The following is a 113,199-nucleotide window of genomic DNA, read 5'->3' as shown; positions in this document are numbered from 1 at the left end:
GTGTTCATGTTATCTCCCCACTATGCTCTGACCTCCTTATGATTGGCAGCTGTGTCCTGATCAAACTTGTGTCACCCAAGCTTCTTAGACCAGACCCTGTGGAGCAATAAGGAGAAAGATAATGATAAACAAATAGACCAGAAAAGAATTTTGTTTCTTCCAAAGCCACATGGGAGAAATGTTGGCTCCTGGCCCCAATCCCTGCCCATCCTCTCTCAGGTTCCTAAGCACTTCCTGAATTCTCCCCTCCTTCACTCAAGTTCTCTGAGGCCTGGGGCTCCCTGCCCTGGGGACACCCTGGGGCCACCTTGACCTGGCCTGGGACCCATCCCCACAGTGCTGCCATCACCGTCCTCCTCATCTCCTGGCATTGGCCCAGTCTCTCCTCCCCTGCCACTGTTCCTCTTGTCCTCATCTTATGACCTTTATATCAACGGGCCTTCTTCCTTACAATGTTACTGTTTGATTCTCAGGCTTCTGAAAGGATTCACAGGTAACTTAGTTTCTTAACTATATTAGCATTTGACGTCCTGCTCTGTCCCTTCATTCAGTTTCTACCACTCTCTCCTCAATACTATTTGGTTAAGTTCCCTTGAAAGCTGCGTCAGCAGACGGTTCAAGGGCCACCGCACAGTTTAGGAGTCACTTTGTCCATCCCTGACTAGTGCAAAGAGAGGCTGTGTCTCGGACAAGGAGAAAAGACCTGCGCTGAAGGACAGCTTCTGCCACTTCATCGCATTATGAGGCTGAGCAACCTCATGGGGCCTCAGCTTCCTCTCCTGCTAAATGGAAGTTATCATCCATCTCCTTGTGTCGGAGTTGCTCATTTCACACCATCAATGAAAACAATGTGAAAAATACAATGTACTTTACACATGAAAGGGATTAAAAGATAAGTGCGACTGTGAGCAGAATTCTTGGCTTCTACTGGATTCCTGGATCTGCCCTAAAACCAACTCAAACTGTATTTTGGTTAGTGGCTTGGGCTTCCTAATTGCCATTTAGATGGAGATAAAAGAGTGACTTCCGGACAAAACAATAGGAGATCTGGCTTTCCACTTCTGAAACCCCTCCCCCTGCTTCCTCCCCAACCCTCAGTAACCACCAAGAGATTTGCCTTTGGATCCCTGAGGTTGTGTCTGTGCTGGGATGGGTCCGGTCCTCAGGGTGGAGGTGGGGTAACTGGCTTCTTGCCTTTGAGTTCACTGGGCATGGTATGGGAATATTTATCATACTAATAGCTTTGGAAGGTGGGCTGAAAATTTTCAACCCACAAATTGTGTTGCAAAATAAAAATAGGTGAGAAAGCCCCAAGAGCTTAAAGCAAACACGATAAGCACCAGTGATGCATTTTGTCCCTGATTATCTAAGCCACGAGGCCAGAAAATGTATTAATAGGACAGCACCGCTCATAAATCTGTGACTACAGCAGGGTGGTGGGAGGCCCTGTAGAGATAAAAATAGATTCAATGGCATAATGGTCAGTGTTGGGTGAGATTAAAATACTGTCTGAGATAGTTGATAAGGGAGATGACACAAAGAATCCATTTTAGGGATTTTTAAGGAAAGAAATAGGTGAAAATAGTGAGCTTAATGGATTTGGTCATTTGCTCACCCAGAACTGGACTTTGTCTAATTTACTCGTAATCCTCAGTATGGGAACAATGTCTTGCAAATAGTAGATGCCTAATAAATAATTAGTTAATTAGTATTGAAGTACTGTGTTGATTTGATGACCAGTGAATGGGAACTCATCTGCCACTGGAATGCACAAGACCAACTCTCATTCTCCAGGGTCTCTCTCCAGGTGGCTTTTCATCATTCAATATCTTCTTGCCTGAGCTTCTTCACGCCATAGCCATCAGCTTTCAAGAGGAGAGCTTCTGGTGGGGAGGGTATAGCTTGGTGGTAGAGCACGTGCTTAGAATGCATGAGGTCCTGGGTTCAGTCCCCAGTACCTCCATTAAAAATAAATAAATAAATAACCTAATTACCCCCCCAAAAAAAGGATTGATTAAAAATGTATTTTAAAAAGAAAAAGAGAGAAGAAATCTTCCACTAGGACATGCCCCAGGGCATAAGCACTTACTGAGCTTCTGCTGTATTTCATTTACTGATGTCTCATTGGCCAAGCAAGTCCCATGAACAGGCCTAGAGTCGATGTGAGAGGGGCTTGGACAAGGGTGTGAATATAGGAAAAGCGGTTTATTGAAGGCCACCACATAATAGTCTCCCACAAGGTTGGTTCCTATCTCTAGCCACACGTGGAGAGCTGTTAGTCTCTACTGTTCTGTAAGAGCTAACTCCTGGTCAGTGTCCTCCTGCTTCCACATACAAAGTCCAGGACCCATGTAGCTTTGTTCTGATCACCATTTTGAATTTTGGTTCTGTTTCTGATACATGGAAATGTTTATGATCTTCTTTGTATCACAGCTGTAACATTTGAATTTTCTCATTTACATTATGTCTCTTATTTTTCTTTTTGAAGCAGAATGAGAAGAGAGGAGTATCAAAAGAGTCCCAATGAAAATGTCATCTTGGCTGGAAGTCTGACTCAACATCAAGTCCGTTTTCCTTAGTACGATCCTCTATTGGTTTGCTCCAACCTTCACTGGAAATGCCACCTTTCTCCTAACTGAACCTTCCCCTTCTCCGCCCCTCACCCCGTGTAATTGCACAGCAGTGTTCACTGGACAGTCAGCCTCATCTCTGTACCCTGGTCACGTTGTTCTTGGAATAATCTTACTCCCAGCAGTTGCACAGGAGCCCTTTACTTCCACTACCTAAATGTCAGCAGCCAGAAACACTCTGTCCCTCTGAACTGCCCATATTTTTCTTGTATTTCTTATGTGGCACTTATCACATCCTACCTTTTATCATAGATATTTACAGATGCCTTACCTCCGGCTTGGTTCCTTGGAGGTAAAGCTCATGCCAATTTTTCTCTGCTTTGTGCTTTGTACACAGATAGCAAGCTCTCAATACAAATGTGTTGCCTTCCCACCCCAAAATTATTCAAGAGCTAATTTACATACGAATTTGCAAAGAGCTGAAGTTCAAGGAAAAATGATATCTACTTTTATTTTATACCTTCTCCATTTATATGTCATTTTATACTACCACTGGTACTGACTGCCCTCATATTGTATTAAGTGCGATCAGAAGACACTGCATGTGAATGTTTTGATCTAATTTTAGTGTTTTATAAGAAAATTCTCTAAAGGCATACCTTGATGCCATACATTTAGGTAGAACACTATAATTAGAATTATCTCATGATTTATAGCTTAGTCCTGCTGCTACAACTCTCTTTTGACTTTTAGAAAATAGCCTTAAATGGAGACCTTTGCGTAAGGTGTAACTGACTAAAAATGGAGTCTCATACCCATGTGAGGATTGTGAACCGTACAGAATCATGATTTATTTGCCTTTTAATGTTCAGTCCCTAGATCAGAGATGAACATGATGAATGGGCAGCGTTTTCAGACGTTGTTGAAACCATTGACTTTGTTGGAGCAGCCTGAAGGCGTCTCAATCCCCTCCCCCACAGAGACTCAGCGACAGTGTGCCTGTATTACTATCTATTTATAAAGGTCAGCCTGCTCCACAGTATTTAAAATGCAAAGAATCTTTCAAGAAAAGTGGATTGCTTTTTACCATTGGTAAAAGGTATATAAAACCTAGGAAAGATGAAAAGCTTTAAAAACACACGATGTTTGATATTCCCTTTATTCCCCACAAAGACTTTTACAGAGTAGGCACTCAGTAAATGTTTGATGATAAAGATAGAAAATATTTATTCTCTTTTGAAAATAGCTCATAAAGTTTTTGAAACAGTATGGGCATCAGGATCTTAAAAGATTCACGGTAGAATTTCAAATACATATTGTGATCAGAACTAGGGCAGTGGCAAACCAGAAGCTCAATAAATGAGGCTTAACCTTCATTTATATCTTCCAGGATTTCTACCCACACTCTTTATCCTAATACCTATTGCAGAGATGAAAAGGAGACCCAAGGAATGCTGTACCATCTGGCAGTGTTGGTGTTATCTGTGAAACCAACTGCAAATTATTAAGCTTGAATAAGTGTTCTTGAATATTCATTAGCTTTATTCTCTGATGCTTCAATATTAACGCAGGGCACAGTATCTATTCCCGCTTGAGACATACTCACTAAAGGTGACTCATTAATACACTTCAAATCCTACAACCAAACACTCCTTGAATTATATCAGTGCACTGTAATTTTTATAAGGTACACCCCTTGAAATATTTTCAATACATTTAATTGGGTATATGTGCCAGGAATTGTGCAAGCATTGAATAAAGAAATTCATTAATACAACTAAAACTTATTCAATATCTATTACCAGAAACAGACCCGGCGTCAGCTTACTATCTGGCTCAGAAGGCAGACATTTAACAAGCAAATGCAATTGCTAATTTTCAGAAAGAAGTCCATGTGAGATCCCAAGAAGACACAACTCTCTAAAGATCAGACCGAGGAAGAAGGGGGACGGCGGCCAGGCAAACAACTTGACTATCACCTCATAAATGGTATACCGGCATATGGCCAAAATACTATTAAAATACAGAAGAGCAAGGATTTAATTCTCTCTGGAGGTTTGGGAGGGTATGAGAAAGGAGCTGAAATCTTCAGGGATGAATAGGCTTTCTACAGGCTTAAAATGGGTGCTGGTGATGATGGAAGTGACAGTGTTCGGGAAGGCATTTGCTCAGCTGGGGAAATGCATGTACCAATTGTGAGAGGTGGGTGACCATCAGAACACTCCCACTGATTCATTAGCTTCTTGCCCAAGCACCAGGATAGCCAGTTAAACCAGTTTGAGTGGGAGTTGTTATTTCACGTCAGACCTCAGATTTTTTTTCTCCAGAATGGAGTGTTGCCAGATAAAATATAAGATGCCTAGTTAAATTTATATTTCAGATAAACGACGAATAATTTTTTAGTAAAGTCGCCAATATTTGGGGACATACAGAAAAAGTTATTTGTTTATCTGAAATTCAAATTATTAAAAAATTCGATTTGACTTTTTATTTGTGTATTTTATTTACTACATCAGGCAATCCTACCAGACTGGTAAGAACCAGGCAGGTCTGCTGTGGCACATATAATAACATATATGACCCCCGTTTTCTGTAGCCTTCCCACCCCAAAGTCTCTCCAGTTGGAAGTCAGACAGAACTGGCTTCCAGAAAAGAGACGCTGTTACTAGGCAACCAAGGCGCAAACCCACCCGGCAGTCCGCAGGATCCGCGTTTAGAAGCGCGGTGCATCCTGGGAGTGAGTTTTCTAAGTTCGGATTCGCCTCCAACGGCCAAGGGACTACAACTCCCAGGAGCGCCAAAGGGTCGCCTAGAGGCACTCTGGGAGTGCTGGTTCTACAGTGTCAAAGGGTCCTGGTAGGCTGGTTGTGTAGAAAAGAGCAAGACCGATTTTTCGAGACTCTCAACATTAAGAATTCATATAAAGGGTTAAACCGAGAGTTGCTGTTTTCAACACGGAGAAAACAAGTCTTCCGGAACATCGTGGCGACACGTGCACGCGCGCGCTGACGTTACATCCCGTGCTGAGAGATACGGACTGAGCGTCGATCCTGCACGTGACCCCAGCGCTTCTTAGTGATTGGCTGTTTCGGGGACGCGGCGCTCGGGCGCGGACCCTCCGGATTGGTGCTTCGACACAGCGGGGTGGGACTCCGGCTGCAGCCGCGGGAGGTCCGGACACTGGCGGCCATGGGACTCGCCGGTAAGTGCGCGTCTGACCTCCCCTCGCCGGCACTCTCTGCCGCTTCCAGATGGGACTGGGCTGCCCGCAGGGGGCCGTGGCCGGCAGTGGAGGGGGCGAAGCCCACCCGGCTTGAGGCTCGGAAGTCGGGGTCGAGGGTCTCCGGAGTCGAGTGGGGCTGAGGGTGCGCTGAGGCGGCTGCGCTGTAGCGGGTTCCGCGTCGGCTGAGGCGAGCGGGGCCAACGGCTCCGGGGTCCCCGGTCTCCGCCCCCTGCCCACTCCCTGACCGTTTCCCTCCCTTTGGTCCTGGCGAGACCCCGTCTGACTCCGGCGGGGTCGCTGACTGAGCGGGGGTCATTCCTTCCTTGGCCCGGGTGCTCCCCAGCGACCTCTCGGTGAGTGAAGCCGGGACGGCGCCCAGGGGGTGGGTGGAAGCACCATCCTTTTGACCCCGAGCCCCCGCGACGTCTTCCTAAGGCTCTTCAGGAGTCCCTGTCGCTAATGACTCCCCAGGGACTCGTTGGCCATGGATTTTACGGCCATCTCGCTTTTGCTACTTAAGTGGCTGGGTAGGGACCTAGGACAGATCGCTCAACTTGTTTGGCTTCTCATTTGTAAAATAAGAGGGATATTCACTAGACCTCCAAGCCTCTCTTCAGCTTTAAAATCTTAAGATTCTGTGGTTGTGCCGTTGAGCTTTTACGCCACGAAGATGTTAAGGCGTGATAACCAGGTAGAGAGATTCCTCACAGAATATTGCGGGTTAATGACAGAACTTTAAATGATTTCATTGGGTTTTATACTCACTGTTTTCGTTATTATTCATCTTTTAAAATTGAATAGAATTGGAAATTCGGGTTTAGGTGACAAACCATAGTAAGAAAATGTTAGTGAAGCCACTTAAAAGTACAGACTTGAATGATCTCACGATTTGGTAATACTGAATCTTAATTAGTAAATTCAGGTCAACAAGCACCTATTGAGTATTTCTGAGAATATTTAAAATAAAGATGATTTTATTGGAGAGAATGATTAGACTTTGCACAAGCTGTTATCTGTTAATTTGCATTTTCTGAGTTTGTGGTGAAATCAGAAACTCAGACCTTTAGGGTGGCTTCCCGTTGTATAGTTTGAGTTTCTGGAGGCGTGGAAATCTCATTGTAAAACTGAGGCAGAGTTTCACTAACTTTCCAAGAACCCCTTTAGTTTTTTAAACGTCTGAAAATCTGTAATTGTGCTGAATATTGAGTGAGGATTTTGCACTGATGGGTAGATCTAGGGAACCCCTGAGCTAAGCATTTCCTACTTTAAGATGTAGAAAACGGCCCCAGATCCAGTCTTTATCTTCTGATTCCAAACTGAAGGGAGGGACACTCATGGAGCAAAGACTTACATAAGTGAAAGTTTAAGAATATGAAGGGAGCATTTGGATGATCACCATTCTTGAATAAAGGAGGATAAGATGTGGAGCTCTGCGACATGTGCTACAGGTGACACTTAAAAAAAGCTCTGAGAAGATAGTTCTAACCCCAGGTGTGTTTTAGTGGGAAGCACAAAGTTAATACTAGCACAAGTGGGGTTAACTTTTTCTGTAAAGAGTCATATATTTAATGATTTGAAGGAACTTGTTTGTTAGCATGGCAGATTACTAGCTCCTGTGGTGTAACACATTATTTGAAATTATATGTAGCAGTATTTTTAGAGCCAAGATTAAGATATGAGGGCTTTGCAGAATCTAGCTCTGTTGTATGGCACATAGTAAATGCTAAGCAAGTAAATGTTGTCAAATGCATAAATTCATTATATGCTTTCTTTTATCCCTAGGAGAAAAGCTAACAGATTCACATTAACAATCAAACAATATTTGTATCTGGATTTGGAGTATGGAATGTATTGTGTTTCTGAGCTGAGATCCTGTTTACTCTCTCTTTCAGGCACTAAAGGACGCATATCTTAAACGAGTTGCTCTCAGGACTAATGCCTAAACCATCTCAGCATGGCCTGTAGTGGAGGAGGTGGACCTGACCAGCCTCCCTCAGCTACACTCTCCCATGTCAGCCCTGGAAGTCTTTCCACAAGTATAACTCATACCCATAATATATGCATGGTGTCGGACTTTTTCTACCCGAATATGGGAGGCGTGGAAAGCCACATTTATCAGCTCTCTCAGTGCCTGATTGAAAGAGGGCACAAGGTCATAATTGTCACCCATGCTTATGGAAATCGAAAAGGCATCCGTTACCTCACTAATGGCCTCAAAGTCTATTACTTGCCTCTGAAAGTCATGTATAACCAATCTACAGCCACGACCCTCTTTCACAGTCTGCCACTGCTCAGGTACATATTTGTTCGGGAGAGAGTCACGATAATCCATTCACATAGTTCCTTTTCTGCCATGGCCCATGATGCCCTCTTCCACGCCAAGACAATGGGCCTCCAGACAGTCTTCACGGACCATTCCCTTTTTGGATTTGCTGATGTCAGCTCGGTGCTTACAAACAAGCTTCTAACGGTGTCTCTCTGTGACACAAACCACATAATTTGTGTCTCTTATACTAGTAAGGAAAACACTGTGCTAAGAGCAGCACTGAATCCTGAAATAGTGTCCGTCATTCCTAATGCTGTAGATCCTACTGACTTCACTCCAGACCCATTTAGAAGGGATGATAGTGTAATAACTGTTGTTGTTGTCAGCAGACTTGTTTACAGAAAAGGTAATGAAATGATAGCTACAATTGCACTGCACAGCCTTTTATTTTCCTTGTAGAAAGCTGTTGAATATTTGTGTATATACTGATTGTTTGGCTTTTCCTTTTGTTTTATGTTTTTATAACTACTTCTACATTAAATATAGCAAAGAAGGGTCTAATACTGTTTTATACATACAAACGGAGAAATTTCTGGAACAGTGGTAAATATTACCTTCCCCCTTCCCCCAACCTTTGATATTTTGATTGTTACTTAAAAGTAAAAACAACCTGATGCTGTTTAATAGATAAGATCTTTTGAAAATTTCCCTACATGTGCAGTAAGAAGCACAGGGCCCAGCCCACCACATAACCCTTTCTTTTCATTGCAGATATTTGGAAAACTCAGAAAAGCACAAGGGTGAAAACTAAAATCAGCTGTAACTACCATTTAGGGATGACCCTAATGAATGTTTTGATTTCTAGCTTTCCTGTCTTTTTATGCATATGCTCAGAATCAGTGAGCTTGTTCTGCACATTGCTTGTTTTGTAGCTTGCTTATTTTATTTAATCATAGATAAGACATTCATAATGTACTGGCAGGTGAGTGATGAAGGCAGGAGGTTTAGATGGCCCAGAGTCCGATCCTGGCTCCATCCCTTGGTACGATCGAAGATAAGCTACTTAACACATCCGAGTCTCAATTGTTTTGTGTAATTTAGGCAACCATGGTGATCTTGTGAGGGTTCAGTGATGGTTCCTATGAAGTCCTCAGCCCAGTTTGTCCTCGAGAAGCGTCTGCTGTTATCAAGGGGGGTTATGTTAGCGCCCCTGTAACACTTCATGGGTACGGCGGTTGAATTTGTCGATCCTCGCTGACTTAAGAGTCTGAAATGGTCTGGTTATTCAAAACATAAATGGTCTTCTGGATGGCATTTGAAAACCTGTCCAGCAGTCAAAATTGTCACTGAAAGTAGGGAATTGTTAAAAAGATGATATGTACACTTAACCCCTTTAAAATACTTGAAGTTAACTCAAAATATTAACATGCAGTGAATTGCCGACAGTTTGATGTAGGCCTGCAGGATTAAGAGTACTGGTCTACTGATTGGAGCCACATCATCTTTCTTGTGTAGTCACATTCAAAAAGCATAAGTTACAATTGCCAATTTGGGTTTCTTTTAAGTGCAGTGAGAACCTAAAGGCATATGGAGTAATGTGCTTCTGGATTTTTAATTTGTTTTTGATTTTATACAGTGGTTCAGGATACCCTCTGACAAGCACTCTTTTCTATGTCTTTATTGGATTTTTCAAACCTTTTAGCGTAGTTTCACAGAAACTCATTTCATCAATTTATGTGCTATTTAATTGAATAACCGAGTATAGTAACAAGTGAAATTGGCATCAGAAAGATTGTGGACAAACGCAGCTGACTCTAGGTAAGCATGAAGCTCAGTGGTGGGATCAAAAATGTCCCAGTGTATTAGGGAGTGGCCTAAAATCCAGATGCGGGCCTTGGTCAGGATGGTTTACCTTTGGAGTGGAGAACCTTGGTCCATGCGGTGATCCCTAAGTGGAGGCTAGTGAGAAAACTACAGCTAAACAATTTCCGGGGTGAAGGCAGTGACGTGCTTTCATTCTTTACTGGAAGAAGATGTGAATGGATCAACATTTGGTGTTCTGGATCTCTTTGGGGATATTGGTGGTGTGTTTGTTGCAACTTAAACGTGTCGAATTTGTTTTTTCACCAAATAATATACCTTTGTGAGATAGCTAGCTAAGATAGCATGCATGGTCAAGGATCAGAGCAAAATTAACTTACCTGTTCAAAGACTGAACCCGTTACCTTTACTGATTATGGTATTTCAACCAGCTGATCTAATCACTAGCTATGACGGTACAGCCTTTCCTGTTCGCAATCCATTAGTATAACTAATATTTATCAGACCCTCTCTGTATGCCAGGCACTGTGCAAAAAGTAACATTCTGAGAAGGAACGGCCACCTCAGTAGCCCAAAAGTGAGTAGTTGTGTTAATGGTCCATTAATTATTAATAAGTTGATTTCTTTAGGAGGTGTTCATTTGGACCAGATATCAAAGGCCACTGGAATGTCCTCAGAGAGGATAAATCAAAAGTCGTATCGCCCAGGTTCCCTGACCGGCCGCCTCCCTCTCCTGCTGAGCCTGTTTTGCTCACGGTCAGGGTTTCGCAGTGCTCCTGTGCGTGTGCAGGCATGCCCCACTTCTTGCTCAATGACAACTTACATTTATATTCTGCAGTTGATAAAGCCTGTGCATGATACAGTGCCTCACTTGACCCTCCCAACAACTGTAGGGTAGATGTTATCTGCATGTAACAGAAACTGAGTCTCAGAGAGGGTAAGTAACTCACCCAGGTTACACAGTAAGTAAGAGGTGACAAACCTGAGTTGAGCTCTTCTTGAGTTAAGGTCTCCTGTTCCCTCCACCCTCGGCCCAGCCACCATTATCCTAGGTATAGATTCAAAAGATTCCTCAAAATATTGTTAAGACTGTACTTTAAAAGCAGCTCGAATCAGAACTTGCCTTGTCCCATTTTGTGTGAATATGGTGATTGAAAGTCCTTTTGTATGTTCTTTTGTGTTAGACTCTTGTTAGAGGCACCAGAACATTTTTTGTTTGGGGGGGGGACCTTTAGTCTTAGAATAACGTTATAGATCATTGGTAATATCCATCAGTTCCATTTCTTTTAAGGTAGTTGTCAGGATTAAATGACAGTGTGTTTAAAGTATGTTGCCTGACATAGTAAGCACTCAGTAAATGTTAGCTATTACCAGCAATTAGGATTTTTACTGTATATGTGGGTTTTTATTTTTCATTTAAAGAATGGATTCTTAACTTTTGTATTAGAAGGGACAGAGGGGAAGGAAAGGAAAGAATTATGGGAGGTTAAATGTTAAAAGTCATTAAGACACCTGGGTTATCTAGAAATCCAGTTGATGGACTTGGTAATAGACTTAAAAGAAAGATAGCTAAGATTTTAATGAGAAGCCTTCGTAATTCAGAAAAGCCACATGTGAATTTATGTTTGCTAATGCAATCATATTTTTAAAATATTAAGTTTATTTAATAACTCTTACTTTGCATTACTTAATAAAAATGACCCTATATATATTATTTCTTCTACCATGTTTTTAATAATTGACCTCCCTATATTTAGGAAGATTGATAGAAGTGCAGTTCTTTTGTGTGTGTGTGTGCGCGCATTTCTTAAATTAAGAAACTTTAACTGGGTTATTTTACATTTACTTTCACTTCTGAAAGTGTATGATTTGTAACCGTTAATGAACTAAATTCCTAAATATCAACGTGGCTGTCACCTGGGATAGCCACTTGCAGACTAGTCGGGCATGATTTATTTTACTGCTTTGTGTTACCTGAGATTGTATGTACATATTATAAGAAACATGTTTTCTTTAAAAAAGGGTGGGGGTAACCAAGATGTATCCTTTTGTTCTATGGACTGTAATGATGCGGCCCTTGAGGTCTTGGCTTCATTTTCTGTCATTCAGGGAGAGTGGGCTCTGGCACGTTTGGATGGACTATTCTTTAAATTTTGCTAGTAGCATAGTGTTTGCTGCAAAATCCTCTGTCCAGACCACATTTTCAACGAAATGGAGTAAGTGGTTATACTTTGCTGCTGAGCCCCTTCCTGTGGCAGAAGGTAGAATCATAGACAGATGGAACTTTGTAGCTGAAAGAGACCTTGGACTTCAGGTACACAGGTCTCTTCATTTTCTGTATTAGGAAACTTTCCCATCACGGAAGAGCTTGCTTATAAAGAGGGTGGGACAAGACCCAGATCTCCAGTCAGCTGTCCTGCTCTGTAGGAAATTTTAACTGAAATGTTAGCTACCTCAAATGCATTTTTTGGCAGTAGGCGATGCATAAGCACAGCTGAGTAACTTAAAGAACATTGTGTTGAAATGAAACAGAATCAGGCACACGTTGGGCGTGTGGAAGGGAGCAATGGATGTCAGTGTATATGTCTTCAATTGCAACTCTTGGGGAACTCCTGGCAGTTCATGAAAGATTTCACCCTTCCAGGAAAGGTTTAAGAGAATCAGTTTCTCTATTTAGGGAAGGCATAGCTAATATTTTTCAAAGTGAGCAGATTCTTGGTAGTTCTGATGATTTTTTTTTAAGTTTAATTATTAATATCTCCAACATTCAACTTTTTGTTTTCAGGGACCGATTTGCTTAGTGGTATAATACCTGAACTCTGTCAGAAATACCCTGATTTAAATTTCGTAATTGGTGGAGAGGGACCAAAGAGAATCATTTTGGAAGAAGTACGAGAAAGATACCAGCTACATGACAGGTATTGATGGATTCCATACTGTCTTGGGTGAGAAAATAGCAGTTACCTAAGTTTAGTTTTGGCTACGTACCTGCATTAAGTGGGCTGTATCTCCTGTATGTACTTGATGAAAAATGTAGTGCAAGGCCTATTTTAAAATATATATATATATAAAATGGGAAATCCTAGTTAAAGCATTCGTAATTTCATTTTTTTCTGTTAGCCCAAAATTATTTGGGGGCAGTGGTTGGGGCACCCTAGAATGCACCAAAAGAAACCCCCACTTTAATTGGAAATATTTGCAGATTCTCCAGCCATCGTAAATTGTGATTTAAGTAGTGTGGCCCAAATCATTATAAATTGCTCTGCATGTACAGATTCGAACATTTCTCTTCCTCGGTAACTTAGATGACATGAGCTGTGGGCACGTGAAGCAGCAATTTAAAAGGGACATTTTCCTTCTTAGAAATCTTAACATTTACTCATCCAGGTGTGTTAATAGTTTCATTGAATGCAGACTGATTTTGGAGAAGATGCAATTTGATACATGTGGCAAAAGTTAGAAATCTGTTAGCTGTACAAGTTTTAACCAAACAACTTTATATGACCTTTTCTTTTAGATCAGAGTTGGGTATATTAATCTTTTAAGGTGGAAAACATTAGAACCAATAAGAATCCAAATATAACCTGAGTAGCACACTTGGCTAGTAAATGATGTTTCTGTTGTCGCATGATTTTCACTCCCCTCTTTTTTCTCTTATTTCAAAAATCAGAGTGCATCTCTTGGGAGCCTTAGAACACAAGGATGTTAGAAATGTCTTAGTTCAAGGACATATTTTTCTTAATACTTCCCTTACTGAAGCATTCTGCATGGCCATTGTGGAAGCAGCCAGTTGTGGTTTACAGGTAAAAAGCTTTGAGGGCTTACGTTATTGGGGTCTCTTGTATTTTGAAAAATAATCAGACAGATACTGTAATACTTTTCAAAGTGGGTTTTGCTGCTTTTCCCAAGATACGAACTGTGGTGGATCATAGGTTCTTGTTTTCCTTTTAAGGTTGTGAGTACCAGGGTTGGCGGAATTCCTGAAGTACTTCCAGAAAGTCTTATCATTTTATGTGAGCCTTCTGTGAAATCTTTGTGTGAGGGGTTGGAAAAAGCTATTTCCCAACTGAAGTCGGGAGCATTGCTGCCTCCAGAAAAGATCCATAACATAGTAAAGACTTTCTACACTTGGAGGAACGTTGCGGAGAGAACCGAAAAAGTATGTCACCTGCTAAGAAAAGGGTATTTGAAGATTGTGTCTGAATCTTACTTGATGTTTCATGTACATGTTTGCTGCTGCTTACATACGTTTACCATTTCTGCTCTGTTGCTTAAGTTTATGACATCTCTTCCAAATGAAAAGAGATGAACTATGTATTACTTTTGGCATATGCTAGGCTAAGTTTCTAGTCATATCGTTGCATTTGACATCTGAAAATAGCAGTGATGCAGCATCTAGACCTTTCATTAAACTGGGCATAAAGAAGTTACAAAATTTTCTAGAAGTCACAACGATTGGAGGCAAAACTAATACTAAAATCTGCTCTTAGATGTTTTTTTGAGGCCGTTGATAATTCTAAAGCACGTAGGTCCATTAGAAAATAAGTGGCTTTGTTTAGCCATTGCGGCAGCTTTATAACGTGCAAATACTTAATTCAGGCTGCTTCCTAAAACTCTTGTGTCACTTTTGCTAGCTGCTGTGATTTTTCCACAGGAAAGGGACTTTTTTGCATCTTTGGCCTGACGGAGAATGTAGTAAGTTAGAATTCAGACTGCACATGACACATGTTGAAAGTAGGATCACCAATAAAAGGCAGCAGTGGAGAATGTCCAAAAGACAGGTGCACAAGACAGGGTGATGCCCTTAAGTGGGGGAGTACAGTTGTGGGAAATGCGTCTTTATTTCGAGGTCAGGACTTCATTTATTCTCCTCGGTTTTGTCCTGTATTTAAGTACCTCTCGTCACTTCGTCTGCCTCCTGTCTCTGATTACCACGTAACAAGCTGGGTGGGAAGACTCTGCTTCTTAGTGTATAGAAGCTGCGAACCAGAAAGACAGTCAGTCGGGAGTGTGGAGAAGAGAGTGCTTTATTTCTACTCTAATTGTGTTCAGCAGCTCATTTCTGGCCCAAAGTAGAGAGCAAGATGGAGCTGAGGAAGCAGAAAGGCTTTCTTATTTGCTTTAAATTGTAAATTCCCGTACATGAGGTGAGCCCATATTTGAATCTAAGTCCAATAAAACTCTTTTTAATCTCTAAAAATTGACACATACAATACATTTTCCACTGAAATAATGAGATGTTTGTGTCAACAAACAGTTTTGACTGAAATATCTCTGAGATACTCAACTTTGGAGAAGTTTTGCGGTATCTCCACCCATATGAGAGAACTACATGTCCTGGCTTTCCTTTGGAAGTTGGGGTGCAGCACTGATGACCTGCTGTGAGCACATGTCACAGTCGCCTAGGGAGACTTGGCAGGCTCTGGGCCTTTTCTGCTCCGGCCCGCCTGCCTCCCCAGACACTGCTCGGTTCTAACATGACCCTTGAAGAGCAGAGGTGGAATTTGGGAATGATTGGCAGGGATATTTGGTTAGACAGGTTTTTTTCCCATGAAACCCATCCTGATTGAGAACCATGGCTCTGTAAGTTGTGACTTCATCTTCTTGATCGACATCATGTAAACCTCAGAAGTCTGAGCTATGTCGATAGTCAATTCAGCGCCAGAGAGATACAGTGACAATTTATCAGCATATGTTAAAGGAGTGAATTAGGGTTTTTTGAAACCACAAATGTGCTTTTAGTTATTCTTAAAATAATATTAAGACATCTGTATCGTTTTCGGTTTTACACTCTGTGGCGATTCGTAGTATATATTCAGAAAAAAGCTAGTCCTTGCCTATAATGGACTGTCATCCCTGTCATTCTCTTCATAGTGGTAAATTATTATTTTGTCACTTGAGATCATAAATTACTTCGCTTAATTGGCCTAGAAATAAAGGTGGACACACAGGTGAGTTTGTAGTTGCTCTTTTAATTCTACCTGTTCCACGTAGGACATTCCATCCCTTTCAACTCTTCCTTCTTAGTTTAATTGTGCTAGTTAGGAAATTGATCAAGAAATTAAATCAGTGTTCATGCTGAAACATTCTTTTTAAGTTTTAATTCGCCAGACTCAGCATAATGCTTGACATAATTCTGCTTAAAATGTATTCCAAATGTCCTCAGGGTAGAGGAGCTAGATGAAAACAACCTGTATCTTTCAGAGGCCACTGACGTGTAGAATTTGCACCGCACGTCATAACTTTCTTGAGTTCAAAAGGGGATGCTTTACAGGTCTGATACGTGAGAATGAGTACAAGTAATGCTCAAATGCAATTTAAAACACTCATGCTGGCCCATTTTGTGTATCTGAGATAAGAATTTTCAAAGATCTTTTTTTTTTTTTTTAATATTTCTGAGTTTAGTGCTTAGCAGTACTTAAAATAAAAAGCAAGCCATCTACTACCAGTTCTCAGCAATAAGCTTTGTTTGCCAGTGTTTGACCTATACCATCTACCCAAATATCCCCCCCTCTCTTCCCTCTCCTTTTGTTTGGAATCCATGAAACATTTCTTATATCCTCCCCATCTGTGCTCAGCAATGCAGCCGCCGATGGCTGTGGAAAGAGGAGCCTCTGTGTACCCAGAAGCACACTAGATTGTAACCCTGATTGCAGCTGATGTCTGCCAGAGAGCCTCTCAGCCGAGCCAAAGAAGTTTAAAGGGCGAGTCCTGCTTCAGGGAGTCCCTGCTAAATTAAATATGGCCTCGACAGAGGTGTCCCGAAAAGCTGTTCCAACTTCTCAGACTTTGGAATTCTCGTAGTTGATTAAATGTTGATGGTGGTCTCCCGGGGGACAAGAGCCATGGTATGTTCATCTTGGTATCACTCACCATCTACCCCAGTATTTTGTCCAGAATAGGCACTCCCTAAGCGTTGAATTGAGTGGCACAGATGAGTGGCATTTCTTTCACTAATCACATCGTTACTGTAACAACAACAATGAAATGTAAGCAGCTTCTGTTGACACCTCTAAAGCATTCCTGGCCTGTGCAGGTCGCTGCTGCTGGTGGGTCAGCGTGCTCATTCTTGGCCTCTCTCCCACCAGGTATACGACCGCGTGGCAGGGGAAGCTGTGTTATCGATGGACAAACGACTGGACAGACTCATCTCTCACTGTGGCCCAGTGACAGGCTGCATTTTTGCTTTGTTGGCTGTATTGAACTTTCTCTTCCTTGTTTTCCTGAGATGGGTGACTCCAGATTCTATCATCGATGTTGCAGTAGATGCCACAGGGCCCAGGGCTGCCTGGGCTCGTCAGCATCCTTGCAGTAAAAAAGGGGGTGAGAATAATGAGATGTCTAAAACCAGGTAGAAGAAAGCCTGGATTGCGAGAATTAAACATGATAGTTCTAATAAGACTATTGAAAATAACCTTGCTTTTTTTTCTTTATTTTAAAAGTTAATTTAGTAAGTTATGCTACCTCTGTATCATTCAATGTTTTATTTTGTGGAAAGATGAAAACTTATGCAATTCCTGAGTGTTAGAAACTCCTTGCACTTATTTAAAATTTGGGAGAGAACATTTAAGCCACTCAGGTATGCAATTTTTCAGACTACTGAAATCCCTCTAGCCGAGATGTTTTAACGTTCTATTTTGGGAGCTTTGGGTGCTGAAGGGCCAAACGTTTTCTGGGCATTTTTTGGCCAATTTTAAATGTTCTACCATTAATTTGACATTCACCAGATGTTTACAGATTTTCTTTAGGGAAGTACAACAATAATATAAACTGTTTTAAGTCGTGTTCATACTACATTTATTAGACATTAAAGTCATGTTCTTAAACATTTATTGGGTACACTCAGTAAGTGTTCCATATATCAGCAGGTTTCTTGAGTCAAATGGTCCATCCGTTACCAGCATGTTTTAAGCACCTACTATGTGCAGAATGCTGAACTAGGTACTTCCTGCGTTGGTTAAGGACCCGGGGTGCATTCACTCTTTGTTTGTCACTCAAATGGCTCACTTTGTCATAGTCACAGTTGACATGAAATGGAAGATATCCACCATGCCAAAAATGCTCATGCTTTTAATGCCAGGAAAAATTTGCTGGCATACCCCGTGTTCTTTGATCCTGTTGTATGCATTCTCCTAGGTAGAGCTTTTGTCTTCAGTTGTGTGTGTGAAAATCTTTTGCTTTTTCAATACTAGGGACCGATATCACTGTTGATGCTAGTGCAGAGAAACCCTTCCCATCTTGAAGTGCATAATTCAGTCCTCTGTCAATGCCTTGATGTTTTCCGAGCAGAATGTACGAGGTGTGCCATCTCAAATCTGCTGCTACCCTGTACCTTTGATAGAAGTCATTTCCCTTCACTTGTGGCCTAGCTGACATCTGATGAGTATTGTCAGTGTGCGAAAGTCTTTACCCCAGAATGTTTTACTTAGAGCACATTGAGTTGGAAAATGTTAGGAACACAGTCTCTTTGTGGATGGATGTTGTTAACAGTGATTGTTGTTGCCCAGAGCCATGGGTTTTTAAACCCCAAATTATCCACATGGTGTGTCTTATTAATTCTTGGAACTCCTTAGAGTAAGTTTTTGTGATAAAGGACTGTGAGATCACAAGAATGAGGCACTGTGGGTGCGTGAGTTAGATTCTGTCAGTATTAAGATTCTGTACAGGATTTTTTTTTTCTTTTTAAAAAGTATCTTAACATGCCTGTTAATCAGTTGCCACTGATACATAAGAAATATATTTGTGTTTTGTACTAAAACACAAATGCAAGAGTGCAATTTTTGAAATTTAGATGTTAGGGGTTCTTTTGTTAAAGAAAAACAAACTGACCCAAACCATTAAATCTTACTGGGATTCTTATGCATAGAAACTGATGTATAAATATGAAATAAACAGTGCCAATATTCATGATAAAGCAGGAAACTATAACGTTTGGTTTTATTTATTCTTATTCTGTTCAGCAATTTTTAAAGGCATACTACTGTTTTTTCTTAGGTTTTTGTTTCCTAGCAGTTTTTCAAAGTTGCCATTTAATTATTAAGTTGCCATTTATTTCAGATGGAAATAGGATTTAAAATTCTTGCATGAAAAATACGTAATTTGAATATTTTCCTTTTTTTATTTTTAAACAAATGGAAGTAAATTTTGCTTGTTCTGGTAAATCTTAATTTTTCAGGCTTCCTGAATACCTTAATTGTAACTGTCAGTGTTGCACTGGTCAATATGTGGAAACATACAGTTCTACCCTGCTACTTACATTTATTTGAAAGTGAACTCGCAGTGATGAGGAATTTATGAAAAATATAGTATTTCTTTTGATGTTATAAAAAGTAGCACATGTACAACTGATTTATGAAAACATGCTACATGTCCAGAAATAAAGACCAAAATGACGTTTTGAGAATTTTCTGAGTTTGTCTTGTTTGATGAAAAGAATATTATTTACTAGTTGAGCATACTTCTCCTACCTCGCCAGCTTTTTTTTTTTTTTTCGGTGCAATTTGATGTTTTGCTTGGTCTGTTAGTAAAACAGGAAATATCCTTCAGTTGATGAATTACTCTGCCATCTTTTCTTTCTAGAATATTCTTTTACTCATGGAATAACAAGTTCAATTGTGCCTTTGTTTCCTGATCCAAACAAGCCCTCATTTTTCATTACACTAGAGTTACCACGTGAGACAAATGAATACGTCTGTAAACTATCGTGTATGTGAGCTGTGTAATTATACGTTATATCTTGTGAGCTATTTTAAGAGAAATTTGAGTTTTGACTTCATTTACAGAAGCCCAGTATATGATCGGGCCATTCAGGATGGCTGTTCTCTTGCTCTCTGTACATCCCCTGCCTGACCAGTCCCCTGCTTCACCTACACCCTACTCACAAGACTGACCTTCCTACATACTTGCCCCAGGCCCCAGCTAGTGATCTTTCTAATCTTTAGATCAGAACATCTCTACCATGATAGCTTTTCAAAGGGGCTCCACCATGATAGCTTATCAAAGGTGCGGTGAGGGGCATGCCCCTCTGCTGGTTTCCTTGGTAACTGATGAGCCAACCTGACGTCAATTGCCCCTATAACTAGTCATCTCCCCCTCTCCCTAGTAGCAGAGTCGGCTGCTATGTCCTGCCATCCTGCTACCTGCTGTCTGCCACACGCAGTGGGCTGTCGCTCCAGGACCTTGCTTCAGATGTGTAAGATCCCCCATCCATGAAACTTGACGTTTCTTTTGCTGATTCTGGGCTCTTTCTTCAGGCTTGAGGCCGGGCAAGTACAGGGCTTGCAGACCTGCAGGGTGCCGCCCAGCACCTGGCTTCTCCCACCCGCTTTGTTGGAAGCAGTGGAGAGCGGTCACCTACATTGATAGGTTCTGATTTATCTTAGACCGAAACTGATTTCTGGCTAAGTCAGGGTATCTAGTGTTTACTTCTGTGAAGTATTCTTAAAGACCTCTTTATCCTCTGTGTTCCCCAAAGAATCTGACTAGATGTTAAACTGATCATCCTGTGGCTGTATTTTTTTTAATACGGAATTCTGAAAATTAAAGTCCTGTACAGATTTTGATTTGTATTCAGCAGTACTTTGGGGAGTTGATTTTCCTTTATCCTTTGTATTTGGCTGGCTTAGTAATTCTCAGCTGGGTGTGGCAGTGGTGATTTTTGCCCCCAAGGGGACGCCTGGTATCTCCTGGAGACATTTCTGGTTGTTACAACTGGATGTGAGTCGGGCATTGGCATCGAGTGGGTAGAGGTCAGGGATGCTGCTAACCATCCGACAATGCTTTTGGACAGCACCTCCCAACCCCGCTACAACAAAGAATTATCTGGCCCCAAATTTTAATAGTGCGAAGGCTGAGAAACCTTGGTGCTTCATATCCGTAAAAGATCCCATGAATTAACTCATTTCAGTAGCCTGTTAGGCTCATCTCGAATGTAATGCTCAAATACAGTAAAGATGATGTCTCAGAAAGAGTAGACATCCATTGGAACCTTAAAAAACTTGAACTTCTCATGGCCGACTTTTCTGGCACGTAAAACAAAAAGTATAGCCATATTTTAAATGAAGATGAAGGCCAACATAAGACTGAATAATCCTATATACATTACTGTGCTGATATGAATAAATGGTCACCTTCTTAGAGAACAGTTGGAGAAAGAGACATGAAACGAATTAAATACTTGTGTTCATCCACGTATTTTCATACACTGGCAGCCTACCAGGTAATCTAAGCTTGGTAAAGTTAACCTTATATGTGAATATCTGTTCTTGACAATGGAAACAGCACAAGACAGTGATATACTGAAATGGATATGTTGTATATTATGACTCAAGGCTGTGTTCTCATGCCTTACCCTTTTAACAGTATAAGACAGTTCTTACATAGATAGTAATTCTGATTTGCCTGAGTGCTAGGAGAAACTCATTTTTGCATTAAGCGTTTATTAAGTAAGATTTATTTAGTCATCTATAATTTTATTCTGGCTTGTCTTTCCCTATCAGTTGTAGAAATTTAGAAAATCTAATCTAGCTAAGCATGAAAGAGGAGACCTAGATTTCTCCTTCTCTGTTTTTCCCAGGTGAGGAAAATTCAAAATAAATCAACTTGTACTGGCCAGCAAATGCATGTTGAAAAGTTAGGGTTACAAGAGAATATTGTTCAGCGAGGGAAGGTATTGATCCATAGAATTTTGGGTACTTCATCCAGAACCTAGGGCATCTTCATCCATTCCATTATTAAGTCCTCCATGATCAAGTATAGCCCACATTTTCCAGAAGGAGGCACCACCTTTACTGGCACGATGGGAAGTGAAAGATCAGGAGTGTTGCTGGGGGACTTTGTCATAGATGAAACTATTACAGCAAGTGGTCTAGTGCTTCCAAGATGGGCCTTTTATTAAATACTGCCTTAGAGTAAATAGTCTTTCTTAACTGGCCATATTTTAAGATTTGGGCTTTATCTCCCACAAACCTCAGAATGAAGAGAAAATGAAATGTTCCAGCGGCTCTTTCCACCAAGAGCATAGGATGTCTTGGCACTTCTTTGTATGACCTTTAAGTAACTTGCTTGGTCCCCATGAGACGTTTGTTTTATCTTTCCAGTCCTGCCTTCCAACATAACGTAGCAAAAACTCAGATTTAGGAATAAAAAAGTTTTGGACACGAGTCCTGTTTGTTAAACTGAGGAATGTACGTTTAGAACTCTTGGGTGGTTCTGGTTAGAAGGAAGTTTCTTTAGTTCATTTAACACTGCCATGAATGTCAGCACACACAGTCACCAAATCACAGTTAGCTCAGAATCTACAAGCTGAGTTCTCCGTAACAGGAGCACTGAGAGCTAGAAGGTTTAAAATAGATGTCATATGATACCAATTATAACTCAGTGAAATTTTGCAGTCCCAAGAACCTATACAGAGTATAAGCCAAAATGGAAGACGGTCCTGTTTCCTATGGCTTTAAAAACATTTTTATTACAATGTTTGCTACTTTTTTTTTCTTCAAGCTTTTAATTAAAGTTTTCTTGGCGCTCCTAACCCATTTCTATATCGTCAAAGGAAATAGAAAAGAAGCGGCTAGGATAGCAGAAGAGATCTATGGTGAAATTTCAGGTAAAAATATGAATTTTTCCCCAATACTTTAAAGGAAACCTCCTAGATAATTCATGTGAGTAGTATTTCTAGAAGGCAGATTTTATTTATACTTTGGCTTTGAGTGGGTAGTTTTAAAAAATTATTATTTAAAGTAGCAAATGGTGTTGACTGCACCAATTTGTGAAGCCTTTTTAGCTTTTTTTCCTGCAAGTTAGGAGTTCCATTAGTTTTTTTTAAAGAAGTTAATAGGGTGGTGGCTTCCTTGATTTTGAGAAACCTCATTTCTACTAACAAAAGAAAGACTTTATAGGATTATCTTCTTTAATATTTTTAATGAAATGTTAACAATGCATTCTAACAAAACTGCTTCCCCAGGAAATGGAATGACCAATACATTTGACTTAAAGCAGCAATATATATGCTCTATATGTATTTCTGTGCTGTCATTTGCAATTCAAATTGCTTAGCCACTTGTCACTGTCAGGAAAAAAACCCTCCACTGAATCCATTTATATGCAGCATTAGGTAAAGCACTGCAAACGAAGGTTATTATAATATGAAATGCCAACCTTTGGGTAAAACATTTTAAAGTCTCTGCTTTGTAGAATTTAGTCTCCATTTCTTTCCAAAAATGATTCACCTTAATTGTAGGGAGATGATACAAAAATAAATGAATCCAATATCGTCATTATTGGGGACTGCCACTTGAGAGAGGAGTATTTGTTCGTAAATAGAGTTCCGAATTTCCCTATGTATTTTTAGTGTTCGTAGAGGTTCCAGGATTACCTCATTCTTTATCTAGTATCCATTTCGCCTTGCATCCCGGATTCTCTTTCAAAATAGACATATGTTGTGTGATTCCAATACACTAGACAACTTTAAAGACACTAGACAACAGCAGTCTTATCCCAAGAACTAAGCCCTCCAAAGACAAAACAGCAGAATGCTTCAATTAACGGGGGAAAATGAGAAGAATCTCCAAGTTTCAGGAAGTGGCAGAAGGCCCGGAGTGTGGAAAGAGATTTCTTTTGGGGATTATATTTGTCACACATTTCAGGGAGGTATGTTGCTTAGACTTGGTTTTACAAAAGTAAAAGTAACTTTCATTTCAAGTTAAGCATAATCTGAAAAGCTATTTTCTAATTTAATCTGTAAATCTGGGCGAGGGCTTTCTCAAAGTTTCAGTAACAGTTTTGATGGTCTCATAGCTACCTCTTCATGGTTTAAATTAGGTAAAGGCCGATAAAGTCAGTATCAGCAAGAAGATGTTAAAAATGTTTTCACCTAGGGTTCGTGGGCATTATTTCTGCCTTTGTGGTCCTTAATGGAGCAAGTATTCTCTGAAGGAAGTTTTATAGTAGTCAAAACCTGGAGCCATAATACAAATCTCTTAAATAGGGCTCACTCATTCTTTAGCTCAAATATCTTTACTTGTTCAAGCGCCTAGGATAATAGTCATTTAATTTGCAAGTGGCATGGTGTTAGAAAGTCAAAAACGTATTTTTTGATGATCACTAGCAAGAGGCAGTGGGGAGAATAGTGCCTGTTAATTTCTCAGTTTAATTTCCTTCCTATATACATGTATATGTGTGTGTGGATGGGTGGGTGCGTATACATATACACACCACTCACTCTCACGTGCACACACATAGGTAATAGTATATCCAGAGGTGGTAAATAAGGCTTTCTATAGTAATGTTGGCAGTAACACGCCAGAAACAGTGATTTTTACATGATTTTAACAGCTTTTTTCTCTTTTGATGCTGTTTACAGTCAGGTACTCTATATATTTAAAGCTACATGTATTAAAGACCAAAATTTACAGATGGTAACTACTATATACAAAATAAATAAGTTTCTTTTGTATAGTACAGGGAACTATATTCAATATCTTGCAGTAACCTATAATGAAAAAGAATATGAAAATGAGTATATGTATGACTGAAGCATTATGCTATACACCAGAAATTGACATTGTAAACTGACTATACTTCAATTAAAATTAATTTTTTTAAATAAAATTAAAAACATCAACAAAATTTTGTGCAAGTGTTCAACTCAAACCAGGAATCACCTTTGCTGCTCGCTGGTCAGACAAATACTTGTTGGAAAAGTATGTGACATTTAATCAGTAAGTCAGCTAACTGAGTTACAGAAGTCTCAGCCCAAGGTTACCTTTCTTGATTCCAGTAGCATATTATGTCCCTGTAAACTGTCGTCAGCGCTGTCAAAAACAAGGAGAGGCAGTAAAAAGCTCAGCCAGGGCTGAGTTTAGTCTGTCCTAGGTCCTGGCACTTTTCTTTTGGAAGCTGTACTTAATATCACGTCCTTCATTAAATATCATTTTTCTGGCTGGAAAGTTTTTTTCATATTCTGGAGTGCATCATTCAATATTTTCTTTGTGGTTTAAACTATTACATTTGTAAATAACTCACAGAATTGAGTTAAGCTATGGTTGGTGGGCTGTTACTGGTTTTTTTCAGGCTGCTTGTGTAATTTGTCAATTATATATATTTATGGTTTTATTTTATTTTTTAAATTGACATATAGTCGATTTACAATGTTATCACTTATATGTGGAATCTAAAAAAATGACATAAATGAACTTATTTGCAAAACAGAAACAGACTCACAGACATAGAAACTAAACTTATGGTTCCTGGCAGGGAAAGGCAGGGAAATAAATTGGGAGTTTGGGATTTGCAGATACTAACTACTATATATAAAACAGATAAACAACAAGGTCCTACTGTATAACACAGAGAACTATGTTCAATAGCTTGTAATAACCTACAATGAAAAAATATGAAAAGGAATGTGTGTGTATGTGTATATATATATATATATATATATATCTGAACCACTATGCTGTATATATATATATTTTCAGTTTGAAATGTTGTCTTGGCCCTTGGTATTTTTATATCCACGTGGGTAACCGGCTCCCACCTTCAGCCCGTAGATATTTCTGCAGGCACGATCTCCCTCCTGAGAGATGGTGTATGACTTTTCAACCTTTGCTAATTTGGCCAGAATTGAAGCTATATTTAGTACAGTGACTTGTTCATCAAACTCGGTAAAAATAAAGTGTAGCTACAGGTTGGTAATCTGTTATTCCCAACCCTTGGGCCAGACATGTTTCAGGATTCAGGAGTTTGGGGGATACTCGGAAGATTACACAGTGTGTACACTGTATATCACACAACACTCCCAGGAGGGCCTGGCGCTGTCTCCCATAATAAAAAGTTTTGATAGTTCTCGAGTGAAAATACAAATATTCACACTAAGTGAAAATTCAAATTAAAAATAATAAATTGCTTCACCTGAGTTCTGACCATGTTTTGCTGCCGAAGGAGCTTGGCATCAAACTTGGGGAAAAACTTGGTTTTTGGAATTTGGAGGGATTTTACAAGTGCAGATAAGAGATTGTGGAACTTCTGTGCCCTTTAAAAGAATTAGTTCTAAGTGTTATGCCTAAAATCCGTTGTCCTTGTTTTTTTGAATTCAAAGGACTACCCTTGATTTTTTAAAAAATATATATTTTAATGGAGGTACTAGCAATTGAACCCAGGACCTCATGCATGCCAAGCATGTGCTCTACCACTGAGTTAGACCCTCCCCCCTAGACTGCCCTTGATTTGTGTGTGTGTATGTATATATATACACATATATATATTTTATTGACATATAGGCAGTTTACAATGTTGTGTCAATTTCTGGTATACAGCATAATGCTTCAAGTCATACATGAAGATACATATATCCATTTTCATGTTCTTTTTCACTATACTTACTACTGGATATTGAATATAGTTCCCTGTGCTATACAGTATAAACTTGTTGTTTATCTATTTTATATATATTAGCTGGTACCTGCAAATCTCAAACTCCTAATTTATCCCTTCTTACCCCCTTCCCCCACTGGTAACCATAAGTTTGCTTTCTGTGTCTGTGAGTCTCTTTTTGTTTTGTAAATAAGTTCATTCGGTATTTTTCTTTCTCTTTCTGGCTTACTTCACTTAAAATGACAATCTCCAGGTCTATCCATGTTGCTGCAAATGGCATTATTTTATTCTTTTTTATGGATGAGTAGTATTCCATTGTATAAATATACCACAGCTTCTTTGTCCAGTCATCTGTTTATGGACATTTAGGTTGTTTCCATATCTTGGCTATTGTAAATAGTGCTGCTATGAACATTGGGGTGCATGTATCTTTTGAATTAAGGTTCCCTCTGGATATATGCCCAGGAGTGGAATTGCTGGATCATATGGTAAGTCTATTTTTAGTTTTTTGAGGAATCTCCATACTGTTTTCTATAATGGCTATATCAAACTACTTTCCCACCAGCTGTATTGGAGGGTTCCCTTTTCTCCACACCCTCCCCAGCATTTATCATTCATGAACTTTTGAATGATGGCCATTCTGACTGGTATGAGGTGATACCTCATAGTAGTTTTAATTTGCATTTCTCTGATAATTAGTGATACTGAGCATCTTTTGATGTGCCTATTAGCCATTTGTATGTCTTCATTGGAGAATTGGTTGTTTAGGTCTTCTGCCCATTTTTGGATTGGGTTGTTTGTTTTTTTCTTACTAAGCTGTATGCACTGTTTATATATTCTGGAAATTAAGCCCTTGTCAGTCTCATCTTTTGCAAATATTTTCTCCCATTCTGTAGGTTGTTTTTTGTTTTGCTTATGGCTTCCTTTGCTATGCAAAAGCTCATAAGCTTAAGTAGGTCCCATTTGTTTATTTTTGCTTTTATTTCTATTGCCTGGGTAGACTGCCTTAGGAGAACGTTGCTGAGATTTATGTCCAATAATGTTTTCCCTATGTTTTCTTCTAAGAGGTTTATAGTGTCTTATGTTTAAGTCTTTAAGCCATTTTGAGTTTATTTTTGTGTATAGTGTGAGGGAGTGTTCTAACTTCATTGATTTACATGCAGCTGTCCACTTTTCCCAACACCATTTGCTGAAGAGACTGTCTTTACTCCGTTGTATGTTCTTGCTCCTTTGTCAAAGATTAATTGACCAAAAGTTTGTGGGTTTATTTCTGGACTCTGTATTCTGTTCCATTGATCCATATATCTGTTTTTGTACCAATACTGTGCTGTTTTGTTGACTGTAGCTCTGCAGTATTGTCTGAAGTCTGGGAGGATTATTTCTACAGCTTCATTCTTTTTCTTTAGTGTTGCTTTGGCAATTCTGGGTCTTTTGTGATTTCATATAAATTTCAGGATTATTTGTTCTAGTTCTGTGAAAAATGTTCTGGGTAATTTGATAAGGATCGCATTAAATCTGTAGATTGTTTTGGGTAGTATGGCCATTTTAGCAATATTAATTCTTCCAATCCAAGAACATGAGATATCTTTCCATTTCTTTAAGTGCTCTTTAATTTCCTTAGTCAGTGTTTTGTATAAGTCTCACTTCCTGGTCAGATTTATTCCTAAGTAAAAAATATGGAATGCTTCATGAATTTGCTTGTCATCCGTGCACAGGGGCCATGCTAATCTTCTCTGTATCGTTCCAATTTTAGTATATGTGCTGCTGAAGTGAGCACTAGACTGCCCTTGCTTTGATGGCTGCACCTCTGCCTGACTCATCATCCTGACTCCATTTTTCTATCCTTCCCACGTCAACAGTTTTCTCCTGCCTTCAGTCCATTCTTGCCCAGTCCTCTCCCTTGCCTTGTTCAGTTTTGCTGGTTGTCTCCTCAAGCCTTGGCCCAGCCATCCTCTGAGTGGTTCTCTACAGGTGCCTGCTGGCTTTCCCAAGTTGGGACAAATAGTCCTCAGCAGGGCTCTGCCACCCCACCTGTCATCTTAGCTCAGGTCTCCTGCTCCCAGTGGGTTCAAAGGAGCCTTCTTTCTAACATGCTGCAGAAAGATGTCGGAGGTATTTAGAGAGTATGCATTTTTTAACTCAATTTTATTATAATATTTTAGATATCTCAGGAAATTTATTGTCATTTTTTCCAATTACCTTTGTTTTACTTAAAATATTGTTCATTCGGCTAGGACCCATATTTGGGGTCAAAATCAAAACTCCTTTTGAACTGTCTTTTCTTTGTTAAATGCTGCAGGAGGAGATACTACTTCAGATGATTTTGGAACTTGAATAAAAAGAATAAAGACTGTTCCATGGGCCCTGGAGATTATAACCAGTGGGGCAGTTCGGTTTTGTTTGTTTTTTTTTTTAATAACAAACCACTCATCTCAAATACTTGTTAGTCAATTTGGAAGGGTAAAAATTACAAAGAAACCCAAAAATAATAATTGATTTTTATCTTGACTCCTTGGAAGTCAGACAATTGTATTCCATCTGAACCAACTTTGTTATTGAAATCTATGGTTTTAGAAGTTGTCATGAAATTGTAATTCAGAGGGCCTGAGAACTAGAGATATAAATCACATTCTGAGAAAAAGTCAAAGGGGGGAATGAAAAAGGACTTGAACATTTTCCATACACCTCATCAGGAACAAGTAAACATATTTGTAGAGTAAACTATCTTCAAAATGTACTTGCAGCCCTGTGACACAGGCAGTCTGCCAAATAACTAAAAATAGACTGCCTTAGAAGCCAATGATTGATTCCTACTTCAGCATTCATTTATTTGGAGAGCTTAGATGCATATTTCCTGAAAGGAATGGAAAAACTCCCTAACTGCCAAATAACTTTTATCCTCAATTTCTCACAATTAGCTCCAATTTGCAAAACAGGGATGATAAGAGCGAGAGACTGCCTGTTGGGAATAAAAGTACAAAAACAAAAGAGCCCACCGTGGCAGAGTTTCTGGAAAAGGGGTTTGGGTGAAAACTCAAGGTCCTTTGAAGCAAGTGCTGGAAAACAAAGTGACTGAAAGGTGACTTCCTTGAGAGTGGCTTTGTTTCCAGTTGGGAAACCAAAATGATTTCCACATTTAAGGCAATCCAATTGATTTATTTCACGTTATTTATAGAGATGGAGGTGGGTGGAGCAAAGCATCCCTTACCAGTAAATCTCCCATGAAGATAAGCAGAATGGACAACCCAGAAGTTCTTAAAACCCAAACAGGGTGCGTTCTCAAGTCTCAAAACCTTGGATTTCAGTCCTCTTTCTGCCGCTTACCGGAAGTGAGATCTGATTCGGGGCAAAGGGTTGTTTGGAATGTTCGGGTTCAGGGAGCAAGACTCTTCCCTCCTCTCTTGAAAGCCAAGGGATGGAGGGTCCAGGAGGACCGCAAGTTGAGACAAGTAGCCCCTGAAAGGAGGGGAGCCTGGCGTTTCACCCTCACAAGTCAGGAGTCTACTTCAGCAGCCGACTCCCTGAACTGACCTCTCTGCTCCTCAAACAGGGCGAAAGAGAATTGGAAAGCAGTGGCCTGGAGGGAGACACCCTGGACCACCCGCCGTTCTCTCTTCCTCCGTGGATCGCAAGATGGCCCCACCCCACAGGCTTGCCGCAGCCTCCGGGGATGGGAGTTGCGGGGCATCAGAGGATGCTGCATTGATGGGGGACACTAGGGGAGGTGGCCAAGTACCAGTGCATAGGAAAGGGACCTGGGATTGACCCCCGGTGAGAAGGGTGGACCAGGAGGGAGACCTGCAGTTAAGGTAGGACTGGATTCCTCTTCCAATTAGCCGGGGCGCCACCCCCACCCCCACCCCACCCCCATCCCCGTCCCTCTCGCTTCTCCCCACCCCTAAGGCACCAGGGGAGCTGGCACCTCCAGAAGGAAGTGGGGAGCTGTGTGAGAACACGCTGCCGTTCCTCCTGCAGCCGCTCGGGCGGGAGAGAGGGCCCTGCCCTGCCCCAGGAGTGGGCAGAGGAGCGGAGATGAGGGTTTTTAAAGCGGACTGTCCAGTGGACTGGTCGTTTTGAAATCTCTTTACTGAAGTAGGATATAAATACAGATAAGTGCCCACACCCCAAGCAAGCAGCTGGCTGGATTTTCATGAAACGAACACAGTCAGGTACCAGCTCCCAGGAGCAAGACACTGCTTATGACCAGCATGGCCCCCACCATGCCCACCTCCAGTCAGCCCCTGCCCCAACTCGTGGTACTGTTGACTCCTAACGCCCAAGGTGAGTTTGGCCCCTCCTGTACTTTACGTAGACGGAATCCCACCGCACATCCTCTTTTGCGTCCAGCTTCCTGCGCTCAGCGTTAGGGTTGTGAGATCTATCCAGGCTGGGTGGACGGAGTGGGTCTTAGGGGGCTGATGAGTAACAGAAAGTTACTATTAGGAGGAAATTGTGGTTAAGGTTCCTGCCTCCCAGCAGGAGAGGGGACACCGCAGCCCCCGAGGAGGAAAGTTTTAAAAATAATAAAGCCATTTCGTGTTGATATTCTAAGTGAATTGGAGCAAGTTGCCACTTAAATCCAGGTTTTATTTTGGAAGCAAGTACTTAGAGTACCTTCTGGTGACTTGGTTTGACAGGCTATTGTTAGAACAGAGGAATAACAAAGCCACAGCTGTGGGTTCGTTTCTTGCATTGGTCTGGGTGCTGAGTTGCCATCCGCGGCTAGAGACCATCCTTGCAACCCCGCTGCTTGTGTCCATTCCCGGGAGCCATGAGGCAAGAGGACAACGTCTGATGCACACTTAGTATTGAATGAGATGGAAATGTAGTCAAAGAAAGCCCAGGCTGACTAATGAGGATTATATGCATACATTATCTCATTATTCCTAGCTTATGCAAATGCTAAGTGTCCAAAGAGATTAAAAATACTCCACTCATCAACTTTTAACCGACTCACGGACAACTGGACATACAATACACAATATCTTTTCGTGTTAAAAGTTTTGTCTGTTCTTATTATAAAAAACATTCTACATGTGAGGAGTATGGATGCATCAGTGATTTGATTAATATAGATACTTTTAATTTGGAACTAATTTCAAAATGACAGGAAGTAAAAAGAGTGGTAAAAAGAATTCCCACTTCTCTTCGCCCAGAGACTCCATTCATGGTTACCCAACTGGCCAGTGAATATCCTTGATAACAAAAAGGTTCATTCCAGGTGCACACGCTGCCTTCTGACTTTGTGCCTCATCAGACTCCTTCAATCTGTTCCTCAGTCCTTCCTGGAATTGGTTACGGGACAATTGTTTTTGAGAATGTCCCTCAGTCTGAGTTGGTTTTCAGTGTCCTCATGATTAGTTTCAGGCTATGCATTTTGAGCAGGAAGCTTGCAAGCGATGCTCTGTTCTTTCCACTGTGCGCCCTCCAATAGTACCTGATATTGCTTGTCGCGCGTTCCATCAGATGGCACTCTGTGCCCATCTGCTCCAGTGACTTCTGATGTTCACTTTGATCCCCTGGGTAAGGTGGTGCCTACAATTTTGCTCCTCTGTTAAATGACCCTTGTTCCCTTTATAATGGTGTAATTATCTTGTGGGGAGATCATTTGGGGCAGATTCTGTGATTTCTCCTACGTCTAAGTTGGTGTTCTACTATGAGGAATCCCTTTCTTTTCTCCCTATTTATTTATTCATTTCAGTGAGGCCTTACAGATTCCTATTTTATTTGCTAGGGTATAATCATTATTTATTTTGATGCTCAAATCGTCCCATATTTGGATAGTGGAAGCCCCTTCCAGCCAGGTTCTGTACTTTTTGACATTTCCCATCATTCATTGAGCACTGCGTTACTCTCTGGCAAGATGTTTGACGCCCATCCTATATTTTTCCCAGCCTAGACTTGGAATCAGCCATTTCTCCAAGGAGTCCTGGCTTAGGTTTTCTCAGTGCATAGTGCTATTCTATCTCTCTGTCTAGATATATCAATATATCTATAGATATAAACATATATATATATATATATATATAGAGAGAGAGAGAGAGAGAGAGAGAGAGAACCAGATGAGTCATCAGATTCCACCTTCAGCCCATAGATATTTATATAGGCACTATATCTCCTTATCCACACATATATTGAAAATCACATTTTCATACCCATTGCTCCAATTTCAATCCAACCCTGTAGAGCTCATTCTAGCTCTCTCCCTTTTCATAACCCAAAGGGCTAGAGAAGATAAAAATTGAGTTTCAGTGTAAGAAGAGGGCTTATGGAAATAAGCCTGTTGATAACCCTGATTCTCATCCATTGGAAAAGTTCACTCTCTCCTTGAGGACGAGCTATTTCAAGTTCACATGATTTCCTCTTTGATGGGATTGCTTTTGCCAAGGTCGCAGGTATGGGAAAGCCTGAATTCTTAGCACGATCAGGATCACCTAGAAAAGGGTGATAATACGGGCCCTTTGTGTGGAATCCAAACTGTATTCCATGCTAGTCAATGTATGAAGAGCACAGTTATAATTTGAAAAATGCCCACATTCTACAAGCCAGTGTAGATTGTTTTCCAAAATGAATGATCGCCCTTTGGCAAGTTTAATAGAAGGTTACTTCTCCAATGCACCTTTAAGCTAGCTGGTTAGTCTTGTTTACTGACAAGCAGTTACAAGAAAAATACATTTGAGAGGCAGTTCTGAGGCTGTTCCCTTAGAGCGCTACTCCCCCACGTGTACTTATCAATCATACATTTTCTTGAGCAACTAACATCATGGATGGACTTTATTGGCCTCATTAGAGACCAAAGAAGCTGCTAAATACTAGATTGCTATACCCCCACTTTACAGATCAGAAAGGTGAGGTTTGAATAATTTTAGTAACTTGCCCATTTTGACAGAGTAACTGGTGGAGGCAGGACTTGAACCCAGGCAGTGTGGCTCCACTGGCCCCGTGCTTAGCTGTCACTCAACTTAGATGTCATTCAACTGCCATCACAAAAACTGTTAGGCAGATCATGTCATCTGGGAAACAATATTCTGCATCATGAAACATAGTCTTCCTTACCCAAATGAAACAGAGACAATTACCTAGGGAATTTCGAACCAAACCATTCCCCCTGGTCCCTTGGGGTCTCCTTCCTGGTGTATAGGATGTTGAGTTTTAGGGTGGGGGGAGGGGGAGAGGCAAGGGAAAGAAGAAAGTGGGGGAGTTCATTGACCAGCTTTTCCCTTTATTTTGCTTCCTCGAAGGTATTGGATGCCATCACTGGGCACTATTTATTTGCATGAAATATATTGCTTATTAAAACTGTCCCCCCCCCCCCCCCCCGCCCAGAGAGATTGTCTGTGCTCCCTGTGCACACACACCACCAAACCCGCGGACTGTACCCTCAGAGGCTTGTCACCCTGCGAAGTGGCCGACCAGAGAACCTCATGAGTGACGCAAGCCTCCCTCCTCTTCCCCCACACCTCCTGTTACCGTGCGTGGGCACATGACCAAGCTGGAATAAGAAGACTCCAGACCTTGACTGTGTGTTTGATTTGTGTTTCAGATTGCTGGGCTGATCGGTCCCCACTCCATGAAGCTGCGGCTCAGGGGCGCCTGCTGGCCCTTAAAACTCTAATTGCACAGGTAAGTAAACTAAAGATGTGATCCTTTGGGCTTATGCTGTAACCAAGCATCATTCTTTCTTAGCTGTAACTGGAGCAGAAGTCTTCCTGGCCCCATCTGGGCCCCAGCACTGCTGTTCCAGGTGTACGTGTCCTCTTACAACTCACCATTTGCTCCTCCTGCCCTGCCTTTCTTAGGGAGCTGGCTGGTTTTCTGCCCAGTTCCATCCTTCCCCTTCTGAGTCTTCCTTTGCTTCATAAAAAACTTCCCTGAGAGGCTGATGGGGGATGCCCTCAAACTTCTGTTGTACTAACTCGCCTTATACTCTCCCAGTGTTCCTTCAGCAGCCCTAAAGTTGCATTAGTCAGCTATCGCTCTGTAACAATTTACCTTGAAACACAGTGGCTGAAAACAGTAAACACGTAGGTTCTCACAGTGTCTGTGAGTCAAGGAGCAGCTCAGCTGGGGGGTTCTGGCTCCACTGGCTCCACTCTGGCTCCTGTACTCTTGCAGGTACAGGCTACAAAGGATCAGTGGGGGCTATAGGCATCTCACAGCTTGATGGGGGAATGATCTGCTTCCAACCTCACTCATGAGATTGTTGGCCAGCTTCAATGCCTTGATGCATGGGCCTCTCCATAGGGTTGTGTAGCTGGCTTCCTCCATGGAGGGCATGACAGAGTGCCTAAGAAGGAAGTCTCAGTATATAACCTACTCTCCAAAGAGATATCCCGTCACTTCTGCCATGTTCTACTCATTAGATGCCAGTCAATAAATCTAGCCCCCACCCAAGGGGAGGGGATTACACAAGTGAGCCAATACCAAGAATCAGGAGCCACCTTGATCGCTGGGAGCCATCTACTCTGATGATACAGTATTTCAAGAGCAAACATTAAACTAGGTTGAGAAATGGGTACATCTTACTCCTTTGGAAAGATTTGTTAAAATCTTCGTTCTTAAGACTAATTTATTTTTACTTATGACTGTATCCCTAGTATCTTGAATAATGAATAGAGGCCTAGTAAATATTTGTGGAATGAGTGAAAGTGTACACAGTCCGTTTACTTTATTTTAGAGTCTACGTGTGTACAGAGAAGGGAAGTCATTAGATCTCTTTTCCACATCCTAGCTGCCACCAAACCTGGCTTCCTCATTTTGAATTTAAACAGCTGGGTACACTGCTCCTTTTCTCTGGGTGTGTGTGCCTTTTTTTCTTCTTTCTCCTTTATAAGTTGTGTTACTTCTTTTTTTTAAATTTTTTAAAATTAAGGTATAGTCAGTTTACAATGTTGTGTCAATTTCTGGTGTCCAGCACAATGCTTCAGTCACACATGAACATACATATATTCATTTTCATATTCTTTTTCACCATAAGCTACTACAAGGTATCAAATACAGTTCCCTGTGCTACACAGTCTAAACTTGTTTATCTATTTTATACATGTGAGTCAGTATCTGCAAATCTCGAACTCCTAGGAGTTGTGTCACTTCTTAAGAAAGTAGAGGCAAAAGGAAAACAGTACTGCTATTAGTAATCAGGTGGACTTTGCACTTGATTTTACCACTTGCTCATTTATTTTTAAGCGCTTAAAATTTTATTTGGTTTGATTTTTTTCCTTCTAGTTTTCTTGAGATATAGTTGACACAGAGCACTGTATAAGTTTAGGGTGGGTGTACAGCATAATGATTTGACTTACATACATCATGAGTGATTATCACAGTAAGTGAACATCCGTCATCTCTTATAGGTATAACATTAAAGAAATCGAAAAAATGTTTTTCCTTGTGATGAGAACTCTTAGGATTTACTCTCTTAACAACTTTCATGTACAACATAGAGCAGTGTTAATTACCTTTAACATGCTTTAAATTACATCTCTAGTGCTTATTTATCTTAGAACTGGAAGGTGGTACCTTTTGACTGCCTTCATCCATTCCTTGTCCTCCCACCCCTTACCTCTGCTAATCACAAATCAGATCTCTTTTTCTATGAGATTGTTTGTTTTTGAAGTATAAGACCCACAACACCTGTTAGTTCTTGTTATATAACACACTGATTCAATATTTCTATACATTTCAAAATAATCACCATGATAAGTGTAGTTTCAATCTGTCGCCATACAAAGATATGACATAATTACTGACTATATTCCCCACACTATACATTTCATACCTGTGACTCACATATTTTGTAACCAAAAATTTGTATCTCTTTATCTCCTTCACCCATTTCTCTCCTCCCCTGACCTCCTCTGCTCTGGCAGCTACCTGTTTGTTCATTGTATCGATGACTCTGTTTCTGTCTTTGAGCACTTAATATGTTATTTGTTTTATTTTTAATAGGTGACATAGTCACATAGTTTAAAAGTTAAAATGAAATAAAAAGGTACACAGTGAAAAGTCTTGCGTTCACCTCCTCTGTCTTGGCTCCCCTCAGCTCAATACTTTTATTAGTATTTTTAATAAGCTTAATTTTAGAACCATTTTAAAGGAGAGTTACAAAGACAGTACAGTGAGTTCCAGTATACCCTTCACCCAACTTCCCCGAGTGTTTATATCTTACATATCCGTGGTACTTTAGTCAAAAATAGGAAATTAACATCAGTACAATCATATTAAGGAAACCCCGGACTTTTGGGTTGACATCAGTCTTCTCACTGGAGTCCTTTTTCTCTTCCAGAATCCAGTCCAGGATATCGTATTGCTTTTGGCACTTTTTTTTTCTTAATGGAGATACAGGGGATTGAACCCAGGACCTCACACATGCTAAGCATACGCTCCACCACTGAGCTATACCCGCCCCCAGCATCTCTTTTTAACTGTACTTCATAAGCATGTTGGTTTCTATACTGTGCTTCACTAAGTAAAGCTCATTCTTCATGGAGAATTCTTCAACCTTTTAGTACATCCCCACTTCTTTACCCTTACACACTAGTAAAAAATGGATTATTCTACTTTGTGTTCTCCTCTCTTACATGGAGATAGTGTGGTGTGCTGTGAGCAGAACATTAAACCGAGGATCCGGAGCTCCTGCTGATCACACTGGCTGTCACTGACAGCTGGGGAACCTCAAATCTTATTAATAGTTTGAACTTTCTGCTCCTCCATTTTCTCACGCGCAATGAAGGTGATTCACTCTAGATGATCCTTCAGGTCTGTCCAGCATTGCATTTGTACAATTCCAGGGATTCTGTGAGTTTGCGCCAGTTTCTCCTTAGTGCACTGCTGCCATCTTGTGGACTATTTTAAATTTTTTCTTATTTTTTTCTTGAAATTATACATGGGAAAAAGGAAAGAAACCTTATATTAGATATCCAGTTGTAAATATATAGCACAGCTCTGGAGTAATGATGTCACATTCAGGACATAAAAATGGACAGGACCAAGGAGGCATAGCCAGGCCCTAAGATGACGGGGCTGACAGCAGGGAAAGAGCCAGTACCACGGAGGTCTGGTAGGGGATCACAGGGACCTAGGTTGGGGTTTGGGGTTCAGGGTCATGCACTAGATTTTGGAAGGTTTTAGCAGATCACTTGCGAGGCAGGGAATCAAAAGCAGAATTCAGCTGGGGACTGGCAGAAACCTAAACCCTTTCACAGATAGAAAGTCATCATGGTGGGAGATGGTAAAGGCCAAGTTGTTCGAATCAGAGCAGGAAGTCAGAGCTGGCCGGCAGCTAGGCTGAGTCTGTCATCTAGCACGGGGACTCCCAAGTGGAGCATGACAGTGTGGAGAGGGCAAGTGTGTAGGACCGGGCGGAGATCTGGGTACGGAGATGAGTGTTAGGAGAAGCCCCTGGCTCCAGACCCTGGTACTGCCAAGACCTCGCCACGCAGTGGAGGCGTGGCGGTCAGCATCACTGCTCCTACAGCACGGAAATCCTGGGAGCACCATCTACTTCACTTTCTAGTCTTGAGCCTGGAAGTCACCTGTGCCAATTCCAATTCTACCTCCTGAACCCTGGACTCTGTCACCTGCTCCTCACACCCATCTCGGGTCCGTATCAGCTTGTGCCTGAACTCACCACCACGTCTTCATGGCTCTCCTTTCTTCAATGTCACCAAGCAACCCTCTGTGGCGCTACCAGTGTGCTTTCCCTAAAACGTCTCACGTATTAGCTCCAGACCTTCTATAGCCTAACAGACATGAAAGGCGCCTCATTCCCTGCAAGACCTGCACCCCCTGTTTGGAATTCAAGGTGTTTCACAGTCTGGCTCAAGCTGTCCCCTGCATCACCCCCCATCTCCTAGTTCCTCCTTTGTCTTCCCCTGTCTCCCACTTCCCCTTTCTTCTTCCGCCTCTATCACATGTGGGCTCTTTCTGATCCACAAACTATCCAACTGTGGCCCTGCTGTTACCGAGTCCAAACTTGTTCTGCTCGCTGCACAACAGGCCAGTAAATCGGGAGATGAGGTGTTGGGGTGAGAAACAATGACTTTATTCAGAAAGCCAGCAGACAGAGAAGATGGAGGACTAACATTCTGGAAAACCATCTTCCCCAAGTCAGAATTAAGGCTCCTTTTATACTAAAAAGGCGAGGGGGTTGTGGTTGGTTGTTGCAAACTTCTTGGTGTCGGAATCCTTTGTTCTTGCAGCTGTCCACATAGGTCAGGTCACAAGGTCCTGCAAACCTCCCACAAGACACATTCTCTGTTGTATAACGTTTTATCTCTCTATGAATGGAAAAGTGTTGCACCTTAAAAGCTCAGAGCCTTGAGAATGGGCTCTCCTGTAGATTTCAGGCTCCAGGCAACATTCTTTTACAAAAGGTGCAGAACCAGCGTGACTCAGCACCGGAAACAGAGCACAGGGTGAGCGCTAAAGGAACAGATCCAATGTGGAGTCAGATTTGTCCTTCCCTGTTACACTGCCACGGTCTCCTTTGTGTCCTGTATTTGCATATCCTGTTCCCGGCTAATGGATGCTCTTTTTCTTTTTTTCTTTTTGCCTTCCTAGCTTGAAATTTTTTATGCTTCAAGCCTGAGCTGAATACTACCTTATTTGCTCTGTTTTTTCTTACCCCCGAGCCAGACGTAAGGAGCCCCCATGCTCCCAATTAAAATATGAATATGCTTCCAGTGTAGCAATATTCTTGCTGGGTCCCCACCCCTGCAAACTCCCGCAGCCATGTCTGTCTCCCCACTAGGCAGTTAGAGGAGAGAGACCCGTCATAAGCTTTGAAGACCCAGGTGCTAGCAGATTGCCTGGCCCAGAAGGCTGAGCAAGCTTTTGTTGAATAAATAAATTAATCCAAGGCTCCCAGCCATGTTTGGACTCCCCTGGTCATGGCCTCTGCTCCTCTCTGGACGGTACCTGCAGGCCCTGAACACTCAGAAACATGTCCCACGATCCTGCTTCCTTTCTATCGCTAATGCAACCTTTAATCCATTTCTCTCCAAATTGTAGGGCGTCAATGTGAACCTGGTAACAATTAACCGCGTCTCTTCTCTCCACGAGGCGTGCCTTGGAGGTCACGTCGCCTGCGCTAAAGCCTTATTGGAGAACGGAGCACACGTGAGTACCCTCCCCGCTCTCGGGCCTGGCTGCCCAGGTGCAACCGCTAACATCTAAAGACGCATCACCTTCCGGACGCTTACCCGCGGTGGGGTGCGCAGGCCTGGCCCCATCCGTGTCCATATTCCTGTATGGCTGGGAAGCCCTGCTGGTTACACCTCCCTGCAGCCTCTGTGCCCGTGTGCGAACGTTCAGACAAGGTAATTCATAGAACTCGTGCAAAATTGTGATGCGGACTTGAGAAAAACCAACTTGGGCTAACGTAATTTGAAAACTGGTCTTGGAAAATTCATGGTAAAACATTAAAAAGCTCACATTTTAACAGCAATCAAAAACCATTCTTAATTCAACACCCTACACCCATAACGATTTTTATCGAACAAACTTATCAAACAAAACGAACTTTTAATAAATAATACATGGGAAAAACACTACAAAATTAACTTTATCTTATTTTTAAATTCTCTCCTTGTTTTCAAGGAGTGACCCAGGAGCTGTATGTAATACAGATAGCAGACTAGAATTCTGAAATTAGTACTTTTGAAAATCTCAATGACCTTTATTTAGTTGCCAAATATTGTTTTGTTCATTTCATTTTTTTAAACTCAGTCCTTGCATTCTTTGTCTTGTAAGCTGTAATGCTTTTAAGTGCTTAACGAAGATTTTCTTTGCATTTTATGTGGAGTTGGGTTTCTATGTGTAGAACTGAATATAAAAGTCTTCCGTGGGCAAAGCGATTTTCTCTGGTGCCTTGCGGTCATGTGTCTTCATTAGGTTGTGTTTCTTTAAATTACCACTTAATCAACTCTCATGTAATGAGGGCAAGGCTGGGTGGGGACCATTTCCCTTCAAGTTGTTGGGAAATAGCGAACAACATTGAGTCGTAGAGGAACCTCTGGGAGGTGCTGTGGGGGACAAAAAAGAGAGTAAGACATAGTCCCTTGTCTCTGGCAATCTTATGAGGGAACAGTCAATAAATATTATGTTACTTAACATTCAAATCAGAATGAGAAGAGGAGTAGGAGAAAGGTGATCAATCAGTAGTCAATTCCTCAAGACTGGCCGTCCCATGGGTACCTTGAGCTCAGTGCATCTGAAACTGCTTATCGTGTTCTTCCCTCTGGGACCGGCTCCTCCTCTTGGATGGCCAGCTTCGGAGACCCGGTGAAACATATTACTGGTTTCCCCAGCCCCAAACCTCGAATCATCCTTTTTCTTCCATCTCCCCATCTAATTAATTACAATATCCCCTGATTTTACTTCCTAAATACTTTTCAAGTCTGTGCTCTCTCTTTTTGTATTTGTCTTCCCTAAAAGAATTCAGTGTATTCAAGGAGAGGTCATGGTCTTACTCACCTTTGTTTCCAAAACACTGGCGACTAATAGGTGCTCAATAAATGTTGGTTGACCTGAGCCGAGAGAGAAACTTACAGGAAATTAAATTAGAAGATGTCCAGGACTGAGGATGAGAATGATACTTAGTTAAAGCAAACCAGACCAGTTCTGCCAAATATTTTTCAGTAAAAATGTAAATAGGTTAGAAATCCCTAGAGTGTATGAATTTACACACATTTGTCCCGTCCTTGTCTGTCTCTGCATCTTAGCATCTCAGCTTTAACTTTCCAATTGAATGGGGACCCTCCTGGCACTGCAGAGAAAGGTCTTTTGGGTTTAGGATCCTGATTATCACAAGCAGGTGTCCTTAGTTGTTGAGGCAAAAATGGTTCGACATCAGACTCTCCTTGTCCCACTTTTCAGTCCTACCAGCGCCTCCCCACTGTGCCTTGGTTCCCTGATGGTCTTCCCAGTCTATTGCTAATACTCAAAGATGCCTCCCAGCTGTGCTGGTTCTCACATGCCTCCCGCATCCCTGGAAGGCACTGAGGTTGGTTGGAGACACCAGGTTGATGGCTATTTTCTTTGTGCGTTTTGCTTGGTCATGATCTCTCTAGGAGTCCCTGCAGGCATATGCAACTTGTGTGGATTATAGTAGACCAGAAAGGACATTTGTGGCAAGAAAGAACTATGGGGAATTGCTGAGGAGATTTTTTAACAAGTGGAGAGTTTGGGACATTAAGCTAGATGGTTTCTCCAGTTTTGGTTCCTGCCATGTTTGATCATGATTGGGAGAGGGAGTCGGCTCCGTATTAATTGAAAATGGAGAGAATTTTTTGACTACTTACTGGGCACCAGGCAATGTTCTAGGCGTCTAGCATGTAGTAACTCACCTGATCCACCCGGTAACCACATGAGGGAGATTATTTATGATCCTCATTTTACAGATCAGGAAACCCAGGCACAGAAAGTTAGTATCCCAACCAAGCTTTCTGAGTACATCAGGGAGAGAGCGGAGATTTGAACCTAAGCTAATTGTTCCAGAGGCCGTGTTCTAAACCACAATATAGGACTACTCCTCAACAGTCAGGAGGCTCTTAAGAAGCTCTAGTATACCCATGAATACATTTTAAAAACTGCCCCATTTTGGCCCACTTGTGATATTATTTATAGGTGAGAGTTGAGAGGCTACCGGTACCTAAAAACATCCGAGTGTCATGATGTTAGAGTTGCCTCACTCATTTACCTGCACGGGAGGTTTCTCCAGGCTGATATATAGGAATACACACCTGGAGATGGTGATAAAGAAACAGCAGATCCTCTGGTTCTCTCTTTGCCCATCATTAGGTCAATGGAGTGACCGTTCACGGAGCCACACCCCTCTTCAACGCTTGCTGCAGTGGCAGTGCGGCGTGCGTCAGCGTGCTGCTGGAGTTTGGAGCCAAGGCCCAGCTCGAGGTGCACCTGGCGTCCCCCATCCACGAGGCAGTGAAGAGAGGTAAATGAGCCACCACAGGGCACACAAAACACTGGTGGGCTCACTCCAGTGTGCACGAAGCAATGATCCAGTTTTTACCATGCAAGGGTCTCCCAGATCTTCCTCACCAGTAAACTGTGTGTGGCTTAGCCGTCCCACAGCGGGAGCTTCCATATGCCTAAGTCTTCAGGAAATACCACTGGGGCATGAAACAGCTCTTCTTATAACCTGGGGTTGGCTCTCTGTCTCCAACGACCCGTTTCCTGGGGTCAGTCTCTCAGCAGGTCTTGCTTGCAATTCTTTGCTGGTGTTTTGGAGGCAGCTGGTGGAGTCAAGGCTGCAGGGGTAATGTGCACAAGCTGCAGTGTGTTTATGTCTCTGTCCTTCCTAGAAAAGAATGGCTCCTGCCCCAAAGCCCATAAAATATCAACCATTAATATAAAATAAACTATGAAAGTTTCTGAAAGCCAAGGCTGATAGTATCTCTAATGGAAGATTAAACGTAACTGCAATATACTCTAGATGAGCTGATTGCCATCAAGGTCATTAGTTATTGAAAAAAAAGTTGCAACTTTAAAAAGCGGGGCATTGGAAATCTTGAAGTTGACTCCAGACTTCTGTGTTGTCGGTTCCTTTTAAAATGACGGGAAAGAAAAAAAAGAATTAAAAAAAAATAAATTAAATGACGGGAAAGAGTAAAACTAATGACTTTTAAAACTATATGCACAGGCATGAACAAGAAGAGCCATTGAAAGGCCAATGGAATGCGTCATAGGTCACACCTAAAATGTTACATTTCTGTGCTACCCACGGGTAGACTAATTCTCTTATACTGAGATCAGAAATACAATGGAGACGTTAGAACTCTGTGGAACAGTGATCTCTGCTGGTTTGATGGGGATTAAAGTCTTTATTTCAAAAGGCAGTAGTGAAAAATTTGCCCCAGGTTATGAAACGTGTCACTTGGTAATTTTGTTTTTTTGCAGTGGATTACTTTAAATGATACAAAAGACCCAAATCTCAACATATATATGGTTTTGATGTCCTGTACATATTTAATAAACATTTGTTGGGTGGGGAGGGTATACCTCAGTGGTAGAGTGTGTGCCTAGCACGCACAAGGTCCCTGGTTTAATCCTCAGTACCTCCACTAAAAACAAATAAAAACCTAATTACCTCCCCCCCCAAATTTTTTTTAAAAAACAAATAATTTGTTGATTTTAATAATTGATGTTGGTCATTTCCCAAACTTCAAGTAAGTCCTTTAAGTTGTAGGAAAATAGTCTACTTTGGAAATGATGTAAGTGTTTAAAATTTTTAAATAAATACTGATTTGAAGCAAAAATGAATCTTTTATTTGTCTTTCCATCCAAATGTTTAAAAATGGATAAATACTGGGAATAATTTGAATTACTTAAGTAATTCTGCAGTGCATGGATGGTTATATATGGAGTATTTGGTATCTATGTACCTATTATATATATATATAATATATACTTATCATAAACATGTGAATTCATGCATTTCTACAAATTTTTTTCTGTATTAAAAACATGTTAAGGAGCAACGTCCACAGAGTGGAAAGATGAATAGTAAATTCATTATTTTAGATACTATTATACTAGTGCCAATCATTAAACTTTCATATATTTATTTTTTAAAACTTCCAGAGAATACTTAAATTTAACTCAAGCTAGGCTCAGTTTCACTGGCAAAAAAAGGGACAAGGATGACTTCAAAATGTTTTTTTAGATACACTATATTTACCAGGCAGATTTTAGGTACCGATTAGATGTTACTTCTGGGTTCTTATAGCTTTAAACCTCTAGGAACAAGCTAGGTTAGTCTGAGTCAATACTGTGACAGATTGATGCTATAATCCAGGTATAATATTTACTTATGTGGACAAACAGATTGAATTCACAAAATCCTTAGTTGTACATTTTCATGCATAATTATATGTGTAATTCGGAATTTGTGATAAATCAAGCAGGCTTGAAACGAAACTTACTTTTATGTTATCTATAAAGAAAAGGTTGGTTAAGTTAATCACCAATGGTGAGATTTTTTTTTTTAAGGAAATATTTAAATCTTCAAAAAGAACAAACTCTTTATAAAACTCCCATCAATACCTCAGAAGCATTTGCTCCCAAACAAATCATTCATATGCTACAAATTAATCATGTGTATCTATTCACTGGGCAAACTCTCCAAGGAGAATGCTTCCTCAAAGAGTTCTTATGGTAGGTGGGCGTATAGCTCAGTGATACAGTGTATGTTTAGCATGCATGAAGTCCTGGGTTCAATCCCCAGTACCTCCTTAAAAAAAAAAAAGAGTTCTTGTTAGCCACAAAACTTGCGAGTGCATTTCAATATATTCTGTACTTGAGGCTTTTTATTAATTCTCATAGGTGTCTACCAGGTTAACCAAAATACAGAGGTTTTACTGCGTGGTGTGGCCATCCACCCAGTCTTACATGCATGGGTGAAGGAGAGAGGGAGAGATTTGTAATGGAGAGAGAGGAGGGCTGGGCCTTGGATTTGAGCACTGCCTTTTCAGGGTAGCAATTGGATGAGTCATTTATCCCCTGGGTGTTGGCAGCCTCTGTCTGTAGACTAATGACTTATTATAGAGAGTGATTTCAGTTGTGCCACTTGGAGCCCATTGTTTGGCGGGAGGTACTGCAAGGGTGGCAGGGAAGAACTTCAGTGGGGGACCCATGGGCATGATCTTCCTTTTAATGGTTTCATTTGGGAGACTTCTAAGATTTCCTCCTCCTGCCCCACATTTTTTTCTGCTTAAAAAAAAATCTGGGTTATTTCCAAAGCCCATTCCAGGGAAGCAATCCTATCATTCTGGGAGTAGTTAATATTTCCCTTACTTGAGTGAGGTCATCTTGTGTTCCACCAGGTAATAGAGAGTGCATGGAGATTCTGCTGGCAAATAACGTCAACATTGACCAAGAAGTGCCTCACCTCGGAACTCCTCTGTATGTGGCTTGCACCTACCAGAGGCTAGACTGTGTGAAGAAACTTCTAGAATTAGGTAACTTCCAGAAATCTTTTCATGAGAAGGATTTATTAACCCTGTAGGTTTTCCATGGCTTCAAAGACAAAGTTCTTGTCAGGCTGGACAAAATTCTGACAGCATTTGATGTTTAAATGCTTAAAATGGAACTGAGAGAAATGAGTGTCTCTGGTTCTTAGTTTGTCTTCCTTTGATACTGGCTCCATTTACCTGGTGTGGTTCTCCTTGGTGGTCTCAAGAGACAGCAAGAGTCGCTTTCCTATAAATCCCAGGGGAAAAAAACCAATTGTGTTTCATTGGCTCTTTTCGAGTCACATGTTCATCTCTGAACCAATCATGGTGGCTGAGGGAATGCAACACACGGATTGGCTTAGGACTAGATTTCAGTCCATAATGCAGTTGTTGGGCTTCACTGGAAACACATGAACTGAGAATCACAGGAGATGATTCTCCAGAGGGAAATCTGGGTGTGGTCACCAGGAAGACGCTGGATAGTAAAAATAACAGATATTTTGCCACAGACTACTTTGGATCAGTCCTGCTAAATTATTTAGTAACTTTTTAAATTATAAAAGGCATATACAAAAACTGAATCCAGGGTAAGATAAAAGGCCTTGGAACTATTATTTGGTTAGAGAGTCCCCCCAAACTTAGCCGCTGACATAAAGGTAGAGATTGTAGTAAGAACCTTTAAATAAGAATTTTTATCTCCAAGATTTTTTTTTTGTCTTTTTTATCTGTTATCATTTAATGCTCCCTACAGTAATTCAGAAAACTTTTTTTTGAGCCCAGAATAATATAAACACTTAAGTAAACTTAGCTTTGTCCTTTGCCAAAAAACAGAACAAACAGAATGTAAAAGAAGCTTCAACTATTTAATTTTGTATGTCACACAGGTCATTATGGGAAAGCAAGTAAAGCATTTAAAATGACTAAAAATATTTTTATTCACTTTTCTCATCAAAATATTTCTAAACAGCCTTAATAGGTATTGTTGAGGTTCTAGGCTTCAGCAGTACATTTCCACAGATTTGTCAGATATATCATGGTGTTTAAGCTGTCTTCATCGACAGCTACTCCATTTTAGGCTCGTTGTGTCTCTTCATTGACGTGTGGTGTTGAATTGTGGTCATGTGCTTTGTTAAGGAGCCAACATTGACCATGGCCAATGGCTGGACACCCCCCTCCACGCGGCCGCCCGGCAGAACAGTGTGGAAATCATCCACCTGCTGATTGACTATGGGGCTAACCTGAAGTGCAGAAACGCTCAGGGCAAAAGTGCCCTTGACCTGGCCGCTCCAAAAAGCGGGGTGGAGCAGGCGCTCCTGCTCCGAGAAGGTAAGAAAACCTGGGGCATCTGTTTCTCTTCCAGAAGTGCATTTGCTCTCTCTCCTTCCTGTCTCATCTCTAGACTTTCTTAGCTTTTTCTTTTTCTCTTTTTAATTGGGAGTGGCACGTGGGAGGGGGCAAGTCCTCGCATCACTGAGATGGGATTTTGTACGCTGTATATATCTTCACTCACAACAAAGGGGCATTTACATGCAGCTGGTATGTTGTTCTGTATTGACATTGATAAGGAGATAATCAAAGAACTTTGTTTTCACCATGAAAAGGTTGAATTGCCGTGTCTATCCTGGTATAAACACATGATTGAGCAGACCAAAACTCTGCTTTGTAATATTTGGGGGCAATTCAGGGGAAATGAGAAATACTTGAGTTCGAGACACAGAGTGTGGATTTCAGAAACTGGATGAAGTGCTGAAGTTGTTTGCCTGCTCTCCCTGATCTGGAGAGCTCCGCATCGCCTCGCTCTCACGCCCACCATGGGCTGATACCTCCCCAGATGCCAGAGGAGGGAAGGCGGGCCTTTACCAGGCTTCATATCCCAAATTCTAAAGAGAACCATGCTGTGTCCACACTGAAAGAGAACACGTATCTGAGCCTACACTGTGCATGTGTATGCTTGAGAGACTGTTAAAGCAATAGTAATTATTCAGCTCTCTGTGTGTCAGACATTAGCTACATTTGAAACACAGATTAATCTCACTGAATTCTCAAAACTTTAAAGCCACGAGGACAATCTAATGTAACTCTCCCAGCTGCAAATGGGAAAAGAGAAGCCTGAAGAGATTGGCTTTCAAAAGGTCACACAGCTACTAAGAAGTAGAAGTAGGATTCTAAGCAAGAACTAGGGTTCCACTGTGCCTTCTTAATGTTATCATGCCCCGATCCTGAATCTTCTGAAACAGTTTCTGGTGGGGAAGAGTTTAGTTTCAGTCCCCAGTTCCATTTAGTGAAACCACCCCCATGTCTTATATCCTTTCTAAGTGGAACGCTTTGTTCAAGAATTTTAGGAATACTCTGTAAGTCAGCGCTTCTTGAGCTTTAATGGGCATGCGAATCCCCTAGAGGTCTCATTAAAGTGCAGATTGCAGTTCAGGAGCTCTGGGGTGGGGCCTCCTGCACGGCCCCCTGGCTCCCAGATGGTGCCATTGCTGCTGGTCTGAGCCCCACACTTTGCTCTAGATTATTTCCAATAGCCTGTGTCATGAATGATTGTTCTTTCATTTGAATCTCTACTAGAAGAATTATGATCTTCCTTACCAGCTCTGAGTTGGGATATACCAGGTACTTAACAGCTATTAGCTGAGAATGTGGTTTATAGCAATTGTCACATTTCTTCTTTTCTTCCACCAAAAATGTTTCCGGGTCCAGGATTGATATTTCTTATAAGCAAGTTCCTCTATCCTCTATCTTCATGAGTACAGCTGCTTTTTTTAGAATGATGAGCATCAGCTAGGTCAGAGTTCACTCTGCAGGGCTTGAGTCGTGTGACATGAGGGACACTTCCCACTCTTGCTTCCCAAGATTTTAACTAAGGGTGATGGCTTGCTCCTCCAGGTAGCTTTCTGTCACGTGGACCCTCCTTGGCAGTACCAATCCAAGTGATACCCGCCTCTTTGCATATACAGTCACCATTTCTCATGAGGGGCAAGATGCTGTTACAGTAGGATCTTCTGGAAAAGGAGAACTTTGTATAGTCCATTAATGACATATATCTACTTGAAGCGATCTTTATTGATACAGTCAAGTTAGGAAATAATGGGGCATTACTAATGCCCCTGTGTAATGTGTATTCTAACCAAATGCTCATTCATCCTATTCCACTGTATTTTGGACTCTTATTAGTTTGCTTTCCTTTGGGACTGAAAGCCACGGGCATGATGACTCCATAAGACTCCATGAGACTGAGGTTCAGGGTATAGTGGAGTCTAAGTGATTTGTATTCTTTCTCCCAACTTTCTCTGGTTAGCCTCGTTTTTTCATGATTGGTCATACAACTACCATTGGAGGGTCCACGTAAACATGGCCCTGTCCAGAGGGGCGAACCAGGATCCTTTGCGTGTATTTGGCATCTGCTACTGCACTCTAATTCCTGTACAGACCCAGCTTCTCTTAAGCTTTTAGAAAGTTTCAGCCTCTTCCAGTTCTCTTGTCTCCCCTTCACCCCCAACCCCTGCCCCACTGTCAGGAGGTTCACACCATGTTAATTCCTTCCTCAGGCCCACCTACTCTTTCCCAGCTCTGCCGCCTGTGTGTCCGGAAGTGCTTGGGTAGAGCATGTCATCAGACCATCCACAAGCTATATCTGCCGGAGCCACTGGAAAGATTCCTCCTATACCAGTAGTCCCAACTGTCCATGGGAAGATACTCGGAAAGAAACAGGTTGCTGCCTTCTGTACCCAGGGCACCTAGTGTAGACACCCAACAGCTAGACTCTTCACTAGAGCTAAGCCAGTTAGAGCAAATCCCTGACGAATCGGAGCACTTGGGGCATAGAAACCCCTGGTTAGTTTAATGTTTTCTTTAACCAAGGGGCAACCAGAAACCTTTTGGTTTTTAGCTCTTGTTATTAAGAAACTTAAAAAAATTGTGAAGTAGAATGCAAATAATAGGCTGTTTTCCAAGATTCATGATCTTTGATTATCTAAGGGTCGTCATTCTGAATAGTGTGCAGACATGTCAATCTGGGTGGATAAGATTAGGATGATTGTAAGTAAGATGTGTTCCTGATTTAGCTCCTCCCCCCTTTCCCCTTTCTTTCTTTCCTTCCATGAATAAACCTCTGCTAAAATTTGATTTTCTTGCCTTTTTTATATATAAGAAAGCTAAATACATGAAAACATCATAGTTCATTGAGACTTCCAGTTACTGAGGTCCTGGTAGATGTTGATTACACATTGAAATGATAATATTTTGAATGTATTAGGTTAATTAAAATTCATTATTAAAATTAATTTCATTTCTTTATACTTTTTAAATGTGACTACAATACAGTTTAAAATTCCACATGTGGCTTTAAAATTCCACATTATATTTCTGTGAGTACTGTTCTCAAGCTTTTCTGATTTTCACAACTGTGGAATATCAAATAAGTTAATCAGATAGTTAACTATTTGGGGAAAAAAGATTAAATTCTTATTTCACATCAGAGTCTAAAAGCAAATCTCGGTTTTTTTGAAAATGTGAAAAATTTTTACACCATGGTATAAAATACTGGAATAAAATGTTCATGAATATACATGAATGGGAAGATCTTTTCTAAGCATAATATCAAAGGCAGAAACTTTAACAGAAAATATTGAGAAATGAAAATACATACCAGAGAATATTCAGGAATCAGAGGCTTTCTATCTTCAAAGTGTTCTCCTGAGTGCCAGGAAGTCCTAGGATGTTCAGTCTGTCTGTGGCCACAAGGAACTTGAAAATCGTGCTGTTCAATCCACTTTCTGGAATTTCAGACCATGGACTTCATGAATTGTTTGTATGGACCTCCCATCTCTGGTAGGGGTGTGTGTGTGTGTGTGTGTGTATGTGTGTGTGTGTGTGTGTGTGTGTGTATATATGTGTGTGTAGGGGGACAGTCTGGAACTAAATCCCAAGAGACTACCCACCAGACCTATCCTGGGTTGTTGGTTGTCATGTTTTATGATTTGTGATCGGACACGAGATAGTCTTTCATTTCCCTTTGAGCCCTCTATCCCATCAAGCTAGAATGAGACCATCAGATGAGTCATCTAGTTTATATGAGATTACATTGCTTGCTTTGGGGGAGTTCTTTACACTAATACAGATTATTTAACTTTTTCACAGGATGTGGGATGTTTTATTCCCAAAGTGGTGTGATTTCTTACAATTTCAGTCATACTTGAAGTGCTCTAGGGTAATGTCAATTCATTCATTCAACACATTTTTACTCAGCGTTTATTATGTGCCAGACGCTGTTTGACACTGTGAAAAATAGATGAGGTCCTTGCCCTCGAAAATCTTATGTGTCAGTGGAGGTAACAGAGAATAAGCAACACATACATGTCATCATCCCAGGAAGTGATAAGAAGAAAAATAAAGCAGATTGGGGTAAAGAGTGATGGTCAGAGCCACTGTTTTGGATGAGGTGATTAGACAAGGTCCCTGGCGGAGTGACTGAATTTTAAAAGAACTATCCATGTATGTATCTAATATGTATTAGTTCATTTTCACTCTTAAGGTTTTAGTGACTTTTTTTCAGTGTGTTTTCAGTACATCATGGTGGATTTTTGTTGTTGTTTCTTTTCCTGATTTAATGTAGCAATCTTATTACAAAAGTATTTTTTGATTCTGCTTTTCCCACAAATTATGTTGTAATGATTCTCTAAGTTTCAACCCCTTTGAAACTATCCTTTAAAATGGTTATGTTGCCAGCGAATGTACCCAGTGTTCCAGGTTCCCGTCCTGTCCCAGAAAGAATTCAGAGACAAGACGTAGTAGTTTAAAAAAGTAAAGTGAGGATTTATAAAGGATGGATAGTACACTGTCAGGGGGAGAGCGGGCAGACTCAGGTGAGTGGCTGCCCTGAGTTTCTTTGGCAAGTTAGTTACATAGGGTGTAAAAATGAATGGGCGGAATATTCATTGGGGAGGGAAGGGTTTGGGGTTGTATTCCCTGATTATCATCCCAACTCCACCTTCCCAAAGGGAGGAGGGAATTGTGTCCTTATTTAGTCTGGATCAGAAGTGTCATGGTGTCGGTCTATGATGGGTACTTCTGATCTGCAAGGCTAATTTTATTGAAATGAGGGCATAATGAGCAAAAGGTTACATTCGGACACTGGAAATTCCTGTTTTTTCTCACCTTTCTTTGTCAGTCTCCAGGCCACTCATCGCCCCAAAAGGTGTGACCACTTATCAGCCCAAAGGTTCCCGCTTTTCTTTCTCTGCCCAGGGACCCCTGGTGCTCACATGATGTGTGGTTTCCTGCATTTGGCCTGTGCCCCTCTTTTCTGCCCAATTCCTGCCATTTGGTCTGTGTCCCCCTTTCTCTGCTCATATCCAGCTATCTGTCTGCTCTAACAGTTGTACCGTATTTCTTAGCTATTTCCATATTGTTGATACATAGATGATTTCTAATTTCCTGCTGTTATAAATAACAATAGCGTGAACTTCATTTTTTATAAATCTTTTTAAATGTTTTAAGTATTTCTTAGAAGATGTTGAGAAGTGGTATTTACTGATTCAGAAAGCCATTTAATGTAGTTTAAAATAATTAAAAATATATACATAATGAATCATTTTAAAGAAAAATATTTTCATAACCAAATACCATATATTATTTATATACCATCTGTCTATATATCGAGATAGCTAATATATTTATCTATATATCATATGTCTATCATCTTTCTATCCATCCATCATTTATCTGACTGTATCTATCATCTGCCTTGACCTATTGTTTAAAAAAAAAAGTAAGCTCACCTGTGTCGCTTGAAGGTGGTGTAAACCTCAACTCTTTGAAAATTCCATAAAATATTTTAAAAGTTGGGTACGGCATTCAATGTCTCTAAGTTCTTATTCATATTTTATTAAGGAACTGTTTCTCCCAGAGTAATTCTCCCTGATATTTCTAATATTGCCATGTCAAATAAACCCGAGGTTTACAGATAATTATTTTTTCAATGCTCATTGCTGAGATGATTGTATGCACTTAACACAAAGAGAACAGTTGACGCTTCATAGACTTTGCCTGAAGCTGTCTTGATGAGGGAGGAATCGTTGAATAATCACAGCTTGTCAGGGAGGGGCGCTCTCTGCACTGGAGGACCTCACATTTTCTCCCATCACAAATCATCGCTGGAGGCTGCTCTGCATGGATATTTGCATGTGAAATACCTCATCGCGTTCCTTTGGCAGAGTCTACCAGGACAAATACACGAGTCACACCCAGGATAGCAGCTTTGTATTTTAACATGAGTTTAACGTGTACAAAATGTATACCAGGTTTTAATTTTCACTTATTAATTCATTCCTCTGCCATCATTATATCTTGAAAAGTTTTCAGCTTACAGAAAAATTGCAAGAATGATACAATGAATATTTGTACATCTATCACCCCGGTTCATCAATTGATAGGATTTTGCCATATTTGCTTATATCTTTTCATATGTGTGTGTAAGTATGTGTACACATACATGTGTGTATGCATGTGTGTATACACAGCTGTATAATATATGCATATGTGTAAGCCCATGTATAATTACTACCTATACCCATATTTTTTAAATGAACCATTTGTGAGTGAACTGGGGACATCATGACTCTTCTCCAGGACGAGGATTCAGAGGCTAGCAAGGCAAAAAATTTACGGGAGCACCGAAAAACTCTGTCATCAAGACAAAAAAATATTGAAAAATTCAAATGTTAAGGGAAAAAGCCCATGATGACCAAAATATCAAAAACTGTAATAAAGACAGGCTGTCGTTTGTTTTATGGCCCTGCATAATTGCACAATGAGAACAGTGTTGCCAATCAGCCCGAGGTGCTGGGACATGTGGCTGTTGGGTTTTTGAGGAATGATGATGGCTTCTGAACAGACTGGGTAACATGGGCTTTAAATATACTAAAGCATTTTGATTGTAAAGCCTGTATTAACTTTTTCCAGTTGGTGCGAAATGTGTACATAGGGCCACGCCTTTCTCCCCCTGCGTCACGCTCCCACGAGGCTCCGCACTAAGGACTTGTGCGTGCATCTCTTAGGAACACAGGTTCTTCTCCATCACTACGGGCAATGCAGTGATCACATGCAGGCATTTTGACTTTGATGCACTATGAGTATCCAATAGATGCCCATATTTAAATTTCCGTGATTTATGTCTTGTCCCTCCCCCCATCAAGATCCAGTCAAGGATGATCTCATTGAATTATCAAGTCTCTTCATTCTCCTTTAATCTAGACAGCCCCCCACCCCCCGCACTTTTGTCTTTCACACCCCTGGCAACTTTGAAGAATTGAGCCCCGTTGTTATGTAGACTATCTCTCCATTTTGATTTGCCTGATTGTTTCCTCAGGAATACTGTATTCTGCCAGATTAAAAAAAAACAAAACCCACAATTGTTTGAATCTTATCATGTACTGGTAGTCCCAGGAGGACTGAGTGACTGCTTTCTAAAGTAGTGACATCACTAGCTCGGTGTGCATGCCAGCTTTACAAGAGCAACAAAACCAGGATTTTTGCAGGAAAAGCAGATCATTCTGAATTATCAGAGGAGATAGGTACCTTTTAGGTTTTAAAGGTTTTGTGCTAGAAAAATTGCTGGCTGGAATGACAAGAGGTTTCTGCTTCTGGGCCAACTTTGACTGATTAGAGGAGACTTTCAAGGTTCCCCAAGGCCTCAAGAAGAAAGTCTCATAGTCCGAGTGATGGCAGCTGCCGACATCTAGGTGAGGAGCAGGGCAGAGGCACTGGCCAGTGGTGCAACTACACTTCATAAGGAATGATTGTGGCCTTACTGTGTCAGATCCTGAAAAATGCATGAAATTTTCTTGTAATGGTTGTCTAATTCCTGCCTAAAACTGTTAAACAGTTTAAAAAAATCAGTTCCCCTCCTCCAATGTTCACAAGTGTTGATCAACACTGTAAATATAATGAGATTAACCCATGATTAATTCCCTCCGTGGAACTAAGGCAACAACTTGGAAATCTTCTTTATTGTCATTATGACAGTCGAGTTCAATTTGAATATGGAAAAACCTTATCTTCTTGGAATTTAATTAAAAGTAAATGAAGAAGCTGTACCATGAAGATTTTGCTCAGAAAGAATGGTGTTGGTATCCAACTCTCCTGCCCCTCTGTTGAACTCCTTGTCAGCCGGTCTACTTTGGGAGTCAGTTTCTCCCTCTGCCAAATACAAGTTCATTCTTCTTCAGATCTTTCCTGGTGCAGTAGTGAACAATGTATATGCCGATGGCCTTCTCAATTAATTCTCCATATAAAGCTGGAGGGTGATTTGGCTGTGTTTCTCTCAATTTTTAAGTGTACAGCTTAATTAAGAATTGTAGATTCACATGCAATCGCAAGAAGTAATACAGCGAGATCTCAGCTAGCTTTGCCCAGTTTCCCCCAATGATCACTTTGTGCAAAACTGGAGTACAATATCACAGGACAATTATCAATGTCAGGAAATCAACATTGAGACCATCCACCAATCTCATTTGGGATTCTTGTTTGACTTGTGTGTCTTTAGCACCATAGAAATGATCACATGTGTATGAGTACAACTTTGACCCAGCATGTCTGCGCTCAGGAATCTCACCTCCAAAAGTATTTGCATATTGTTACCAAACTTGGGTCTGCTTGCCTGTAAACAGCAATCTACTGACACCGGGTCGTGGTGAAGGAAAGTCCAGTGTTTATTGCAGGGCGCCAAAGAGAGAGAACAAGCAGCTCATGCTCAAAAGACCTGAACTCCCCGATGGTTTTCAGGGAGGGGTTTCTAAAGGCACTGTGAGGGATGGGGCTGTGGGCTGTGTGATCAGCTGGTGCACAATTCTCAAACTGGTGGACATCAAGGTGAAGTTTCAAGCATCATCAACCTTCTGGTTTCAACCAGTCTAGGGTCTACATGCTTGCAGTCAACAATTTTTATCTGGTGGAGTCTACTTCCTGTAAAAGCAACTGAGGAGTATGGGTCAGGGCTTTATATCTTTCAGGGAACTGGGAGTTTGGTGACTCTACTAGGATTTATAGTCTAAATTGTTACCAGTTTCCTGGCCCAACAGCTATTCTTTCTAATGATTAACATCTTCACATTTCCTAATTATTAACTCTTGAGCCAGCTTTTTGAGACTCAGGGGAGGACTGGGAGACCAAAGCAAAAGCCTTTACTTCAAAGGACAGGGACACAGGGGCTGGTATACGGTTTCAGTCCCCCCTTTCCTTTGCTTCTCCTCAAACTTGAGTGGAACAGGTTCAGGACAAGAAAGGGAATCAGATTTTGGGTGGAGAGTTTAATCATAAGCTTGGCAGAGGAACTCAGTTTTAGGGGGACTCAGTTTCAATATGTGCACAAAGCCAAATACAGAAAAATACAGACTGTGGTATTTTGTAGTAGTGAGGTGGGAAGCCCCATAAAAAGACTGGCAGGACCCCCAAGCAGGGCCTCTACTTTCCTGCCAGCACCGTCGGGTTCCCTGGCCCAGAGGCTCTATCTCACTTTTTGCCTCTGAAACGGCTTACTTACCCCTAAAATTCTATTGGTTCCCTGAGCTCACTTCTGATTGGTTATTTCCTTCACTCTCGATTGGTTATGACTCTCACTTCTGATTGGTCCACTTCCCTAACTTATGTAGTTTTTGTAGTACTTCATTTGTAGTACTTCATTTGCATGGAGCTCACTCCTGATTGGTTATTTCTCTCACTCCTGATTGGTCTATTTCTACAAAGCTTGTTCCTAGTTGGTCAACTTCTGTTATACTTTATTTGCATATGATGTTGCAAAGTGTAAAACTAGCAGGCTATAAAGGCCTGTGTAAACCTGCAGACGGGGTCCAGTGCTTGGAGTGTTAACTCTTCTGGACCAGCTGGTGTAATAAACCTGAGTTCTCCCAACTCTCTGAGTGCTGCTTGGTTTGTCGCCCTGATCAAGGTTGCTGTCACAACTGAGCTGTAACACCGAGCTGTAAGACATTTTTCCGCAACAGTAGTAAAGGAAAATGGTAACCTTCTGCATCCACCTTCAGAGGAATAATGAAATCCTTTTGGCACCATGTGGAATGCTATGCAGGTGTGAATAAAGGATGAAATGGGAAAAGCTCCAAGACAAAATCAGTATAAAAAGCATAGAACGATATGATAATACAATGCAATTACATGGAAAAGGTACAAAATAAATGTGTACCCATATGTATGCACGGAAATGCATTTTAAAATATGAAGGACACTCCTCAAACTTAACAGTGGCTACCACGTGGGTCAACTGAGGCTCCCTAAATCTGAAACAGTAAAGCTGCATTTTTGGCATTAAAAAAAATATCTGCAATCATTTCTCAGCCAGACTATGCTTGAGGCTAACTCTGAGCCTTCCTGAACGGGGAAGAAAAATCCCTTTCCATCTGGAAGAGAGGAGCCGGAAGAGTAAGAGTGGCCATCAGCCTGAACCAGCACCCAGGGGTGCGGGGAAACTGTGTTTATCTGAAAAGACACGGACAAAACCCCAAATGTTTTATAAAGGCGAACAGGCGAAACTTTTGCAAAGTAAAACTTTTAATAACTAATAATTAAAAGAACGAGAGCGGGTGTCCTCCATGCCCCTCTGCAGCCCAGTAATCCCTTTTTCCAATAGCAACCCTGAATTATTTATTTAGAAGTTAAAATACAATGTGTGGAGGAGGGCAAGCAGGACGTTTAGTGCAATCCTTGCAGTTGGAGGAAAGAAAATAGAAGTTCTTTCCAAAGGTGCATTTTTGTTACATATAGACACATTTTCCCATAAGAAACTCCCAGAAAAATTGAAACCACATGTGCAGATGGCCAGGGCGTGCTGTGTGAGTTGCTGTGCAAGCAATTCAGCAGGGCTGCAGCAAAACCAGCTTTCTCAGCTCCTGGGTCCTGGAGCTTGTCTCAACAACAAGAAACCCCCAAACAACAAACGGATCCCAGCGGGGGGAACAACATTGTAGCCAGCGAGAGCTATTTCCTTCACCCCCACCCTGTTCCCTTGGAGCTCCAAAAGTTACAAACTGTGAGTTTCCTTCCTGATAAACCCCAAGGCTTCGTCACTGATTGGTCTCAGTTTTGGAAAGGACGTGACATCAGCAACTTTGCAGACTTGGGGCTGGGGGGCTGTTGTGGGCTTTGGGCAGCCTCCAGCCAGCTAGGTGGAGTGTGTGTGTGTGCGTGCGTGCGTGCGCGCGCGTGTGTGTGGGCGCGCGTGTCTGACCACAGGTAGTATTCAGATTACCCTGCCTGTTCTGGTCTGTTCTCTGCCATCTGACCAGGACGGTGCAGCTCAGCCGGTCCCAGCACTGGAATTTCCCAGGAGCAGGGGGAGCATGGAATTTGGACTTTCCTGAGCAGCTGAAGTGAAGCGCGGCGCTTGTCCGACCCAGGAGAGCACCATGGATGGCGAACCGCGGGGCAGGGACGACAGCAAGCTGCCGAGGCCAGGAGGCCCTCCTGACGTCAGGCTCCTTTCAAACCCATTAATGGGGGGTGAGTCTAGGGGTTTTGGAGTCTGAGTGCTGGGGAGGTTGGTTAACGTGCTTAGCTGAGAAGAGAGAAGAGGGTTGGGTGATTTCAGTGGCTCCATCTGAGATGTGGTCACCGGGCAGTTACTGGACAGATGTCTGTGGCTTGCTGGTATATATCCTTAACACGGTTGTTCAAAAATGTGTACACCTCTATCCGCAGGTCCTGTAGACCATACAAAGTCAATTATCGCAGTTTATTCTCCAGTAAAAATTTCAACTCCAAAGAATTATTGTTTGTGGGTCAAACGTATCGCTTACATTACATTGGAGGTTTTAAAGTTACTTATAAATAGGAACACTTTGCTAAAACATTAAAAGGTCTTAGGTATTTGGCATTTGGGGCTGGGTTTATAAGTGATGTTCAAACATTGAGCACTGATTGATCCACCTTAAAAGGAGCCCCCCGTTTTTTTTTTTAACTTTGGGACAATGTCTTAACAGCTGTAATTCTCACCTGTTCCGTGGTGTCTTTGCTGATGTATAGAGTCTCACACCTCTGGGACAGTCATTTCCTTTGAACATTCCTGACTGAAGGATTCTGAAAAATAGGTCTAGGCGTCAGAGGAGAGTTTATGCCTGGTAGGCTGCCCACAACACTTGTCTGTCAAAGGGACAAAAGCAGGGACCCTGCAGTCAGCTAGGATTTATTATTCTCCTACTGTTTAGGTGCCGAAGGGGGGAAAAACAAAAGACGTTAAATGCAAAATACCTTCCCTCTGGCTAATGGAGCAGAATGGTCTGCTCATTCATTCATCCGTTCGTTCATCCACTTTTGCTTGTAAAATGAGCAGAGCCCTGAGTGAGTAAGATTTGGATCGGCACAGGCAGACCAAAAGTAACTTTTAAAAATGAATTGGATAAATGTGTTTTTTTAAAGCAGCCAACCAATCAATATGGGGAAGAATCCATCATCTGGTTTACTTTCAGCATGATTATTTTACAGCTGAGCAGTATCATTTATTTTTATTTCCACATGAGAGAGGATCGCTGGCCACTTTTCACTGCTGAGGGTTTCTAAAGGTCCTAATCCAACCCTGGTTGGGGCTGGATGGGTTGGTGGGGGTGGGGAGGCATATATAGAGTATGCTGTCACAACTAGAATGCAGAGTGTCTTAGCATGTCTGTCTAGTGAGAACAAGTTTGGAGAGGTGGAACCCGATAATGAAACTTCAGAACTAAGTGGAGGAGTTTAGCCTTCATGAGGCAGGGAATTGGGAGACATTGATGGTTCTGGAGTGGAGACCTGGCCATTATTAAGACTGTAAGTAGATTAATTTGGTAGCCACAGTCGGGATAGATTGTGGTGGATTTATGAGAAGTTCGTGTGCTAATCCTTTGGTTCTCAAACTCACATCAGCACCACCAAGATGGATTGTGAAAATGCAGATGGCTGGGCTCCCCCTTCTGATGCAGTAGTAGGTCTAGGGTGAGACCTGGAATCTCTATTTATAACAAGCACCCCGGTGGTGCTAATGCTGATGATTGCGGACCACTCTTTGAGAACCACTGCATGAAGCTGACTGGAGCAAGCTTCATAAGTCAGAGAGAAAGGGAAAATAGGGGTGATAATGTCCAATGAAAGAGAAATCAGACTCTGTTGCTTAACTACTGGGGCTAAAGGAGAGAAGGCAGCCAAAGCCTGAGTTAATGTCAGGTAAGAAGGCTAGATAAGAGAGAAGGTGGGCAAGGGAGCTGGCTTGGGAGCAGGGTGAGGAAGGGAGGAGAGGGAGTTCTCTTTTGAATATGGAAGTGTCAGTGCCAGTGACCAGGGCCCAGAATGATGGTGATGGACAGAGGCCGGGGAATGAATTCAGCTTGAGAACCAGACCTCAGATTGTTCTGCGGAGGGGCTGGGCTGAAATCCTGGGGGAGGAGACGTTGTCTGATGGCTGATTGGTGACAGCCAAGGATGCAGTCCTGGGTCAGATCTCCAGTTGAAGCCATAGGACCAGGAAGTTGGCCAGAGAAGTAGGAAGAGACTCGGATGCTGTCATTTCACAGGGACTAGAGGAAGGGAAGTTTTCCAGGAAGTAGAAGTCACAAGGGTAGATGCCAGGACCCCTCTGCTCTCCTACCTACTTCTCCACATCTGACCGGTCAGCTCCTGCCTCCTTCCGCCCAGCCACGCCACCACTCCCACGGAGCCCTCCCAGGCTTTCTCCCCCTCCCTCCCCCAGTGGAGTCTTTCTCTCCCTACTTTGTGTCAGTCCTGCCCCCTGGGCTGAACCTCACTTAGAGCTGGATTGCATTTGTTTATACTTGGGAAGCCTTGACCTTGGTGAAGAGTGGAATGTGAAACACTCAGACTGTTATTTCCAAATGGCCATGACGAGAAACTCAGCTCAGGTGAAGCCGATCCCCTGGCACAGGCCCAGGGCAGAGGGACTACAGGGCCCAGGTGTGGGTTGTTTTGGGGAATTTGGCTGCTTCCCCCTCCACTTGCAGGCTTTGCTTTGCCTCCTCCGGAGGAAGGGAGAAAAGGCTACAAAACTGGCAGCCAGCTCTTCATAGAGATTTAATTCTTCACTCCTCTGCCCAGGAGCAGGAAAAAATTATCTTTTTTTTCCCCCTGAAAATACCTTGTTATGGGTTGAACTGTGCCCCGCCTCCCAAAAGATACATTGCAGTCCCAACCCCTAGTACCCCAGAACGTGACCTTGTTTTGAAAGAGTCACTGCAGATGTAATTAGCTAAGAGGAGGTCATACTGGAGTCAGGTGGGCCCTTCATCCAATGACTGGTCCTTGCATGAAGAGGAGAGGAGGCAGGCAGGGAGAATGCCAGGGGGCGACAGAGGCAGAAATTGGAATGATGCCTCTGATAAGCCAAGAAACAGTAAAGATGGACACCTACCAGCAAAAGCTAGAAGAGTCAAGGAAGGATTCTTCCTTAGACTCTCTGGAGAGAGCATGGCCCTGGCGACACCTTCATTTCTGACTTCCAGCCTTCAGAACTCTGAGGTGATGAATTTCTGTTGTAAGCCACCCAGCTAGTGGTAGTTTGTTACAGCAGCCCTCGGAAACTATCTCATACCTACTCATAGAAACGTTTGGAAATACACTGAAGGATAAACTAACAGACACGCATAATCCCACAGAACAGGTGATCACTGTTCCTATTTTTAGTGTCTATCCTTCCGGGTTTTGCCTGCGGACTTACACTTATCGAGAGATTTTCTTCCTCACAAAATTGAGCCCACCCTGGACAGAGTATTCACAATCAAACCGAAGACAGGCATGGAAAGGAGATCATTTCATTTTCTTACAGTGGATTTTAGATGTTGGGGCACCATGGCAGGGGCATGTTTTCTGGGGGAGACCTGCCTGCTCAGACAGAATGGGTGACAGGGTGAGGTCCCTATGGAGAAGGCAGCTCGAGAGGGACAGAGTCAGAGAAAGGAGAGGCTGGGTGATGGAATTAGAGAAATAATTGCAGAGGACAGAACCCACTTGCCCAAGAGCTGCCTCCATGGGCCTTTCTGTTTGCCTGTTTGCAACCATGAGCCTCTGTTTCTCTTCTTCCTACTTTGATTTGTCCTGGAATCCAGCCCAGGTCCGCTACAATTGTAAACCCAGCACCCGGATCCTCCAGTGCCGGTGCACACCACTGAACCAACCCTATCGTGTCCCAAAGACTGAAGCCAAATGCTCCCACCCTCTCGGAACCGCCCAGCCTCTCTTTTTGCGCCTTGAACTTGCCAAGTGTTTCCCAGGAGGAATACATTGATGCTACTCCCAGCGTTCACTGGCGGCTCTCAGAGCTTCATTAATAGCTCTTTGCAGAATGTAGTGCATTAGTGCATTTTAAATCTCTTCTGAAATAATAGAAATTTAAAAAATCATTCCAGAAATTGCAATAAAAAATGAAATGGCAGCCTTCCTAATGTGCTACAGGGTTTGATGGAGACTCAATTGAAAAGAGAGGTAAGCTTAATGGCACTAATTAGAGGACTTGTGGAGTCGTTTCATTAGGAGAGCTCCCTGCCCCATTTTAACCATGAGCTACACTCCTGGATCTGTGGCATTGCCAGTAACCCCATTTGGCATCTGTTTCTTGGCAGTAAAACCAGTAGATCCTGGCTGTACAACTCTTGGGGAAGAATCCTTAGTATATACCAAGCGCTAGGATGATGTGCTGTATAGATGTAATGGCCCTTGAGTTTCAAAGACTTCATTAGGGTCAGCGGAAAAGGGGATTGTGACCGTCAGTGTGCCCTGCATCCCTAGCTTCCTACTGTGAGCAGCGTCCCTGTTCTGGCAGGAATAGGTCCTCTTTCCTACTTAGTCGGCGCTCTCCAGTTGTCAGCAGGAAAGCAGGCAAAGCTGCTTTTAGATTTAATTGCTCATGTGTTGAGCTTGTAGCCTATTGCCTGCTTCTGATGTGGGCTCTGGAAACCCTAGAGAAACATCTGCTGGATATCTCGCCAGTGTTTTTAAGAGCTGAAGAGAGTGTGTGGACTAATAATCTGTGTTACAAATTATGGCATTTGCTAAATGAGCTATATATAAAGTTCATGTCAACCTTTCGAAGTTTAAAGTCTTTAGCTAATCACTCAAGTGTTTAGAGATCTGAGGCTAAAGGCTTTGTATACATCTGAGATGAATTTTGACTTTACAAGGACCTAAGGTTTTCTTCTGGGCTGGAATATAGGCCTGCTATGATAGATTCACCAAACCCTCGACTTTCAACTTAGGAAGGGAAGTCTCATACACTGCTGATGAGAATCTAACGTGATACAGCTGCTTTGGAAAATAGTCTGGCAGTTTCTCAAAAAGCTTAGCACTGGGTGATCACATCATACAGCAGTTCCACCCCTAGCTGTGTACCCAAGAGAATTGAAAACATACATCCACTCCAAAATTGGTACATGAATGTTCCTAGCAGCAGCATTCGTAACAGCCAAGAAGTGGAAACAACTCAAATCTCTATCAACGTATTGGTCTATGTATACAAATACTGTTTGGCCATAAAAGGGATGAAGTACTGATACACACTGTGATGTGGAGGACCCTTGAAACATACTCAGTGAAAGAAGTCAGTCACAAAGGACCACATAGTGTATGATTCCACTTATATGAAAAGTCCAGGATAGGCAAATCCATAGAGACAGAAAGTAGATCAGTGGTTGCCCGGGGCTGAGGGAAGTGGAAATGGGGGAGTGACTGCTAGTGGGCAGAAGATTTCTTTTTGGGATTATAAAAATGTTCTGAAATTGATTGTGACAATGGATGTTCAACTCGGAAATATACTGAAAACCATTGAATTGTACACTTTAAATAGACGAATTGTACAGTATGTGAATTATAAATCATTAAAGCTGATAGAGTGTTCACTCCCCACCATGTGTACTAGGACAACACCTTGAGCTGCTCAAAGACACAGACTCTCTGCTTTGTAAACATGGTGTTCTAACACAGGGGTTAGCAAAACCCCAGGTAGTCTTTTTATTTTCCTCTTGGAGAAGTACATAACTCTTCATTTACCCTAAATAAAAGGAGTAATGTTTTCATGATGAATGCATAGAAAGTAAAGCCCATTTTTGTCTACACTTGATAATATAATTGCATCGTTTTTATGCAGTCTGAACAGTTATAATTTAGGACCCAAATGACCTGCCTGGCTTTCAGCTGTAATTATCTGGGGTAGCTTTAAGAAAGGTTGAGCAGTGTGGCAGCTATACTTCTTAGCAGGTGAGCAGTTGGAAGGAAAAAATGACTTCATCATCACACACATGGTGATGCAACTGATTTTTAAGACCTTTCTCAATTGGGGGCGTGCTCTTCTCACTCAAGATGTTGTGTGGATGGTCTTTTGCCTTAGCGCCAATGGGGTAGAATGAGTTGCATTTTCATTCTCCTTTGGAGGTAAATCTTTCCATAGCTGCTGTCTGGATGGTAGGGTCCAAGCACGAGAAGCAGCAATATTTTTCCTAAGAGAATTAGGACCCTCAGAGAAGGCTGTGAGGACACTGATTTTCTATCAAGCATAGGTTTGGAGGATCGGAAAAACCATTTCACTGAAGGTACCTCGTGCATCTCAGTGATCCCAGAAGGAATGCCTTGGCTGAGCAGTGTGTAGGCAGGCTCATTCAGCTCCGTTTTCCCTGTTAAATGCCTCATGAATTCATCTGGAAGGATGGTCATTTGCTCCCTGGGACAGATTTTCCAGGGGGTTGATAGCTCCAGGTGGCAAGCTGACGTCAGCTGAAACGTGTTGAGTACAAAGTGTTCTAGCCTCCTCCTTGATGACCTTCCGTTTGCCAGACTTCAGTCACTCTCCTGGTTCTCCAGCTCTTCTTGGCTTTTAGGCAATTCCAGTTCCTTCACGAGGGCTGACTGTTACCGGAGCATCCTGCCTTGTTTGCCTGAAGCGTGTTGACTCAGGCAGGCAGAGCTGGAGCTGCAGCCAGCTTCAAGAAGCCTCCTTACCTTCTCACTTCCTGTGTACTGGGAATCAGACGCAGCTCCCGATGAGAAAAATTCAGGTCTGCACTACCTTTAGGTGACATGGTGTCAATTAGAAAGAAAGGAACACATTTAATGCATTGGGCTAAGTTTTCCAGGCTTCCTTCCTAAGAAAGTATTCTTTCCATATGGTTGGAGAATACATTTGCTGTTTTATTTTTTTAATTAAAAAAATTTTTTTAGTGGAGGTACAGGAGATTGAACCCAGGATCTTGTGCATGCTAAGCATGTGCTCTGCCTCTGAACTATACCATCCCCTACTCCGTTTGCTATTTTAAATAGCGGTGATTGTGGGTTATGATCAAGACTGTTAAGCGTTAGGGCAGAATAATAATAGTAGCTAATAGGTGTTGAGCCTGGGGTAGGTGTACTGCTGTCCTGACTTGACAGAGAAGGAAACTAAAGCCAGCATCTGCCCAGGGACCCACAGCTCAGAAGTCAAGCGGGTCTGAATTCAGAGCTTTCTCTTCATGGCATTGGCACACTGCCTTTGGGGGTAAATCGTGTCCCTGTTACAAGGTCAGACTGAACTCTGATTTGTGCTTGGTGTTGGGACAGGAGGTAATCCATTAACAGATAGGGTTCTGTTTAGATTTGATTCCAAACCTAATGGTGTATGTAATTACACGATGACTGCTGTTAGTATATGGCACTGTTTGCTGAGATGCCAGAGTTTGTATTTCACGCAGGAAATTGGACTGGCAACCACAACTGAACACACTAATGCTGGTAATTAGTGAAGCCCTCATTTAACTAAATGGACCATTTTGCCTTTGAAACCAGGGTGTGTAAATGGAAGTGCAGTAATCTGTCATCCCAATCCACCTCTTTGGTCCTCGGTTTGGACACTGGCTGTAGTTATTCCTTTAGCTAGCTAGGCATTTCAAATAAACTGTGTACGAGGAACATCCACAGAGGGGAGAGATGCCGGAGCCTTGATTGGAGTTTTGGTTGATTGACTCCAATGTCTCTCCCCAATAAGACCAGTTAGGCTCTCGTTGACGCCCGAGGATGAGCCTCTGGGTGTAAAGTATGTTAGCAGGATGTAACCTGGCTCTCCCTTTCCTTACAGATGTTGTATCTGATTGGTCTCCTATGCATGAAGCTGCAGTCCATGGACGTTTGCTGTCTTTGAGGAACCTCATCAGCCAGGTAGGTGATTTTTGGAAAAAAAAATAACTAAGCCCATTCTATTGCTCACTGCACTAAGAAAAAGATAGCGTAATCTGATATTAAGAGGTAAATTTTTTCTTCAGCCAAATGAGATGAATCCTGTCCTATCTAACCATTCTTTTATTTGGAGGCTGGCATGATACTCCAGTTTGGTACAATTCTGTGCACATAATTGGTACTATAATATCTATTCAATGAATAGCGGGCAAATTAGTGTTGCCTTCACTTTCTTCAGTAGGCTACTATGTTCTTGAAAATCATCAAGTAAAACAGTGGTTCTCCACTGGGGCAGTTTTGCCCCAGAGGAGGCATTTGACAATGGAGATAATATTAGGTTGTCACAACTGAGAGCAGGGTGTTCCTGGCATCGTCTAGTAGATAGAGACCAAGGCTATATATTTTTTTATTGAAGTATAGTCAGTTTACAATGTTGTGTCAATTTTCGGTGTACAGCATAATGCTTCAGTCATACGTGAACATACATATATGCGTTTTCATATTCTTTTTCACCATAAGTTACTACAAGATATTGAATATAGTTCCCTGTGCTATACAGTATGAGCTTGTTTATCTATTATATATATATATTAGAATCTGCAAATCTCAAACTCCCAATTTATCCCTTCCCACCCTCCTCCCCTCCTGGTAACCATAAGTTGTTTTCTATGTTTGGAGTCTGTTTCTGTTTTGTAAATAAGTTTGTCTTTTTTTTAAGATTCCACATATGAATGATATCATACGGTATTTTTCTTTCTCTTTCTGGCTTACTTCACTTAGAATGATAATCTCCAGATCCATCCATGTTGCTGCAAATGGCATTATTTTATTCTTTTTTATGGCTGAGTAGTACTCCATTGTATAAATACACCACAACTTCTCTATCCAGTCATCTCTCAATGGACATTTAAGTTGTTTCCATGTCTTGGCTATTGTATGTAGTGTTGCTATGAACATTGGGGTGCATGTATCTTTTTGAATTAGGGTTCCCTCCTGATACATGCCCAGGAGTGGGATTGCTGGATCATATGGTAGGCCTATTTTTAGTTTTTTGAGGAATCTCCATACTGTTCTCCATAGTGGCGGCACCAAACTATATTCCTACCAGCAGCGTAGGAGGGTTCCCTTTTCTCCACACCCTCTCCAGCATTTATCGTTCGTGGACTTTTTACTGATGAGCCAGGTTAACTTTAAATTATCTTGTGCTGGTTTCATGGCTGGAAACCAGTCCTACAGAACTTTTGCCCTGCACCCCTTACTCTGCCCATTTCCTCTCCTCCAGGGGTGGCCTGTGAACCTCATCACGGCAGATTACGTGTCCCCACTCCATGAAGCCTGTCTTGGAGGTCATCCTTCTTGTGCAAGCATTTTATTAAAGCATGGAGCTCAGGTAAGGGAAACTCAAATCACATCTTAGAAACCATGAATGAAAAATGACTATTTATAGCCCTTCTGAATAATTTCCAGTATTTTTGATTAGCATGACTTGAAATATGAACAGGGTTTTTTCAAAATTATTATGTTCATCAAGCTTATTTGCTGTAGTGGTAGATGAAATACTGCATTTTTAGCTAGAAAGTAATGATTAAAGTCTGTATCATTTTCTTTAACAACCGCTACTGATAAATAGTTGTTAGATTTCTGCCTTCATTCCTATGGGTGGAAGGTAATGAAATATTGTAGAAAATACGTAACATTTTGGCTCCATAAGACCTGAATAATGGTCCCAGACCATCTCTACCATTTACTAACGTTGGAAACTTTGGACAAATTACTTAGCCTGTGAGCTTTAGGGTCTACATACGAAAAAAAAAGAAACAGGGAAAATAACCAAAAATATGATGTAGCATATTGTGGTATTGTGAGGATTGAGAGAGAGAAGGCATATTATTATTTGGAGAATGGGAATCAGAGCGGCATAATGAGATCCTAGAGAAGGAAGATACAAAGTCATTGAATTTCAAAGTGGGGACCAGTAGGTCTTAGATAACTAAGTCCTCTCATGCTCAAAAGCGATGGGAAAATCTGCTCAAAGATTCGACATGGCCTTCTCATGTTCTCTCACCCGGGAGTTACTGAGTATTTATTATGTGCCTAACTCTAGACAAAGATTTTTAGGAACTTATACACTAAATGAGGGGACAACCAGATAAACAGGTAAATTGCTGAACGTAACACTGTCTGCTTTAAGAGATAAACCCTGAAATCTCCGTAGCCTAGTATAATAAAAGTTTATTTCTTGTTCAACTCAAACTCCAGTGTGGGTGTTCCCGGCTGGGTGGCTATTTTCCAAGGTGATTCCAGGACACAGGCTCCTCTCATCCTGTTGCTCTTCTGTCTTCAACAAGTGGCTTCCATGTGCGCTCCATTCCAGATGGTTGGAAGGGGACAACACTTGGAGGATTGTGAATGGACGACTTTGAAGGGCCAATCTTGGCAGTGACATATGTTACTTCTGCTCACATCCCACTGACCAGAATTTAGGCCATGTCTAATCGCCAGGGAGGCTGGGAAGTATAGTATGGCTCTGTGCTCAGGAGAGAGGAAATAAGTTTGTTGTATGCTTAGCATCTCAACCACAGCAGGCAATTACATTTTTTGTGTGTTTTTTTCACAGCAGGCAATTACAATACACTGTTTTTATCCATTAGTTTAAAAAAATTTTTTTATTTAAGTATAGTTGATTTAGAATGTGTTAGTTTCAGGTGTACAGCAAAGTGATTTAGTTATACATATAAATATATATATATATATATTCATTTTCAGATTCTTTTCCATTATAGATTATTACAAGATATTGAATATAGTTCCCTGTGCTATACAATAGGTCCTTGTTGCTTATCTATTTTATATATAGTAATGTGTATGTGTTAATCCCAAACTCCTAATTTATCCTTCTCCCCACACCTTTCCCCTTTGGTAACTGTGGTTTACAAACCAGAGACTCACAGACATATCCATTAGTTTTTGCTGTGTAACAAACTACCCTGACTTAATGATTTAAGACAATAGCCATTTTTTCTCTCCCAGTTCCTTGTGTTAGCTGGACAGCTCTTCGGTCTGGCCTGCTTCAGCTGGAGGCATTTGGAGTTAGCTGATAGGTCAGCTGGGGCAGACTGGTTCATGGTGACCTTGACTGGGATGGCTGAGAAGTCTGGGGAGACAGGAAATCTCTCTGTGGTCTCTCATCCTTTTGTAGGAGGCCTGGGCTTTTCCACATAGTAGCAGGGATTTCAAGAGTAGAAAAAGAGGGTCACCTCTCTGCTGGCATCACATTTGTTACTGTCCCCTCGGCCAAAGCAATTCATGTGGGCAAGCCCAGATTCAAGGACTGAACGGTCTCCATCTTGTGATGGGAGGAGTTGGAAAGCCACATTACAAAGGGATTGTGCATCTTGGGCAGAGAATCTGTGGTCATTTTTGCCAACTACCCCAATGTAATAAGTATGACTAGTAAGCGGACTGTTGGGAACACACAGAAGTGTTCCTAACTCGTTTATTTCTGATGGAGAAAGAGGGAGTCAGAAGAGGCTTCTTACAGGAAATGATGTCTCACTTGAGACGTAAAGGATCTGTTAGAGTAGCCAGCTGAATGGTGGGTTGGGGAAATGCTGGGTTTTCCACCCATTGGGAACAACAAATGCAACAGCCTAGAAGTGAAACTGAGCGCCTGGTTCATCACTTCAGATCATTCCTTAGAGCAGCAGAGCAGAGCAGGCGAGAGGTCAGAACACAATGAGCTTGTTGTCCAGCCAAGAAAACGGGCTCTGCCCTGAGAGCCTCAGAGAGCTATAGACGAGTGCATCGTCAGGGTTATGTTTTTCTTAAGAAGACTTACCACAAACTTGAGAACAGGGCCAGGACCAAGCAGACGCAAGAGAGGTGCCAAGGGTGCAGGCTTTAAGGAGCTGCTCACGCTCAGAGCTTGCAGCCCTTTCATGACCCTGGGAGTGAGCGTCTCCTCCAAGTGTGCACCTGGCTGTCTTTTGTGCCTCACTCGTCCTGGCGTCGCGTGGAAATAGCCTATGAGAATAGAATGCCTTCGCTGTCTTCACAGCATCATTGTTTAACAGAGTCACCAAAGAATTACCTGATACAGAAAAATTCACTGCATTTGGCTTCGTCCTTTGCCATTCGATTCACATTGTGACGTGAGATGTTAACTTGTAAGTTTTAGTCTCATTTCCAATGTTAGAAAAGATTGCCCCAAAGATGCTAGTTTTATGGCCCTGTAAGATATTAACCAGCTTTGTATCGATTAGCCAATTTATTCCAGCATTCCACTGACTGGCTCTATAAATTCTCCTTTGAGCCAGTCAGTTTTACTGGTTCTCTCATTAATGAATGAGTTACATAAAATCTTTGGCTTGTGTTCACTCTATATGGAAGCGATGTTTTTAAATTTGAAAAAAAAATTAAAAGATTACTCTAACTGTTGTGGGGAAATTGGATTGGGGTGGGATGGATCTCAGATGGAATGTTTAAAATAAGGAGATTAGTTTGTAAGCTATTGAAGATCGTAAGTAGTTTCAAAGTTCATGTTCTTGGGGAGGGCATGGAGGAGACAGAAGATTTCAGAGACATTCTTGGTGCCTTACAATCCATACCTCATTCAGCTTTTCATAGCAACTGTGTAGAATTTGTTATTTTTGTCCCCATTTTATAGCTGTGGAATTGAAGGTCTCTGAGAAGTTAAATAATAGCTTGAAAGTGATGGAACTTAGATTTGAATCTGGGTCGCCCCACTCCTTGCCTTCATCCTGGAGCTTTTGTTTCTAGGTGAATGGTGTTACTGCAGACTGGCACACTCCCTTGTTTAATGCTTGTGTCAGCGGCAGCCAGGACTGTGTGAATTTGCTTCTGCAGCATGGAGCCAGCCCCCACCCTGCGAGTGATCTGGCCTCCCCCATCCACGAAGCTGCTAAGAGAGGTAAATCTGTTGAGAAGTTAAGTTTTCCATCCACTCCTTTGAGGGACCTCTTCCTGTTGCAGGGAAGAGCGAAAGGGAGCAGTAGTTCGCAATCTGGGGTCCTGGGACCAGAAATATCCTCCCAACCTGGTGTGCAAATGCAGATTCTTGGGCCCCCATTCCAGACTCCTTGAATCAGTAACTTTGGGGGTGGGGCCCAGCCACCTGTGTTTTGTTGAACAAGCCCTCCAGGTAATTCTGATGCACAATCAGTGCGAGAAGCATCCTTTTCTAACATTTGGAATGCTGTTCACGGCTGTATTTCTGGAACAGGGCCTGTCACATGGTAGACTATCCATCAACATTTGTAGAATATATTATTGAACCCATGACCCCATAACATCAAATTATTTTATAAAACAGATTACATTCTATTTTAGGGCTTTAATGAATATTGTCTCAGGGCCACCTAGGTTTGCTAAGTGAAAACAAACTTGCAACTTTCAGAAATATAAGATGTTACATACAGTATGGGGTAACTCTCCCCACCCCCAGCTTTCTTGAGGTATAATTGACAAGTAAAACTGTGTTTATTCGAGGTGTACAATGTGATGATTTGATACACATATCTATTGTGAAAGGATGCCCATAATTAAGTTAATTAACACATCCATTGCCTTGTACAGTTACCTTTTTTGTGTGGTGAGAACATTTCAGATCTACTCTCCTTCAAGTCTATAATACATTATTAGTGACTGTAGTCATCATGTTGTACATTAGACCCCCAGAACTTACTCATCAGGGGTAGTTCTTTTCATAAAGTCACAGTTTTCCTACTGTTCTGAACTCTGAGACAAAAGACAAAATTGCACGTTTTGTTTGATTTTCCTCCTCCTCTTCCTTCTCATAGTGATGACCGTACCTTGCCAGGAGGGCTGTTCCTATCTTGTTGACAGCAGCCCTATTTGACTGGATCCACCCATATTATACTTAGCTCCTGAAGCATTGGCATTTCATCACGAGGAGAGATGCTATCTCATCACATTCACTGAACGCATAGAACTAAAATGGTATAACGAGAGAAACGCCAAGGAGCAAATGTTTCAACTACTGACATTCTAGAGCAAGGAAGAGTGATTCTGCTTTCACTAAACCTAGCTGGCCACGCTGGGTGCCACACATGTTGGACCTGGTACCTTCTTCTCAGCCTCACCTGTGCCCACTGTGGCCTGTTTCTCCCTGTCCCATGGCTCACGCTATGCCCTCTTCAGATCCACCTTTAGTGTCTGTTCTTCCACACCTTTCCCCAGTTCTCACTTCGATTTCAGCACTTGGACTGATTACCGAGCCATAAACAATTGGAAAAGGTGGATGGTTGCTGGTTGCTTACCGTGGCTGGTCAACTCAAATGGAGTTCCACCCAGAGCTGTAGGTCACATCCTATGGTCAACCCATTAACTGGCGCCAGTGTGGAAGGTCATTTCCTATTCTAAGTAAAGGAAACAGCTTTTGATCCCTGGAAAAGTTGTTGAAAATTTTAAACACACAGAAAAATGGGCAAGGTGATGTTTCCCTGGCTAAGAGAGTTTGTGCTGTAACGGTTTGCTCCCCCTTTGGGCTGCAGGCCACGTGGAGTGCATCGAGTCTCTTGCGGCTCATGGGGGCGACATTGACCATAACATCAGCCATCTGGGCACACCATTATATCTGGCTTGTGAAAACCTGCAGGTAGCCTGTGCCAAGAAGCTTCTGGAATCAGGTAAAACAAAAAGCAAAACATAGCAAGGACAGTAAATGAAAAGGAAATGAAAGCTATTTGAGAGCTCTTTCTCTCATAGCAGAGGGAAGAGTGTGGGCAGGGGAGTCGGACGGGATCACGGCTTATACTATGTTCCCACGGGGAGTGACTTTAAACTGACCTTTAATTCTCTCACTGTAATAAGCATGATGATAATGATGCTGGTGTCTTCTCCCAGGATGGTCCTCCGTGATGACTTCTCCCTTTCCTCTGCCTCCCTCTCTCCGGCCAGTGACATCATTAGGCTCTGCATAGCTTGCACAGCCGCTGGGTTAGGGCTGAGTCTCCCTGTTTGGGGCCTTCCTCACCGGTTCTCTTTGTTTTGCAAATAGAAGTTGACCCATTTTTAGCCCACTGTAAATACTGTGTTTTCTTTGAAAGGGCCTAAGTCGAATCATTCTTTTTCACCTTCCTGCTGTGTGTCCAGTCCCTTCTTCAGCACTTGGAATACCATTTCATCACCTCTTTAATTATTTAAGTCCTGTTTACTGTTTAAAAATCCAGCAATCTTTCCTGCCACCAAATGTTCTTAGAGTTCTTATTGCCTTCTACTCAGTTGGTAACTATTACCATGAATTAGGAGATTCGGTCTCTCTCCTTCTCTCCCTCTTTCTCTCTTCTATCACCGAAAGTGGATTTTAAGCCCCTCGTTAGGAGAGGACCAGATTTTGCATCCCTCACAAAGCTGAGTACAAGAACAATTGAGTTAACATTTGCTGGATGGCCAAAGATTCCCAGTTTATGAGAGCGACAGCCACTCAGGCAAAGCCACATGTCCCCACGTGTAAGCCAGCATCTGGGCTGGTGAGGGGACTGGCTGAGAGTGTAGGGATGGAATTGGGTGGGGATGGTCCTAGAAATCTACCTTCTCCCTGAAGAGGAGGACTTTGCCACCTACACTGGGATCTTGGGATTGGCCACCCCAATGTAGGCAATGCTGTCATAATTGGTTGCTCTTCAGAGTCCCAGTCACACAGCCCCAAGTCTCAGGTTTCAGCCCCACAGCAGCTGCTCCACAAGTGAATGTGGCTGCCTGCCGTAGATGGGATTTCCCCATCTGGCCTCACTTCTGGCCTGGCTAGTGTTTGGGCTCCATGAGTAATGAACGTGCAGCTGTCAGGCCACCAGGATTTTCCTTGTAGGTATCACACTGTGTCTGGTGCTCCAGGGCGCGGTGTTGACCCTCACAGGCCGTACAGCACGTGCTGCCCGTTCAGCCATCATCGGGGCATTTCCCCCACGTTTGTAAATGGAGTCAAGTCATCTCCCGTTTTCTCCGGAGAACTGCCGTGCCCACCGGGACGCCCTTTTGTCAGGGAGCCCTGAGGTGCAGTGCTTTGACAAGGGGATGCTGGGACTCTGCTCCTCGGCTGACTCTCTGTTCTCGTGACTGTTTAGGAGCAAGTGTGAACCAAGGCCGGGGACTGGACTCCCCTCTTCACGCGGTGGCCAGGGCGTCCAATGGGGAGCTGGCCTGCTTGCTCATGGACTTCGGAGCAGACACTCAGGCCAAGAATGCTGAAGGCAAACGTCCCTCGGAGCTGGTGCCTCCAGAGAGCCCCCTGACCAAGCTCTTCTTGCAGAGAGAAGGTGCTTCTTCTTTGCCTGAACCTAAGCCCTAATCCATAGAGACTCCTGTGGGCTCTAGCAGGAGGCAGGTACTTACTGAGTTCTGACTTCTGGTCCTATTAAAAAGATCATGCTCTGCCATCACCGCATGTGGGGAGCTGAGATAACTGAGTATTCAACAAGGTACCGTATGAGTTACATAGTAGATAACCATCCTGCTGTTTGGTGTGTTGGAGACAGGCTGTTTTGGACGATCTAATATTCATATGTGGGGTATGCCAGCTTTTAAGGAATTAAGATTTTGTTTTAAAATGTTTGTATTAAAGTTATCTAAGACATGCTTTAGAATGATGCAGCAGAAGCCTCCTTGGGATTGTGCAATGCCCCAGGATGTCTTCCTGCACTACAGATGGGCTGAACCACCGGGCATTTGATTTCTGGGGGTCAGGATGCAGCTAACTGAGCATGACATGGTATTACTTCATGATCCACAGCAATCTGAAGAACTTTACTATTTTTTCTAATTGAAGTGTAGTTGATTTACAATGTTGTGTTAGTTTCTGGTGTACAGCAAAGTGATTCTGTTATGTGTGTGTGTATATATATATACATACACACACACACACATATATATACATATACACACATTTTTTCAGATTCTTTTTCATTATAGGTTATTACAAGCAATTGAATATAGTTCCCTGTGCCATACAGCAGGACCTTGTTTATCTATTCTTATATGGTAGCTTGTATCTGCTAATCCCAAACTCCTAATTTATCCCTCCCCCGCCCCTAGCTTTCCCCTTTGGTAACCGTAAGTTTGTCTTCTGTGTCTGTCAGTCTGTTTCTCTTTTGTAAATAAGTTCATTTGTGTCATTTTTTTTTACATTCCACATATAAGTGATACCATGTGATATTTCTCTTTCTCTGACTTAACTTCACTTAGTACGATAATCTCTAGGTCCATCCAGAAATGTTTTAATTTCTTTTAAAATCAGGAGGAACAAAATTAATAGAATATAATTTGGCTTGTATTCATCTTTATACAGACACAGTTATCAAATTACTGGCTGTAAAATACTTTTTTTTTTAAATTAAGAAAGAGATCCATAAAGGCAAAAGTGCCTCAGGGTTCCTGAAAGTCATAAATCATATATATAGACACACACACGTGTGTGTGTGTGTGTGTGTGTGTGCGCGCGCCTTTATATATAGAATCCCCCTTCGCCCCATCAAATAATCACATTGAATATTCAAGTTGCCTCCACTAACTCGTCCCTTCTACTTTATTTCCTGAAGCCCATTCAGATACCTCCGTTGCCTTTAATTCACATTTTGGTGACAGTGTGGTCAGTGAGCCCACTGTTTTGTAAAATACCACTTGCCGTTGGAGAGAATTGCCACTTCTTTTGCCTCCATGAGTCATTTTGGGGGTTCCGGTGAAGTTACCTCTCCACAGGCTGGAAGGGCAGAGGAAGTGGGGCTGGACAAATGCTCAAAGGCAGATCTGTAGGTTTAACATGGCCACTTCTGTCTCCGGGTGTCTCCGGACAGGAGTTCAGCAGTATGACCACCCCACCCCTTGCAAAGCATCTAAAGCCGTGTTTACTCATGACACACAATGACAACTAAACATGACTCTCTAAGCCCAGCACGGCAAGAGCCACCCGAGTGCACTCGATCTTAAAGCATCATGAGTGTTGCTGGAGGAGAAAAAGGAATTGACACCCAAAGCCCACTGATAAATGTAGAATGAGCTGCTTCCATTATTGAGTAAAGCAAAGCCCCCTGAGAATACTTTCAGGTGCCAGCAGGTGGCTCCAAAGCGGTAGTAGGTTTCCAGCTCTATTTATATGGCATGAATGAAGGCTATACTTGAACACCATCCCACTTGTGATAAACAACAGATACTCAGTTTGCATCAGTAGTTACACCGAGCTTATTACTCTGATGTCCTGTTTTTCCTAATTCTCCATTAGGCTTACTCTGATGTCTTGTTCTTTGTAATGCCTTATTTTTATTTTTAAATTTATTTATTTTTTTTTATTGAAGCATAGTCTGTAAGTCTTTATCAGTACCTCCTACAGTTGTCCCTGACAGTGGGTCTGGCACCTACAATTAGTCATGTGTTTCAACATTCCTTAGTGAGATGAGACTCAGTTCTGTTTCTGCACAGTATGCTTCTTGCCATTTGTTAATAAGTGCTTTGAGTACACTGGGAAAGCGTTCATCCATCTATTCCTTGAGTTCACGGAGCATCATCTGGAAGGTGCCCTAAATTCCAACTGGGACCTTGTAACTGTGTTGTGAGGACCTGATTGAAAATACGGCATTTCTTTCTTTGCTTGTTTATATGTCTATTTCCACCTCTCACTCTTTTCCATCACCTGAGAAGTATGCCACCCAGTTTACCCAGGAAATCAGAGGCCACTGAACCTTCTTGGTGGCATTCTCAACCATGGCCACACACTATAAGATGACCTGGGGCTTGTGCCTTTACAAAATCCAGATGCTGGGGCCCCACTCAATGGTAACTGAAGCAGCATCTCTGGGGTGGGGCCCAACAGCATGTATTTTAAAGCCTTCCCCCGCCCCACCCCCAGTCTGGATTGAGGGCTACAGCTTTATGGGATTCTGGAGGGTCTATAGCTTTGCTTTTTAAAAAATGTTCTCAATAACCAAATGAGAATTCCCATTACACATTAGTGCAGGGGGTGGGGATGGGAAATCATTTCCCATCCTTTTACCCTATGACAGGGTTCCTCAACCTCAGTGCTGTTGACATTTGGGGCCAGTTGGGGGTGGTCCTGTGCACTGTAGGATGTTTAGTGGCATCCCTGTCCTCTACCCACTGGATGCTAGTATCACCCCACCCCCAAGTTGTGACAAAGAGAAGGGTCTCCAGACATTGCCAGGTGACCCTCAGGAGCAAAATACCCCTTCCCCATCCCTATGGCGAACCACTATCGTAAGATGTAAATTCTTGGCTAGATCCCTCTGCAAGGTTTGTGCTCATTCACTTTTCACCTACGAGTTGAAGTCCTGAGACAGCTCTGAATGCAGATGATAAAAACAAATACAACTTAAGATAACACTTTTGCTTCATGGAAAACTCGTTATATTTGTATATCTTCCAATTGCTAAACTATAAAAGTACTTGCATCCAAAATATGACCTTTTTTTAAGGTAAAAGCCAAGAAAGCCATAAAACATGGATTTTTATTTTCATCGCTGGGGATTACATAGCTTTGTAATCCCCCGGTGCGCTTCCAGAAGCCTCCATTGGTAAGATGGAGCTTTGAATTTCTTTCAGTCTGTTGTAAATCAAAAGCTAACAAACTCATTTCAATTCAGTACCAGAAAAGAGAACATGGCCTAAAAACGCCTCCTGCAAAAAACCAGAAGATGGTCTTAAGCAATACCACAGTATTTCCTTATAGTAGTGTTATCGCTTGTACGCTTTAAAAGAAGAAAAGTCTTAGCTCCGTGAAACCGACGTGTGACTTGTCTTCCACTCTTTCTCCAGGGCCCCCTTCTTTGATGCAGTTGTGCCGCCTTAGAATTCGGAAGTGCTTTGGAATCCAGCAGCATCATAAGATCACTGGCCTCAGCCTCCCTGAGGAGCTGAAACGGTTTCTCCTACACATTTAAGTGTGTCAAGGGAATGGAGTCACAAACAACAGACAAACGTTAAGGGTTGAGGCCCCTGAGGTTTTAAAATAAAATCAGGTTTATAGAACTTGGCTAGTTTTTTTTTTTTCAATAGGATTTTTATTTTTAATGGAACAGACTGGGTACTTTTGTGTTATTGGTTGGAAGGTACAAAAAATTTTTTCCCGCCTGCCTGGAAGAGGATGGCTAAAGTAACAGCAGTGGTCTTGAATACCTCCTACATGCCAGGCGCTGAGCTTGGCATGCTTTCTGCTTTGTCTGATTGAGCCCTGACAGCAACCCTGCCAGGTGGGTACCATTCCCCCCGCTTCTCCAGCTGAGACCCTGAGACTCAGGGAGGTCCATTTGTCCAGTTACCCACAGTGAGCACAGGGAAGGCAGATTCCAGTGTAGGTTTTCTGATGCTAAACTGGGGACTTTGAAGTGAAGCAGGATTTTCCAGCATCACTCTCCTGGCTCCATCTCCACCACATGGGAAGGAAGATAAAGAAGAAAGACATTTCTTTGATTACATCTGACTTTACTTTTTTTAATCTTCCTTGTCCTTAAGACGAGCCCACCACTGCCCTAGTATTGTATAGCGGCCAGTTCTTTTTCCTCAACCAAAATGTGCTATATACATATCAGGCATATTCTAGAACCGGGCTATTCAGTACAATTGCTACTGGCTCAGTGGTTCTCAACCAGGGGCCATTTTGCTCCTTTGGGAGCATTTGGCAATGTCTGGAGACTTTTTGGCGGCCACAACTAGGGGTGGGGTACTCCTGGCATCTAGTGGGTAGAGGCCAGGGCTCTCTGAACATCCTACAGTGCCCAGGACAGCCCTCACTGCAGTTATCCAGTCCAGAATGTCATTAGTGCCAAGGTTGAGAAACCTTTCACTAGCCATAGGTGGCTATTTTTTAAGTGTAAATTAATTAAAATTAGACAAAATAAAAAATCCAGTTCCTCAGAGTCATTAGCCACATCTCAGATGTTTCCTAAGCACACAGCTAGTGGCTACTGTATTGGACAGCACACACCGATAAAGATCATCACAGAAAGTTCTGTTGCTCCATTGTTACATAAATTTCTGTTGGACAGCGCTCTTAAGATGCTCGACAAATGGAGTTTAACTCTCTCCATTTCTGATTTATATGAGACTCATGATACAATTAAGTACTGATGGCTGTAGTTTCAGTCTTCTCTCTGAGACGTGACTTTGGGGTGCTGTGGCATCAGTAGAAAGATTGTACCTACTTAAGGAATATCCTTACCTGTAAGATGACATATGGCCTAGATGATCTCTAAAGAGATTTCCTATATAATTTTCTGTCATTGTAAATTTAATTTGCTATATGAAAAAAAAAAGTTTTTCAGAACAACTGGTTCTAACTGCCCAACTGGTTACCCAGCAGATGGCGCTGATGCCACATAGTTACTTAAGCAAATGGGTTGCTCCTCATAAACGACCCATTGTTAGATGGTTTACAACATAGGCTCTGGAAATTTCCACGAGGAATGAAAACTTTGTAGTGATAAATTCCACTGACACTGAGTTTTCTTCTCTTCCAATGTGCTCCCGAATTCACATGTGACTACGTCACCTCCCTGCTCCTTTTTTTGGCCTTGATCTGATTGTGTTTACATTTATAACTGCTCAGAATTCAGATAGAAAAGGACCACCAGCACCCTACCACTTGCTAAGTCATTTAGTTTCATTAATTTGTTTAATTACTTTATTCAGGACATATTTAGTGAGTGCTGGTGTCTATGCCAGGCACTGTTCTAGGCACCCACAGGATGCCCATAGTGAAGGAGGTGGGCAAAGATACTGACTTTCCGGACCTTACGCTCTAGTCTGGGGAATCATTTGCTAAAGAGTAAGGAACCTAGGCGTTTTGCTATAGCTTTCTTTTTAAAAACAGTAGTTTTAAAAAAATACCCTGATTTCTCACATAAAATGTATTAGACAGACTCTTGCTTATGTTAATGTTCCTTTGGCCAAATCCTCTGCGTTTAACCCAGGATTGTACGAAATTATTAGAACAGCATTTTTCTTCTCAAATCTTCCAGACAATCAATTTGTAAATCCGTATAATAGATGGTCATCTCCACAAATGGGAAAAACACCACCCCCACCAACTCCCTCATTACAATTTAGGAAAATCTCAAATTACTTCACTTAGCAGTGCCCAGAAAGAAGATTCTATTTCAATAGGAAGTCTATTTTTATGAGTCGAGATGTGGTTATATTTATAGGTGACATATACCTTTGAATGCTTTATCGTCACAATCTGGCACAGCCTCGTAAATCCTGTCATCAAAGCTGGTTCGGTGACATTTAGTAGAACTCCACCTTCTTGAATGAGGGATGTAAATTTTTAGCATCATAAGACCATCTTTTAAAAATGATAATTACTTTGTTTTAAGAGTGCAAACTTACCCCCTATTGATTGTAGCCCATTCTGTTGGTTTACATCATTCCCTTGGTTTTCTCCAGCAGAAACACTGACCAGTTGGTAAGAATCATGTAATTATGAAAGAAGAAAGTAAGAAGAGGTAGGCGCGAAGGGTGATTGATTTATTCTGGGTTTATATTGGGGCTGATTGACATGGTCTGATGTTCCATGTACCAGGCTGGTGTGGTTAGTCATTAAGCAGTCACTCGGGCTCAGAATCAAGGGACCAAGATGTGTTCAGCTGTCTGTTCTGGGGCACGGGGTTGGGCAGTGATAATATGATGAAAGCCCAGCATGAGGGCTTGAGTATCAGACCCGGTCAGCATCTCATCGGCTAAACAACAGCTCACCTTTTAGAGCGTTTGCTCAGAGTTAGGCTTCATGCATCGGGGTTTTACAAGCCTTACCCCCAACCTACACAACTCTTATCCCCGTTTTACAGATGGGGGTGCAGAGCAGTTAAGGAGTTTGCAAAAAGTCACACAGTTAGGTGGTGAAGCCAGAGCTGAATGCAGAAGCCTGAGCTCTGAACCATTACCCGCCTTCGGGTTCCCTCAGTAAACCCCAGCGCTTAGTTCCTGGGTCCTAAAGCCCCCCGCTTCATTTCCCGGCAGGCCTTGGAGCTGGAGGTGGAGCCGAGCCCGTAGGTCAAAGGTCTCGGCAGAGGGTCAGGCGGCTGTGCCAGGCGTAGGTTCGCAGCCGCTCAGCCCTGCCTCCGGCCGCTTGGCCCAGCCCGGGAGGCCCCAGACTTGCTGCCCCTTGCGGCCGGTGGGTCCGCCTCGCCAGGCCCACGGCGCTGGTGAGTACGGAACCGTGCCTTCCCGTGGGACCAAGCCCACGGTGGCGAGTGAATTTTCCTTGACCTGAGAGTGTTTGGTATTATCTTTGTCAGTGACGAAAATCTTTGTCGTGTGTAGAGCAGAGGGCAGGCTGACTGGGCTTTGGAAAGCCCTCTGACGGCTCATTTGCTACTTCAGTGTGTTTTTTTCTTTTTTTCCTTGCTGTGTGCGTGTTCTATTGCTGCATGACTAACGAGCTCAAGCTTCGTGGCTTAACGCAACACAAATTTATTATCTCCTAGTTTCTGTGAGTCAGAAGTCCAGGCATGGTATGACTGGTTTCTCTGCTCAGGGTCTCACAGAGCTGAAATCCAGGCATTGGTCAAGGCTACAGTTCTCATCCGGGGCTCGGGGTTCTTTCTTCAGGATGACTGGTTGTTGGGAGAATTCAGTTCCTCGCGCTCGTGGGACTCAGGTCCCTGTTTTCACGCCTGCTAGCTGTCAGCTGAGGGCTGCTGTCAGCATCCAAAGGCCACCTACAGCCCCCCCCCCCCCCCCCCGCAAGTTCACAACATGGATGCCGGCTTTTTTTTTTTCAGGCCAGGTGGAGTGCATCTTCCTGCATTCCTGTAATCACCTGGAGGAAACGCTCTCCTTCTAAAGGGCTCACCTGATTAGGTCAGGCCTCCCTGGATATCAGACCTACTAATGGCTAATAACCATCAATGTTGTGTCAATTTCTTTGAAGTCCAGTATATAATAACATGATAATGATTACTTTTTGTTATAAACGTGTATAAACAAACATGTATATAGTGCTTACTCTATGTCAGACAAGGCTCTAAGAATTTCACAAACATCAACTCACACAATGCTTATAATTATCCTATGACATATATATATATATATATGTTACTATATATATTTTCCAGCAAGGAGGCAGCCACAGAGAGGTCAGGTAACTTCCCCTAGGTCATACAGGTCTGTCAGGGACCGCGTAGTTCCTTTAATCACATCAAGTGTAGATCGATGAGTTTGGCAACAACGACTGAAGGGCCAGGTGTGGTTAAGACGTGGGACTTCTCAGCCCTGCCTCTATTCCCTTTGGAGCTGGCTCACTCAGTACAAGGTCACTGGCATGCCCGCCTGGGGTGAGGGTGGGGAGGAGTGCTCTTCTCTCTTGTGCTGGCCTTCGCGACTCTGCTGTAAATCTAGGCATGTTCCAGACTGAATGTGTGTGTTCCCTACCCAATTCAGATGTTGAAATCCTAACCCCCCAAAGCAATGGTATTAAAAAGTAGGGCCTTGGGGAGGCGATGAGGTCATGAGGATGGTGCCCTCGTGATGGGATCCCCTTATGTAAGGGGATCCCTTATAAAAGAGACCTCAGAGAGCTCTCTCATCCCTTTTGCCATGTGAGGTCATAGGAGGAAGATGGTTATCTATGAAGCAGGAAGCTGGTCCCCGGCAGACACCAAATCTACCGGCACCATGATCTTAGACTTCCCAGCCTCCTGGACTGTGAGAACTAAGTATTTGTTGTTTATTTTTGTTATGGCAGTGCTAATGGACCATATTTTTGTTATTTTTGTTATGGCAGTGCTAATGGACCAAGACAAGGAAGGTCAGTTTCAACTTGGCTGATTTTACAGGAGACTTCCCTAAAGTTTGTAGAAACCAAAAGGGAAATGAGGTAACATGGTTATGAAGTGCAGCTAAGTTTGCTACTGGTCCACCTCCTGGCCTGGCCCTGGCCAACTTCCCTCTGGCAGAAGACATCACCCCTTACCTCTCCCGATGTCCCTCAAGCACTTACCTGTGGTGCTCCTCCACGCCCAGGAGAGTGAAGGCCGGAGATGAACGGGAGCCTCCTAGTCGGCCTTCTGCTCCAGGCCCACCTTCCATACTCTGGTTTCCTGTCTGATTCCCTGGTTATGTCACTGGGGGCCACCAGCCCCCGCTCACCAAAGTGTGGACTTACTCTGTAGCCACAGGAGGTCTGTCTTATCAGATGACCCACCAGCTCCCAGATGCCAGAGGCACTCACCATCAGAGGCAGGATAAGGGCGCCTTGTGTTGGATGTAACGTGCAAGCTTGTTTTGGTGAGTCAAGAACAGGCCCTCCCAGGACTTCCTGTGTCTTTCTCCAGTCCCAGCTTTCAGAGTATGGAGGCAGAGGCTGAGGAAGTTGCACTCAGGTTTGGCTTCTGCCATGGACATATCGTGATGAGGAACATGGCAGACATTGTGGGCGTGGTCTGCTCAGTACAGAAAAGGGCCCAGCCGTCACTCTATATCCTCCATGATGTGCTGGAGGAGAGCGTCCTCTTGCTCAATACACCCTCCAAGACCTTAGACTCCTTCAAGTGTATAAATTCTCACTGATTTGACAAGATTGATTTTCTGCCCTTTACTTTGCAGGATCCATTGTGAGGCTGAAGCAAGTAAATTGATTTCCACTCATTTTCCTCCCCACCCAACGCCTTTTTGCTCACTTCTGGCAATAAGAGATTTTTCAACTCTATGCCCTTTTGAAAAGCTTTTTTTTTTAAGTACAGTGAAATCAGGTGGTTCTGCAGGCCTGTGCATGAATTTTAATGTGATGTTTTAGGTGTCTAAGCTTCATTGGCTTAGAAGATGCCTCTGTTGGTAGCTTAAGTATTTTAGTTGTAAACATTGGACTATGACCATGAAAACTGGAGATAATACCATCCTGCTTTTTGTCCAATTCACATGTTGTTCCTTTTACTTAGGAATGCATTTCAGAAAGCCACCAGTGGAAGTTTATTCCTCTGAATGGTATTGTATAGAATCAAATGTAGTGTGTCAGCATTTTACCCTTCAACATGGGATATAGGAAATGTCCCATTTCTTTCAGTTTTCAAGTGAGTTTCATTGGTCCCCAACCACTATCAGCCTGGCTGGAAATTAAGCCTAGTCATCATATAGACCCCACTGAAAGGTTAAGAAAAGGTCTCAAGGGTCTTATGTTGCCCAGAACATCAAGGAGGGCCTCCGGGTGTTAGGTTTCGTGGGCACTGATGATGTTTGTTGTCTAGGCCCATGTGGTTCCTTGGAGACAAGAGGCTCTCTGGCAACCATGTGACCTACTGCTCAGGCAGAGGCTGAGAGCCCTGGTACCTGGGACCCAGCCTCCCTAGAGAGACCCTGAAGTGATTCTTTCTTAGTGCTGTGCTGTGCCGCTTCCCCAAGCTGTTGTGTGGAAAGAGGACATGAGCACATACTCCTGGCACCCACCCCAAAACTGGTGTCCCCTTTCAGTCTTGGGAAATTAACGTCTCCCTGTGTTAGCAAATTCCACCCAAGGTCTCCAAGTGTTCTCTCCCTTCCAACTCTGGGAGAAACCTAGCATGGTCCCCCTCAGTGAGTTTCAGAAATGCAAACCAGGGAAGTGGTCACTTAACACAAAAGTTGCCTGCCTTTGGGGAACCCCAGCCTCCAACCCCGCATCATAAATGTTCGTGAGCTCAGGGAAGTACAGGCTTGGGTAGTTGTTATTTTTCCAATGAAACAGGAAGAATGAGTAGAAGGAGTGACTCTGGAGGTCAGAGGATGGAAAAGATGTGAAGTGGTTGTCTCCGAGAGTGGAAAAATTAACTCTCCCAGGGAACCATGGCGGGGCGGTTGGGTATGCAGAGCACCTGCCTGAGATCGGTCACTATGGTTGTGTTTCTCCTCCAGTCACACTCAGCGCTCAGGGGCAGCTGTGGCCCGGGTGCAGAACTGGGAAAGAGGCACGAAGGAGTCAAGCGGGGTACACGGAGGGTATGATTACTGTCGAACCTGAGCAAGGAGGGGTGGGAGGATGTGGGAGGACAAGGCTGGTGCACAGGAAAAAAGTGGTAGAACTAGTGGATTGGAAGTTCCAATGACCTTAGTGCATCAAAGAGCTATTGGTATCTAGAGTAGACGGGTTAGAGAAAGAGGGTTGATTGTTAGTGAGAGGCTCGAAATCAAAATTTTGGAGGTAGTCTGGTTATTGGAAATGACAGACTCTAGGAGAAAGTAGGTGGATTAAGTAGGTGGTGGATTAAGGAAAAGATCACTGGAAGTGAAGGTTGCCAGGGACAGAGAAGTGAGGACCTAGGGTTAATTATTTTCCCCATGAGTGGAAAAATGGCCAAGAACAATGACAAGCAGAAAAGAGTGAAAGACAGAGAGCTAGGTCTAAAAACCAGACATTTGTTGGTGACCATAACAAGGGGTGGTGGGTTGTATTCTCTGATGATATACATGTAAAAGGAGATAAAGGTGTGAGGGCAGGGGAAGAGAAATGGTCTAGAACAGAGGTTGACAAAGAATGATTAGCAGACCCAATCCATCTTGCCTTCTATTTTTGTAAATAAAGTTTCACTGGAACACAGCCACACACGTTCATTTACATACGCTCTATGTCTGCTTTGGCACTGTCGAAGTTAAGTAGTTGTGACACGGGCCATAAGGCCTGCAAAGCCTAAATTATTTACTGTCTGGCTTTTTACAGAAAAAAGTTTGCTGACCGCTGAACTAGAATTAGTAGTAAAGAGTATTAACCCCACAGCAAAGAGTAAGCATGATTAATAGCACAGTAACTTATTTTGCCAGACACATGTCAAACGTCTCTGTTCCTTTCGGTCTGGGTCAGCTCTGGGTCACCAGATCAGCCATTTTGACTCCATAGGTTTTTTTTTTTTTTTTTTTTTTTTTTTTTTTTTTTTTTTAACACAGAGAATCAACCGATTGGATGGCTGAAATGACAGAATGGCTGGCCGCTTTAACTTCATGCATGTATATATTTTTCCACGTAAGGTGGAGCCAGCGTACATGATTGTAATGTATGAAACATACAGAGGTAAATGTCATCAGGTGCAAATCCAGATTGCCATTCATTCAAAAATCAGCTGCAGGCTACAGGGTGGTGGCTTGTGAGGAGACTGAGTAAAGATGCTAGTGGATCTGTCTTCCACAACCAAGTTCCTGTTCTAGCTTACCTTGTTCCTAAGTCTTAAGAATGAGAAACTGTCCTACATGGCTTTGCCAAATATAAATGAGACAGGCGTGCACAGGATTCCCAGAGCAGTCAATCTGAGGTTTGCCAGTGGTTACTCACATTTCTTCTCTGGAAAAGTTGAACCAAACAATACGACGACTCAGAGAACGGTCAACTGAGTCAAGTGAATGGTGGGACATCAGGTATTCACATATGCCTATTGTTAAGCTTCTTGAAATTATCTTTTTTATTCCTGCTCTTCCTGGAACCTGAAATCTACACGGCTTCTTTCATGGAATCTTTGTCCTTCTCCTTCAACTAACTGGAGCAGATTCTGTTCCTTAGAACCAAATGATTACTAAAACAGTCTGAGTGTCAGGTTCTTGGTCACAGGGGGTGGCCATTGCCTTGTGTCTTCTTGGTTTTCAGATAAGATGTATTCCCCTGGCCAGTCATCCTTTATGCCCTTTATCATAAGGAGAAAATGATATGGAGGGAGCAACACAAATGCAAATCAGTCTTTAATCTTGGGAAGACCACCGACAGCATGAACCCAACGGAAGCAGAGTCAGTAGGTACACTTTCTGGAACACACACTTTTCTAGTCTGAATGGGAAGAAGTGACACTCGAATAGCAAGAGCCACCGGGGTTATTTGCCATCTAAAGATAGCCGAGGGAGTCTCTCAGACAAAGTGAAGAGTGAGCATTTGAGCTGCAAATGGTTTCTTTGGAAGATTTTTATTAACTAGCACATCACCTTGGTCGTTTTCCTTCCTGTGTTTTTCAGAACTGACATTAAACTGTGGTGTTTGTAGAAATGTATTTCAAATGTGATTGTAGCTGTCAGGCTCTGAACCTGTCAAACTGCTGTGATGGAAAAAACTAAGAATTCTCCACAGCCCCTAGCTACTGACAGTTACTGATGGAAACGGGCCCTGTTGTGCCTTTTGGCTCATTAGTAGATTCTTCTGATCCAATCACTTCCTCTTTTGGTTGGGTTTAGTGAAAATGTGTTCTGCTATTTGGGGGTTTAGCAGCAGAAGAGAGGAGGAACCAAACACGTGTACTGGTACCAGCTACTGCAAAAACACTACAGTGGAGGTTTGGAAATCTTTTGACCAGTGGAAATCCTGATGTCTTGGATTCCAAGGCTCTAAGGAGTCTCTCGTTTCCATGCCTGGTCAATGATGATGGCTTTCCCTCTGAAAAATGAATGAGCAACTCTCTGTCTTTAGTACAGTAAACTGTGGATGGAAGGCAGCTGTCCCACCATGGTGGTGATGCTAAATTGGCTGTTCAATGAGGTTGGCAGATAGTTTCCTGGGGCTGTGGGTTTCCGTGTCTCATGGGATGTCCACTCTAGGTCAGGACTAGGGACAGCTACTTTAGAAGTGAGAAAAACTTTAGTTTGATATGAGACTTCCAACCCTACCATGCTGGGAGAAGTTATCCAAACAAATGACTATTTCTATAAACCTTCATCTTTTTAGGCTTGTCATAAGGAGCAAAGGTCCCTCTTTAAGTGGAAAGTCGTGGCATAATGAGCTTCTCTGAATTAGTTGTTCAGGCATGAAAAGAATGAGTCAGAAATTAGGAGGCTTGTTTTCACCTGATATGGAATAACAATATTGGATATGGGCTGCTCTCAGTGTAGAAACTCCTTCAGTAATGACAGTTCGTCTACCTTGGCATGGTCAGTAGCTTTTTTTTTTTTAAACAGATTGGGATATTAATACTTGACTATACAGAATTTGTAAACATGACTAATGGAATTTCATAGAATATGGTCAATAGCTTTTGGTAGTGATATGTTGATAGGTGTTTAATACCCAGGTCTCCAGAAAAAAAAAAAACATCTGATTTGTAGTGTTTACCAATTTCTGTGGTGTAAATATGTCCATTGTGGCCCACTTCAGGCCACCAACCTAATGCTATTGAGTGTAGAGTTGGAAACAAATGTGACAATCAGCTTTTAGGAGGTACCACTGTCTTCTAGGAATGGTTAGACCATACACGAGGCTGGCGCCTGTCAGCTGCTGCAGAAGAATGTCCAATGGAGAAAAGGAGAATTAAGGGAGATATTTTGATGATGTCGGCTTTAACCATGTCTCACCTTTATGGCTTAAACATGAGCTCTCTAACTTGATGCACATTCATTTGGCCACTCTAGGTAAATTGTATGTGACCTCTACTTCCGTTTTTCATTGTGGCAGTACACAGTTGTGGAAAGAACTTTGTATTGGAGTGTGGGTGGGACACATTGGGGGAAATATCTTGCTTCTATCTCCAGCTCTTCCAAGTACCGACTATTTCACAAGTGGACAAATCATACGTCACCCACCCACTTCCCTGCCGCCCCATCAACTTGTAACATCCAGGCTCCAGCTTCTTTCCAACCAACTCAAAAGCAAACCTATAGGGCTGTGCATTTTACTTTTATGTTTTCCCTACTGTCCTTCTGTAAGTTCAAACAATAGGACAATACATGAAAGACAGAAACATGTTATCAGCAAACTCACCAACCCTGGAGCAAACTGCACAGTCTCCTCTGAAGGGATCTCACCACTTCGACACTTGAAAATATGAAGTACAGCATGGTGAGTGATAGTTCACAGTCAGTGTCGTATACTTGAAAGTTGTAAAGAGAGCAGATCCTAAAAGTTGTCATCACAAGAAAAACAATTATGACTATGTGAGGTGATGGATATTAACTAGACCTGAGGTGTACATTTCACAGTATATATGTATATCAAATCATTATGTTCTGTACTTTAATACAAAGTTACCTGTCAGTTTATCTCAGTACAGCTGGAAAAAACTAAAAAATAAAAAACCAGATTCCTTGGAAAGAACATAAAAAAGGAGTTTTCCCCTATAATTCAAAAGAAGTGAATATAATTTGCTCGTTCAAATTACAGATCACTTTTGAATTTACTACTACTTAAGTTTTTTTCACTTTTTAAATTGAAGTAGTCAGTTTACAATGTTGTGTCAACTTCTGGTATAGAGCATAATGTTTCAGTCGTACATATATGTACATATATTCATTTTCATACTCTTTTTCATTATAGGTTAATACAAGATGTTGAATATAGTTCCCTGTGCTATACCATATAAACTTGTTTACCTATTTTATATATGGTAGTTAGTATCTGAAAATCTTGAACTCCCAATTTATCCCTTCCCACCCCCTTCCCCCTGGTAACCATAAGTTTGTTTCTATGTCTGTGAGTCTGTTTTTGGTTTGCAAAAAAGTTCATTTGTGTTTTTTTTTTTAGATTCCACATATAAGTGATGTGGTATTTTTCTTTCTCTTTCTGGCTTACTTAGTATGACAATCTCCAGGTCCATCCATGTTGCTGCAAATGGCATTATTTTATTCTTTTTTATGGCTGAGTGGTATTCCATTGTATAATTATACCACAGCTTCTTTATCCAGTCACCTGTTGATAGACATTTAGGTTGCTTCCATGTCTTGGCTGCTGTATATAATGCTGCTATGAACATTGGGGTGCATGTATCTTTTCAAATTAAAGTTCCCTCCAGACTACTTTATAATACAATTTGGAGAAGATATTCCCCAACTGTAAAATTGCACACAGAGATTCTAAAAATACTGATGTTTCAGATCCCGCCTCAGACCTGATGATTTAGAATCCCAATGAGGGTGGGGAGTGGAGAGAGGAAAGGCAGAGCCTATATTTAAAAAATTTCTTCCGATGATTTTGATGTAGCTGAAGATTTGAAAATCACTGCTTTAGACCAAGGAGGGACTTTGTTTTTGCTCAGCTAAGCAGCCCTTAGAGTTAGGCTGTGTTTTCTAGATCAGCGGTCGATGTGGGAGCCCAGAAAGACTGAGGCGTTTACAGATGAATGTTGCCAGTAATAGAAACCAAAACATTAGGGAAACTGAAAGAGGTGCCTCTTGGGGGTGACTCTGATTGCCCTCAGAGGCTGGAATGGCTGTCAGAGGAGAAGGTCCTAGCCACTTACGGCCCTTCATGGACATCAGTTTTGGGTCTTTGAATCAATGTAGATTAGGTACATCAATTCGTATTGCAGCTGACTGTCAGTTAACATCTCTCTCCCTTATGATAACTGACTTGAGGATAATCAGCAGGTGAACACACTCTCTATCACTGTCCATCTTGCTAAGCTTCTGTCTATTGATTTTCAGCCTCAGAGCTGGGCCAAAACAGCCTTGAACTCTGAGTGATTTTTTTACTCTGCCTCTTTCTTCAATTAATTCATTTAGTCATCAAATAAGAAATGCAGGAGGTCTGCTATGGCCCAGAGATATGGTTCAGAGTGAAAAATAAAAATTAGACCAGAAACCCTGCCCTCATGGAGTCCCCCAGTGGGAGGACAATAAAAAATAATAAGCAAATTAACAACCAGTAAATATGTAAATGCGATAAAGAAAATCAACAAGTAAAATACACAGTCTGTCAGATGTTGCTAAGTACCATGGAGACAGGGAAACCAGACAAAGAACAGGGAAAGTTGTGGTCAGGATTGGGCACTAATGGTGGCAGTTAAACAGGGTTTAATTGCTCAGGAAGACTCGTAGGAACGTCAGTGACAATGCTTACATATCTGGAGTTTATTACAGGATAAGAATATTCACTAGAGAAAGAGCATTAAAGTGGGGCTGTGCATCACAGCCAGAGACTGTCTCATGGCAAGGGATCTGCAGAAGTCAGGGGTGGGGGTCTGTTGTCCTCCGTCTGTAAGAGCTGTGGCACGAGGCATGCTTGCTTTCTGATCCAAGAGCCATAGATGTGAACATGGTACCCCTGGGAATCAAAGATCCCAAAATGGAGTCTCAGCTGGAGTTAGTTAAATTTTGCTGGTTACCTATGTCTATTTCTGCCCTGTAACCAGCGTTAACAGCAGAGACTTCTGAGGGGGTGCATGGTGATCGGGTACAGATCATTAGTCTCTCTGTTGCTGACAGCTGGAACAAACCTCCTCAAACTCCTGCAGTTCATGGTCACACAGCAGCACTATTCATCAATAGGCTTCATGCCTAGACCAGGGGTCAGTGCCATACAGATGCATTTATTTCAGTAGAACAGCTTAGGCCCATTCTAGGCATGTAGCAATTAACTTTCACAGCACAGATTGCGATTCTTTCCTTTTTTCAATTGAACTATAGTTCATTTACAATATTGTGTTAGTTTCAGGTGTACAGCAAAGAGATTTAGATAGATAGATAGATAGAGATATATCTATATATCTATATATATGGAGATATATTCTTTTTCAGATTATTTTCCATTATAGGTTATTGTAGGAGGGACAAATTAGGAGTTTGGGATTAACAGATACACACTACTATATGTAAAATAGATCAACAACAAGGACTGACTATATAGTGCAGGGAACTATATTCAATATCTTATAATAACCTGTAGCAGATGGCATTTCTAAATATTAAGTCAGGGAGAGTTTCATTGAGATAGTGACATTTAAGCCAAAATCACATGACAGAAGAAGCTATGTAGAAGTCTGAGGTTAGCTCCCTACACGGCTCTCAGCGGAGATCAGCAAGTGCAAAGGCCCTGAGGCAGGATCATATTCCAGGAAAAGCAAAGAGGTCTCTGTGGTCAAGGCTGAAGGAATGATGGGCAAAAACTTAGTAGATGATCTCAAAGAGGTAAGGATCAGACACTTGGTGGAAATCTGAATCATGTTTCTGGACTCTGCCTTGCTCTTTCCTTCATGTTGCAATGAACTATGACAGTCCATTAGATCAGGAATCCTTAGCCTATGAGTCTATGGATAGAATTCAAGAGGACTGTCAATTTAAAGTTTTAAAAAAATCTATATTTTCACTAACCACTAACTGAACGTGAGCATTTCTTACAAGTAAGAATTCAAGGAACCAGAGTAGTATTTGCAGTACTCATTAACTCTGCTATCCTTAGAGCTGAGATATTTTTATATCACACTGTGGTTGCTGCAAATATTCCGAAGTATGTTCTATGTTCCTCACTTCTTTGAAATGACTGTAGTTATTGACCTGCTGCTGGACTGCACGTGACCATGACCTTCTTGTCTCTTCAGTATTTTCACAACTGGAGTTAAACTCAGAAAGTTCTAAGAGAGTAGATTTGAAAGCTGCTAAGAGACTAAATCTTAAAAAAGTTCTCATCACAAGAAAAAAAGTTTATAACTGTGTGGTGATGGGTATTAACTAGATTTACTGTGATCATTTCACAATATAGACAAATATTGAATCATTATGTTGTAATATTGGTATATTACATATGCTGAAACTAATATAATGTTATATATCAACTATACCTCAATTAAAAAAAAAGCCCAACAGCACCACCACCAAACAAAGAGCAAACAAAGAACAAATGAAAAGACAGCTCTGGAGATTTCGGATGTCTTACAGAGATTATCTTCACCTTGTAAAATGAGCTATGCAAGTTTAATTACATTTATAACGGTGTATCTCTATGGATTGACTTTTCAACACTGGTAACCATTAAAACAAACAAACAAGAAGAATGTTGATTATGTTGATTACTTATCCAACACGATGTGCCTCCAACCTTATCAAAGAGCACTCCACAGTCCAGTGTTTTTGTTTTGAAACTAAGCAACAATAGTTTTCACACAAAAATGTCTTTTAAAAACTCCTGTAACTTGCATATATATGTTGTATTGTTATTTGTTTTTATTTAGGGTGATGACAGAGAAGCACTTAAGTTACATGCCATAAATTGATTCATTTCCTTTACTTTTTAAGATTCATTGAAGTATGCTTTGAGAAGAATTCGTAGAACTTTACCAGCTGCAAAAAAAAAAAAAAAAACAAAAAAAACCCTCAGCAAGAACATTTCCTATTAGCTGTTCCAAACAGATATGCGAGGTCTCTAGGATAACAGCTGGTATCTTGAGAAATTGAATTTTCCAGTGCCAGGTAAGGTTGATGAGATATTAGCTCCTGAATGGAATATATCATATAAGATTTGACAAGCTTGAATTAATACCTAATGTTCTCGAAAGGGGTGGGAAATGATTGGAGAGCAATCAGAGAGTGTTCCCAAAGAGGCCACACACAACATGAAAGCAGATAAATATGAAAATGCACCCCATTAGCAGGTCACGAATGGACTGGCATCGGGCTTGTTATTGCTGAGGGTAAAATGAAAGCTTGAGGAGATGTGTGAACACAGCAGGGAACTGGCATCTCTGCTGATTTTTCCCTCTCAGGTAACCAGAGGTTTGTTTATAGAGCTTGGCTCTTCAGAATGCTTGTGGCTGAAGATTCCATTTAAATAAAGAAAAAAGGCCTGCTCAACCATGCCCCTGATGCTGAGAAGGATGCCCCCCTTGGATTCTGTTTCAGTTATTGATCTGGGTTCTCATCACATCTGACAGTCATCTAAATTCAGCGCTGACAACCAACATCTAATCCAGCAGCCCTTTCCCCACCCTGTGCAGTGCAGTGGAATCTTCTGAGGTCCTCTTGGGCTTACTGATTTCTTGGGCCTGTGGCTGTCCTCAACTGGGGGTATTTAGCCCCTTCCTAGGGGACATTTGATAATTCCTGGAGATAATTTTGGTTGTCACGATGGAATGCTGCTGTCATCTAGTGGGTAGAGGCTAGGGGAGCTGCTAAACATCCTACAATGTTTAGGACAGCTGCCACAGCAAAGAACCCTGGTCTAGAATGTGAGCAGTGCCAAGAGGGAGAAACCCTGGTGTAGGGGAGGGTGCACAGAACTGCCTGGTAGTGTCAGGCTTGCAGAGAGAAGGGTTTCGAAGGAGGAGCAAAGCAGGCAAGTAAAGAGGGGAAGGAAAGGTATACCATTTTGTCTGTTCTGACCCATTTTCCAAACATGACTCTGCTTGGGACTTAGGATTGTTTCATGGAAATTACTCACTGCTGTCCAGCTTTCAACTTTCCTGTGCATAAAAAGGGGCAACGAAGATCAGGGAAGGCTACAACAAGGCTCTGGCACCACCCAGGAGAGACTCATACTTGGAGTTCGTTTGTTCAATCATCTTATGCTAAAATATTGATAGACTATCACTGAATATTGATCTGTCATATGTCAATCATATTGTGCATACTAATATATGTCATCCTCCTAATTAATATTATTTTTAGCTCCTATTCAAGTAAAGAACTTGAATGCAGTCGTAACTCACATAGTGGAGCGACTGGGTGATAAATGGGTTTTCAAACAATATTTCAACTCTGACCTGAAGTCAGAGTTTGAAGTGCTCTGACTTGCCCCATGGAATGGAAGGGTCATGTTGGGACAATGAAAATGATGGCAGGGAAGTATAAGGAAGCATATTTTTACAGGGTTGTGGGAGATGGTATTTGGACTCAGACCAGACCTACGGCAGATTGAAAAGTAGGGCAAACTTGTAATAAGTGGCTGTCCTTAATCACCTCTTGTGGTCCCTTTTCCCACCACAGAATCCATGATCCATTTATGCAACCATCTTGGGGTCCACTGGCTGCTAACTTTTCCTGCTCTGCTGTTTGTTAATGAAAGCCCAAGATACTCTCTAGCAAAGTATTGGATGATTCTAGGAAACAGAAAAGTCTTCAAGACACACAAAAATAGCTTCCAATATCATAGCTACTGATAGGTTGGAAGAACAGATGCTGGAGCTCAGAGGGGCGTTGAAAGAATCCCTTCAATCCCTACCTAGGGTGTCCTCTGTCTGCTTTCTTAAGCAACATGGCTTAATCATATACCACACTCCTTATGATCCATGAAGCTCCAGGTGGCTTCACCCAGCCCCATGGCTGTAAGTGCCATCTTTATACCAACAACTCCCAAACATAAGAACTGAGAAGTGGCCACCTGATTTGGCCATTACCAGTACAATAAACGATAACTTAGCTTCATTGAATTTGAAATTTGATCAAGGCAGGTTGAAAACAAATGAGGGTGAGTTGAAATCAAATGGTAGAAGAGGAAGTGGAGACGGCCTCTCTTTCAAGAAGAAACCAGTGATGAAGTTCAGGGAAAGGGAAGCTTTTGGCTGATCTCTTGAGGAAGATGCCTTTGGTACCTGTGTCATATCTACCTCTGATTTCAGCTGCAGCTGAGTTGGACAGTTCCTTGCAAATTTTAGACTGTTTTCACTTACAAGGCTCCAGCTCAAACACACACCTTCCTGCATTCTGCTTCAGAATCTCTTCTGATACCTTGGAACTTCAGTAGGATTTTGTATGAGCACATCCCAGAAATATGAGGGAAGTACTCCCAGGGACTACCTTCACTATAATGAAAGGAAGCTGATGTGTAAATGCTCTGGTCATTTTTTCCCACTTTTGTGGTGGAATGGAGGCCCCATTTCTCACAGCAGTGACTTTGCAAAGTCACCCCAGGATTGGCTTTTCCTCCTTCCCTGTTCTGTTTTCCCCACTCACTTATTCATTCCTGATTATTATTGCCAAATACTTTTTCTTAGATCTTATCATTACTAGCACAGAGTGAGCTCTTGGCTCTGCAGTCTTGTCACTTTAGTGTTTTACTGAGCATGTTCACATACTCTACTATATATCCTCTGTGGATACCCTCAGCCCTCTTGAGCTCTCCTTTGTACTGCAGGGGCTGAAAGACTAGAAACTACGTCTCCCAGATCCCTTGCCATGAGGGTTCCAGTTTCATTCTGTTAATGAGAGCACAATTTGGAAAGGCATTATCTTTCAGTGGTGGTTGGAGGCAGGTGGCAGGAGCTATATATGAACCCTTGAATATTGCTCACTTTAATACTGCAGGCATCTGAGGTCATGGGCAGCAGTTCTTGTGACTTCACTACTTTATGATTACTTTCCCTGACTTCCATTCCTGTAACCTTTCCAGGAGTTGTGTAAACCTCTAATTCCCTATGGCAAATCCCTTCCTGTTCAAAATGCCTAGAGTAGTTTCTGTTTTTGTGGCCAAATCCTGACTGATAAACATATAGTCTAATTTTATTGGGAGAAAAGTTCTAAGAAGTTGATTTGCCAATGTTGATGGTTAATAGGTGAGGGGAAGATAACAAGATCCAGTTCAGGTAGCGAAGCAAAGGTAGTTTTAGAGATGTTAGAACACTGAAGCAAATACATTACATTAGAAGTCAAGGTAAAAATTATTTCAAGAGAAAGGAGATCCTTGATGATAAATATTCCCTTGTCTCCCAAGAGATGCCAGCCTGTATCAAGCTGATGGATGTAAAACACTGCAGGTTTTAAAGTCATGGAATTGAAACCCTCTATAAATCTGTGCAAGTGAACAAAGAAGGAAGGGTGAACCTACTATGGGCACCTCATTAACATGCATGCAGTGGTTGTGTTATCTGAATTCTCACAGACGCTGATGCAGTGATACCTAGGAGTTGTGTACTGTGTGACTGTGAGGTGGAGAGTACAGTTTACTGCAAAAAATTAAGAATTATAAGTGATGCTGCAATTTATAAATCTGTCATATAGTGCTTCCTTGATGGATCAGGAAGGTGGTATTTTTACAGATAGTTTTTTGGGTTTGAAGGGGTTTGTTTTTTTTGTTTTGTTTTTGTTTAGTAGCTCTTTGGCATGCTGGAGAATAGGATAAATGCTTCCTTTCTACTATTTGGGGGGATAAAATAGTGCTCTATTCACATGAGTCCAAAATGCCTGAGTCATATAAAAAAATGAACACTTAAGTTATTGTATTTCCAGGGTAGACATTTTCTGTATATAGCTTTTTTTGCACTATTTGCACAGAGATTTGGGACAGAATTTTTTAGCCAGTGATTGTAATTTATGATCAATGGTTTGGTAAATTATTGATGATAGACTTAAATAAAAAAAAACTTCAATAAAAAGCCATGTGAATTAGTCAGTGTTCTCCAGAGAAACAGAACCAATAGGATGTGTATATACATACATATTTATAAGAAGTTGGCTCACTTGATTGTGTTGGCAAGCTGGAGACCCAGGAGAGCTGATGATGTAAATTCCAGTCTGAGTCTGAGTCTTGAGAACTAAGAGAGTTGATGGTGTAATTCCAGTCCAAAGGCTTGCAGATTTGAGACCCAGGAAGAGCTGATGTTTGAATTCAACTCCGAAGGCAAGTTAAAAAAACAAAACAAAACAATGTTCCAGTTTGAAGGCATGCAGGTAGAAGTTCTGTGTTGCTTGCACAAGAGGCAGCCTTTTGATTGTATTAGGTCTTCAGCTGATTGGATGAGGCCCACCCACATTAGGGAGAGCAATGTGCTTTCCTCAGTTTACTCATTCAAATGTTAATCTCGTTCAGAAACACCCTCACAGACACACCCAGAATAGTGACTGACCGAATATCTGAGCATCCTACCTGTGGCCCAGTCAGGTCAACACACAAAACTAATCATCACAGTGCTGTGAGGGAGAACACATCATTTCTGGTTAAGATCACCAAGAGTGTGTGTGTGTGTGTGTGTGTGTGTGTGTGTGTGTGTGTGTGTTTATCTACATATACGTATTCATTCAATATATATATTCATTATGTGTGTGTGTGTGTGTGTGTATTCATTTGACAAACATTTCCAAGCCAAACTCAGGAAGAGCTTCTGTTTTAGTTGCCGGAGATACAAAGACAGTGAGCCTATTTTTGAGGATTCCCTAGTCTACTAAGAGTAACAGACAAGATTTGGAAAACTGCATCAGTGCAGTAGAGAGAGGTATAGTCAGGATGTGGAGGGTGCTCCAACAAGGTGCCTGCAGGGAGCTGAAGATGGGCTCCTGGAAGAGATGATGCCTGATCTGTGTCTTAAAGGGCAAGCAGCCTTTAGCTAGACAGAGAAGAGACTGAAAAGGAAATGTTAGATGACAGAGACAAGAAAGAGAACAGCACATTCAGGAAATTACAAATAGTTATCATGAGGATGGAATGAAATGATGCATTTAAGCACCAGTGGAAGAACAGCTCTAAGCACCAATATCTGACACTCAGTAAATGTTAACCCTTGTGTGCTTTCCCTCTTTCTCTTGTCATTGTGTATTCTTGGGGGAGACAATGAGATTTTCAAATGTCGGACGATATTTGGATAACCGAGAAGTACTTCCATGTAATTCACTGCACTTAAAGAAATCGTTACCGCCTTGTAGAAGCTGCACCTTAGCAGATGTTTCTGGGTGAATTTATTCATCATATCAAGCATAGCCTTGCAATGTGGGATGTGTTTCAAAAGCCCCTTTTCGGTGAACAGATTGTGTTGCTGCTGAGGGAATTCACGGCAGTGAGGCAATCACTGTAATTCAGACAATTTCTCCTCATTTAAGAGCACCACTGTTTGTGTTAAGGCTGACATGATCCATTTATGAAGCATCTTAGCAGAGTCGTCTGAAGTTCTTGGCTGTCCAATGGTCATCAGAACTGATTTGGCTTTAATTGCAAGCAAGATCCTTCTGATCTGTTTATCAGAACCTTTACTGAACAGCCTCCATGTTTGGGTTGAGTTGGCTGGCTTGTGTATGATACTACACCACAAGAAAAGTGTGGCCTGACATCTTTATTAATTAAGCAGCTTATTTATTATTTTATTCAAATACCTGCCATGCTATGGCGGCACTAGGAATACAGGGATAAATAAGCCAGCCCCTCAGAGAGTTCTCAGTCTGGTAGGAGAGAAAGATACATAAACAAACCACTGCAGCAGAATGTGGTCCTTTAAACAGTATATACTGGAATAATGACTTACAGAGAAGGGAGTCCATGAACTGGATTTTGTTTTTTTTTTTTTGCTTCACAAACATACACGTTTAATACAAAGCAATAAGAGGTGAAAGAAGAGGGTTCTGTGTGTAAGATACCAAGAACAGGAAAAATATTTTGAAAGATGAACTGGATTTTTAATGTAGACAAGGCAGGGAGAAGGAGGAAGGAAATGTTAGATGCTGGGGACAGCATTACACCTGGGGAGGGGAGGATAAAACAATATAGTCTATTGAGAAAAGAGAAATTGGCTTGGCATGGTTGTAACATGTTATGAAAAGGTAAGATATGATGTTGGAAAGGCGGGCAAGGACCAAATCAGGCCTAGGAACTGTGTGTGTACGTGTATGTTTGTGTGCATGCACTCATGAGATTCCCCTTAAAGCACCTTACCTTTGACATTTATATACCACACTGTCACAGTGGGAGCTATATCTGCTTCATAAACATTGAGTTTTCTCAAAACACATCATTATAAGAAAGAGATGAATTCTTTGCAGCTCAGTAAGATGACAAAGGTCTTCTTAACAACTTCTTGATCATCTGTCCAATTCCCAGTTTAACTTTCACTTTTCCTTCTCATTTCCTTTACTCAGAAACATGTTGAATGAAGCCCATCTCAGCCTGTTTCCTCTGATGTTATTGGGTCTGAGAAGGTAGGGTAGTGATCACTTGAGTAGCCATGGCATGCCTGGGAATTTGGACCTTATTTTCTAGAGAACAATGTGCGGAAGAGGAACAATGTAACAGAAAGATCATTTTAGCAGTGGGATGGATGGTAGATGAGAGGGCAAGGATGAAATTGGAGGTAGAATGACTAGGAGATGATGGTATTAAATCCTGAGCATTGATAAGGTCTGAATGAAGCCTTATTGGGGTGGAGAGGAGGGGCTGGATGTAAAAGAGGAATTTTTTTTCTCGCTTTATTGAGAAGTAGTTGACATGTAACATTACATAAAGTTAAGGTATACAATGTGATGATTTGATACACTTACATACTGCAAAACTAGAGTTAGTTAGCACTTCCTTCACTTCATGTAACTGTCTGTTAGTGTGTGTGGTGAGAATATTCAAGATCTACTCTCTTAGCATCTTTCAAATGTACAGTACATTGTTAACTATAGTTACCGTGCTGTAATTAGCTCCCCAGAACTTATTCATCTTAAAACTGAAAGTTTTTACCCTTTGACCAACATCTCCTCATTTCCCCGTCCCCTTAGCCCCCAGCAACCACCATTCTACTCTCTGTTTCTATGAATTCTACTTTTTAAGACTCCATATATGTTAGATCATATGGTATTTGTCTTTCTCTGTCTGACTTATGTCACTTAGAATAACATCCTCTAGTTTATCCATATTGTTGCAAATGGCAGGATTTTCTTCTTTCTCGTGACTGAATAGTGTTCATATCTATCTGTCTGTCTATCTACGGTATCTTCTTTATCCATTCATCTGTTGACAGATACCTAGGTTGTTTCCATACCCTGGCTATTGTGAATGATGCTGCAGTGAACGTGTGAATACAGGTATCTCTTTGAGATTCTGTTTTAATTTCCTTCAGATGTATACACAGAAGTGGAGTTTCTGGATCATATGGTTGCTCTATTTTTAATTTTTTGAAGAACCTCCATACTGTTCTTCACAGTGGCTGCACCAGTTTACATTTCCACCAACAGTGCACACGGTTCCCTTTTCTCCACAGCCTGGCCAATACTTGTCTCTTGTCTTTTTGATGACAGCCATTCTAAGGTGTAAGCTGATATCTCATTGTGGTTTTGATTTATATTTCCCTGATGATTAGTAATGTTGAGCACCTTTTTATGTACTTGTTGACCTGGTATGTCGTCTTTGGAAAAATGTCCATTTGGGTCCTTTGTCCATTTTTATTTTTTTTAAACATTTTTTATTGATTTATAATCATTTTACAATGTTGTGTCAAATTCCAGTGTAGAGCACAATTTTTCAATTATACATGAATATATATATATATTCACTGTCACATTTTTTTCTCTGTGAGCTACCATAAGATCTTGTATATATTTCCCTGTGCTATACAGTATAATCTTGTTTATCTATTCTGCAGTTTTGAAATCCCAGTCTATCTCTTCCCAACCCCCTTTGTCCATTTTTAAAGTGGATTTTTTTTGCTATTGAATTGTATGAATTCCTTATATATTTTGGATATTAATCTTATATTATTTACAACACTATCAGCTAAGAGTTAAGTATAACAAGTAGTCACTTGTTCTGTTGTGTTTTCAAGACACATCAATTATTCTTTTTCTGTATAAGATATTGTGCTGGTTATAAAAAGATGAACAGAACATAGTCCCTGATTCAGGTAGCTCATAGCCTAGTGGAAGTGTACAAAATTTTATGCAAAGCATGAGTGAGTCCTCAGAATGCTTACAGACTGGTAAATTGGAAAAAAGAAGTATGTAGGTTTTGTTTTAAACTCACTATTTATGTATCAGAATAAAACTAGCCAGTGTTTATTGAGTGCTTACTGTACCAAATGCTATTGTAAACACTTTACATGAATTAATTTACTTAATCCAAATCATACTATTAGAGGGTATTACTAGTCCCATTATACAGATGAGGAAACTGAGGACTGAGTGGTTGAGTAACTTGACGAAGGTCACATAACAAGTAAATAAAAGAGCTGAAATTAGAACTCAGGGTGACTCCAGAGCCCAAATATTTAACTATAATATTACACCACCCATCTTTCTACCTTTCTATAGCTCTGTGTCTTCTATCTCTCCTACCCATTCATCCATCTACCTGCCCATCAATCCACCCATTCAAAACTCCATCCATTCCATCATCTATTCCAAAAGAGGAATTAAAGACACAAAGAAATAAGCAGCTCACCATATAGTATCAAAAACTCCATAGGAAATAATTAGGTTGAATGGATCAGGAAGGTTTTAGTGGAACTTTAAATATGGATATGATTTTGAAAGTTTGGGGCGAAATGGGGAGTAAGAAGGGGACATTTCCAGCAAAGCTGATCAAGGACCAATGTATGTGTAAAATGGAGGCATTGTTGTGGATTATGGTGATGCTGATAATGATGAAGATAAAACTTTACTTCTCACCTCTTCTGATTTGTTTCTTATGACCACTCTGTTAAGTAAAATAATAGTGCTATATAAATGGTAGAGTTCTTTGCAAATGTAAGGTATTTTTATAGAGGAGGGCGCAAAGTCGCCATCTTTGTCTCATACATCTCTACAGTCAAGAACTGTTAGGTCTTGAGCCAGGGGTTGACCAAGAAGTTGAGTAGCTGGCATTACTGATTTATGTGTATCTGAGGCTTTAATTATATTTTGCTGTTTCTGCGTTTCTGGCAAAAAATGTAGTGGAGCATGGTTTGTTAATCTGTACACATGTGGACTGCAGCTGGGGTTTAAATAAAGCCCCTTTTCCCCTATTCCTTGCCAAAATGGAGCTGTAGCATCTTTTTGAGTCCAGCAAAAATATAAAGAGACTCCTCCCAGAAGACTCTAGTTTGTAATGTCATCAAACAACAGCATCCTGCTGCTTTTCTCATTGTTTCCAAGTACCCATCTCATGATGAAAAGTCTCCTGGGCCGGGCTGCTTTCTTGCCTGTAAATCACTGGGTCCTAAGATCTCACTTCTCTCCTAGTCCTTTTATAGCCCCAGCGTGAAGAGGCTCAGATAATAAGTTTTGATTGTTCTGTTACTGTATCTGCTCATTTTATCACAGCCTTCGAGGTACTGGGCTTTCCATTTGCTATGGGATCTCTATCAGGGTAATAGACCTTTGATTGTACACTTTTGGGGATGAGGCTTCACTGGATTGCTCCTGTCTGTTAAGACTATTCTATCCTAGCATATGGATTAATTCTGGTCAGATTTCCAGCTGGTCAGTTTTTTCAAGCCATCTGGAAGACACCTGACATTTCTGGTCCTGAGCTTCACAGTAAGGCTGCAGCTCCTTTATGGCCCAGCATGGTCCTAATAGCCTGCAGGAGGCTGAGGTAGAGAGAGAATGGACTGAATAAATTGATTGAGTGCTGTTTTTGGTGAGGATCATGCCAGCATCAGCAGTTACAACCCATTTTCATGAAGTTCTCAAGTCTATGGATAGCTCCTTCCAGTTTGTAGGCTTATGGCTAACATCATCTAGTGCTGAAAATAACTTTTGGGGGTGGGGATGAGCTGTATAAAGTAGATGGATAACTTTTCTTCACAACCCCCTGCTCTCTGTACACATGGTCAGCCCACTTCTCAGCGTTTCTTGAGTTTACTTGTAGTGCTGCAACCAAGTGTGACCAGTGGAATGCACACAGAAATGGGAAAAGGCACATCAAGATGTTGCGGGTGGTTAGGTTCTTAATTCGTCACAGAAAGAATTCAGAGACGAGACATGGAGGTCAAGAAAGTAAAATGAGGATTTATTAAGAAATAGATAGTATACTTTCAAGGGGAGAGCGGACAGGCTCAGGTGAGCAGCTGCCCTGAATTTCTTTGGCAGCTGGTTACATAGGGTGTAAAATGAGTGGGTGGAATATTCATTGTGGAGGGAGGGGTTTGGAGTCATATTCCTTGATTTTCATCCCAGCTCCACCTTCCCGAGGGGTAGAGGGTTTTTTGTCCTTGTTTAGTCTGGATCAGAAGTGTCATGGCGTCAGTGCATGATGGATACTTCTAATCTGCAAGACTAATTTTATTATAATGAGGGCATAACAAGCAAAAGGTTACATTTGGACACTGGAGATCCTGCCTTTCCCCACCTTTCTTTGTAGGCCTTCAGGCCACTTGTCATCCTAAAATGTGTGATTCAGTCTGAAAGTTCCAGCTTTTCTTTTTCTGCCCAAGGACCCCCATTGTTCACAAGATGTGTGGTTTCCTGCCATTTGGTCTGTGCCCCCCTTTCTCTGCTCATATCCAGCTATCTGCCTGCTCTAACACAACCTGGCCCTGAAAACCCCACTGTGGTCCTCCCTACTCCTCCTCTGGTGGGTTGGAATGGAGGGCACCCCGTGGAGGACACTTTGGGAGCTATACCTTGAAGACAGTGCAGCCACGAGATGGACAGGATCTGAGCCCTGAATCACCACTTTGAGAAAAGCCACATGACTGGTTACAGTACGTGGAAATGTTATGTGAGTGATAAGTAAACGCTTATTGTGTTAAGCCACAAAATTTAGGGCTGTATCTGTGAAAGAAGCTAGTATTCCCTTCTCTAATTTATGGTATGAGGGACTGGGTGTTATGTAGACTTGATTGATGCTGGGATGGATTCTGCTATAGAAGAAGGAGGAATTCCACGTGAATGGTTTACATGCTCGCCCATGCATCACAATACTACCTGGAGGTCTGGTGACAAATTCAAGTCCCTGAGTTCTGCACATGAGAGGATTTCCTTTAACAAAGCTGGTAAGTGGCCCAGCAATCTGCATTTTAATTATCAGCCTCCACAGTTTTGCTGCAGATACACCAGGAAGGCTATTGTCAGGGCTAAGGAGAGGTTTGTCAAATGAATGATGAAATGAACAAGATGTGGGGGAAGAGAGAGCAAAAATGAGATTACAAGTGGGGAGATGTGAAAAAGAAGTAAACAGCTGGGGAGAGCCTCACCCTGCGGCACATTAGAAGGTGGGGGCATTTGGTCACAGGTGGCTGTGGCTGACGATGGTAGACCCGGCATGTGAAGTGTGCTCCTGAGCTGGCCAGCCCTAATTTCCCAGGGGAAAGCCCTCTGTTTTGAGGGGCCTGCTTTTTATCAGGCATTTTATGTACGTCCTGCTGTCACTGTCCCCTAACAAGCTGCTCCTCTGCTAGATGGATTTTCATTGCTAATGGCATTGACTTTTTTTTTTTTTGGAGATTCTGGGGGCAACAGAAAAACACTATGTAGGCAGATAGATTTAAATCAATTTCCACGTGCCAGCTGCTGCTTATTTGCTGCACAAATTTAATTTACACCAAAGAGATGATATCTCTCTGGTCCTGCAGCATTTTCATCTTGTTTTCCTGATGCCTGGGTAATAATGAGCCCTCCTTTGATTGGCTGAAGTAAAGCGCATTTTGTCAATAAGGAGGCTGAAGGGAAATCCACCCAGAGCCCACATGGTGCTAATGGCCAACCAGGGTCAGGCAGAGAGCCAAGGAATTCAGCTGGCATCAGGAGCTGAGGGGTCAGGTTGGAATGTATCTTGAGTGATGGGAGCAGATGCCAATCAGAGGCTAGAAGTGATAGAGACAAATGACAGGATGTTAGGATGGAGAACATGGACAGGACGTGCCAGGTGCTCTGACAACTCCGGCAGGCTGCCTGTCTGCTGCTGTGTTCCCCCAGGCATTGCACTGTATACACCTTTCCAATCAGACTGTCTTAAAGGTCTCGTGTGTTCTCTACTAATGTGTCCTAATAAATTCCTTTCAAAAGAAATGAAATGCTTTTATGTCCAAAGGTCACCAGTTGATTATTAATATTGTATCTTTAAGAATTTGAGGTTTGCTGGTATGTTGGATAAACATTCCTCCAGGAACATCAGTTAGAATTCATCTTTGCTTCTTAAAAACATTATGGTATAAATATTATCTTTATAACGCCACGTCAATTCATTGTAATAAGAACTATGATTTCTCGAACATTCAATGTGTGGCTCATGTTGTGCAAAGTACTTGACATATGTTGCCTTATTCATTTCTGATAACAACCTTGGGACACCAAGATCTTGACTGTCAGGTTAGAGTCAAGGAAACTCAGTTTTAGAGAAGTAAGAAACATGCCCGAGGTCTCAAATCTAATAAGCAGCAGAGCCAGCATTTGAGCCTAAGCCTGAAGACAATTGCTTTAGTATCAACATATTTTAAAAAAATTACATTATGCTAAGTGAAATTAGCTAGACAGAGAAAGACAAGTACTGTATGATCTCTTGTATGTGGAATTAAAAAAAAATGCCAGAGTCATAGAAATAGAGTAGATGGGTGGCTACCAGGGCCTGGGAGGTGAGAGGGGATGGGGAAGTGTTGGTCAAAGGGAATAAGGCTTCAGTTATAAGATGAATAAGTCCGGAGATTTAATGTACAGCATGGTGACTCTGGTTAATAGTACTGTGTTGTGTACTTGAAATTTGCTAAGAGAGTAGACCCTAAGCGTTCTCACCACACACATGCACGATAATTATGTGAGGTGATGGATGTGTTAATTAGCTTGATTGTGGTAATCATTTCACAAAGTATATGTATGTCAAATCATCACACTGTGCACTTTAAAAATATACAATTTCATTTGTCAGTTATGCCTCACTAAAGGTGAAAAAATAACATGTAAACTCTTTAAAAATATTTTTCAGCTAACTTTTATTAAGAGAGATAATGAACTTTATACATATCTCATCCTTTAATCTTCCCAACAGCCCCATGCAGTAGGCATTATGATCTTTATACTGAGATGAAGGAAATAAGGGATAGAGACATTAGGTGACTTGCCTGAGATCATACAACTCTTAAGTAAGACAGAGCTGTGATATGTTGATCCCAAGGGTTTCTGGCTGGGCTTTTAACAGCCATTCTCTGCTGGCTGACATGTAAGTCAGGCTGCAATTTGCAGCTCCCTAATGCTGATATCCAGTCTCCACTGTCCCAGCCTGTCAGCCTGTTATATGCACCATCGAGGGAGGGTATCCTTTATTATTTAAAACTCCAGTTTCGAAGTTGCTGATTCTTTAGACTTAGGAGGCTCTGGGGAGCTTGTGTGAGGGGCCTGGGAAATTAATTTTGGTGGAAATGCTGGCAGAAGAACGTGAAATGGTGGATGCTTGAGAGATTTAAAATAAATTGCTCTGTGCGTGTTATTTCCTTCTCACCTCCCTCTTGGGGGTTGGCTAAAGGAAAACTATCAAATGTTTGCCTCAGTGCCGTCCCAAGAGCGGTAAAAAGCCTTGTCTGAACTGGGGCCAGGTACTTGCCTGCAAAGGGAAGTCAGGCATGTGTAGAAATACACACACAGCTGGCATCGAATGGGGGAAATGTTTAATCTGCCTTTTGAATGGATTAGCAGTTGGCTTTAAGAAGGCGCTTCTGACTTTTGGCTGTGTAGACCAGGAGGAGAGGCTGTGTTACATAATGAGAATGAGGACCAAGGGGGAATTAGTTGTGTATCTGCAATCAGCAAAAAATAACCATGAAATTATTTTCGTGGAGAGCCCGACTTCCTCGTGTCAAAATGAGATGGAAAAAAAATCACCCACATAGGACCCTTTCTGTCAGTGTTGGAAAGTATTTGCTTTCAAAAGCCGTGTGGCACAGAGCTGGGCTGCCCAACACAGTGGCTCCTAGCCCCGTGTTGCCCAGGAGAGCATGCAATGTGACCAGTTCAAATTGAGATGTGCTCTAAGGGTAAAAGACACACCAGATCAAAGACTTAGTATAAAGAAAGAAAGCCAAATATCTCCTTGATAATTTTTTTACACTGATTACGTGCCAAAATGATAATATTTTGGCTACATCACACAAAAAAAATGTGTTATTACGATGAATTCCAGTTGTTTGCTTTAAAAAATGTGACTACTAGAAAATTTGAAATTGCATCTGTGGCTCACATTGTATTTCTATAGGAAGGCAGTGGTCTAGACTCTGAGCGTGGGCTTTGAGGTCCAGCAAACATTGGACTGTAAGTATCTCTGCCACTCACTTGCTGTGTAACTCTGGCAGGAGAACACCTTTCTGAGCTTCAGTTTCCACTTACATGAAATCGCAAAGTACTACCTCTATTTTAGGGTTATTTTGATGGTTAAATAATGAGCATATTGAAAGTGGCTGGTGGAATAGCCTACATTAGATAAATAATAGTTTTCTGCTTCCCTTCTCTCTTGCCACATATTTTTTTTTAAACTTGAGGGAAATGATTTTGAATGCTATATCCTGGCAGACTACCGTTCAAGTGTAAAGAAAAATAAGACTTTTTGGATATTCAGAGATTTGTAGAGCCACTTAGAAAGCATTACTTAAGGATGGATCCTAACAGAAAGGAAATGTAAGGTGAGAGAGACAGAGAGAGATGTGGCATAAGAATGACAGTGGTAAGCAAACAAAAAAACCCCCCAAAACCCCAGAAAAAAGCTATTGATAATTGTACATGATTATAGAGGTAAAAGTAAAATGATACTACTACTAATATCCAGGATCTAAAATCCTAGATGTTAAATGAGAGATAAAAGGGAGAGAAGGAAGTGAGATTTCTGTCTTGTTCTAGAGGAGAATTTAGATATTGATTCCCTTTGAGTACAACTAAAATACTATAATTTAAAATAAGCTTTTAAAAATTTAAGAATATCAAGTAGCAAAAGAGAAAAATGATGACTAGTTCTAGGTTACTGAAGTAAAATTAAGTGGAACAAAAAACAATCAACACAGTAGGCAGGAAGTTAAGAGAAGAAATGAAAAGTCATGATAAATAGAAAAAAATGAAATGAGGTGGCATGAATAAATTCAAGAATGCTATTGTCACATTAAGTGTAAGTAGGTTAAATATTCCTTTAGAAAAAGGAAAAACTTAGATTGGTTGAACAATTTAAAAAATCCAGCTATATGCTGTTCTACAAGAAATAACCTTAAAATCAAGTAACATAGAAACATGAAAAAGTAAATGATGGGAAAGGTATATCATGAAATGCTAAAAGGAAAGAAAAAAAGGTAGAAATATTAATATTGTTAAAATAAGAGTGATAGTCAAAAGTAGTGAAAGAAAAAAAGAGTTCATATTGACAATAGATACGTTTCTTTAAGAAGACAAAATATGAAAAGGAATATATCTATATATATGCATAACTGAATCACTATGCTGTACACCAGAAATTAACGCAACATTGTAAATTGACTATGCTTCAATAAAAAAGAAGACATAACAGCTATGAACAATTGAATTTTGTATATGGTGTAAGGGAGTGTTCTAGCTTCATTGATTTACATATTGCTGTCCAGTTTTCCCAACACCATTTGCTGGAGACTGTCTTGAAATATGTAAAGGAAAAACTAATGAAAATACAGGAGAATAGACAAATTTCTAAACATATTGGTAGAATTTAATACAACTTCTCAGAAACCAATATAAAAAACACAAAAGCATTGGTATATAGAGCTTTTAATTGCACATTTATGAAGCTTAACATGATATATTTTTATAATCAACAGACCAAAGATATTCCTTCTAAACATGTATGATAACAAATTCTCCAAGGCAGAAACCACAAGCCATATTTTTCTGATCACAATGTAATAAAATTAGACAATGACAAAATAAAAGCCAAAATAACCCAAATTACTCTTGCAATGAAGAAGAAAACAAAAAAAATTATAAGATCAATCAAGGTCAATGAGAGCTCTACGAAAAATGAAACATGTGGGATACAGCCAAAAAAATGCTTGAAGAAAAATATACAGTTATAAATATATTTCCTGGAGAAGCAGCGAAAATGACATTAGCATTGAAATGTAAAACCCAATAAAAGAACAGTAGAAAAACCTTAAAAAAAAGTATAAGTAAATATAAAGGTAATGCAGACATTAATAGTATTTTTCCAGAAATTATAGAGTTGATCAATAGAACACAAACCTGATTATTTTAAAAGATCCCCCCAAACAGTCTATCCTTTAAGAAGTCTAATATCAAGAAAAATAAAGACTTAAATAGATAATCTTACACTCAGGTGCTATTTTTTTTTAGTAGTTTCTCCAAAACTTTCAAGCTCAGATAGCTTTCATGTTTTGTAAACTATTACAGATCGTATAACAATACATAAAGCTTCCAAGCTCATATGTTTTTGAGGCGAGAATACTGATAGAAAAATCAGAAGACTACCCCTGCCCCCAACACACACCCATTTGACCAGTCTCACCTTTGAGCTCATATGCGGAAATCCTAAGTAAATTTAGCATTTGAAATCCAGTAGTGTATTAAATCAGAATTACATAATGATTAGGTAGGGTTTATCCAAGGAATGCAAGAATGGTTTAGAATTTGGATATTTATATATGTTATTTATGACAGCAACAGATTAAAGGAGTCAAACTTAGTAATCACCTCATGCATGCTGAAAAATCAGTTGATAATTAAATTTAAGACTGATTTATCCTGTGATTACTTGAGAAATGTAAGAAGCATTTTTATTAAATCCAAGAAGAATACAAAATGCCCATTTTCAGTGCTGTAGTTCCAAAGCAGGAAGACAGAGAAAAGACACTAGAGGCATAAACATTGAAAGGGAGAGAGAAAAATGTCTTTTCCTGAAGACAATACTGATTATCTGCTTTGAAAGTCCAAAAGATTTCCCTGAAAAATGATTAAAACTGTTAATGTTCATATGATTAAGGAGACATAAAATAAAAATACAAACATTAATAGCTTTCTTATACTAGCAACCTATTTTAAAATGGAATTTAAAAAAGATTATGTTCACAATATCAACAATAGCCATACACGTAAAAAAAAAAAAACCCCAGAACTAAACCTAATGCAATTTGTGAGGTTTTTATGAAGAAAATACAAAAAGAAAAATTTACTGAAAGATACTAAATAGTATCTGAAAAATGCAGTTATGTCATATTTCTAGATGATAATACTCAATGTTGTCAAAATGTAAGCTTTTGTCAAATTCATTTAGAAGGTCATTGCTTTCCAACTCGAAATTCTGACATGAAATTTTAAAAGGAAGTTGACAATCCAACCCCAAAATTCATATAAAAGTGACAATGTCTTAAAAAGAACTAAGACTAAATGTCCATCAACAAGATGACTGGATAAAGAAAATGTGGTATATTTATAAAATGGAATACTATTCAGCCATAAAAATGACAACATAATGCCATTTACAGCAACATGGATGTCCCTGGAGAATGTCATTCTAAGTGAAGTAAGCCAGAAAGAGAAAGAAAAAAAGAAAGAGCATAAATACAAAACAGAAACAGACTCATAGATATAGAATACAAACTTGTGGTTGCCAAGGGAGAAGGGGGTGGGCAGGGATAGACTGGGAGTTCAAAATTTGTAGATACTGACAGGCATATGTAGAATAGATAAACAGGATTATATGATATAGCCCAGGGAAATATATACAAGATCTTGTGGTGGCTCACAGTGAAAAAAAATGTGACAATGAAAATATGTATGTTCATGTATAACTGAAAAGTTGTGCTCTACACTGGAATTTGACACAACATTGTAAAATGACTATAACTCAGTAAAACATGTTTTAAAAAAAAGAACCAAGAGACCTTGTTGTTGATCTATTTTATATATAGTAGTTAGTATCTGTAAATCTTGAACACCCAGTTTATCCCTGCACCATCCCTGCTTTCCCCACCGGTAACCATAAGTTTGTTTTCTGTCTGTGAGCACAGTGAACTATATTCAATACCTTGTAATAGCCTGTAACTTAAAAGAATATAAAAAGGAAAAAAAAATATATATATGTATGTGTGTATATGTGTATGTGTGTGTGTATATATATATGTCACTATATATATATATCACTATATATATATAAATTTCTGTGCTGTACACCAGAAATTAACACAATGCTGTAAACCAACTATACTTCAATAAAAAAATTTAAAAGGAAATAACAATATACTGAAAGAACCAAGAGAGTTTTAAAAAAGAATATTGAGGATAACTTACCATGTCAGAAACAAAATATTTTATTAGTACTCTCTGAAGCCACAGACTTCAAATAAAACCTATAGCACATAAAACTAACAGAAATGGGTTAATTGATGAGAAAAGGGAGTCCAGAATCTGATGCAGGCTTATTTGTAATTAATTCACACCATTGTATCTTTTGTATCTTTATTTACATTATTTATTTACTAAGAAATAAATTGCAGTTGGATTCAAGAGCTAAATGTAAAATCAAAATTTTGAAAGAATTAGATAAGATTTAGCAGTCTGTAAATGACATAAAATAATCTCCAAACTTTATTGTTCAGTAAATGGAAAAAGATCACAGCAAATACATGTCATGTGTCATATCAAAGTAGGAAAAACAAACCTGGACAAAGAACTAGAAGGATCTATAGCAATATGCTTAGAGTGGTTACTTCTAGAAGCCACCTAAATGTCCAGCAGGAGAGAAATAGTTTTAAAAAATTATGAAAATTCCTTAAAAGCAAGATTATTCAGCCATGAAATAAGAATTAAGGGTATCTGTATTTACTTAGGTGGAATGACTTCCAGGACATTTATTTAGTTGAATTAAAAAGGCAAGTCACCAAGCAGTATGTATATGTATATATATTTATAATGTAAAACCATAGAAAAAGTAATATAAGATAGAAGGAGGGCTGGAATGATACATGACGATTCATCAGGAGTGAAGACCTTTAGGGAGGGAGTGGTGAAGGGGTATGGGCAGTGATTTGGGTATTTTGCTTGTTAACTTTCTTTAAAAATTGAAGTATATTTGATTTATAATATTGTGTTTCAGGTGTACAGCAAAGTAATTCAGTTTATATATATATATATATACCAATTTTTTCAGATTATTTTCCATTATAGGTTATTACAAGATATTGAATATTGTTCCCTGTGTTATACAGTAAATCCTTGTTGCTTACCTGTTGTATACATGGCAGTGTGTATCTGTTAATCCCATACTCCTAATTTATCCCTGCCAGCCAGTACCACCTCCCTTTCCCCGTTGGTAACTGTAAATTTGTTTTCTATGTCTGAGTCTGTTTCTGTTTTGTAAGTAGATTTGTTTGCATTATTTTTTAGATTTTACACAGAAGGGATATCATAATATTTGTCTTTCTCTGTCTGACTTCACTTAGTATGATAATTTCTAGGTCTATCCATATTGCTGCAAATGGCAATATTTTATTATTTTTTTATGGCTGAGTAATATTCCATTGTATATATGCACCGCATCTTTATCCAGTCATCTGTCAATGGACACTTAGGTTGTTTCTATGTCTTAGCTATTGTAAATAGTGCTGTGATGAACATTGGGGTGCATGCCTTTTGCTGGGTAACTCTTAAGTGCTATCCAATAGAACTTTCTGTGATGAGGGAAATGTTCTGTGTCTGTGCTGTCCTGTTAAGTAGCTACTAGTGACACATAGCTGTTGAGCACTTGAAATGTGACTAGTGTGACTGAGGAAATGAATCTTTAATTCTACTTAATTTTTAATTTAAATAGCCACACATGACTAGTGCCTACTGTATTGGACAGTGCAGCTCTATATCCTTATGTATTATTTCAGGAAAAAAACTCTTACTTTTTTAAGAATAAAAATGCCTACCTCTGTTATGGTTTAGGTCATGCTGTGATGACAAACTGCCCTAAAAAAACCTGTGACTTACAATTGCTTGTTTCTCTCTCATATTGTGCATGTTCATCATGCATCGGCTGCTGGGCTCTGCTCCATGTCTTGTCATACTAGAACCCAGGCTGACATCCTGCTAGGTCCCAGGCTGCTGAAGCCTGCACCTCGAGCTTCACTGGTCACCATGGTGAGAGGAAAGAGAGATACAGGGTCTCATGGTGGCCATTTAAAGCCTTTATCTTGAAAAGAATTAACGTGTATCCCTTTTTGAATTTCATTGGCCAAAGCACGTGTAATGACCACTCTGAGTCTGAGAGAGTGGGGAAATAAAAACAGACCATGTGCCCCGAGCAAGGAGAATTTGCATACAGCTCTAATGTCTACCACATTTGCATAATTTTCTTTTTAATGAAGAAAGGACAAAGGAAAACCCAAGTGAGAAAACTGGAGTTCAGACCTCTGTGGTAATGATCATGAAAGCTTAATCGGTATTCAGATGTCACTCCCCTATCCCCTTCCTCATCTGAGTAAGAACTGTTCATCTTCATTTACAGAACTGGAGAATTTAGAATATGCTGAAAATGTAGGTTGTTGCTTCCACGGTGATTCTGGCTGAATACCTGGG

At 41.4% G+C, this 113,199-nt stretch overlaps 3 protein-coding genes and 1 non-coding gene across 11 annotated transcripts; 3 read left to right on the top strand and 1 right to left on the bottom strand.

Annotated features, from left to right (window-relative positions):
* Positions 1-5,657: 5,657 nt before the first annotated feature.
* PIGA (phosphatidylinositol glycan anchor biosynthesis class A) lies at positions 5,658-19,283 on the top strand. 3 transcript variants are annotated; one of them, XM_045505066.2, is made up of 6 exons: positions 5,658-5,772; positions 7,686-7,829; positions 12,666-12,798; positions 13,551-13,683; positions 13,833-14,039; positions 16,969-19,283. In XM_045505066.2, the coding sequence occupies exons 2-6, from the start codon at positions 7,748-7,750 to the stop codon at positions 17,233-17,235; spliced, it is 822 nt and encodes a 273-aa protein (XP_045361022.2). In that variant the 5' UTR covers positions 5,658-5,772; positions 7,686-7,747; the 3' UTR covers positions 17,236-19,283. The 3 variants fall into 3 exon arrangements, with proteins under 3 accessions (XP_045361022.2, XP_010966296.2, XP_045361021.2); XM_010967994.3 differs by having other exon boundaries at positions 7,686-8,465; XM_045505065.2 differs by lacking the exon at positions 5,658-5,772 and adding an exon at positions 5,794-6,146 and having other exon boundaries at positions 7,686-8,465.
* Positions 19,284-22,254: 2,971 nt separating this feature from the next.
* Positions 22,255-49,347, top strand: ASB11 (ankyrin repeat and SOCS box containing 11). 3 transcript variants are annotated; one of them, XM_074358802.1, is made up of 7 exons: positions 22,255-22,484; positions 33,795-33,874; positions 39,260-39,367; positions 42,050-42,200; positions 45,091-45,225; positions 46,354-46,545; positions 48,771-49,347. In XM_074358802.1, exons 1-7 carry the CDS (start codon positions 22,304-22,306, stop codon positions 48,893-48,895), a joined length of 972 nt encoding a protein of 323 aa, XP_074214903.1. In that variant the 5' UTR covers positions 22,255-22,303; the 3' UTR covers positions 48,896-49,347. The 3 variants fall into 3 exon arrangements, with proteins under 3 accessions (XP_074214903.1, XP_074214904.1, XP_074214905.1); XM_074358803.1 differs by lacking the exon at positions 22,255-22,484 and adding an exon at positions 23,328-23,527; XM_074358804.1 differs by lacking the exon at positions 22,255-22,484 and adding an exon at positions 30,255-30,532.
* LOC123612152 (U6 spliceosomal RNA) lies at positions 27,922-28,028 on the bottom strand. Its single transcript, XR_006719352.1, has one exon. It is a non-coding gene; the product is annotated as a U6 spliceosomal RNA (small nuclear RNA).
* A 7,898-nt stretch (positions 49,348-57,245) lies between the features above and the next one.
* ASB9 (ankyrin repeat and SOCS box containing 9) lies at positions 57,246-77,418 on the top strand. Of its 4 annotated transcripts, XM_010967990.3 has the most exons (8): positions 57,246-57,262; positions 57,519-57,732; positions 65,306-65,385; positions 66,686-66,793; positions 70,183-70,333; positions 71,937-72,071; positions 73,509-73,700; positions 77,206-77,418. In XM_010967990.3, exons 2-8 carry the CDS (start codon positions 57,639-57,641, stop codon positions 77,328-77,330), a joined length of 885 nt encoding a protein of 294 aa, XP_010966292.1. In that variant the 5' UTR covers positions 57,246-57,262; positions 57,519-57,638; the 3' UTR covers positions 77,331-77,418. The 4 variants fall into 4 exon arrangements, with proteins under 4 accessions (XP_010966292.1, XP_045361044.1, XP_045361045.1 ...); XM_045505088.2 differs by lacking the exon at positions 57,246-57,262 and having other exon boundaries at positions 57,324-57,732; positions 70,270-70,333; XM_045505089.2 differs by lacking the exon at positions 57,246-57,262 and having other exon boundaries at positions 57,327-57,732; positions 70,270-70,333; positions 73,509-73,768.
* Positions 77,419-113,199: the final 35,781 nt, after the last annotated feature.

The sequence above is a fragment of the Camelus bactrianus genome, chromosome X, assembly GCF_048773025.1.
Source record: "Camelus bactrianus isolate YW-2024 breed Bactrian camel chromosome X, ASM4877302v1, whole genome shotgun sequence".
In the NCBI taxonomy this organism is placed as follows: Eukaryota; Metazoa; Chordata; class Mammalia; order Artiodactyla; family Camelidae; genus Camelus; species Camelus bactrianus.
The sequence above is the reverse complement of the archived record's forward strand: the minus strand, read 5'-3'. Positions and strand labels throughout refer to the sequence as shown.

Coding starts and splice junctions, on each gene's coding strand:
- PIGA (XM_010967994.3), top strand. CDS start 7,748: ATGGCCTGTAGTGGAGGAGGTGGACCTGACCAGCCTCCCTCAGCTACA. Junction 12,799..13,550: donor AGATACCAGCTACATGACAG/GTATTGATGGAT, acceptor TTCAAAAATCAG/AGTGCATCTCTTGGGAGCCT. Junction 14,040..16,968: donor TTGCGGAGAGAACCGAAAAA/GTATGTCACCTG, acceptor CTCTCCCACCAG/GTATACGACCGCGTGGCAGG.
- ASB9 (XM_010967990.3), top strand. CDS start 57,639: ATGGATGGCGAACCGCGGGGCAGGGACGACAGCAAGCTGCCGAGGCCA. Junction 57,733..65,305: donor TTCAAACCCATTAATGGGGG/GTGAGTCTAGGG, acceptor CTTTCCTTACAG/ATGTTGTATCTGATTGGTCT. Junction 73,701..77,205: donor GCTCTTCTTGCAGAGAGAAG/GTGCTTCTTCTT, acceptor CTCTTTCTCCAG/GGCCCCCTTCTTTGATGCAG.
- ASB11 (XM_074358802.1), top strand. CDS start 22,304: ATGGAAGACGGTCCTGTTTCCTATGGCTTTAAAAACATTTTTATTACA. Junction 42,201..45,090: donor CCACGAGGCAGTGAAGAGAG/GTAAATGAGCCA, acceptor GTGTTCCACCAG/GTAATAGAGAGTGCATGGAG. Junction 46,546..48,770: donor GGCGCTCCTGCTCCGAGAAG/GTAAGAAAACCT, acceptor TTCCTTCCTCAG/GCCCACCTACTCTTTCCCAG.